Source organism: Dermacentor andersoni, chromosome 6 (assembly GCF_023375885.2).
Source record: "Dermacentor andersoni chromosome 6, qqDerAnde1_hic_scaffold, whole genome shotgun sequence".
Lineage (NCBI taxonomy): Eukaryota > Metazoa > Arthropoda > Arachnida > Ixodida > Ixodidae > Dermacentor > Dermacentor andersoni.
Genome location: NC_092819.1, coordinates 132,673,721 through 132,817,899, shown reverse-complemented (window position 1 = coordinate 132,817,899; position 144,179 = coordinate 132,673,721). Strand labels below are relative to the sequence as shown.

Below are 144,179 nucleotides of genomic sequence, written 5' to 3'. Positions count from 1 at the left end.
AAAGTGATTTTGGCTGCTTTGTGGTTTGGCAAGAAAAAGCCAGACATGGTGCTCTTTCAGGACGCATTTGTTGATTCTGTAAATGACCTTTCTGAGAAAGGATTCAATCTTGAGCACAATGGCAGTACAAAAAATTTCAAGGCCTTCTGCATTTGTTGCGCTGTACATTCAGTTGCCAGGGCACCAATGCAGGGTGTAATGCAGTTTAATGCATATTCCGGATGCAATTAATGCCTTCAAAAGGGCGAAAGAGTTGGACGTTCCACAAAGTTCCCAGTACAACAAACGGTACAGGAAAGAACAGAGCTGCAAATGATGCAGGATATGCGAGAAGCTGTTGCTGGAGGCAGGCCCGTAAATGGTGTCAGAACTGTGTCGCCACTGATCAGGTTGGAGCACTTTAATATAGTGCGGGGGTTCGTCCCTGACTATATGCATTGCATATTGCTTGGTGTTGCAAGGCAGTTCATAGAACTGTGGTTAGATGATACTAGTTGCAAGTTTTATATGGGAGCACAGCAAGGTGTCATTGACACAAGAATAATGGCAATCACTCCTCCTGAAAATGTGAAAAGAATGCCAAGGCCAACAAGAGAACGCAAATTCTGGAAAGCAAAGGAATGGGAGAATTGGCTCCTCTGTTATAGCTTGGCAGTTTTAGGGGCATAGCTGATCGCTTATGCATACAACATTGGGCCTGCCTGGTGGAAGCATTGCATATAATGCTGCAGAAAGAAATCGCATCGTCACAGCTTACTCTTTGCGAAGAACTCTTACTAGAGTTTAATGTTCGAGCGGAGCTGTTGTATGGTAAAAGTTACATGATCTTTAACATGCACTAACTAACTGATATTGGAAAGAGTGAGCACCAGTGGCGTCCTCTCTGGGCACACTCTGCATTTCCATTTGAAGCTGATAACGGTTGCCTAAAAAAGGCAGTGAAGTCACCAAATGGGATTCCACACCAAATCTGCCGTATGCTGCAAATGGAGGAAACAATTGAGGTTCTATTGGCCACAGCTGCTGAACCAAGAGTTCTTGCTTACTGCAGCTCGCTGGATGCCAAGGAAACCCAGAAAACTCTCAAAGTGATGGGAGATGTCCGTTTGTTTGCAAGGGGTGTTCCATTCTCTGTATGGCTAGTGACACTGTTGGCTAGTGAACTTGCCAACAGCGCGCAGTATCCCCGAATTCTTAAGAGAGGTGTTGTTTTCACTGGGAGAGAGTATTCTGCAAGAAAAAGAACTAATAGTTCTGTAGTACAACTTATTGATAATACCTATGCGATTATTGAGAACATAGTTTGCAAAAACCAATCAGAAGCTTTTGCTATTGCTAAGCCCTTGAAGTACAAGCCCTTGAAGTACAGTCTAGTGACAATGCAACGCATGTTAAATGCTGTAGAAGAACTATCAATGGAGATTATAATTCAAGCTACAAAGATCGCGATTGTTTGTGTGTTTTTTAAGACACAAGGAAATACCTACATCTCGCCAGTACCAAGCTCATTTACAATGTAGCCAATATGATAAAAAGTTGCAATTATGTGCCTCACTATGTCATTTATTAGCAATATTGGTTTTTAGTTTCAACTGCGGATTTTTTTTACTGTGCCCCAGGTAGCAGAAAAGTGCCTGTTACTGCAGAAAAGTTGGGCACATGCTGGACACCGTATTTAATGTCTTTGGATTAGTTCTGAATAAGCCTTTTTCCACCACTTTGGGCACTGCTTGTCAGTACTATAGACTTTTTCCTCAGCGTAATAATGCTCACTTTAATAAAACCAGTTGGCTAATTTTGCTGTGCAAAATGTAAAGATCTTATAGAAAGAATAAGTGGTTAAAAGATTATAATTTAAATGGATTGGATAACTGTTATGGTTATCTTGACATCATATTTTTATGATTTTAGTAACACTACAAACCATAAGAAATTTTTTTTGAATCTGAAAAAAACCTGTTTACAAAGCTGTATGAAACAATGCGCACCGAAGCACACTATTTTGAGCAATGTTTCCTGCAATTGCTATCTAATATGAAAAAAAAAGCTTGTGACGTGAGCATATGAAATTTTCCGGAACAAATAAGCCATTGCTAGCTACACTTTTAGTAAAACCTTAGTTCATTGTGCACTCAAACACACTCCCCTGAAGGGACACGAAATTATAGTATGAGGGTAATTTTGGCTTTTGGTTGTTGCACATTAGGGATGTGTGATGTGTTCATCAGCTTCATTTGAAAATACTTATATTTCCAGCTTTCTTGTATAGCCTTCATATTCTATTGTCTTCCTTTAGCATTATGTAAAGTAGTCTATATAGCCGATTGGGGCACAGATTTTGTGTGTAACACTCGTGAAATTGTTTGCTTTTAGGCATCAAGCTCATTTGTGAAATTAGTGTTCTTAGTAGACTTCGTGTTTCTGAATAAATCTGAGTTTCATTTCTTAAATTTACTTCATAAATTAGGAATAATGTATGCATGTTGACGAAACCCAAGTGCATGGTGCATGCATCGTGTCCCTCACAGCCCAATAAGTTATCTTTCACGACACACCCCACAAAGAAATATATATATATATATATATATATATATATATATATATATATATATATATATATATATATATATATATATATATATATATATATGACTTCAGCTATCGGAAACACGTTTGCTAGCCTTCGTACTCCATGCATTTATCTATATACCTCATTCCAGTTGCTTTGAATGGGTTAGTAAACTGGAAGTATGATTTCTCAGTTCGGTACGTTGTAGTTTATTCCTATTGGTAGTCAAGTTGCATTCAGTTGGAAATGTAAGGTGGGCATGCATAGCCGGTTCTAATTGGCAAAGCCAGTTGGACTGACTTGGTTGCATACCTGACTCAGTTGTAACCAATTGGAGCTAATGATTTCCCAATTGGGCCCAGTTGATACCAATTGGCAAGTCCATTTGGACTCAATTGGTTTCACTTTGACTCAGTCATAACCAGTTGGAACTAGGGATTTTCCAATTGGTTCCAATTGGGTCCAGTTCATTCCAATTGGCACCTCCAATTGGTTTCTCCTCTGACATAATCGTAACCAATTGGAAGTAGGCATTTTCCAATTCGTTCCAATTGGTGCCTATTGGTTCCAGTCGATGACTATTGGAAAAGCCAATTGGAGTCAATTGTATTTTTGACTGGGTTCTTATTATTCAGATAATAGGTACATGAATGAAATACGGGCCTTCTTCAAAAGCTCACGTGAACACATTCTTCATATTTCCCGCGTATTGCCCAAAGTTCCTATCCTATCTAAATCAGCCTGCAATTACGCTTTGTTACTCTCATTGAGCCTGATTCTATAAATAACGCAATCGTCCGCAAATACTTTAAAGAAAGGCGTGATATTGACTGCAATATCGCAACAAAAGGGAACCAAAAACTCATACTTGAGGTACATCTGAGGTTACTTACTAGCCCATATACAAAAGAAAAGAGGTTGAGCGCCCCTCACAGCTGTCTAGCGCGAAGATATTCCACAATCCAAGCGGCGACACTGGTATCCATTTTGTATACCCGAACTTTTGAGATTTGAAGATCCTGTTGTGCAACGTGATTCAAGGTTTTTTTTTAATGTAGAAATATGTATTCAATTAATTTGGTTCTGTCTCTTGCAGAGGCCAGATCATGAAAGAGTTCAACTAATTGCGTTGAACATAAAATCCATGTCGAAAGGCATGCTGACTACAGCTTTGAGAATTGTGTTAATAAAAATGTGGAATGATCAAACTAAAAATTACGTGTTCCATTACCCTGCATGCGATACTTGTCAAGGACACTGGTCTATAATTCTCAATCAAACTTCCTCATCCACTTTTGTGAATGGGTGCAACCCGTGCCATCTTCCGATCAAAAGGTGAATAAGCTATAGATCAACACTTTTGAAATAACCACGAAAAGTGAGAACTCAATATTCCACGATAGTTTTTAAGAATCACTGCCGAAATAACATCCAGGTCACATGCTATCGTTCGCTTCGTTATCTGTGCGAAATTACGCAAACCTTATACAGCAAATAAAACATCAGGCATTTGGTTAATGTCAGTGTTGTAGGCCACATTAATACTGCCAAAACGCTTTGGTCTTTACACTGACGTGAAAAAATTGCTCAAAATTCTCACTTTGTCTTTCTCAACATTAATTGTAGTTTAAGAGTTCATTGGGGTCGCATAGAATTCCTTTATTTAGCTTTACATGTAACAAACCTCCCGGACTCTTCAGAATATTTGACTAACTTTGCACCAAGATTTTCAAAATAAGTATGCTTAGCATTTTCCACTAGATCTTGAAAGCTACTTTCCAAACATTTAAGCTCTAACCAAGTATTCTGAGATTACCCTCTCTTAAACTTCAGATGAATTGTCCTGATTTTTTCGCAATAATGTGCAGAACCGATGATTAAGCCAAGGCTTATTCTTGACCTGTGTCGATGAGAAAAAGATTGACAATCACTCAAATATCTATACGTGATTAGAACGTGAAAACATTGTGACTTCTCCAAGTTTTCATCAAAAAAGACTTCTTAAGTACTACAACGTGTTTGCGTTCCGTACTCCCCTTTTCTTTCTAGGCGTGCTTAAATCGCCAGACACCAACCAATCAAAACTCTTCGCCAATTACGTAAAGTCCATATTGTGATTGCTTCATGATATGCTTCGTGACGTGACACATATTGCCTCGTCGTACATAAGCATATCGCAACTAATTTCACCTCCTGGTATCACGTGACGGCGATTCGTCGCCTCCATACATGGCCATGTAGCCACCTCGTTCTTATTTGTATCAACGTTAGCTCTTCTTGAGCAACATTATTCTAGTCTGACCCATTTTAACTCCCCTTCATTCACTTTACTTCCCCTTAATTCCCTTCACGTTCCAACTTATGTCACCTTACTATTGCGCCTTAGCCAGATGGCTGCGACGTTGTGTGCAATATCGCACACACTTGGCACACCTCTAGTCAACCAGAACCTGGGAGTTGCAATAGCATCGAAGAAGTGTGTTCGTGTCGCACCCCGGAGGCGTGGGCTCCATTTTCACCTAGGTTGAATTCCACTAAATTCGGTTTTCAAAGCGATTGATTTATTTTGTTTAGAGGAACCTCCATGACAAATTTGACGTCAATCCGAGTATTCTTGAAATGCTTTTACTCTTTTTACCGTCGATCAATTTAAATAAGCGAAAGCCTTATGTGTTCCATGAATCGGAAAATCCGGTGAGCGTGCGGCGTTAACATCCAATGGCACGAAAACCCTCGTGACTAAGTTATGACGTCACGTTCCCGGTGCTGGGCCTGCTGCTGATGGCACACAAAAATTGATTGTGCCGGATTTGAAAATTGAGTTGACTCGCTTTCATAAGCTATCTGGCCCACTCACAAAATGGACTCGACCCCTACCTAATCTTTGGGTGGCCCACACCTACAAACAATGACTTTGCCAAATTCGAAAATTGAGTGCCACTTGGCCCTCTCCAAAAATTCACTCCCCCCAAAACTGACTTTGTCCAATTTGAAAGTTTAGTGGACCCAGGTTTATAACCAACCTGGCCAGCTCCCAAGATTGACTTGTCTCGCCCCCAAGATTAAAGTGGCCCACCCGCAAAATTGACTTTGCCCAATTCGAGCAAATGACCAAGAAGAAAACATCGCGCGGAAGAGTCAGAATACTTTCATATTCATCATATGTAAGAAGGTTTAAGTGCCTCTGCAAGTTTTTAGTGCCATCGTTTGATATCTCCGGATTTTCTGCCTCATGGGACATATAATGCTTTTGCAATAATGACATGATTAAGAACAATAGTATCGGGCAACTGAACAAGCTAGGCTCCCATAAGCTTCCATAAACACTCAATGTTTATATCATCAACTAACGCATCAACGTTAGAAAAATAAGACTCACATGCCAAAATTTTTGCACTAAATTACGGTATATGTTTCGGTACATGTATACGCCACGCCTTTCTATAAGACATACGGTATACGTGGGTTATATTGCAATACCATTCTATCACTAATGTTGCTCATACCTATCTTACATTTTTGACAATGTTATCCTTCGGAATTTCGAAAGTAACAGCTCACAAATACTAGTCAGAAAAGAAAACACCGGCAGTGCATGCTTCTTATGCTAAATCTTCTCAAACCGAAATAATAAAGGCGCGAAAAAATAACAGAAACATGCAAATGATGTAACTTTTTGGCCTTTAGCGACATCGCCAAAATTGCGAGGAGTCGGTGAAGTTTTGCGCGCACGAGATGGAGAACGTGATTGAGGTGTGTGAATCTTCTTGCCGGATATTCATAGAAGTGTTGCCGCAGGTACGCCGTGCGCCTAATGGTGGGTAAGCAGTGTTAGGGGGAAATTTGTCATAAGGAGTTTCCCAACAGCGGTAAGCTCTGAAAACGTACCAAGCTTCTACGTAAATAAAGCACACTTGGCAGTGGCCAGCGGTGCACCACAATTCGGTTTTCCAAAGCTGGTAGCTCGAGCAAAATTTACAGTAAATCTAATAACGAGCTATCTTCTGTCGATGATACACTGTTCTCGGGGAAATCGTAGAGGTCAGCAGTTTCGGAATTGTCGATGGTAGCAGCAGGATTCAAGTGGTGGGTGGCGGACGATGAACACCATCCGCGCACGAATATGTCCGTGGCACGCACGTCAGTCAGGCGAAGAAGAGGCCTGTCCGACTTCTCCCCTAATGGCATCGGCGAAAGACGTCACCACAGACGCAATTGGAACAACTCCAAATCGCCGAAGCTCTTTGTTTATTTGTTTACAAATACTGTCGGTTCACGTCAGCAACAAGACATAAGTGGAAACAAAGATACAGTGACATACCGTAAACAGGGAACAGAACAGGTTAATGCAGCAATGCAACAATATATGGCCTACAATTGGAAATGCTCCGACAGAAGTGCGCAAAACTTCTGAGGTATTGTAACATTTACAATGTTTGCAGGAAGACGTTTCCACTTAAGCGCTGCCGATAGAAAAAAAATGAGTATTTGTAGCAATCTTTGTGGAAACGCTCTTCCTTAACGGGTTTGCCACGTTTATTTCGTAATATAAGGGTCTTTGACTCATATATACGCAGGGACCTATCAACAAGTAGTAGCTCATTAATGATCACGTAAAGAAGGCTAATTCATTTTTCTTTCCTCCTTACACTAAGTAGATGCAGATGTGCGTTCACATAGAGTCGAGTAGCGGCGCCTTTCAGTCAGTATCTGGTAAAAGGCATCTGCAAAATACCTTACCGGGTATCGTCATAGCGGATCCGCGAAAATTCTGGCGCTCCGTAAATCCCAAAGCACATAACATAGCAGACTTGTCGACAGCTCTGGTGGTGCAAGTTCTTCCATAAAGAAGTTCAACCGTGCTTAACATCATTTGTTCCCCCAGCTTCTCAGACGACCAAAATGTCTCACTGCCAGCATTTTCATACTTCGATTGCACCTACATATTTCTTATAATTATTCATTTCAGCAGTGTTGAAAAGGTAATTAACAAATTAAAAGGTTCCTGGTTCCCCGGCTGCGCTAAAATTAGCGCAATATTTCTCAAAACTACAATTGGGTATTCGTCAGTTATTTTAGCTACGATGTTTCAGCAAACATTTAACACGGTACCTCTCCCAGGTGAATGGAAGATCGGGAAGGTGTTTCCACTTTTCAAGTCAGGTAAACAATAATCACTATCAAATAACCGGCCCATTACCCTCACAATCATTCTTTGCAAAATATTTAAACATATTCTTGCTTCAAACCTTGCGAGCTTTATTGAATCAAATTCATATATTTCACCATCGCAACATGGTTCTCGTAGTTCGTATTCTTGTGAAACCCAACGAATATTTTTCACTCACAAATTTCATGGTATCCGTAATCGTTCTTCAATAATCAACCGCATGTTCTTAGACATTTCTGAAGCATTTGACAAGGTTTACCAAAAGCTGCTTCTCTAGAAACTACGCCAGATTAACGTAGACTCTAAAGTGCTCTATTGTCTGGAAAAATTGTTTACTCGCCGTTTCCACTTTGTGTCTGTGAATAACGAAAATTCAAAGCACATTGCTGTTCGATTCGTGGTCCCGCAAGGGATGGTATTAATCACTTTACACTTTTTTATTTGGAATAATGACTTATCTTTATGTGCTTCAAAGTACATTACCCTTTTGCCGATGATTGCGTTGCCTATTGAGAAAGAACCTTCGCTCATGATGCTAAAACCCTTCAGTCTGAGCTTGACATAATTAACCAAGGGTGCATGACATGGTTGACGGAGCTTAACGTGAGTGGGGCAGTCGCGCCCGAGTGGCCGTGCGTGACTGCCCCGGCCACTGTATGTTGAAACCTATCTGCGACGGGGACAAATTCTGCCGTGAACTCTGTTATCGCGGCTTAGTTCGCGTTGACGTGAGAGGCAGCACGAAAATCAATTCCCTTGCTGCTGCTGCCGCGATTCCTCCCTCTAGCGTTTTCATAGTAAGCTTCCGCGTTCATAGAGTAATACGTGTTCATGTTGACTTGTGCACGCACGACACCCTGCTTGTTAATTTAGATAGCATGTCTATGTTTACCAGTTTACACGGCCGATAGAACTACTGTACTTACTTCGTATAGCTGTTCACTAATTTTCGATGGCAATCGATGCTTCAGCTTCCTGGCGAAACTGCGACCTCTTCAGTACTTCTTACCGCGAACATCAGAAGAGTCGAATCGCTTTCCTCCGAATGTAACTCCCATCACAAATCACCTCCTGTTAAACATCACCTTATCTAACATTGTACAGTTAAAATTTTTCGTGTTTGCTCATTTTTTGTTATGAATATATTCTGTTTCACATGCAACCCAGTCTACCCTCTAATTCTGTTGGCACTGAAGGTACATATTTTAAGTAAATAATTAGGAATAAACCGTAATATTCGTCTTTGAACTTGCTCTAGATATGACACCAAGTCTTTTCAATACGCATCCCACACCGCTCATGCATAACCGAATATTGATCCCACAAGCATCGTATAAATAGCAAATATTGTGGAGGCGACGCAAGCCCCAGGCCACGTCGAATATCGCCTAATCTTTGGTAGGCTTTCCCTACTACTTTTTTGACGTGTGGCGCTCAACTAAGGTCACCCGATACTAAATTTCCAGGGTACTTGTACTTCGTTACCCGGTGTAGCGGTTCCCCTTCACGCAGAGACGTGTCGCAGCTCTTGGGTAGGTGGAATGGAAGCACTCATTGGCGAGTATCGATGCTGTCTTTTGGTGGATTCTGGAACTGTAGGTTGATTTTTCATTAGCCTGGCAAACAGTTGCGTCTTCGCTCGCCGCAAGAGATAGCCTAACTTTCTTTCTCTGACCATCTGAACGGTTTGAACGCTTTGCAGGGACGCTTGGTACCGCTTGCCCCTATGCCCCGTGTCCATGTACTTGCATTTTTTATCATGAAAGCAGTTGTATGGACGTTCCAGGCGCATTTATGCCGTGGCCGTTGCCATGAGGTTCCGTATGAGTAAAAGCGTGTGAGGGTGAGCCGGCGAATGCGGTTCAATCTCGCGTGCACGAGCGAGGAACGCGGCACATATGCCTGCCCTCTACCGTGGCGCGCGAGGCAGGAGGGTGAGTCGAGGGAGGAGGGACGTTCTCCTCCGGTGGCTGCTATGGTTCTTCGACCTCCTGCTGGCCCACCGCTCCATACAGAGTGCAGACAACCGCGGTGTCTTTTACGGCGTTGGCCTCGAGAATAGCGGACGTCATAACAGACGTTTTGGCGGACGCCATAGGGACGCGTTGCCGGCGCTCATGTGTCTTGAAAGCGATCTGCAGCGTGGCTAAAGCTCGCGCCTGCGCTGCCCTCGCCTTCAAAGCGATCTGCGATGCTTGCGGGTCCCTCCGACCACTGGTGTGGTGCGTCCCTCGATGAACTGCACGAACGGAGACGGCAGACGAGCTCTCCCAGACTCGTTTTCGTCGGATAGTTGACGGCATCGGAAGACGTGTCGTTAAGAGGTGCCCTCGTGCGCTGTCGCTCGACCTGCTCTCCGACAGCTGCTCGACTCTCGAACGTTGACGCCCGAACAAAGCCGACAGGTCTTCCTTGCTCCGCTTCTCAGCTCCGTCTGTTTTGCTGACGCGGACCCTTCTCCTTCTGTAGGCTGCTTCGGTGACGCGTTATTTATGGGTTCGCTTCCTACTCTTCTACGGAGTTTCTCGATTCGCTGATTTCTTCATGCTTTATCGTTTTCTATGCCACGAGCGCACGACCTGCTAGCTGTCGTCCTGTATTGAACCGCGCACGTACCCCAGTGCACGTGATTCCATATTTTTAGCTTGCTTCGTCATCGTTTTCGACGCGTTAGTGACACTTCACCACAATACCCCCTTTTTAAAGAAGTGTTTAGGGAGTGAAACGATTCCCGTGAAGGCTACACACGACGATCGCTTGTACGCACTCAAAACACTCGAAGAGTCTTTAATCTAAGTGTTTTTATATCACAACTCGAAAGAGACATCTATTTTCCGTTAAAGTTGCTTTAATTTGCGTTAAAGACATGAGCGGTGACGGCGAGTCCTTTTTCTGGTAAGCATTAATATATAACGGACCGCTTTTCGTTGCACCATCTCAATTTCCTAATATCTTTCTTGAGATATGGATCCCAAACAACACTAGCGTAATCTAATTTGGGTCTTATAAATTCATTATGGGCCAGTAGTTTTATTTCTAATGGAGCTGTGTTTAGTTTGTGCCTCAAGAAACCGAGCTTTTTGAAGTGGATGAGCATGTTTTAGTAATTTGACTTGACCATGTTAGCCGGTTTGTAATCGTAATATCTAAATATTTGTATTCATCAACCTACGTAATAGACAATGACTGACAGAGTATACGTGTATTTAGGAGGGAATTTTTTGAGTGTATCACTGTTTTGTTTCATAGACCAATCCTTACATCATTTGGAAGTGGCACAGAGGTTAGATTGTAGGCATTGTTGATCACTGTGAGCGATACGGTTTTAAAAAGCATGCGCTCATCTGCAAAGAGTTTTATACATATTTTGGGCATATCTATGGAGGTACCAATGTCATCTATGTACACTCAAAAATAACAGGTACCAAAACGCTACCTTGAGGGACTCCTAATGTTACACGCAGTACGCCCGACTCGCAGCCACTCACTTCTAAATATTGCTTGCAATCAGAAAGGTAGGAACGAATTCAAGTAACCACTTTAACAGGTAGGCCTATGCCTTGTAATTTCGAAATAAACTTGCTGTGCCTGACGAGGTCGAACGCCTTTCTAAAATAGAGGAATATGGCATCAATTTAATTCTCTTCTCAAGCGATGTGTGGAATTCATGAATGGTTGTGGCCAGTTGTGTTGTTGCTGACAATTGTTTCCTAAAGGCGTGCTGGAAAGGCGACAAATAGTTGTTTTCTTCAAAAAAGGAGGTTGTGTAATGTGTGACTATGTGTTCTAATAGCTTACACGTCGTGCAAGTTAAAGAAATAGGCCTCTAGTTTCCTACGTTCGGACGATCGCCTTTCTTAAACACTGGCACAACACATGCCGTGCGCCAATCATCGTGAATTAAGGAGCCTTCGAAGGAAAGATGGAAAACCTGTCAAAATATGTGCAACCGGTTCGGCATGCCTGCGCAAAAGTATCTTCCGAATATTATCCGGACCATCTGAGGGTTTTGTTTTCAGGTTTGTTAGCAAATACAGTCCACCCTCATATATTACAAAATTGGGAGACATTCATGGAAGAGAGTTATCATGCGTTGCCTCGTGCTCAGGAGTGGTCAATGCGAAACCGACGTAAAGCTTAAACTGCTCAGCAATTTCGAGGGCATCATTCGCGAGACAATCGTCAACGAATATTTCACGCGGTACAGAATTTGCCTTTTCTGAACGTCACCAAAATTTACCAGGGCTTTTTATCAAGAAGACAGACAATGATTTAGGGAAATATCTACCTTTGGCATCGGAAGTTTATTAACAGGCGGGTCTTTTAGGTCTGGAACTACGCTGCAGGCTTTCTTCTGTTGTTTAGCTCATTTTAGCCTATGGCGTAAATGGATAATTTATTTCGTCATCCACGGATTGGTTTTATTAGTACGAACGTATTTGTCAGGAATTAACTTGTCAATGCAATAAGGAACAGTCTCTTTTAGAGCATCCCAGAGTGTCGTCACGCGTTCCATCATGTTATCCCAAAAGTTCCACAAACAGACCGATATGGCGTGGTCGTCAGCTGTAGTAAAATCCTTCATAAGCTTTTTGTTTTGTTTTTTGTGTGAGTACGTAACTCCTAGCGGAAAGCAGAGTTATGATCGGAGACGCCGTCAACCACATCCGCAATGTACGTAGATATGTCGTGACAAATAAAAATTGAATTGTTGAACAGGTGCTACTTACTTCTCTGGCATACTGTGTAACAGTTTGTTTCAAGTCACACATGATTTCAACCACACATGATAATATCCACTAACGGGTTAGTGTCAACATTAAAAAATGAAGTGTGGTTACGCCAATCACTGCAAGGAATATTAAAATAACTAGCGAGTATAACCTTATTAATGAACAAAGCCATGTGATCGCATAGTTTGGACATGTCTTCAGGAGGAGCCAAAGCGGGTTTATACAAAGAACATACAATAAAATAATTGCCCCAGCGGTTTGCCCGTAGGAAAAACCTTCCGTGACCATCTATTTGGTTGATAGCAACACCAGAAAACGGGTTCTTTAAGGGGAGACGCGGGTCTTGAAATGTCAAAAAATCGCTAAAAAGTCGATTTTCGGAAAAGTGCGTTTTCGCTACGTTTATACATTCAAGAATCCCTCCGTGAAATCTAGAACCTAAATTTAATCGGAAAATAACAAAAAAAAAACACTTAAACGGGCCAGGGTGGCCGCGAAATTGGCAAAAAATTGCCAAAAATGTTCGAACTTAGCGCCGTCGTCATTTGCGAACGCGTTGGCCGGCGGGCGCCATTTTGAGCTTGTTTGGAAGCTGCTTTCTTTGTGCGTATTTTGCGCCGGTTCAAAATGGCGTAGGTGAGGAGGAACCGACGCTATCGCGTCATTTCTGAAGGATGCGCCCGTGCCGCTGATTGGCCAAAGCACGCACGCCGCCCGCGCGCCTCGCTCCTATTAATCTGGCGCCGTTTGAGTGCCGATTCCCGCGTTCCCGACTGGCTGGTCGCTCTCGTGCGCGCTGCGTGTTTTCGTGGTTTCATCGCGCCGCTGCCAACGTTCGGCCGCTCGCTTCTCGACAGCGTTCGATAAAGTGTCTTTTTCGCTGCCCGAATGGCTGGAGGAGATCGTCGTCTGAAGACTACTACGCGTCAAGCGTTCGGCAAGGCGCGAAGGCGGCCGTGGAATGCGCGATAGAAGACGGAGAAGCCTGTCGTGTACCCGGAGTTGCCGGCTGCTGGTCTGCCTGAAGATTCTGCAGGATCGAGTTCCGAGCTGCAACCCAGTACGTCTAGCATCAACACTTCGTCCACCCACGCCTCGCGTGTTGGCTCAGACCGTGTAGATACCGTTTTCTTCACGACCGAAGAAAGAAGCAAGCGCGCAGCGATCGCCGAGAAGGCGAAAACGCGCCTGGCGTCGCAGTCTGCAACGGAACGAAAGTTTGAGCTGCTGGCTGTTGACACGAAAGAGGACGTCAGCGACAGCGGAACGGAACTTGCTATCGTGGATTTATCCGTGGTGCAAGACTTTTTTGGACTTATGCCGTGTCCCGTGTGCGCCAAGAAAATGCTGATGCTTTCGAAGGACCCCGCCAAGGAGTACGGGCTCTGTGCCAAACTTGTGCTGGAGTGCTCCACGTGTGGCATGCGCGAAAGGATCGTCGAAGGCTTCACATGTCCAACAAGGATCACACAAACAGAAATGCTTTGATAAACAAGCTTGCAAAGAGGCACAGGCCACCGACAAGACTCTGCCTACAGTCCTGGGCGTTTATAGTGTGACCTTTTGCTGAATGCACAATTGTGAGAGTGTGCAAGAGATATATTTTTTTTTAATTTGAGTTCTGGGATTTTACATTCCAAAACCGTGATATGATTCTGGACCAATTTTGACCACTTGGGAAGCGCTACAACACAAGCACAGGAACTTTTTTGCATTTCAGCTCCATTGAAATATGGCGACCACCACTGGGATTTGATCCAAATTTTTTGTTGTAGCCATAAACTTTGTGGAAAGGACATATTTTGTTGTGGCAATGAACTCTGCGCAACTTTATTTGCATAGGGATGCCATTTGTGTGCCTTCTGTTCAACAAGGAACTAAAATAGGAATGTGAAGCTCGTGGTGCTAGCTTTTTGGCATTGCTTTCAATGACTATGCATGATTTTGCAACCAATATCTCAATGTTATTTTTGCAAAATGGCCATATATATGTCATGAACTTGTTGCTGAAAGACAGGGCTACATGGTGGTGCAATTTATATTGCCATATTGTTAGTCCATTAAAAGTTACAGTGAACTGAAAGTTCAAACTCGTTTTTCTCAGCTTCATTTTTTTGGACACCGCACACTGCCTTACGGGGGATCTTCATATGTTCTTTCTAAGTACCAGCAAAATGTTTGGTATCAATATATTTGTGTCGAATGGATCTAGCCGGTGATGCTATTTATTTATTTCTAAAGTTGCCGGCTAAATTTTAATTGCCACTAAATACAAATGGAAATTAGCAAGAATATTGAAATTATGTTTACATCTGGTATTTTTGCATTATAATTGCACTGAGAACAATAAAAATAGCATCACCGGCTAGAGCTACTCTCTGGCGTTCTGGCTGTATACTTCGTTTTTCCTTTTGACAAAGTTAAGTTTCTGAAAAGTCCCGTAAGAAATTGATTGAATTTCTGTATTAAAAACTTTGCATCATTTGTTCTAATGAATATATACAAAATCTAATTAGATATTTGCAATCAGCAGAAAAAGCTGAACAATACTGTTAAATATCATCCCGTTCACACTAAAATTAACAAAGTTGGTTTTGGGACCCACATCTCCCCTTAAGACTGTGGCTAAGCCACCACCCCTAGTTGGGTGATCTCGACGGAAAACAATACAGTTGGGAGGAGATAGAACCGAATCACTGCTGTTATCGTGTAACCAGGTTTCGGTAATTATCGTTATATGTGGGTCATCTTCAAGAAGCAACAGTTCGAGCTTCCCTGCTTTTTACATGGCTTTGAGCATTAAAACTTAGTATGGCGCATGGCGTCTGTTCTGCAAAGACGTCCCTGTTGTGCACATGGCGCAGTTACGCAGCGAAACGCAGCGCAGTTACGCAGCGAAACGTGGGGTCGAGTTCGAAAGTATGTATACAATGTACACACAACATTAGAACAAATAAATGACTCGCGTAGATCTGCGGAATATAAGTAAGGCTTACCCATTCCGCCACGATGCGATGTGCCATGTGAGACAATGATAATGCGCGACCCTCTCAGCGATTATGAATAATCATGCACAGCAATGAATCAAGCAAACACGCCTCCTTGTGTGTTCTGTGGACTACGCAGAGAAACAGCAGTGGTGCACGCAAGCTAATGCTTAACATCAGCTCACTACTCTCGTTTGCAACAAACGCTGCAGAAATTACACATTCCCCCCAACATCACCTCTAATTATTATCAATCTACGCAAACTGCATGCAAAGCTCCGCTTACGTCTACTCCTGCGGTGCGTCGTCCGGAGGTCTTCATTTTTATTTTTAGTTTGTCAAATTTCGCTCACAGCTCACTGTTTCTTTCGCTATCGTATAAAGCCGAAGCATAGGTGGGGCTGGCTCTTTTACATCTACTGCCTGAAGCTTCGTCGCGAGGCATGCTACCGACACTCAACACGCCCCTGTGTTTGCACCTTCACGGATGGCGTACATGTGCGCAACCACCCGCCCAACATGTTCGCCAAGCTGGGAGAATGCCAGCGCAGCTGCGTTCACACTCGAGTGCCCTCGGTCGCCTGCTTCGAGATGCCGCTGGTCTTCGCCTGCAGCAGATGGCCATTGGTACTACGATTTGATAATATAAGCTTCAAGAACACCAGCAGGACGGAGCCTGGGAACAGTGTATGTATCCATCGAGGGTTTTTACCTCTATTCAAGAGAGGCCAGCTTATTTAATCGCAAACCTAGTGCGCTCGAACAACGAGAAAACAGAAAATGGAGCGTAACGCAAACATTCAGCACCAGCGCTTGTTTTGTCTCACCTTTTTCGAGTCTCGTCTCCTGCGCAACTGTTTTGGCGAGAGCGCAATACCAACTATCGAAGATATCGACCCTGTAAGAAGCTTATTGTTGCGCTAAGACACCTCCTACCTTTGGAAACACTCAGATAATCAGAATGAGCTAATGGGATAAGGGTATTCGCTATGAGATTCTTAAAATGTTTTTGGGTAATCTATATCCAGTCATGGGTCGGTATAACGTAAAGCTATTCCGTTCTGTTTCTATTCCAAAATGGCCGACACCTGTCGCTCATTTGTCGAATTTTTTGAGGCCGCGCCCATTTTTCCTGCCTGTCAAGCGACGTCAGGAATGCTCAAAAACTGCCACGTCAAAGTGACGTTTACGCACTCATTATGCTAAATTATGCTGAACAAACCCGCCAAATTCGTGGAATAACCGGTGAGTGCCCCGTTCCGTTTGGAATAGAAAAAAATGGCGGCCTTCTTGATTGCGTTGGCGGCGGCGGCTCGTCAGCACGGGCGCGGGAGGAGGGAGCCCGAGGATGCGTTTGACATGCCAGACGATCAGTTTCGGCGGCACTTTCGCCTGAAGAAAGAAACTGTGCGGTGACTGTGCGACGCAGTGGCGGAGGAACTCGGAGGCGTGAGAAAAACGGCGCTGTCGGTGGCGCGACAAGTGTTGCGCGCGTTGCGATTCTTCGCAACCGGCAGTTTTCAAGCCTCGGTAGGGAGCGAGGAGACGATCGGCGTGACCCAGCCTGCGGTCAGCAAGTGTGTGCGACGCGTGGCGGAGGCAATCGTCCACGCCGGGGCCCGCAACAAGTGGGTCCGCTTCCCGAGGACGTCGGAGGAGAAGGCAGCCGTGAAGGAAGGGTTCCTTCGACGCGGCTCCATTCCCGGTGTCATCGAATGCGTGGACGGCAGCCTTATAGCCATCATCGCACCGAAGGGCGAGCAGAAGGCGGCATTCATGTGCCGCAAAGGCTACTACGCCCTCAACACAATGTTCGTAAGTATCCTAATTTTTGTCTAATTTGCTCGTCATAGCAACGCGTGGCTTATGCTGTGCGCGCTCTCGTCAGATCTGCGACGCACGCATGCGGATCCTCGCCGTCGACGCTCTGCGACCGGGGTCAGACCACGACGCCCACGTCTGGAGTACTACGTGGTTGCGTCGTCGGTTCCTGGAGGGGCGTATTGCCAAGGCCGGCGAACACCTCCTCAGTGAGCAGCAGGAAAATTTTGTACAGTTGCAATTCTGGCGGCATGCAGCAAAGCGTGCTCGTGCCGTAGGAGAATATTGAAGCCCGAACCCCTTATGTTATAGTCACGTTATTAACTATAGGCGAGATGTAGTAATGTTCCGATGGTATCTGCACGAAACAAAGTGACAACACACCTGCGCTGTACTTTAAACTAAATTTTAATGTGAGTGTACAGTGCACGCGTTGTCACAGTCTTTTTTACACTGATAATTTGCGAATTAAGACTGCACAAAGAGCTGCCTTACTGCAAATAGGGATGCTACTATGTCCCAGCTATTGTTATCTGTGATCACAGCTGTGTCAGGCGCTCAGCCTGTATACTCCTTTATTGCAGCCTTTCTGTAGTAGGTGCATTTTACATGACCCATGCTTCGCCTACTAAACTTTGTGCAGATCTCATACCATTTTTTATGATACTACAGGTGACAGCGGCTACCCCCTAGAACCATGGCTCCTGACCCCAGTCACAGGCCACCCTCCCATACACACTGCAGAAGGCAGGTACAACACTGCACGCGCTGCCATGCGGTCCGTAGTGGAGCGGTGCATTGGGCTTCTGAAGAACCGCTTCCGCTCCCAGCTATTGTTATCTGTGATCACAGCTGTGTCAGGTGCTCAGCCTGTATACTCCTTTATTGCAGCCTTTCTGTAGTAGGTGCATTTTACATGACCCATGCTTCACCTACTAAACTTTGTGCAGATCTCATACCATTTTTATGATACTACAGGTGACAGCGGCTACCCCCTGGAACCATGGCTCCTGACCCCAGTCACAGGCTACCCTCCCATACACACTGCAGAAGGCAGGTACAACACTGCACACGCTGCCATGCGGTCCGTAGTGGAGCGGTGCATTGGGCTTCTGAAGAGCCGCTTCCGCTGCCTTCAGCGGTACCGCGCCCTCCACTACGAACCAGACCGTGCTGCCAACATCGTTGCAGCATGTGCAGTGTTGCACAACTTGTGTCTTGACGAAGGTGGCGTGTCGGATGATGTTAGTGATGACTGCAGCAGCAGCAGCAGCAGCAGTGACGATGAAAGTGGCAACCCCTACCCACAGAGAGTTCCCCGTGTGAGGGCAGCACCCATAATGTACTTAAAAGGCTGTGCTGCCCGGGATAATGTTATTAGCTCCTTCGGCACGACACGGCAGCAGCACCAGCACTACCTGAAAAGGGTGCGAAGGCGGCTGCGTCGACAGCAGCAATAAACACGTGCCTGACACTGCAGCCAGATGTTTATTACTGCTGTCTACACACCTAATAGAGAGAAGGAACCAATGTGAAGAAATGTGTGCAATTAGTGGATACCGTGCTGTTTCTTCATCGAATCTGCTCAATCATAACACGCGTTTTCACGTGTCCTCTGCCAGTGAGCTCTCACTACCGGAGATGATTGCATCATTCCACTGTGACACTACATGAGAGCCTTTCATTTAGTACCTGTGGATAGAACACTTTGTGTTCATCAGCAGAATGTTGTAGCCGCTTCTCTGGGCCGCTGGGGTTTGCCAAATGATTTGCTGCTGCTGCTGTTGCTTCTGTCATCACCGGCACTGTCACCGCCATCTGCACTGCGCATGGGAGGATATTGGTCTTCGTCTCCTCGCTGCCTATTTGGGCTGCTGCCAAGCACAACACTTCTCGCTCCACCATGTGTACTGTTCTCACGCAACTTGTAGGCCCTGCGCTGTTTTGCCACACAGTCACCACACAGTTCCTTGACATAAGGCCAAGTTATGCCGAAAACGATCGCCTGGCATGTCAAGCGCGTTATTCTCCCTTGGGAGAGTGTACATATGTAAATAGTTCTGAAATTGAAGGAACACAAATTGTAAATATTCATTTCAAGTTCCACTTGCATTGTTTAGGATCGTTTATTTATATCTGCATTGTAAATAAAACCATGTGATCCATCTTCAATGCCATCTTTCATCAAAGCAAATGACAGACAAGTACACAGAGCATGACTTCATGGCGCCAAAATAGCCGTGTGATGTTCACTATATGGGGCCCAGTACACTACCAATGGGCCGTTGGCAGATGTTAAATTGCATAAATATGACACGAGCATAATGATGTTTTTTTGAACTCGAGCACAACCATTTACCTTCATCCAGCAACTTAACAGCAAGAAAGATGTCTTGTCTATTATGTAGTCAGCATGTTTGTAGCACGAAATAGTTTCTTTTCATTGACTAGTGCTGCAATAAGAACGCTATATAAAACAGCCATCACATGCTCTTAAGGCACGAAAAGTGAGAAAATGCTTGGCACTTCAACGGTATTTCATATAACGGCTGCAAGAGCAGCCTGGCAGCGAATGTCAAAATAGTGGCCACATCGATGGCTCCATTATGTATGTCGCAAACTGTGCTCAACTACAATGGGCACTAGATTGTACTGCTATCATAGGTAAGGACACCTGAAATATCACAATAACTATCACAAGTAACAGGCGCTTGGCGTTAAAAAAAATTCCGATCCGGCCACTTTGCATTGCGTAGGCACGAAAGGTTTGACATTGCAATCATGACATACATATGGCATGAAAATTCATTTCCAGTTATCATAGCATTGTAGTTAAGTGCACTTGTATGTGTGCGAGACAATGTTGAAGTTGCTGTAAAAGTGATTGCATAGTGTATATCTTCCTTGGAAAAAAGGTGCGCATTGAAACATATCAGTAACAGCAAAACAAAAGTGAACAACACCTAACGGAAATATGGCGAAAATTCTACATATAATTTGTAACGTCTCATTAGGGCAAACTTGCACTGCAAGTGAAAATACACATGAAGAGAAATTACCTTGAAAAAAAATATTATTTGGGACAGAAATGTAGGGAAAACAGTCATATCATCCTTTAGTGCTACATACAAAAAAAACATGCATTCGTGTTTCAAGTGACATCACAGCACTATCAGTTTTCGCTGCCATGGTCGCACATGACCTGCACATATTTCACAAGACTGGCTACAACTCGGCACAACAGCTTTCGAGGACGTATAGGCAACACTTGTGCCTACTAGTACTAAAGGAAGATATGGCGGGGGAGGAGGGGAGGGACTGTCCCTCATGGCTGAGGCTGCTCGTGGAGGCGAGCCAGGGCAGCCAGGAGCTGGCGCAGTGTTGTCGCGATGAGGCCAGTGGCCTCTCTCAAACCATGCCTCTCTGCTGCCAGCTGCTGCTGCACCACCCGGATCACCCTCAGCTCCTCCACCAGCTGCTGATGATGCTGCGAAACAAATTCACTTACTTCAGCTGCAGGTTAGGCAAAGTAAATGTTTGATTCGCACTGTTTGCAAGTGTTACAGGTTCAGCAAGGTTGCTCTTGAGGGCAGCGAGATCATTTACATATGACATGAGAAATGGCCGTGCAAGCGTATATGGTCTGTTATTCTTAAAAAATGTGAAACGTATCAAATCCTACCAAGCGGCCTCTGACTGTCAGAAGACAGTATTCGTGACTAGTTGAATTGTTAAACAAACGATGATCATGCTGTGGTGATACATGCAACCATGGAAATGTTTTGTAAGTTGCTATGCGTTAAAGAACACCTCAAAGGAGATGTATAAACGTGCATGAGCCAATGAGCCAAATGACTACAGATGCCTCTCATGTGTAATATGGTTGTGATGTACATTACCATGCGCACTAATCACCTCTTTAAAAAATCACCTGGCCAAGTTGTACGTACCTGTCGACTTTGCTGCAGCAGCAGCTGGTGGAAACTGGCGGCCTCCGCGTTCGCTGCCTCAGCCAGCTGCCCCTGCCCCTGACGCGCATACTCGGCGGCTGCCCTGCAGGCCGCATCCTCCAGCGGCTGTTGGCGGAGTATCTGTACCGCCCGCACGTGGGAATGTATCACTGCGCAGCAGTGTGTGGCAGAGAAAAAAAATGAGCCTCTGTTACAGACCACCTTCGATTTAAATCAGTGGACCTACATTCGGAGATAGTTGCGATCGTTTATAGAAAACGCTTACTTACCAGCTATCTGTTGAGATGCCTTCCAACGCTCATCAATTCTTCCGTATCCTATGCGAATAAAAGCAAAAGTAAACACCATGCGATCACCGCAGATGTTCAGATGCTACTGCTCAGTCATTAAGCACAAGAAATAATGATGTGTTTACTCACCGAGCACTACGCTTTCACAGTCTTCATGATGTTCACAGCTTCCAAAATTCTTCTGGGGCGAAAGTACATCTCGTACGCCGAGATTTCATTTAATCAGGCAGCGTTACGGGCAAAAATACACCAAGTGCGGCCCACAGTACCGATCAGCTGTTTTCACGCAGCCGCCATCTTACGTGTGCGTAGCGAAATGGATTAGATGCGGAATTTGCGCATGTGTGGCTATGACTCGAAGAATTAAAATATTTGTGTTTACTTTCAAGCGCGCTTCAACTTATCTTGCGTCAAAAGATTACAAAACAATTTTACTCTCAGCGACATACAGTTGTTCTTTTATTAGACGTTAATATCTGAATGTTAGTTGCTATACGGTCCCTTTGCAAGTAAAAAACACGCAACACATGCTTCCGGCAACGACGGAGGCTGCTGATTGGGCAGATTGAAAAACGTCGCAGGTTCCCGCCCCCGTACGCAGAAACAGTCGCGTCATTTTGACGTCCGGAGTTTGGAATAGAGTTACGTTATCGCGCCCATGGTCTCATCTCTTTATCTTAATAAGGTTTACAATATTTTCAGCATCATTCAGAAATGCATCATAATACGAAGCTGCTCTTGGGATTATATGCGGTGAAGAACGTGCGATCTGAGATGTCTACTTCGATCCAAATACTCATAACTCATTCAGAAAAACCTTGGAACTCAAGCAGTGACGTTTCAGAGGGTGCTGGGCATATCAAAACGGATGTATGTGCTCAAAGCTTGCTTGGTCTCAGACGCGACGCACGACGCAATGACGGTGCAGATTAAGGACATCGCAAGCATCAAGAAAATGCCTGCGGCTGAGGGAAGGAATGAGGAAGATGTACAACTAAGCAGTGCGGATCTTGAATGGTGACGAAATCTGAGGCGGTGATCTTGACGCCTGAGTTGTTTTTAAGCGAAGGTGATAATGGCTAGTTCTCCCAGAATTGTGTCCGTGTTTAGACACAAAATGCCGGAGATAGGATAATGCAATGCCAGGCCGACTCGCGCTGGAAGTGATGCAGGTGCTAACCACTCGCCATACGTGGGCTGATCCCGAAGGTATTGCAATGCCGGGCCGAGCCACGGCGGTGGTGGTGAAGCAGGCGTTAAGCACTCCTCATACGTGTTCCGATCTCGAACATAGTGCAATGCTGGGCCGACCCGCAGCGAAGGTGAAACAGGCGTTAGCAGACCCCGTACTGGGCTGACCCCGAAGGTATTCCAAGGGCGAGCCGACCTGCGGCGGAGGTGCAGTTCGCCAATAAGGGGCCCACATACACAGCTACTCTGTTCATCCTTCGTCCCGTATTGTAAGAACACTGCCTTTTTTTATTCGTAGATTTCCCTTTCATAAAGAGATAATACGTTAGGTGCAGTGCCATTCGTTGTGTCGTGCGTTTAAATATGAGTTTAAATAAACTGCAAATACACTTTGTCTCCCAGAGTAGGTGTAAGCGAGGAAATTCACACGTACGCAAACAGAAACTAGCACACACAATGAGCAACCAGATACGCACGCATTCATACACTCTAAACACAGTAACCTATAATGTAACTTTTGGGCGCGAGTAACTTATGACATAAAGGTTACAGGTGGTTCGATTTCTTGTTTTTTATATTTTTGTGCCTTCTAAAGTTTACAACATCCAACATGGAAGAAATCTATAGGTTACCATCAAAAATGACGCCGTGCAACCTTTGCTCCGTAACCTATGAGCAGCGCGGTAACTTATGGTTCGAGAATCAAGGAGCTGTATATATGTAGAGAGGACGTTTGTTGCTTGAAGTGCGCAAATATATTTATTTCTGAGGCAGCGCGGGTGTGGTTTTTGCCACAGGATAAATGTTATTATATTACAACCTCTTTGTGACACTCTGCCGCATGAGCTCAGTACTGTCGTTTTGGATGGCAGTTACAAGCAGGCTTAGGCGTGATTAAAAGTCTGACTTCTACGTCGAAAGAAGCTGTGACATGCAAAGCAGTGGTAGGATATTGCGGCTCAGTATGCTACAGCACAGCTTGATTATTCGATACGTAAGTGAGTTGCAAAAGGAGGTCCATGTGCTATTTATTCTAAGCCCGCTCGCACTGCGGGGCGAGACGATTTACCTCACAAATAAATCTCATTTTTGCAGGAAGAAAAACTAGCGCAGAGGGCAGAGACACAGTAGATACATAAGACGACGAGAAAAACAAACAGTCGCTCTGTGTTTTTGTATACTGTGTCTCCGTCCTCTGCGCTGGTTTATATTCCTACAAATATGCACAAACTCGTCCAGCTCTCCACTTTAATTGACGTAAGATCGCAATTCATTCAATTAGCACTTAATATCCTGGCATGATACAACGCAGCTTGCGTATTCTTCGCCATGCAAGCCGAAATGCGTTAAACCCCGTCGCAGTTAACGTTCTAATAGCACATACGGAGAAGGGCAGCACCTGAGGGGGCGGCGGAAGATGTAACCGGATGTGCGAGGCCGAATGCGCAGCTCTACGGGCTCTTTTGTTACATTCCGCCGTCCCTTGCAAGATTTCAGTCGACGTAGCGAGTCGGAATTGAAGCTAAAATGAGAACAGCAAGCACGCGAGAAACGGGTAACTGTAAGGAGAGGTGCACAAAATATCGCACGATGGTCGCTCCGATACGAGCTCGACGCGCATGCGCGAAGAAACCACGGAAGTCTAGACGGCGGGAAGGCGCCACGGCTCAGGCGCCGCCCGCGCTGCTTCGTACGCGTCGTTTCAACGGTGCAAACCGCTCGGCAGAGCCGCGCCGCTTTCTGGCGGCGTTTCTTCTCTGCTTTGTTCGCCATATTGAAGTCTTTTGGTTTGTGTGTGCGCGCGACAAAATCTGTAATGGCGCTAAGCAGCAGGGACTTGTGGGGTGTGCTGCGCGGCAGCTGCAGTGAACATTTTTGCGACTGTCGGCGGTACATCGTTTTCTATTCGTCGGACGACTCAGCAGAGAACGCAAGCCGTTGCGACTATTGCAACCACTGTCCAGGTGCCCATGGCAGAATTATGGACTTGGGTGAGTGCCCTTTCTTTCAGAGCTGCATTTAAGGCGTGCAAGGTCTTCATTGGCTTAATGCTTCTCAAATCGAGTGTATGCGTTGCTTTCCAAAGCGGGCTTGTTTTCAGAGCTTCTTGTGAGTGCATATTGAAGATAGATGAGGTCTACTCTGTTTATACGAGTGCATGACTGACCTAGCTCGCGACACATTGGGTCGATATGGCTGCTTATCTGTGCTATACTTCTTTTAGCCAAGTAGTCTCATGTGCCTAGTGCCGTCGCGTGCGTTCTCTGAACAATATGGTGGTAATCCAAAGTTATTTATACATTTCCTGTGTGTGCACGTGGTGGTGCTTTGCGAGATTTCGTGCAGTGTTAATGCGCACGCTTCCACCGCACGACTGCAGTACTAGTGTTTTAAACCGGATTTCTTGAACTCTGCGCGTAATTTCGCTGCTTCTGAATTGGTTTGTGCGCCGGGTACGATTGAAAATATGTGTAGCACTACAGAACCATCGTCCATGCTTTATGCAGCACGTAAGCAAACGTGCTCGACTGAGGCTTCCGTGTAACATAGATGGCGTGCGGCAAACATGGATAGCCTGACGGAATTTCTCGTTATGCTGTGAATAAATTCCATCGCGTGTTTTATTTTGTATTCTATCTAGGTGGTTTAGAACAAGAAAGTGGAGTTGCCGCAGTGCCGCATCAGAGTTCTCAGCTTGGCAGATCGAAAGATTAGTTGGTTCAGCGCACCTGATATTTTAAACTTCTGTGAAAAAAAAAAACAGAGCACCTTGTACTTTTGTGAAACCACTGCCCCTCCCCTGCCGGTATTAGCCTGATTGCATGCGTGTGGGCTGCTGGGGATGCGTATGCTTTTGTACGTTCACGAACGCGCACGTTTTCAGTGTACGGCTGCTGTATTGATATCATTCGACCTGTTTTATAGAACTCTGCACGTATGTTCGCGCCTTGTGTATTGATTTCTGTTCCGCAAGCTTTCAGCGCCACACTCCGCGCTAGTGTTCGTGTGACTTTGTACCGAACAGATGTAGGCACGGTCCATTCTTTAGGCAAAACAAAAACAAGACTGCTCGACTGAGGAGCCAATGTCGCATGAACGGTATGACCACGGTGGAAGACGGAAGTTATACAATGGCTGTGCAAGGTGCGGGCGGTTAGTGTGAATTAACGCGTTTACGTCATGGTGTACGCCACTCTTCCAGTTGACATCACCAGCGAGTCCGGGGTTGAATCAGAGCGGCTGGAAAAACTGCAATATCTCTCAGGAATAAGTGCGTATTTCGGCTTCAGACAAGCAAAAAAATCTATGAAAGGCTCAATATGAGATTTTGGTAATGACAAAAATATGTTATATTTTCCTCAGTGTCCCTTTAAGTGCCGCGCTCTCCCCACAGCCTGGCCCTGTCGTCGTAGCAGCTCACTTCCTTCCACCGCGGCAGCGACTCTGGATAACATGGCATAATATCGCGCTTTGTTCTGAAATTACCCCATTTTTTACACTGTATTCTCCCTTGGTCACACAGCAAAATACTGGAATGGCCGAAGTACCCCAGCAGAGCCCACAGCCTGGTTGCCCGAAAGGTTAGTGGTCTGAACACAAATGCAAATTTTTTAAGTTTTTTTTTTCTTAAAGCTCTGCGCCTTACTCTCCGATCACTTTGCATGTTTAGTGGTGCAGGTTTTTAGTGATTTCTGAACGTAAACGCACCATAGACACAGAATGTTTGTTTTTAGAGTTTTTCATTTGCTGTAACTATGTGTAGGACATTCGTACACATGTGTCACCAGGTGCTATTCAAGAATGCTCGGTGCGTAACAAGTGAATGTTTGCCTCAGTATTTTTAGTTGGAAAACATTGTGAGTGCATGTCTATGTCTCAGTGCTAGAAGAGCAGAGAAACACAGCCTTGTCTAATTCTCTACTGTAGGGAATGCAAGGTCACTGATATATAAAATTATCAACGGTGGAAAAAATACTTACCATAAGGTCAACTGTTAGTGAAGTGATTGAACTTAAAATTTCTATTGCTTTCAACCCTGATGGCACGAAGGGTATCAAAAGTTTGATTGTGCATTTAATGTTATTGACAACTTTCGCTTCATCATACCTCCTTTTTCCAGCTCTGCATCGAAGTCGAACTGCATCGAAGTTTAAATGCAAGATTGGTGACCTGAAGGAAAAACTAAAAGCAGTAGCAGAAGCGTTCTCATGCAAAGCGCTACGTGAGTGCACATTCATCGACATTGGCAAGCATCTAAGGCCATTTAAAGCGCGCAATCATTAACGAGGTTTGTGGGACAATTTTGCATGTATCTATCAGTTGCTGTGGCAACACCTGCTTTGTCACGATTTAAAATTAATTTTCAGTTAATATATGAATGTTCTGAAAGTCATGTGGCATTTTCTATGACTTTATTTCACACTGGAGAGCATTCTTGTCGTGGTTGTTTCATAGATGTTTGCTCATGCCTCTAATGTGACATTCTACAGACTGCTCTGCCTAGTGAGCTGCAAATCATGGCACTTCATGTGTATGTCGCCTTTGCACACACTTCTGTTTATGCTGGAAGTCCTGATGAAGTTATATGGATCACAAGTGGAAACGTATAGCGGGCCCTCATTTTTTTTTGCCTGCTTATCTACTACAAGAAAACCTTGCGTACCCGCCTGCATTCTCACCGATGCTTGTGCTGCTGCAAAAAATTGCCCTGCTGGACACAACAGTGCCTCGTGGACTGCTCAGAAACGGCCTGAAGAATCTTCTCATACTCTTGAAAAAGAAGAATTTGTGTTAAGTTCAAGAAACAAATGTGCTAAGACAGCGTATGCCCCAAGATGCTGAAGTATGTTCTCAACGGATGGCTTCAGTCTTTTTCTGAACTTTAGTGTATTTCTTTCATTTGTTGCATTCAATGTTCTCAAACTTGAAATACTATTTGAGTTACAAGTTGATCTCATCTTTGCTCGAAGTGATACGAGATGATAGATTTTACTATGGTATTTAAGGTGCAGGTAAATGTTGGTATACTCATGGCGATTCGTGCTGTATTTCCTAAACTGATGCTCTAAAAACTGAAGGCGCATGCGCCTGACATACATATAGGTAAGCATAGTTGTTTAAAATCGTGTCCCTCTTTCATTTATTTTGTATTTGGCTACAAGCTTTCATGGTCTTTGTGTTTTCTGTGCTTATAGTACCATTTTTGAGCTTTCAACATGTGGCTGCTTTAATGGCTCCTCAGAAATGTGATAAAGTCGATAGCCACAATATTACATTGCCTCTTTTTATACCAGTTGTATGTTTACTGCGGCTTTTATAAAGAAGTCAAGCTGAATTAATACCTTATTTTAAAGCATGGCTTTTTATTGTGTGCATATTTTGGCATCATGACAGCAGTGTCTACTTTTATTTATATTGTTAGGGGAGCAATCTGTTGTGGGCTTTTTTGGAAATTGTGATTTCATGTGAGAACTTTGCTTTATTGCAAGGCGCCTTCATCCTGGTTCTTCTTTGCGCATTACAAAGAGTGATATAATATGAGCTAAGACTTATAGTGCATCATATGCAGCCCTTATTGTGATAGATATTTGCTCTTATCTGTTCACTACATAGGAAAACTATTTTACAGATATAGTGCCTTGACCATATATGTATCACCTTATAACGTAGCTTTTTTTTTAATATAGCCTAGACTCAGGAAGTCAGGCTGCATTGTGTAATAGTAAGCGTCGTTGTGGGAGGTATGCGTTGGTATTGTGGTTAAGGTACATTGTGTATTTATGTCTGTCATCAGTGATAATAAAGGCGGTGAGCATTTTTGAATATCTTTGTCTTGTCTGTGGGGGAAGGGGGACACGCAGTGGAAAACGGCGGCGGCTATATGTTTCGGCTTGGGCCGCAGCACAACATCGAGAACAGCCGCCACCCAGCCAGCGCTCTGATTGCCGCCGCACAGGTATGGCATTGTAGGAGAAGCGAAGGCAGCAAGGCTCGCGCCGTGCGCGAGAGATGGCACCAGGAGCGCGCGCAGCCTTTAGTGCAGCCTTGGCAGCACGCTTTCTGCGGCTGCGGATCTGGTTACGGCGAGGCACAACGGCGACGTCAACGCGAAAAGCAGGAATGGGCGCCAAAGAGCTGCGCTCTAAAACGAACAAAACGTTCGCACACGTACACATTCACGGGTGCCTCAGTATGCAACGCAAGCGCACTCATATATGCGCCAACACGTGCTACACGCGCGCGCACACGGAAATGCACGCATGCACAGAGGCTTCGAATGCTCACTGATGCATACGCGCACTCGCGTTCATGCAATTGCTAATGCAGAGGCACGCGCGCACATGTACATACAAACATGGACACGCACGCTTAAGACGTGCACAAACATTATCACTCTCTCTCCGTCTTGCCTGCCTCTCAAAAACTTGCACGTGCAAAGAGACTGTATAACCGTTTCTCGACAATTACTGTTCCCACGCCAGCTGTAATGAATCGCTTTACTGTTTAAATTCGGCGCTTCTTCAAGTCAATCTGAGCCTTGCCGGGAGGGTGCAAAAACTATTTGCTAAACATGTGACTTCACCGCCAATATGTGACCGAAACGCTGCTTTAAAGCAGCACCAAAGTTCCCACTAAGTTTCATAAATGCATGTGTTATATGGGAATGCCCTCTCGTGGTTGTCCGTTAAATCCTTTTTGATCCTTGGCCAATATTTCAAAATATTTTTTGTCCAATTTTGCCTATTCAGCTACGCTTCTGCATTGTCGTGAAGTTCCGGTGACCACAAAACCTAGACGTGCCCTTCGCATTCCCGCCCGTCATTTCACTCCTCCCTGCTTTTTTTTCATCAATACTCAACCTCTATTGCTTATCTCTACTCCCCATAGGTTGACGCTTCCGCCCATCTTAAATCCAAGCGCTTCTGGCAGGTTTACGTTAACGAGCAATGAAGAGTGGCATGACCTGGTGGAGGATTTGGAAGGCTTCTGCAATGCCTGGTTGCGCACTAGGTAGGGGCGGCTAGGAAACGCAAGTATGGAAGACGCTGGTTGAAAATCGTGGCATCTTCTCGTGTTGAGCAAAAAAAAAAAAAGAACGCACACGCAAGGGGGGCGTTACGTTACCATAACGTTTGGAGGATTTTGCAATCCTGGAAGGCGTAACTTGGTGGCGCATGTTAAAAGCAAGCAGGAAAAGCCATGACCTCTGTGATTGCAAAATCAAAGCACGTGAAAGGGTGGCATCACTTAATTGGGAGGTTTCTGCACATCCTCATGGCGTTCGAAAATGAGCGCAGCCCGCTAATGCCCAATCTCCGGGGTCGTGGTTCCTTGGTAGGCGTCACGTGGCGACGGCCAGCGGAATCAACCACGAAGGTCGTTTGTTGTTCACGGTGTTGTCTTTCGCTTGTTGAGCAGAACCATGACTTCCTAAAAAATAAAAAAATACATTACCTCCGAGATCAAAGGCGACCTCGTGGGCATTTGAACGGTACTTTCTGCACGCCGCGGATTATTTGCTGACAATCCGTTACTTGAACAAAAATCCACAGCGCACTGGAACGTTCGCGTAAAGTTCCCGTGGAGCTTCAGCATCGCCTAGCTGGTGCTGGACGGAAAGCAGTTGTGTTGAAGGGATACCCGGACGTTTTGTTACCGATGTTTGGGTATTGTCATTTCGAAATGGCATTGATAGTCCTCTGAAAAAATAGGGTGGTTCAGTTTGCTCAGGAACTCGTCAATATTTTACGTAACCAGTACAGGACCTAACGAAACCTAAACGGGTAGCTGCTGAGCCGATGACATCAGATGCTATACTGCCGTATTCTAAACACGCAGAACTCGTGCTAAACACACCGTATGTGCGGTGCTAACGGAAAAAAAAGCGCATCTGATTATTTCTCTTGACGGCACGGGAAGCTATTCCGACTCTTTCGAACAAGACCGCGCCGATTTCAGCAACGATTTCCGAGACGATATTAGCACTTATCGATCCCTGTTTACTGTGGACCCGGCGCCGCCGCTCGAGGCAGCTGGCGTGCCCAAGAGCAACGCATTGTGCTGCTTCAAGACGAAGATAAGCCCCACTTCACGTCTACCAAAGCGATTTTTTTTTTTTTAATTCGAAAGCATGCCCTTAGGCATAATACAAAAGATGTTAGAAATACACGAACAGATTCGACTCGTGCAAGAAATCTAGGAGTGAACGATGATGGGGTCCATGAATCCAACGTTCAAGGTCGGGTGGGCGGCCAGGCCGAAGGCCTGTTGCCCGGAGATGGCGGAGATGGCTTAGATGAAGCCCTGGGCACGTCCATAATAGGTGTGTCACTGTCACATTTTGGATTCCTGTGTTGCAAAATGGGCACGATGAGCCATAAGGACCATGGTATTGTTGTGGCCAGAGAGCGGTCACAGACGGGGTGAGTGCGACCCCGACACGTAGCCTCCTTAACGTAACCTCCTCTCGGCGGGTTAACCCGCCAGGGAGGTCTGACCCACACGGAGGTATGAGAGCTCGTGTGGTACGTCGGAGGTTTTCCTTTTCCCGGATCAGTCGTCCACAGGCGTCTTCAGGAAAATGTGGAAGTGGGTATGTTGTAATCTGTGGGTGGGTTGCCATATCTGCTTCAAGGAGACCCGGCAGGGCTGCTCGAGGCACCCACTGGACGCGTATGAGGATATTCGCAGTGGCAGCAAGACGGTGAATGCTATCTGAGAATAGAGTGGACCGAGACACCCTACGTATGTCGTGGATGGCTTGAGTCGAGTCTGTGCGAATGATGAGTTGAGAGTAGCGAGCATCTTGAACAGTAGGTAGCAACGCGGCCAAGCCGTCTCGTATGGCAGCAAGCTCGGCAAGGTAGGCCGGTGGTGCAGGATCGGCAACATACGAGCACGTTTGGCCTGCCTCTGGTATCAATGGACACACGAGAGCTGTGTGAATCATGGTGCCATTAACACTGGCATCAGTGTATGCTACAAGAGTCGCATCGTCTTGATTGTCATCGGCACGATGAAGGCGAGAAACATGGGCATTCGCCTGACGAGGAACCGGGCTATACAGACGACCAAGAGGCTTATTGTCACTTAATTGTACCCTTTTCCACGGGGCTACATCGGGTCTCGTAGATGCTGGATTGTCTATTTCGTGTCCCATGTACCAGGCCAGTGAAGCAGCCGAGCTGAAATATGATGGCTTTAGGGCGCGCGTGCATCGACGTTGGTGTACGAGTTCGTCAATAGTGTTGAGTGGGGCTCAGCCTGTAGGGTTGGCAACGGAGTGAGACGTGGCAGTCCCGTTATGGCCCGCATAGCTTCATTATTAATGGCCTCAAGGCGAGCCCATTGTGCCTTCGTGAGATGATGAAACTGGGCTCTGTAGACGAGTCGTGGTTGCAATACAGAACGGACCAGAAGGCGAGCCATGTTGGTGCTCGCTCCGCCAGATTTCTTCGCAATCCGACGTGTCAACTGTATCGTTTCTGCGGCCTGTTGCTTTGCATTCTTGACCCATGGTCCCGCAGATCCGGAGGAATCCATTTCAAGGCCGAGTACACGGACAGTTGAAGCCTCATGTAGTGGTTGCTGATCCAGAGTTAACTGAAGAGGCCGGAGTGCCAGTAGACGGCGCCCATACTTGTTCGCTACTGACATGTACGTCGTCTTGTCCTTGGAAATATCAAGGCCTATCTGAGCACACCAGTTGTGCGTCATGTTTAGGGCCTCTTGGAGCGCTTGTTCTTGGTGGCAGATTTCAGGATGAACTGACCAGACAGTGATGTCGTCTGCGTACATTATGTACTGTGCGTTATGTATTGTGGCTAGCTTCCAGGCTAGTGGAAGGAGAGCAATATTGAAAAGGACTGGTGCGAGCACAGATCCTTGTGGGACACCCCGATGTGCGACGAACTGACCTACTGCTTGGCCAGCCAGGCGAATGGAGAAGGTGCGAGCGCACAGGAAGGCTTCGACGAATGTGCAGACACGGCTAGGGAATTGAAGCCAATGGAGAATTCCGACAATTGCTTCGTGACTCACATGGTCGTATGCTTTACGAATATCCATTGCCAGAATCGTGCGAATTCTTCGGGAGTGGCCTCCGATGAGAACCATAGAAGATAGGTACGCAAGGCCATCCTCTGCGCCTAGATGAGCACGGAACCCGATTTGGCCAGGATGATACCATGAGTACCGCTCGAGCCACCATGTAATACGTGTCGCGAGCATACGCTCCATCAGCTTGCCTAACGTTGAGGTTAGTGCTATTGGGCGCATATGAGCGATATTATCTTGGGGTTTTCCGGGTTTGGGAATAGGGACCATTTCTGCATGCCGCCAAGAATCGGGAATGACTCCTGTAGCCCAAGCTTCGTTTATGGCCCCCAACAGCACTTCGAGAACCTTGCCTTCCGTGTTTTTATAAAGTTCATACGGTATGCCATCCGGTCCTGGTGCCTTGCATGGCTTCGACAGGTCGATTGCCGCTAAAAATTCCGCCATAGTGAAGGCAGCTTGTATACCCTCGATGTCAGAGAGCGTAGGCGGCGTGCCTGCGTCCGCGGGAAGGCAGTTTTGAACAACGAAGGGAGGCGGTGCTGTGTCCAAAGCCGGAAAAAAGGTGTGGGCGACAGTTTCTGCGAATACTGCTGGTGTCTGGCCCGATGCTAACAGGGCGCAGGCTGCGGGCTCTGGAGGGCGCCGACCACGTTCCATTACTCGGAAGGTGCGCCAAATGGAGGCATTGGACGACGAAGGTCCGAGAGAAGAGCACCAGTCCATCCAGCGGCCACGTTCTAAGCGGTGTTCATGGCGCCGAGCTACTGCAGTAAGGCGTTGGGCCTCTAAGCGGAGGGTATTTGATGCAGGGTCACGTTCTGATGCAAGTTCTGCTTGGCGGCGAGACGCCCAGAGACTCAGAAGTTGCAAATCAGGAGCGGTTCGCGATTCATCAACCCACGACGTACGTGTCGCCTCAACTAATGCCGCCTTAAGACAATGGGACGGGTCCACCATGAAGTTGGATACATTGCTTTCTGATACCGCCCTGTATCGATCCCAGTCCACCACTCGACATAGTCGGCGGAGGCGGCCTGTTCCGCCCGAAGATAAGCCAAGGTGAATCGGATGATGGTCGCTACCCCAGCAGTCGGGTTCACATGACCACGAGACGGTCGTCCTTCCTAGCCACCAAGATAAGTCCGGTGAGTGTGGCGGCGCGCAAGGGTGGTCTCGCCGACGAGTAGGCACTGACACATTATTAAGCGGAGTGAATTGGGCGTCCATAAATGTGTCCAGCACACATGTACCACGCGCACTGGAAATAGCGTATCCCCATGTGGTGTGGGGCGCGTTAAAATCTCCTGCGACCATAATGGGGCAACCAGGATGTTTCTGTCGTAGGTGCGCCAGCCAGCCGAGACACAACCGAGCCGCACGACCGCTGTAAGGGCGGGCATAGTATGAAACGATGATAACGTCCGTGCGTTGGAGACGAACCAATACGGCCACGACTTCTTGCCATAGAGTACACCACCGTGAAAGATCAACACGAGTCTGATGAAGAGTGCATCTTACATACGCTGCAACCTTTCCTGGAGGGACATCGGGCGTAGCACTCCTACGATCCAACATTGAAGGCGATGAGTATGCCACAAATCCTGGAATGGGTGGCAGGCCGTTGGATTCTTGAAGCAGTAGAGCCCAAGCATGCAGCTTCCCATATCTGAGACGCTGACGCAGCTCTCCGACCTTCCCCGCGATGCCGCGACAGTTCCACTGTAAGATGCCTTCTGGCACACTTGAAGACGTAGCAGCCATCATAGATTAAGATTGGCCAGTAGAACCGAGGTGAGATGCTGGAGCTGTTGCGCAACGAAGCGCAGGAGTTCTTGGGGTGAAAGAGGCTTCGACACAGATGCCGGGTTAGCCATATGAGCAGGACTAGACGACGACGGTGAATGCGACGGCCGCGCTCCGTCATGACGACGCCGGAGCACTGTACGGCGTTCCTTGAGACGTTGGATCTCCCTTTCAAGGTTGGCGAGGCGAGCGTCGATCTCGAACTCTTCGTCTACCAAAGGAAGCGGCGTGTCTTCTATCGATTGTGATGCCCGTTGCGGTCGTGAAGTGGACGACCTAACAGCCGCGCTATAGGTACGAGTGGCAGCATCACTTGTCTCTGTACTTGCTTTTGTCACCTGGCTAGCGTCCTCTTCCAGCGAGGCCAGTACGGCGTAGCGGTTGTACACAGGGACTTGTTTCATTGATGAATCTCGAGGGGTCCGTGCTGGCTGTCGATAATGGCGTTGTCGAACCTTCTTAGTGGCCTTCAACTTCGTAGGACAGGTCGTGGAAGTGATGTCATGATCGTTTGTTTGGCATAGGCCGCATCTAAACGGTGCTGACGGTTCAGGCTCCATGGTGTCGTCTTTAGGTGGGTAGGGGCAGGATGATTTCATGTGTCCCTGTCTAAAGCAAGAGTAGCAGTACACAACGGAAGGCTTGAACGGACGCGGGCGCAGTACGCAGCCGTAATACAGGATACGTTCAGGTGGGGAATTAGGACCTTGAAGCGTGATTAGGCACGTACGACCGCTGCCTAGGTAGCGAGCAGCCACGACCTTGTGTGTGGGACACGATAGTTCCTGCAGGAGCCTCTCGGGTTCTTCGTCAAGGTCAACGCCATTAACCACGTAGCGTCTTAAATCTGTACCACTGGCAAGGTATGCCTGGACTGGAAGGACACACTCTTCCGAGACTTGTATTTGTTGCAGTTCTTCGAGTTTATAAACTAGTGCCATAGCAGACACCCATACTGAGACCGTATTAGTTGGTTTGTGTAGAGCAAAACCTTGAAATCGGGAAGTCTCGAGGCAGGCATCCAGGGCCGCTTGAATGATACGGTTGTGCAGAGTGGACATGTCATATCTAGCACGAGGCTTGATAACCACTTTGTACCACGATGTCGTTGGCGACTCCGGAGACGTGCGTGTCGGTCGTGCAGGTAGGCCTTGTGATGAGCGAGGTCTTTTCGGGGCTGCTGGAGCTACATTTTCATCCGATGGAAGGCCAGTAGCTTCCTTCGTCCTCTTGGCTGAGGTGTGCGCCACGACAGCAGGGCTGTTCTGGTCCATGTTGGTGGTATCCATGCTCAGGGTACCGCCTCCACCCGTTGCACTTGTCCCCACGGAGGAGACGTTCCTGGCTTGGATGGCAGTTGCATCGGTAATGTTCCGCTCCCTCGACGCAGCGGACAGCAGCTTGGATGCTCCGCGCCGGCGCGGCGAGTGCCGCGGGGGCACTCGCACTCGCGAAGCCGCACAAGAACTCGAGCTCGACGGCGCAGCAGGAGGGTGTAGATGACGACGTACCTTGTAGATAGGCGCCAGTAGTAATTACGAACCGCCAAAGCGGTCCATAAACAACAGAGTCCCAGTAGCGGGGAAAAGAAACCAGCAAACGGGGCGAAAATCCGGAGCTACGGAAAAACACGTCCGAGCGGAACGAGCCGGCTACACTTAACACCTACCAAAGCGATTATTGGAGGACCTTTGCCTACTAAAAAAAAGAAGCCAGCTTTTTCATTACCCGGCGAAGTGGCGATGTATACTCTCTGATATACAGACACCAGGTGGCAAGTAAGATGTCGTACAGTGGTGGGCATGACTCGGGAACACGCAGCCTATTCTGATGTACTCTAAGATTAAAACGATTCTCGGTGGATCGAGTCCCAGTCGAGAGCCATTTCCCAGCACATTGAGCATTTCTCTTGGTTGTAGAAACAGAAGGACAAACTAATGTCCTCACAGGGACCAAGAATATGGACGGCATAGCCATATCTGGGCGTGTCCCTACAGTTATATGGAAAACGCGTGCATTCTTAAAGATTCCAAAAAAGGTACTCAATGAGGAGCTGCTCACCTACGTGCGCCCTCACGAAGTATTAAATGCAAGGAGAATCGTTCGTAAGATCATAATGTCATCTGAATGGAAGGCAAGGCACTGACTCTGTGGGTCTCACATTCTCTCTAAATTATGAACGCCTCAAGAAGATAAACCGCGGTTTTACCAGCCATGGGCTCGTCGGCTACGGCGAGCCACCACCACACTGTTTTAAGTGCCAGCCCTTCGTACATGTAGCTGAGCACTGTTGTGGAGAACACAGGTGTAAGCGCTGTGGGGGGCCTCATGTCTTTAAAACTTGTGCATGTAAAGAGAATTTTGCTTATGCAAACTACGCTGGCGACCATCCAGATAGCTACTGCCGATGTTCTGCGTGCACCACTGCTAAGAGAAGGAAGAAGAAGAAGAAGAAACTTTAGCAAAGAATAGTCCGGCAGTTCTTGATGTGGTGGCCTCAGGTGACGGCTCGAAGTTCTTGGACTCGAGCGGCATCTTCGGCTTGCCGGACGGCCCAGAGCTGGTCTGCCAGCTCTGAACTTCTGATAGCCGCCTCCCAGCGGCGGCGACGCCTACGGAGAAGGTCCCCGGCGGCTCCCGCATCCGGGGCGGCGATGGGAAGAACGGAGCTCGAGCCTTGTCCTACTCTGGCAACAGCCGCGATTATGGACGCGTCGCTAACGGAGCTGCTTTGATTACCGTTGTTGCCGGCACACTCCCAGAGCATGTGTCGCAGCGTTGCTCTGTGTCCGCATGTTTTACACGCGTCTGTTGGATACAAACGCGGATAGCAGTGGTGTAAGATAGCGGGGCTAGGGTAGGTGTGTGTCTGGAGCAAGCGTAAAGTTACGGCCTCGTTTCTGTTCAATTTATCGTGCGGTGGCGGGAATGTGCGTCTTTCGAGTCTGTAGTGTTGGGTGAGGTCTCTGAACGTGGTTAGGCGATCGCCCCACGCCCAGTGTGTTTCTTGTTGCTGTGTTTCTGTTGTAGTGTCCCGATCCGGCAGATCCGATGCCCCGCTCTCGGGGGCGGAGGCGGCCACATAATCAGCGGCGGCTCGGCGTGTGAGACCTCGAGCTGTGGCGTGGGCCGCCTCGTTTCCCGCGAGCGGAACATCGGTGTGTGCCGGGGTCCAGAGGAGGAAGACCGTAGAATTTTGGCGTTGCGAGGGCGATGACGAGTCGCCGTCGTCAGAAATTTGGAGTATGCGGGCCGCTTCCCGCGAGACACGACCGCGCGCGATGCCGCGGATTGCCGCCTGCGAGTCGCTGATCACGATCGCAGCGTTCGGCACCGCGACGAGTGCTAGGGCTATCGCGGCTTCTTCGGCCGCCTCCGTGTGTCCCGTGGTCACCGTGGCGCTCGCGAGGCACCTACCCGAAGAGAAGGAATAAGATGTTTTTTCGGAGCCCAAAGGATGCAAGTGCACCATCGAATGCTAAGACGTCCAGCACGCCACAATTAAGTTGTTTAGAATCAGTACGCCTCTTATTTCCCGCGTCTTACAGCGACAAAAGAAGTTATTGAACCAACGCGAATGGTCAACGCCGCTGACGAACCTGTTCCAAAACAGTCTGAAAGGAGGCACCTATGCAGCCACAGTGAATCGACCTCAAGTACCACTTCGAAACAGTCGACGGGAAAACTGCCAGCATGTGATACGCACTTTGTTCTTGGCGCTGCGCTCACACGTCACGAAGATGACTGCGAATTCAACGAAGAATATGCTGGATGCAGTGCAGGCGCCTGAATCAGTAATACTCGGCTGTACTTCCATATAGGCCTAGTAGCATAATGGCAATTTCTCGCCCACCTGGTTCTATCCGCCGTTCAAAAGTCCCCTTAATGTTGCAATGGAACTGCGCCGTTATTCTACAGCATCTGTGCGAACTTAGCTTTCCCATCGAGACATTCCTATACTATTGCTAGCCCTCTCAGAGGGCGGTCTCGGAAATGGAAAGACAATAACAGGGTACATCAGGCATGGCAATGCGAGTACACGGTCATTTGCAAATAGAAGTGCAATGATACATACCAGGAAAAAAATATGTCACCTAACCAGTGCAAGGCCTTTGTTCTACCGCCTTGGACTACAAAGTGAAAAAACAATCTTAAGTTAGATCACACAAGCTAATCCAAATACACCATCATTTGCAAATGGAAGTGCAATGATATGCATCAGGTGAGAAATATCTCATTTCGCTTTACCAGCGCAACACCTTCATTCTACCTCTTTGGAAGTCACCGCTGGGCAATTGTGACTAACAAAGCGAAAACGCACTTTGGTGGTGGCGCATATAATTCCACGAAAGAGAGCTTCCATGGAGGCATTTGCAAAGGAACTTTGCATTCACTGCCCCTCAGAATGCTCTGTGGCGATATTAACACACAACATTTGCTTTGACCAGATAAGATTGTCGATTTCTGAGGGAAACAACTTGTTGCAGCCACGGATGCTGCTGACTCATGCCTGGCGAACGATAGCAAACACACTTTCTTCACACCACCAGATTCATGTGAGTGCCATACACCTCGTCTTCCACTCTACAGACCTTTTGGTATCATCGACGACTCCAGACAGGATGGGCAGCAAGCATTTCCCGATCATTACCAACATCACCGGATTTCATACTGCCGGCTGAATATCCTGTACTATGAAACGCTGGGACACATACGGACAGGTGTGTGAATCCTCTGGTGAACTCTTCGCACACATGCAATGGAGCAAGAGAGTAGCTGCTTCGGTGTTGAGGCTCCGAGGTCATTTTAGCAGGGTTAGTCTCCCGAGCCCCGCCACCCCTGAACTCCATGAAGGACTCAATAAAGTTATACATCTCTCTCCCAGATCATTTTTCTACTCCTGACTTGAAACTAAACATCCTATAATTAAAAAAAGAGGAAATCTCTCCGCGAAAACTGAATATAACCCCATAAGATCTGTCATGCTTCGTCGCACAACATGTTAAGACGACTTCAGTGGGTTGCTTTCTGTGACAGCTTATTGGTGTTTACTGCCTTGACAAGGGTAGGGGAGTAATCAATAGCCTATTGGGAACGATTCGGAAACTCTCTATCACCTCAATCACTCTATTCGATGGATACGCCAGTCACCTCTCGTGCGTTAGATTTGGCACTTAGTAAATTAAGAAGACGCTGTGCTGTGTGACCCGATTTCATCAGCAAGTAACTGTTTTGTATGTATTTTATGACGACTGTAAAAACTGCATTAACTTCTGTATTACCTTAACATTTCCTTTACTTAGTGTATGCCCTGTAGTACTACGCTGTCCGTTAAGTTTCAATTTTTTATTTATTTTACGGTAGTGCTGTTACCGCTCCGAAATTTTTCTATGGGGCTGTGGCCTAGTCAAGCTGCTCTGAAAAACAGCTTTTTGTCACAGTCCTTCTTTCTGTATCATTGACAGAATAAAATAAAGATTGATTGATTGATTGATTGATTGATTGATTGATTGATTGATTGATTGATTGATTGATTGATTGATTGATTGATTGATTGATTGATTGATTGATTGAATAAGATGCTTACAAATCTGCTATACTAGCGAAGACGAGCCCTCGTAGACCTAGTCACGTAATGGAGCACAGGAGAGATCCCAGAAGCGTGAAAGGTAGCATGGGTGGGGCCCGCACACAAGTGCCATAAGGGTCCTCCGTGCCTTGCCTCATACTGGCCAGTCTCGCTAAGTGCGTGTGTGTCACAGTCGACGCAAAGGCTAATATGACCGAAGTTAACTTGTTATATTGACCAAAGAAATACTCACATTGTGTATGATGGGATTTCATCCATGGTTTAGAGCCCAGGACAGTGTCTTGCACTTACTAAGCCACATCGAGCACCATCGTGTCGACGACCTTTCGACATTCGCTATCTTTATAGATGTAGCCAAAGCAGACGACTATGCACTTCATGCAAGCATCTACAATGGGCTCCAAGCCGTGTGCGTCTCGGGAAATGCTCTTCGATTCGTCCGGGAATTTCTTAGAGATTGAAGTGTCAAGGTGAAGCTCGAAAATATATAGAGCGAAAAGCGACGTATTTCCCTTGGCGTCCAACAAGGAAGTATACTATCTTCCTTGTTTCTTTAGCGTTGCGATGGCCAGCATTCCACACGCACTGAAAATAGGTTGGACAACCGTTAAAGTGTCCATCTACGCAAGAGACATTTGCATTTGGATATCGGGGTACGAACACAAAAGCTTGGCCGGGATATCCCAGGGCACTATTTCCACCATGAAACGCCACTTAACGCCGCTTGGTTTATCTTTATGCGTCGAAAAATCGGCCTTCATGCTTTTCCAGGGAATGAAGTGAAGTTAACAAGGCTGACGCTGAATATTAGTGCCATACAATTTGTCGTGCAACTAGTGTTCGAATCCTAGGAATCACCAACGACAGTATGCTACTACGGCGATGCGTGTACGCCTCGTCGCACAGGTGTGTTGTGCCTGCATCAGTGCAAAGAGTCAACGCACTTCATCGATTGGTAAGTGCACGTTGTGGAAGTAATCCATTGTCCATGCTTAAACAGAACGCTACACTGATAACAAGCTGCGGTCTCTTTCAGCTGCTGTTGAAATCACCCTCACCGGCTTAATTCAAATTCTTGAAGGAAGTACATAGAAAGGGATTTCGCCTGGTGATTGGAGTTCTTGAGGCAGATTCAAGAAAGGTTGGTAATCACGTGCAGTTTTGCACTCTGCCTTTGGAATGTCAAGCCTCGCCTACACAGCCATTAAGACTGGACAAGTCCCCAGCAGGCACGGCGCTTCTCCGGCTGCTAAGAACAAGAACTCGCTCCCATTTTCATGCGCCATTGAAGACCATCACATCTTTAAAATTGGAATAGCCTAAACGAAGTCGCGTCGACCCGCCAGGGTTTTTATTTTCGGACATTATCAGCACCCTAAATTTACCCCACCAACTGGCGAGACGCACAGTGTCAAGTGCCGCAGCCAAGTGTTTTTTTTTTTTTGTGCTGGACAGCTTGAGCACCCCGTTTCACAGCCTCGTAGAAGTGTAACAGACTAGTCGCTTTGTGCACAAGCAGCTGCGCAGCGGCATTCTTCATAGCCTCCCTTAATATGTCATGTTCTGGCCGCCTGGATCGCGTAGTTTCGTCTACAACAGTAGAAGGCGCTGCAATTGCTGCGGATCTGCGAAGACTATTCGCCTTTTAGGCACAAGACTTGGTGGTGCTCACGGAGTCAAAGTCAGCGTTACAGCCAGTACAGCGTAGCCTACCTCGAGCGAAGTTTTCTAGGAAATTTTCGGCACTGACGAAAGATCAAATCAGCAAAAGACTTAACGTAAAATTACCGCGAATTCCATCACACGCATGAACTGAAGGAAATGCGAAAGCTTGCGCTCTTGCATGCCTACCGCTGACATGTGTGCCCAAAGCGAAAATGCGAAACATCTATCACAACTCCAGGGATGCTTCCGCAATCACTTTGGGGCGACCTGTAAGGCTCCACACCAAACCTATATGGCCCAGTGAGTTACTTGATGTACAGCATCAGCGCCCAATCCGCCTACACCATGGCTTGTTCAATACGAAACAATGCGCTTCACCGCTCTCTGCACTTTGTGGTGATATCGGTGACATCGAAGATTTCAGTTGGCTATGCCCGCAGTTTCACACAGAAGAAAAAGAGATGGTCAACAGCTTGCAAAAGAATGGTGTTTCGCACCGGACATTTGCAGACGTCGTTTTCCCCGGAGGGGCCGCGGCAACCAGGAAGAGAGGGCAACGACTGCTGATTGCCTTCAGGCGAGACACGGGGCTCTCCGACACATGGTGACACACCCCTGATCTCAACTCACAGGACATTCAGGCAGAACGATTGCCAGCTATGTATGGATGGCTAACCCCGTCTGCTGCAACACTACCGCAACTAATCTTTGAAATTCATTATCAGAATAACTCAATGGCTTTTGGTGAAATTGTTTCGCACAATCAAAGTGCACAAGAAAACGCGTATCCAGTATTTCATGAAGGCCCGTCGATATTAAAAAGCCCTCGGAGTTGTCATTTCAGGAGCATGAAGAGGGAAATTGAAATGATCATGTTAAACCGAGCTCCTTTGTTCTGTTCGAACGTTAGGTAATTTGGTTGGCGACGCCCCGGTATTGTATTTCTGCAAAGTCCGCCGTCGTATCTGAGGACTGCTCTGAGCCGCGTTGGTCAACGAAATACGCTCCGCATCTTGAATCGTGATGCGCCGACTTGTCTCACCGTACCGTTTATGCTTCCCTTGCACCATTTCCCATAGAACGTGTCATCTGTTTCACGTAGTAGAGGTTGAAGAACTCAAGCTTTGAAAACGGTTAACTGGGTGGTGGTCACAATAATTAGTCAGATATAAACAGAATTACAACCTTTGATTTTACATATTTACCACTCTATATAGCAACATATTTAAAAAGAAAAAGTTCTGGAAAATATTTGTGGCTTGAACACCACTGGATCCGGAAACGCCACTGGTTTGCTGCCTATTACTACGTCATTGTGATACGCCGTCAAAAGGCATCTTCTTTGTTGCACTGCAGCTGTTGCCTCTTTCGATATTTCCTCAAGCTAGGACTTTAAGTATCGGCATACTTTTGCGATTATGCCGATCAGTGTATATCATAGGGACCACAAAGCCATTGTGCCCAATATTACCAAGTGACTATGAGTAATGCGATAAAGTTTTCACAACAAGATTTCTCATCCCGATGTTTACAGCTCCGCCGCCCATCGACATTTGCGAGGTGCATTGGCCTTGAATGATTGACTTATACTTCTAATTAAGTAGGCACGCGTACAAGAAATGATGTTTCGTAGATTTGTTCATGATACTCATGTCAGGCACTGTTTGGGATATCATTGTCCTTAGTGTGTATAGGAGAACAGGTGAGGCTTATACAGTGCTGACTAACAGCCACGTCCTCTGCTATAGAGGTGTCCCAAGTAAGAAGTAACACGGGTAGATTCCTAATCATAAACACATAGGAGGCAACACCGACGAATTCTACAGCATAATTGAGAGGGTAGCAGCAGTCGCAGTAATGCTTAATAGGAGGTATAAAATAAAGGTAGTACAAGCCTACGCTCCAACATCCAGCCACGATGATGGTCAAATAAAAGTTTTCCGAAGATGTTGAATTAGAGATGCGAAAAGTACAAACTCAGTATACTATAGTCATGCTTGACTTCAATGCAAAAGTGGTGAAAAAGCAGGCGGGTGAACAAGCAATTTGCAACTACGGCATCGATTCTACGAACGCTAGAGGAGAGATGCTGTTGAAATCGTAGAAAGGAATGAGCTGCGAATAATGAGCACCTTCTTCAGGAACCGTGGTGACAGAAAAGGGACATGGAAAAGCACTAATCGTGAAGCAAGAAACAAAATAGATTTCATACTTTCGCCAATCCCAGCATAGTGCAGGATGTAGAACTCTTCATCATCATCAGCCTGGTTATGCCCACTGCAGGGCAAAGGCCTCTCCCATACTTCAACTACCCCGGTAATGTACTAATTGTGGCCATGTCGTCCCTGCAAACTTCTTAATCTCATCCGCCCACCTAACTTTCTGCCGCCCTCTGCTACGCTTTCCATCCCTTGGAATCCATTCCGTAACTCTTAATGACCATCGGTTATCGTCCCTCCTCATTACGTGTCCTGCCCATGCCCATTTCTTTTTCTTGATTTCAACTAAGATATCATTAACTCGCGTTTGATCCCTCACCCAATCTGCTCTTTTCTTATCCCTTGACGTTACACCTATGATTCTTCTTTCCATAGCTCGTTGCGTCGTCCTGAATTTAAGTAGAACCCTTTTCGTAAGCCTCCAGGTTTCTGCCCCGTACGTGAGTACTGGTAAGACACAGCTGTTATAAACTTTTCTCTTGAGGGATAATGGCAACCTGCTGTTCATGATCTGAGAATGCCTGCCAAAAGCACTCCAGCCCATTCTTATTCTCCTGATTATTTCAGTCTCATGATCCGGATCCGCGGTCACTACCTGTCCTAAGCAGATGTAGTCCCTTACCACTTCCAGTGCCTCACTACCTATTGTAAACTGCTGTTCCCTTCCGAGACTGTTAAACATTACTTTAGTTTTCTGCAGATTAATTTTTAGACCCACCCTTCGGCTTTGCCTCTCCAGGTCAGTGAGCATGCATTGCAGTTGGTCCCCTGAGTTACTAAGCAAGGCAATATCATCAGCGAATCGCAAGTTACTAAGGCATTCTCCATTAACTCTTATCCCCAATCCTTCCCAATCCAGGTCTCTGAACACCTCCTGTAAACACGCTGTGAATAGCATCGGAGAGATCGTATCTCCCTTCCTGACGACTTTCTTTATTGGGATTTTGTTGCTTTCTTTATGGAGGACAACGGTGGCTGTGGAGCCGCTATAGATATCTTTCAGTATTTTTACATACGGCTCATCAACACCCTGATTCCGCAATGCCTCCATGACTGCTGAGGTTTCGACTGAATCAAACGCTTTCTCGTAATCAATGAAAGCTATATATAAAGGTTGGTTATATTCCGAACATTTTTCTATCACCTGATTGATAGTGTGAATATGGTCTATTGTTGAGTAGTCTTTGTAGCCTTTGACTCTTATGTAGGGTAAATTGCAGGGTTCATAATAGAGTGAGGGCTAGGATTCACCTCAATATGAACAAAAGAAGAGCAATATTGGTCAAGAAAAAAAAGGCCACCCTAGACTCAGTAGGGGTAAAAGGAGACCAATTCACGCTGGTACTTGCCAAAAAATAAGCAGCCTTAGAACAGAGACATGGGGATGACATACAGGTAATGAATGAAACCGTAACCAGGCTGGCTTCAGAAGCAGCAGTTGAAGTCGGCGGTAATGTACCAAAGATACCGGAAGGTATGCTCTGCCAAGTAACGAAGGACCTAATAAACGACAAAGCATGAAAGTGTCCAACTAAAGAGATCAGATGGAATTTGCAATACTGCCAAACTGATCAACAAGAAGAAAGTAAGGGTAAGTTATAGCATAAGAAAGACCGAGGAAACAGTAAAAAATGGACGCAGCATGAAATCAGTGAGATGAAAACTTAGCATAAAACAAGCGAAGACGTATGCACACAAAGCAGGGTAATATCATCCGCAATTTCGAAGTTATAGTAAAAGCAGCGGAGGAATTCTATACTGACCTGTACAGTACCAAAAGCAGCCACGATACCTAGGTCCATTCGAAGCAACAATGAAAAGATACAGAGACTCCTGCTATAACTAGCGATGAAGTTAAAGCCTTGCAAGACACGAAACGAGGAAGAGCGGCTGGAGAACATGGAATAACAATCGATTTAATCAAATATGGAGGAGAACTAATTCTTGGAAAACTGGCGACTCTTTATACGAAGGGTCTATCGACTGGAAGGGCCCCAGAAAACTGGAAGAATGCAAACATTAAACTAATCCACAAACAGAGAGACGTTAAAGAATTGAAAAATTATAGGCCCATTAGCTTACTCCCAGTGCTATATAAAATATTTACGAAAATGATCTCCAACAGAATGAGGGCAACGCTGGACTTTAGTCAACCAAGGCAACAGGCTGACTTCAGGAAGGGATACTCTACAATGGGTCGCATCCGTGTCATTAATCAGGTTATCGAGACATCCGCTGAGTATAATCAACCTCTTTCTATGGTTTTCAAAGATTACGAAAAGGCGTTTGATTCAATAGAGATACCAGTAGTCATCGCAGGAGCAGGCCTTCGTCCTGCAGTTCACATAAAATAGGCTCATCATGAACATGATAAATTCTAGGCCCTTCAAACTTATCGCCTGACGATATTAAGCAGTTACGACCCTAAGTGTACACGGAACTTTTTAATAATTGAAAACCCACTTGATATACTTACAAATATTTTTCGCCAGCCTTTATGCAGTATGAGTGTCGTCTTGTATTATGGTGTAATCTTATGCTAAAAAGGTACCCGAATGATAACTATTAGTTGTATGAAATGGAATGTTCTTTATATAAGAGTTTTAGATGTAGATATAGTTCTTCTGTATTGGCATATTGCTTGTGTTGCGCTGCTTACCTTATCATTCTTGGTTTTTCATGTTATATGTGCTGTTATTTTGTATCTGAGTTCTTCTTATACTCGTTGTATAACAAAAAATACTGTTATATCTGTAGCTCTAAGCGTTTAAGGTTAGAAATTGCTTGCCTGGTCAGTGTACTGCTTGCACCGTTTGCATGATATTGGTATTGTACCCATTTCTGCTCAAAGTTCACTGCGAAAGTTGAAACAGTATTCCTTGTGAGATATATTATTATTCCCTAATTACCGGTATGCCTTCTCATTCTGCAGCCTTCATTGCATTATTCCCATTTTCTTACTGTGTACGTTGGAGCCTGATACAACATAACAGCCTTCTAGAGTTTATAGGTCTATTGAAGCTTTCCGTTCAGCTTTTAGCCTACATTGCTTTCCACGATGTTTCCTGGAACAATTAGCACGCATTCGTTTAGTGCTATGGTCAGCCGAAATTTCGCATTGCGGACTAAACAGTGCGTTCAAAATACCTAAATAACGTTTATTATGCGACTAAAGTCAAAACACGGTGCTGTATGAGCACTGCAGTTGTGGTGAAACAGATTGCATGTCAAAAACTCTACACATTCACGGCGTTGGCGCGGTCATGTGCCACAGACAGAAAGTGTATGGTGCGCACCCCCGTGCGGACCCTGTCCTCTCTGCAACGTGACTATCCACCAGTGCAATCTTCGCAGCCGTATCCCCTGCAGAAACAGCGAAATAGTATTAACCTTCTTGAAGTTCATCTAGCAGTTTCTGTAAAACAATTCCAATGAAACCTATTAGCACTGCTGTCTTACTTTATTTGATGGAACATGTGAGTTTAAGTAGGCATGCTTATATAAAATTATGGGTAAATGTATACACGCACTAAACTAAACTTAAGTCAAACTTGGGATAACATGGAACAAGCTATAACTAATAGCATACAGTGGTCAGCAAATGAAACGCAATAGTCCGGGCACGTGGCCGCCTGCGCTTGTTGCGCCACCGCTGAGCACTCTTCAAAGTGCGCTGGTGCATTCTGATATACGCTAGAGGGCGAGACGGTTGGTGGCACATGGAGGCTGCATCCAGCCCACAGGCGTTCGGGCTCTGTATCGCGGCGGCGCCGCCGCAGAGCTTCGACCCGTGGTTTCTGCCATAGACTTTCATACAATAATTACTTCAGTAATAAATTTTCCGGCGCTGCGGTTATTCAGCCACCATGGGAATGATGGGAAGCAACTGGATTTGTCTGTTCTTCGTGCTTGTTGATTCCGATGCTCCTGTAGTTTTGTTTATTATACGCCTTATCTGCCTTCATCTTAATAAAATTCAGAGCAGTGTATACTTTTCCACCCTTTAACCATCGTTAACCTCCTCCTTGGACCAGCAATCCTGGCCTGCAGTATATTGAATTAAAAAAACAAATGAATAAAACATGCTGACACCAGGCACTGCGTCAACTGATGATGCAAGCGAATGCCAAGTGAGCACATAGAAAAAACAAGAACTTATTTGTTCAATTCATCGGAGAAGTATGATAAATACAAATATACAAATACTAAGGGGAGGACATGCAAAACCACATTGCTATGATGCGCGGCTTATAGTCAAGATCGTTCCCATTAGCGCGGTGACACAACTGTGGATGCAATAGAATATACTCAAAACATAGTGATGATGGCGGAATTCCGGCTAATGCAATCGCTTCAGGAGCTTGCAGCGCACAAAAGCATGGCCGCCGAAGTTCACTTTCATTACTCCGACGTTGCCGCCGCTAAGCGCGCAATTTCTACACCACTTGTTGGAACTACTTAGGCGGAAAAATATTCTTCGAGAATGTGCTTACGGAAGGCAGCATTTCATTGTAAAAGATTTCATTCATCAAAAGACCGTTTAAAAACTAATTTTTAAGAAGAACGGGTTTACATCGGCTCTTCTGAAAGTGTTTTCGGAGTCTACCGTAATAAAACTAAAATTTTGCAAGGATACCTTATGTGAATACAGCTCATCCGGATCGCGGCTTACGGTTTCCCTTGATCCTAAAGCTGAAGCGAATCGAATTGCCTAATAAGAAAATTAGAGCAGTGACTTTTTAGTAAAGTCCTACATTCAGTTGTACTGGGTGATGCAAGAACCAACAACAGAATTTTCCACGGCGCTTCCTACATTTTGAGCAAAAATTCTGAAATTCTGAAGCCTAATCACTGGGTATGAGACAGGCATACAGGCAGTTGTGTATTTACTGGGGAAAGCCATTTGAAACTTTCGTTAGTCCATTTCTCAGGTAAGAGAGAACAGGATTTTAGAAGCTTTCCCTTTACTTGCGGCCACTACAGTGCCAAAATAATGACTGTGCAGCCAAAAAAAATTGTTTTAAGAACGTTTGTTGTATTTCAGCGACGAGATTGTGTTAGGAAATAATAATAGTCCATTAAAACTGCATTTACAAGTAATAAGACCTGAAGATGCCATTTCAAGGGCATAGACAAAGTCGCTTATGCCAAGCAGCACATATATCCTGTGATAAAAGGCATATCCCTTTATATTCAAATATTAACTTTTTGGTCTTGCTTGGCGGCAAATCCTAAATAACTTTAACCCGATCAGGATCCTAACAACGCATTGTTCAAGGTATTATCAAAGCATGGGAAAATGGTCTATGTCTAAGATGAGCCGTCAGAGAGTAAATCCTAAAATCTAGAAAACCACATCGGTATTGCAGCAGAAGTAGATAAGCATGGCAATGTATAGCAATGCTATGAGATTGACGAGCTTATTAAGGTAGTCCATTCCTCAAAATCTCACGCTTGTGGCCCCGTTGCAAAGTAAGTAAAATACTACGTTAGTGCGCAAATATGAACTGAAGCAAGGTGCGTGATTCAGCAAGGTCCTCACCGAAACATTCCCGGATCGCAGACTCTCCGGCGCTTCGAGGCCCAACTGGGAAGCAAATGTGTTCAGCATTATGACGGGCTTGTGAGGCCTACCATTGGAGCACGTTGCAATGATAAGATAAGAAAAGCAATTCACACCTTTTCTGCTGAAAGCTGTCACAACAATTTTATCCACGGTAAGCGGGGAGTGAGCTGCACATATTGGCGTTGCACTATTGGTGTTATCTGGTAAGCATTGAAGCTCATGTGTGACAGGTATTTTGCTATGTAGCACAAAACATAGCGATTCTTGCATTCCTAGTAAATGAGAGGTAGCTGCCAAAAATTATTTCACTGTCACTTTTGGTGCTTTTGAATCCATGCCAGAGAACGTGCCAACCCTGGAAAAATATTTCTTTATTTATCAATACCAATTATTGAATTGCTGACGTACTTTACCTACAGATTGATACCTTTAGTATTTGCAAGAATTTTGGAATATCGCCTGCTCCAGCTGCCATAAATTTACTCGTTGGGCTGGATTATTGAGAGAGGCGTACATTTCTTCAACAAGAAATACTAACATATATTCAACTTATTAGCAATAATGTACTTATTTGTCTTGAAATAATTACTTCATGGCACGTATTGCCATGACGTAATTAGTTACTTTGATATAATGTGCTAATTTCTTTTGAAATAATTACTTCATGGCACATATTGCATTATGGAATGTATTTCCAGAATGACGCCAGGTTGGAGATATGCGCCATCAAACTTGCCATAAAAATTCACTGTTGTTCCAGTTACCTTTTTAACAACACACTTGTTATACTTTGAAGCCCAAAAGTAACTGGAACGCCCATGTATTTCACTCTACACTTCGGGAAATGTGTCGAAATAGGCATCATCCTGCAAATTATTTTAAGTTGATACGTCCTGCAAATATACCGTCTACGCTTGTAAAATTGCAATATGTGCCGTAAATAATTAACTAAGAAATTAGTTAGTTGATTTTCTTAAATAGCTTACATAACTTTCGATTTCTCTTGCTAATAATGTTGGCCTGTTCAAATAATCCAGCTCAAGAACAACAATTAAACTATCAACCACAGGCTACCATGAAAAAATCTGTAAATCCTAAAAATTATCACCCTGTGGAATAAATTTGTATAAACCAGTAAAAGATTACTAACAAAATACAGCATTTTTTAGTTTAGTTTCACTGTTTGGCAGCCGCCAACTTAATTTTTTTTAATTTCTGACAGGTTGTAATTTCACAACGGAACTAGTTAATGCAAATGGAAGATCGTAGCATCGCCATTTCATCTCATTTACTTAAGTGTTTTGCTTGCAAACTGGTACCTGTCCCTGGAGCAGCCAACTTTGTTGAAATTTCCCTTCATGTATTTTTTTTTGCTTTATTTCCCATGTCTATTTGGAGGGTTCTTGAAGCACCTTAGTAGTTATTATCTTAACAAAACAATTTGTAAAACGAATTGCAATGTTAAGCAACATTACTGCTAGACACGAATATAAAAAACATTTGATTCGTGTTTATCCCCGAACACAACTTAATATACGCGACGCTATTTTGAAAAGCGGCTACAGGAAGCTAGCGGCGTGAAGAAACACCATACAGTGTATGCGTTTTCTTTTATATGAAATACTTTTACAGCGTACAAAGCTTACTAGCAATACGACATCACCGATTAATAATCTACCGGTGCGGATACATTCCCAAAATAACAAAAAAAGATATTCCATTCCCTAATCCACCTAGATACATAAATACCTTCTTAGTTACAAGATTTAGGGCACATATTAAAATAGAAAACTCTGGGGAATTGTCATGAAAATCTGGTTCTCTGTTCCCACCACCACCTACTGGAAGTCAAGACCTGCACATATATATGTCGAGCTTCTATTGTAGCTGTTGTGCCTACTATCATTGAACCGTTGGCCGTTGGTTTCTCTTTCACGACTGGTTCGTTTGCTACTTGATGGTTGACCAGGGCGGCGTTGCAATTAGAACGGCGGCTCTTGTGCTGTAACGAACTGCTTGCATAGTTCGTTACAACACAATACAGTGACAGTGATGTCACAAGGCTTTGATCAGTCACTTTGCTCCAAATGTTGGCGGCCCAACATGCAAAATGCCGGTGCGTGCTGCTCGTTGCTATCTGAAGTAGCATTAAATTGCCGCTCACATTGCCTTCTTCGCGCAGGAATAAACATTACAAATTTTTGCACATTAAGTCACATCGTTTATAGTGTAGTTCGTGAACTTCACAGCAATTTCATTGTTTACATTGTAAAATTCGCTTCTGCGCATTTTGGAAACTGGAAACCACTGTAACTTTCGATGACAGAACGATTACCACTTATCTTAACTCTTGTGTGTCAAAAACCGGATCAACACATATTCACTGCGTGCGTATCTTTCGCTGCGGTATTACCACGCAAAAAAGCTAGCTTTGCAGTTTCGAAAGAGATCAGTGACAGAAGGACTGCCGTGCAGCACGTGTTAAAGGACTGGGGTCGCTTCTGCAAGCTTTCAGCCCACCAAGAACTCAAACAATACTTACAAAAAAAGTATGTTCACCTGTCCTTGAAACAGACTTGATCAATTTCTTGCACCCATTGGGCGCAGGAATGACTTGTGAAAGCTTTTACCAGATCCTTTGCCTTTCATTAAGGCACACAGCAGTAAATCCTAATGTCATCTTTGACCGTAGGCTATGTCTGCAATAAACTCAAAAAATCTAGTTTATCTATGGATCCTTTATATCACTTCTCGTAGGAGGCTACGAAAGGGAAACTTATACCGTGTAGCATGGCAGCGGCCATCAGTGTTTGTTGTTTACCTTTCTCACACATATCCTCCTCCTCTTATACAAATATGCAAAATCCAAATTCTCACAAATGTTGTGTTTTTATTTGTGAATTTTTTCTTTCACAACCAATTTACACGCATTATGCTTGTAGAAATGACAGCATGGGCGTTGTAACACATCGCGGAAGCAGACGACAGCGAACAGGTTATAACTAGCGCCTCTCTGCTAACACGTTCTGTCCCTAGCGACAACACGGTTTATCTAGACCAGGCATGCCTGGCAAGGGACATCTGTGCAGGTCTGGAGTTCAGTAAGTCGTGGTTCTAATACGCAGGCCGAAAAAGGTCGTGTAGACCAATATAACTCGCGTCAACCTATTCCCTCAGTTTCCCTGATTGCATACGCGGCCCAGCGAAGCACCGTCCTCCGCCCAGTTCCGCCATAACGTAAATTTTTGGCCTAATGTAATGCTGCAATCGCACTTCCGTCTTCCTAGAAGTTGATTACGATTGGTGGTTTGCGCAATTCGTGATTAGACGCATAGTCACTTTTGAAGCAGGGTCAACATAGGCTGCTTTAACAGAATGGTACGGTGAAGTTTATTTTGCGTCACTTCACTATATCGCCAAAGGGCTGCACCCCGATCCATGCTTCACGGGGCCGTGCGCGTAGGCAAATATATTGAACCATTATTTTCACGCCAGCTCTTTCGGTCTACATGGCCACTATAAAAACTAGAAAACACGGATTTAGACTAATACGACAATTCGCTACAGCTTTTCATCGTAAGCATGGGCAGTATACTTTGCAACTGAGAAATAAATAAGGCACTTCGTCTACTAAGGAATGGATCGCATTGTTCTTTTGTCGCAACTCATGTCCGCCTGGACAAATAGCTCATCGGCATGGACGTGATTCAAGTAAATCTTGCAGCAATTTTTAATGCTCGAAGTAAAAAAAAAATCGCCGATCATTGCGGTACTACCTAATGCCAAGTTTGAGCGCAGCTCTATGCCTGTTTTCATATCGCGTGGGAATGTTGTCACGGCGCAACCAAGAGTGGTGCCAGTCAGAAGAAGACAATTTTAGGTGCGGAGGTGAAATCGATATTGACAGTACGGCACTATGGCTCGAAGAATATTCATTTTTTTATACATGTTAGGCCGCTTGCACAAGGGCGCTGACTATCCCGTCATCCTGTTCATCGAGCTGAATACATTTATGATATGCATGACACCTACGCTTCCGTCCAGGCTATTTCTGACCGGCATGGCATTCGCATTGAATAACGGCATGATGACAGCTTACGTGTTCGCATAGATGGTCTCAATTCTGGATATTCGGAGGCCACGATTGGCATGTTCCTGCTGGGCGACAACGTTCTTTACCGTCGCAGCTTACGTCCGGAAGCATCGAAATTTTTACTCGTTGTACCACGCGATCTCCAGACATCAGTTCGCGAGCAGTTGCATGACGCCCCTACTGCAGGCCACCTCGGCGTTTCGCGTACTTGCGACCGCATGCAGCTTGACTTCTACTGGCCCGGCTTGTACCGCTCTGTGCACCGCTACGTTGCAGCCTGTGCGCTCTGTCAGTGGCGGAAGAAACCTGCTGTGCCGCCCGCTGGACGCCTTCACCCCATCAACGTTCCCTGATAACCATTCTTTCGCGCCGGTCTCGATCTTCTCGGCAGCAAATTGGGTGGTTGTCGCGACTGATCACGCGAGCTTTGCGCAAAGCTGTGCAGCTGAGGCGGCAGATTTACTTGTACGTTACGTCATCCTCCATGATGGCGCACCCCGGTGGCCTCTCACTGATTGCGGCCGCACCTTCTTGCCCCTAGTAGTTGAAGACCTACTTCACTCCTGTTCTGCCGAGCACAAGCTTTTCACCACCTACCACCTTCAGACAAACAGACGGACGGAAGGGCTCAATCGCACATTGTCTGTAATGTTGTCTGTGCAGGTACCTGCCCACCACAGTGATTGGGGCAGTGCATTACCTTTCATGACCTTCAGCTGTAATTTGTCCCGTCACGACATCCCTGGCTTTTCACCCTTTTACCTTCTGTTTTGCCGCCCCCCTTCTTTGCCCTTTGACATACTGCTGCCTTCCTCGACGAAAACCTCCACTGAATGTGCTTAAGACGCCTTCGCTCGGGATCGCACGGCACGCCTGATTGCCTGCACCCAGCTCACTGAGTCTCAGGCTGCGCAGAGGATCATGTACGACAGCGGACATCGGGGCGTTCAATTTCTCCTGGCTCCGTTGTCCTCCTATGGACACCGTGTCGCCCCGCAGGCTTGCCTGAAAATCTGCTGCCGCGCTACACAGACCCCTACATGATATTGCTTCAGCTTGGCGGCGTGAGCTACCAGATCGCTCCACTGAACTCGCGTGTCCCCATGGACGTTGCGCATTAGTTCCGGCATAAGCCTAACTATGCTGCGAGTTCGCCCCCCCCCCCCCCCCCTTATACTTGTGCCGAGACGGCGCTTTAAGGCAGGGATTGTGTTTCGGCGCCACCAAAGTGCCGCCAGTCAGAAGATTTGATGTGTAGAGGTTCAATCGGTCTCGACAGCCATCTTGTTTGTGCATCGTTTTCTCTCTTGCAAATATTGTAATTACATCTGTATACGTGACTTCTGCAACGTAATAATATTTCGTATTATGACTATATAAGTACATGGTTTTTTATTAGACAGAGAACGCTGTCAGTAGCGTAGCCGGCGCGGAAAATATCTCGAGAAGCACATTACTGTCGGAGGGAAGTGCGGCGTTACTGCCTCGGTAATCGAGAGATCGCGAGAGGTAGCGCGTGGGTGACACGTGGGCGTGATACACAGCAGCCGCCTCAGACAAATCTCCCCTCATGCAGCACTTTGTTTCCTTACAGACGAGGCGTGTTACTCTGGCGCCACATCGTAGGCATCATCGCCGCACAGCCCATCTTGCGCGGCTCTATACATTTCTTCGCGCACTTCCGTTCCACCAACGACGCGAGCGGCACTTTGTTGCGGAGAAATCGCACCACCAATGTCAGCGGCGCTGCCTTCACTTTCATATTTCATTGTGCTCGTTCGCGCGGTTACGAAGTACGACAAAGCCGAGGCACGCCGACGCTCAACGTAGGGACGGGCGCCTAAGTACTGCACTTAAAAGAACAATGAGTATGATAACAAGAAGACTCACTCATGTCAGCCGTACCGTGCGAATCATAAACGACCGTCCACATGCCGTATGAGAAGTCAGGGGCCAGCAGTTTCTTCACTACCGCAGCATATCTGTTGTAAAATTTTAGTTAGGCAACTATAAACATAACCTTCCGCTCTGAATAACAAAATTAACGGAGCTCTAGAAAGATGAGGTGATACCACTTTCTTTCCGAACACCGCTAAACATCTTATTAAAGTGTCGATAGAGTATTTAGACACCACAAAAATATTGTTCCAGCATCCGGAGCAGAACTACAAAGGCAAGCATTTCTCAAGCGGCGTCTTGAGTTGTGATGAGCGTTCCAGCCGCGTCGCAATTAGGCATGCGTAAAATTTTTGCCCAACTAAAAAGTGTGCAGATCCGACGGCGCAGTGCGAACAATGTTCAGCGAATGTTTTTATGCGTTTTGTTAAGAATACCATTTCTAATTAGGGATAATTGCAAGTACATCTCCCACACCCCAGTTGGACCCGTTATCACTGGGAACTGCCTTTCTTAGCATAAACTGCATTAAGAATATCTTGTTGAGGGCTCGTTGGTTCGTGTCTAGAACTGATATTGAACAGCGCAAATAAGACAAAGACACGAGGAAAGAAATACCACAGACAAGCGCTTGGAGAATTTCAAATAAACTTCGAGTTGGCAGTCAGCTTTTGTCTGTCGTATTTGATTGCTCTTGTCCTTGTCTTATTCGCACTGTTCAACCTCATTTCTAGGCTAATCTGGTTGCACTTAATCATGCCAATGCCAGGCATGTCGCCAGTGAAATTACCGCGTTAGCATGAAGATTAATGTATGACGATGACACACAAAAAATGGGCTTGTGATGGCATAAAGACATGGGCATGACGACTCTGTAACCACTATGGCAGAATGAAGATTGAATTTAAGGATGGGCAGCGGCATCAAGACGACCGAATAATGATGACGGTGATGTAACGACTGTGTTATGACGATCTTAGAATGACGAAGCTGGAGTGACGACGACGGTGTGACAACTACGTTGTAAAGTAAACGTGATGCGGTTGCAAGAATAGTTAGTATTGGCATGACGACGACAACACCAGGACAGAGTGAAGAAAGGTATTACGGAGGTTGAAAGATGCATTTCGCATGACGTCAACATGATGATTAAACTAAAATATTTACAACAGTACGGCGATAATGTCATGACAAAATGCTGTAATTGTGTTCAAATGACGACAACGCCATCATCACGATGGGAATCGCAAGGATAAATTGACAATAAAACGATAACGAAGGCATGACGACGACCGCATTGCTACAATGCAATCATAACAATGATATCACGATTAATTGAAGTCGACGACAACAACGGCATGAAGACGATGACGATGCTGCAGTGTCAACGAAGATATGACGATGACAGCCAGTACTAAAAGTGATACTTATAATGAAATAATGTCAATTTAGGACGACGCTAGAATAACGACTGTGTGGTGAACGGAATGAAGGAGTTCAAATGAGGATGATGAAATGACGACAGTAGATTGCGATGTTAAAATGATTACATTGGCATGACGATGCTGAAATGACGACGGCTTTGTGACAACGACGGCATGAGGATAACGGGATGACGGACGTTTGTAACAACCACAACGCAATGACGGTGACGAAATAACGAGGACGCTGGGACGACAAAGACATGAGGACAATGACATGACATCATTGGAATCACTATGTCAGAATGACGATGTCGTAGTGACCACAATGGCATTACGACAATTGAATGACTACGTCGGACTGATGACGATAGAATTACGACGTCTTAATGGCGATGACGGCATGGCAACGACGACATGCGGATGTTCAATCTCGCATTCCTGATTACATACATCGCCTGGCGCCGTGTACCTCCTTGAAACGCACTATGTCCTGTGTTTCTCTTATACCGGACTGTTGTCGACGACGACGATGGCGTGATGACAACAATGAACGACGTGATGACTAACGTGAACACTGTCTGGAAAAGCAGCTTGCTTTCTACACAGGTTAGATGCCTTCAACACAGGTTGCCTTCAGTGCAAACATCTTTTTCTTAATTCGTAAATTTCTTCTTTCCTTGAAGCTTTGACCGATGCTGCAGGGGTTAGGATCAGTTAAAGAGGAGAAACTCCCAGCTATGTATGCCATAGTATTGTGTTTGCAAGTGACGTTACCTCTTGATCTACGCCCGCTCCCTCAAGGTCACTTAAAACTCCAAGCGCACATATGCAAATGTTTCCGCAAAGCAATGTCCTCATTATCGTTGCAAAATGACGTAGAAACAGCTGAGCACAATAGCAAATATTCTACAAGTTTAAAACATGGGGCATTTGAAATTCCTAAAACTTGTCAAGGTACCGAAATTTAACAATTTCTTCGGGGTTAGGTTTATTACATCCGCCTTTATTTAAACTAGTTGGAGGTGATATCTAAAGGAAGAAAAACTAAAATTCCACTATTCAACTTTTCTGAACAAAAAGCGTCTTGTGATTGGTCCTAATTGCGATAACTGCCTCAAAATCTTGAATTAGGGTCAATCGTGTAACTCTTTTTCGTAGTGTAGATTTTCCTTGTCTGGGGGGGGGGGGGGGGGGGGTTAATTAGCATAACTACATCTGAGTTATTGCCATCTGCCTCACTTTCAGACAATAATGATAAACTGCCAAAAACAAATATGCGCTAATATGGTGCCACTTCATTTTATGACCCTAAATCGAAAGAAGGCCTTATTCAACTCTTTCACACCACCGTTATTCCAAATATAAGGACGCCCGCGACTTCTAAGGCGAGTTGCTGACTGCCTGTTGGCACATCCTCAAAAATACGTTCGTGCACTGGGTAATCTACGAAAAAGGATAACTACAAGAAAGGCATTTACCGTTGAATCTGGCGTATTTATTAGATGGTTTGTGTTCTAAATCTGCACTTCTATATATGACTTGCTTGCAAACAAATAGCTTGTGCAGATGTTCCAAAGTACTTTGTTTATGCATAGCACCATTGTTCTTCGCACATAGGAATACGATTAAAATAATTTCTTTATTTTTACCTGGCACGGTCCTCCAGTCTCACGGCTGTAAATCCAGATCTGTCCCAAACAATGTCCACAGCTTCAATACAGTCCCTGCAAAAAAGGTAAATGCAAAAGACTGAACGACAAACAAACGTATTACATCCTGCTTCTTTCGAAGAATGGTCATGACAGTCTCACCGTTTGCTCGATTTGTTGAATTTGCGTAGCCACTATTTATCTGCCGTTTCAATCATTATTTAATTGCACAAGTGACTGCCCAACCAGAACTATTAACTCTGGAGCACTTTCTTTTATTTTTCTTGATGTTTCCGAATCCTACACAGGGTGATAAAGATACATTTTTGTGTCTGTATATGGGACATGCCGATTTTCAGGTTGAGTCCTGTCTTCTTTCCTTACTCGGCGGCGTAAGCAAGGTGACCTTTAGTACATTTCGCAATGATTTTCAACGATCTTGTTAAATATGTTGATCAGTCCTTCACCAGAGTATTTTGTACAATATAGAGGGTGTTTACCTATTTAGCTTAGCAAAGGACTGATCAAATTGCTCTGGAAGTGCTTTCACTTATGATTGCCTTTCTGTAACCTGTAAGAAATTTAGGATATCTGTGTCAGAAAACCCGTCGAGGGGACTATCAAAGGCAAGGTTTTTTTCCCAATATTTCTACGTTGAGAATATATATCTTCGCCGGCAGGGCCTGAATAAAGTTGATTTCCTTCCTTCCTTCTTCGGCAGAAATTCGCTTGAGTTGTCGGAGTAGTCCGAGAAATTTTCTACATCCATCATAAATAAACCAAACATTTCTCTTCCGTAAAGTCATTCTTTTTACTTTCACGGCGTAGTGCAAGTTCTCCACGGCAGGACCATAATGTAAGTAGCGGAGTAGTTTTTTAGAAACCTCCGGCAGCTAACTTAAGAATGATGTAATCCGTTGTCGTCCAATTCAAAGGCACTGCTCTTCTAAGTTAAATAAAGTGAAAATGAAGTATTCTGTAGAGGGATCGACATGTGGGCGAGTTTGTACTGGTTGAACCTCTTTAAGGGGCGGCGCAAGATGACGATGTTCCTGCCTTCTGTCTTCGTCGTCTTGCGCCGCCCCTTCAAGACGAAAATAAAATACTAACAAAGGGGATTCAGCTTTTAGGGTAAATGAATCGAAATAACCTCATAAAGATTTTCCACAGCATCGTGGACGTATCTTGCTCCGACCAGACTTTCCAGAACGCCTTACGCCGATAATTAGAACGTGAAAGGCAAAACGTCACACGGGAAAATTTTGGGTAAGCTGCCATCGAGGTACCCACAGGCAAACATCAGTGACACGTATTTGTGCCACCTAAAAGATATGTGTACATGTCAATGATACTAAAAGCACGGACCTACGTAAGCAACGGGAAAGAAATTGCGAAAAGACTTTCCCCATGTCAAAAAATTAAATACGTTATCTATTACACTGTTACATCAAGGAGTGCCTAAGCACGCAAAGTTCCTTCTTCCTCTGCCCTGTTTACATTCATTTAGTGAAGCGGCTACGCTTGTGTTAGGCGGTTAAGTAAGAAATTTCAGCAGTCAGCAGAAAAGAACCATACTTCTGTCACTGAAATTAGTGTTTCTAAATAAATATACCCTATTTTGCACAAATTAATGAAATTAGACGTAAGTTATGAACAAGCGCTAGCACGCTTTCGCTAAACAGTTTCTGAGCTCCCATTGTGAGCTGGCTCTGCTGCAGCATTATGATTCTCGAGCTTAATATTTTATTCGTTTTCTTCGGGCAAAGTGTAAAGACGCGAAGTTTACTTCTATATTTGCTGTACCGTTTGTTTATATGTCAGTTGTACATATGGCCTAAATAAATCGGACGCTCTGGGCATCGATAGTAGTGTTCACTCCTTGTTGCAGTTATTATAGCTGCATTGTAAATATGAGTATACGATTTCCTTTTTGACGCACGTTTTTAATCACAATTTTGTTATTACAGGTTTATCAGGCCTTTCTACACCTAAATGCTTGACTTTGCACAAGAAACTCAAATTCGTCACCAATGTTCATAATGACCTAGTTGGAGAATCAAAGTCATTATTATGAAGTGCCCATAAAGCTATCGACCTTTGTGGGCTCTTAGACTTACTGGATGCGGTGTTCTAAGAAAATCATCCTCACAGTTCACAGTTCGTCAAATGCCGCGCCATTCCTTTGGTAACTCGAGATCACGAGTACCAAGAGAACGCTTAATCATTGTGTTTTGTTTTTGTGCGTGCAACGACCGTAACAAGGTCCTGTGTCACTACAGATATCTTTTTTCATTTACTGTAGCATTATTCTAAGAGCGCCAGCTAATGGGTAAAATATTATATCGCACTATTTCTCTTGAAATCATTTGTCAAAAGCTATTACATATTTTTAAGACTTCCAATACAAATTCGTACGTTCAACGCCAACAATCGCGGAAAATGTCCTGCCACACCGGCCGACACATTAAAAATTATTTGCCATGTTATCTAATGTACACAGCTAACAAAGCCACTAAGATTCGGTGAAATCAATGCCACTGATATTATTGCACGTATCCTTTGATTGTTATTGTGAGGAAAAAGGAAATAGGCATCAACAGTGCTTTGGTTTTCTAGAAGAGGACCCTCGAATGTAGTCGCACAGTGGTTTATCTCCAAGAGTGTGTCTTTACGCACAGAAAAAAAAGGAAACCACGCCAGCAATTGACTACCGGGCATAGAACAATGTCTAATAAAAATATATACTTCTTCTTTACTTTCCTTGAAAAGATCAGTTATCCATAATATTACATCCTAAATTTCTACATAAATATTATTATTATTATTATTATTATTATTTCCAATACTGTTAGCCCTTGCGGGCTGTTACAGGGGTGGGGGAAAAGAATTTTCTACAAGCACGTAACACCAGTTCCGCAATAAACAAACAATGCGTTCAGCAAACACATGACAGTTTACGCTCAAATGATTCAGTTGTGTGCGTTTCAATAAATACATCCGCGTCAAGTTTGTTCCAATCGACTATAGTTTTCACAAGAAAGGAAAATTTGAAGGCATCAACGCGCGGCACATATGGCATTACAGCATGAGCGTGACCAGTACGTGGGGACACTCGTCCACACAATAACTGTTTCGCCTTCAGGCAAACTACATAAATATAGTTTACTGTGTTTGAACTAGTGTTCAAATAGCAGTAAAATTCAGAGTATAGCCGAACCTTTGCTTGTAGGGCAAATACTCAAAAGCAATTTCTTTATTTTTTTAGTGAAACAGCGATGGGATTTTTATAGTAACCACGAGAGGACCAACATGGTAAGAACAATATATTTTTGCATTTCTTTAGAAACATATCACCAACGCTCCCAGTACATTAAAGAAGAACAGCGATTATCGACAAATTCCCTGCGTAATTTACCTTTTAAAGTCAAAAATGTCGCAGATAAACACTTGCAGCCGATGATCTGCGGTCTACACAAAAAAGAAGAAAAAGAAAACGTGTAAGGTTGTGTCATCCTGCATGGTACTCTTTCTCTGGCCATTCGAATTACGTTGATCAACTCAGTGACACGCAAGCACATCAATACCACTAATATTTTCCACAAAAGCACTACCTTTCACAACAGGTCACGTGTATTTTGGATGCATTGCCAAAACAAGTTCGCACTTTTTTTTTTCTTCAATGGGAAACGTTGTGGATTCTGTAGTATGATAATCATATGCGACTTCAGTACTGAAGTGTCATTACTGGAAGGACACGTTCATGCAAAAGCTCGTAGAAGACCGCACTTGAACCTTACTTGACAATAAAGGTCTTATTTAGTGCTTAGGCGCTGCTTCACGTTAGGGCGCGAATTTTCGCGTCAGCCATTTTTTCTGCCATATTTAGTAACTGTACCATGGATCATTCATAAAATGCTGACTCCCTTAGTGTGCCGAAGAGGTTTTGCGTTGACAATAGTTATGCTACCAGGTTATTGAATCTTACGTACGTTGTAAATATGCATAATTGTTTGTCATTTTCTTGTGGGTTACTCTTCCCTATCCTTCCACAAGCATCAGTTGGGCAAACTTTAACAACCAAGTAAACCTGCAGGCAAAGTGATGGTCTCCTCTCAGACAATGCTTCTGGTGAAGTACGATTGCAGTTATTTTTGTTTTTGACTGTTTAATTTTGCAGCCGCGACAATATTGTGATTTAATTTTCTGTGATTTACGCAATATTTTAAGCTTTACAATATGTTTGTCATGCGAGTCAGAGACAGACAAAGAGGAGAGGAAGAGAGTTTAACAAGTTTCCGATATGCTCCCCTGTACGTGTTTTTCCAAAAATAGGGGTAGAAATATGCAAGAGGAGAGACATAGAAATTAACAGCCGCACTAAACGTTCACTTAGTCAATTGGAGTGCAAAAACACAATAACCCTTTCGCCTTCATGTGGTGCGAAATTAAGTCATGCCTATGTTTGATGATTACCTCCGCCGGCAGTAGTGCGTCGCCGAACTCATGAAGCACAGTATAGTAGGACTGCTCGAGACATGTCTATGTAATGTGTGCAAAAACTTTCGTGAAACCATTTTATGCGAATTTTCCGACATAACTAATCAAGTAACATGATCTGCCTTATTTCTTGGGCAACATATTTACCGTGATCGGAACGGGCCAGAGACGTGACAACAAATGCGCTAACTGCAACAATCCATTCCTAGAGGAAAAAAAAGCTGTTATACACCATACATGGTAGGGCCAAACCTGATCATTAGGTCACAATGAGCTTTCTAAAGAGCCCGTTCCTTTATTTTACAGGTCGATAGAAGGGGTGCTTACGCAGCTTTGACCACACTGATTGATAGCCTGTTGGTTAATTTGATCTTTCGGCCTGAACAGAACCACGCAATCATCAAAGAAGCGCTGCCGCATTCATGGTAGTGAAAACCGAGGTGATCGCCAGGTTACATTGTCACACTCATATTACACTTTGTTAAAGTTTTATGACACCGTCCTGTCTTTCCTATGTACAGGGGTGAGCAGCCTTGCCTAGAGGGCACCACCGGGGCCCTGCAGAGTAAGGCAGCGCCGTCTAACGTTTGCTGCTGAGTTCGAGTTAGGTGTCCACTGCGCTCGCGCGACAAAAAGAAGCGGGTCCCTGCTCATCGCTTCCTTGTCGAGTTCCCGACTTGTGCATTCACTTCCTGCCGAAAGAAGCAAGTGTCATTGTGTCACTTCATGCCTAAGTGATACAGTTAATAAGAAAGGTGTAAGTAGAGCTCCTCCACCACGCATTCAGCATGTGGCAAGAAACGTATGAACTTATTGACTCTCGTCTCCGCCAATTCCACATGGTTCAGTTATGACACGTTTTACTAATTGACATCCATTATTAATTCCAGTAAGTGATGGTAGTTGACAATGTAGCAAGGAAAAGGCTGCACCGTTGGCTTTTAGACACAGAGGCTCAACCCAAGCTCAAGAAGGAAATTAGTGACTCCCGTTAATATCACTTGCAATAACTGGTGAACAGCTTCGTTCGTAGACGTCAATTTACAAATGTATGTATTGTCCATGTGGAATATCAAACCCTCGAAATCTGGTGGCAAATGTTGTGGCAACAACGCATTAGTGCTTTAAAGTATGTAAACCGGATTATACTTGCTTGCTGTACTCCCTATGATAGCGTTTCTTCAGACGTTCCCCCTATCATTTCTTTTCTCAAACGCCTTTCTCTGAGCAAAAATATATAAGAAGCGTAATGTTCTCCCGCAAATAATTAAAGTTCATACGAACAGAGAGCCTCAATATGACTAGTCCATGTCCACTTTTTGTATTTCGAAAAGAAAAAGCTACTCTATCTTTACCGTTGGCATTTTGCTTATCAAATATGTAACTAGACTCATGGTGCACTCCATTGTAAGCTGGCTCATGTGGAATGAATTCTGAGGCAACAAAGTGTGTGCTTCAGTTCACCACTCAATACGTCAACTGATCATGTTTCTCGCAATTTCGTAAATGCTGTATGTGAAGCTTATTCGTTGAAAAAAATTGCCTACCCTGAATATTTTGCAGTTAATAATGGGACAAGTTGTCTCTTCCAATTCCAGCCCATTCTCGGGGAAAAAGCTGCGCACGCACTCTTCCACAAATTCCACACCAATGACGGTGTGCCCCAGGTCATAAAACCTGTAACGGAATCAAGATAAAATGACAAACAAGACAAACAATACTAGGCTAAATGATATAGATGATGCCACAAGAATGACCGCTTGAGTTTAGACCAAGCCCGGCATTTTTTGCTGTTCAGGAGTTTGTCGATTTCTTAGCTTCAAAGCTTTATTTATAGCCATATATGATTGCTTTCCGAGAAAGATTGTGTCGAATTTTTTACTATAGGTAACGTGTACTACGTGGAAGCAAATAGAGCCACAGCCTTCATTTGCAAAATTTACCACTTATTATATTTCTGCTTTTAGCAGTTACTAAGCTTTCTCTCATTGAAAATTTCAAGATGGGCGCATGAATCGATTTATCATTGTCGTTGCAAAGAAAAATTTCCATGAAAAAATCCCGCACCCTTTTCAAACAAACAAAAATGATGAAAATGCTAAGCAAGAGCGAGCCAAACAAATAAATATTTGTTCCTGACAGCCAAATACATTTTGACACGCCAGATAGTATATCTCCAAGACATCGTCCAATTACATGCCAACATACTCAAAGGTTTCTTCAGGAGGCCACCTTTTCTACACAGCAGGTGAGAATTAGCTGAGAATCAAGTTACCCAAGAGGCTTACTCACCACTTCAGTTCTGGTGCTTTTCCGCAGAGGGGTATGAACACACGAGCACGCGATTTTCCCGCGATAATAACTTCTTTGTTGTCACTCAAAAGTCTGAAATCAACAAACCTATTATGTTTCAGACGATCACGAAAATTCTCAAGGAACATTTACTTACACGTCTGGCTACTGCGAAATATATTACTCTCAAATATCAGAGAGCACCGTGCGCAGGTGAAGAGATTGTCAAACGTATAAAAAATAAATTCTGTCATACCGCAACGGCGACACTCCAAAGGAGAACGTTGAGATTTTAACAATTAGGTCATGCTCAGCAGTAACTTAGCAAAATTTGCAGATATTAAGGGCTCAAATTAAGTGAATATATATAGAGAAATTTCACTTATAAGATTGAAAATTTCTTGTTGCTGCCGAAGCTAAAAGTTCTTTTAGCAACCAAAAATAGATGGCAAAAGCAGTGACCCCCTGTCATAAGGTAAGCTGGCAACGAAATCTAGTGTGAGGCTCTTGTTTTTATTAGAGAATAACTCAAACTCCAATACAGCAATTGATGAAATACAGTTTGCCCCCACGTGACAGACACGTGACATGTACATTCCTAAGTTTCCTCTATGATGGTGTGCTTATCCATGCATGAGTTCCTCGAATATTGGCACACCGCAGTAATCCTTTCCTTCAGCTACGTACAGACGGCGTGTCTAACCATGTGCTCTATCGAGCAATTTCCCTTGAGAGGGGGCCGTGCTCATTCCTCGCTTTGTAATAAGCGATGAAATCATCTTTTGGCGCAGGGAACGTCTGAATACGGAAACGTATTGAAGCGTCGGCTCAATAAATTGAACATACAATGTAAATTCAAAGTATAGATGTAGCTTTTGCATATTTCTCATTTACAATTCATTGAGGCGACACTGTCGATGACTTTTCCCCTTGACTTGGATTTCGTCGTTTTCTCGCTAGTTATAGTTGTGGTTGCGTACAATAGATAACTTCAGCCCCTATGTAGGTAATGAGTGTTGTCTTGTCGAGTAGACAACTTGGGTCTCAGGGAACGTGCGACGACGGATGTGCCATTAGGTATCTCCTCAGTCTCGGCCACTCACCCAGAATAATTGTTCCAATCTAAGGCAATGAGTATGACGCCTGAAATGTATGAAGTTAGAAACTCAAGAACTGAAACGGGAAGAAAGTTCGTTAAATGTACTCCTGTTCTTTTATGTTTGGTCTTATCCCTCGCCAAGAAGGTCGCGTCATTACTGAGAAGAACTGCGTAAATGCGTGCCTTGCGAGAGAGCATTAAATAGCGTGCGTGCCAATGGAGGTAAGCTTATTCCAACGGTCGATAAAGCGGTGGCCAAGAAGACTCGTCTCGCTGAAGCGGCGCGCATACATTATGCCGCTAAACACAAACACAGACTAAACAGAAGTGCAAAGAAGACAGCGAGCAAGCTTAGCTATACCATGATGGCCACGTAGAGATTCGCGTGTTCTCCTTTCAGCACCAAGATGCGAAGGAATCATCTACATAAAGACTTTAGAATGAGAAACAAATTAATTCGTCGGACAGTTCAGGCCCTCTTTTCCGAAGCAATGCGCGTCAACAACGAAATCACGAACATTGATAAACCCAATCACAAAAATTTAAAAAAAAAACTTCGCCACACTTGCATTTTAACGTATTCGTTTGATCTCCGTAATGTTTCACTTTGGACGTGAGACGCATTTTTCAGGGGACCGAATTTTTAGTAAGTATGCATGTCTTTATTTGGGGCTGCCGTTTTATGTGCAAAGTAATTAAGGACCCGATGTGGCAGAATGTTTTCCTTATTAACCAGGTCATACGATTCTAGCTTATGCGTATCCGCAGACGTGAACCTTCTGGGTCACCCGAGCCACTTTTAAAAGGAGTGATGCCTCTCCTGTAATGCCAGAGGTTAATTTCTGTGAGATTATCAACGCGCATTTCGGATAATGACATCAATACTTTATTGAAGAAACGGAACGCATTCCAGTAAGCGCGAATGGTTTATTTTTTCCAATATTCATGAAGAAAATCTGACCATTAAAAATGTTCATGGGACGGATGTGATTTCGTTCAGCATCGGAAAAATAGTAGCCTACGTTTTGGACGTTGAAGAGCTGCACAAAACCAATGGCACATGCCTATAGGGACCCAAGTTGACATCATATAAGGTCATTTAAGACAGCCTCATGCCCACTGACCATGTTGGGGTCGAAAACGTTTCAAGTACGGCGCACACCATGCGACACATCCCAAGTTGAACAACCATGTGTCCCAAGTTAGTGTGAAAGAGGTTCATTGAAGAGTCAATTCCATTCAATTCACTTTATTTAAACACTACAATGTTGAGGACCGCGAACAAAGATCCTTTTTATGGCTTGACAAGGTCAGCAGCCCTTTTTTAACGAGATTGGCTCCTACTCAGGGTCACACACTCAGCGACGAAAATTAGTCACATGGTGGGCCTCGAAAACGGTTTCCTCGACATAGTAGCCTGATTCTATACCCACAGGCCACGGACGGCCCATTGACCCTGTTACGTTTGCCTACGACGCGTGGTATAGCCGGCGCGGATGCAACGGACGCCGGGGCTTCGTTCAAAGCGGCGGACATTTTGGCCCGTTCAGCGCCGCCGATACGCCTCCCCGCCAAGCGCGTCCAGGCATGTTTCAATGCCACGTGTCTTCAAGTGTGCGTGTGTGTGTGTGTGCATGTTGGTGCCCACGCTTGTCAAAGCGCGGCAGCCGGGGAGAGGAGCTCCCCAAGTGTGAAGCGAGGAGGTCGGACCGGCGCTGGCCCGGCGGATGTGTCACTACACTTGTCTCAACGTGTCTCTCAGCCTGTCCGTGCCCCGCATCACGTGCGCGTCTGACGAGGCGTTCCTTCTTCCCCTCGACTCCGAGACTATAAAAGCAGCTCCCCCCCGGACGCCGAGAGAGGCTCCGAATTCTTCCGTCGAGAAGCGTGCTCTCCCGTCTCTCCACTTCGGTCGACCTGACCGCCCGCTCTTTTGCGATGCTAGAATAAACAAGTTGTTCTGTTAGCAGTCGACTCATGCTTTGCCAGGACCTTCGGATGCTTCCAGTTGTGCCCCAAGCCGCCAGGCCAACGCTACCCTTGGGGCTTGCGACCCAGTTGCAACAACTCGTGCCAGCGGTCCGATTGCAACAACGGGCGTCAGCGCTGAGATTCCAACAACTGTCTGCCAGCGGTGAGATCGCGACAACGAAGCCAGCAGCGAAGATATGCGGTTGACTGTATGCTGAGCAGCACAACGAACATCCGGGAGCAGTGCAACGAGCCCTCTGTGATGACTGGTTGCCTGCAGCGGAACGACTGCGTTGAATTCTTGGCTGCGAGGTTTGGTGAGTGCGGGACTTTCTTCTTCTGAGTTTTGCCAGGCTTTTGTTAGTGTCAGAAACAGAGCTGGTAATTGTGGTTGTCGTTGCTGCCGGGTTAGTTTGCGGCAAGACAATAGTAGGCAGTAGAGAAAGCAGCATTCAGGGCAGCCATGGATTTGAAGTCGTTGCGCAAACCGAAATTGCTGGAGCTCACAAGAGAGTTGGGTCTGGATGTCTCAGACAAACTCAGAAAACCAGAACTGCTAAGGGCTATTCTTGAGTTAGAAGCTGAGGATGACGAGCTGTCGGAATGCCTTGAGACCATTGAGGAGAGGGAGACGGCAAAAAGACAGGAGCGCGAACGAAAAGAGCAAAAAGAGAAACAGGAGCGCGAACTTAAAGAACAGAAAGACAAAGATGAGCGCGAACGTAAAGAACAGAAAGAAAAAGATGAGCGCGAACGTAAAGAACAGAAAGAGCGAGAGCAACAAGAGAAAGAAAAAGAGCGCGACCGTCAACACGCTTTGGAAATGAAGCGTCTCGAGATAGAGATGGAACGCGCTCCTAATGGAAGTCAGGCACACGGTGCAGGAGAACGAGTATTGTTCAAAATGACTGACCTGATGCGGCCGTTTAAGCTTGGAGAGGACATTGGTTTGTTCCTGGTTAACTTTGAGCGAACGTGCGAGAAGGAGGGGTTCTCTCGGGAAACGTGGCCACAGCGCTTGCTCAATTTGTTACCCGGCGAGGCGGCCGACGTAGTCGCTCGCTTGAAGAGAGAGGAGGCAGAGGATTTCGACAAAGTGAAATCGAGTCTGCTAAAAAAGTACAGGCTGTCAGCGGAGGCGTTCCGTCGGAAGTTTCGGGAAAACGAGAAAGCCAGAAGTGAGTCATATACAGAGTTTGCCTACAGGCTAATGTCAAACATGCAGGAGTGGCTCAAAGAAGAGAAAGCGTTTGGTGACCACGAGAAAGTTCTGCAGTGTTTCGGGCTGGAACAGTTCTATAGTCGGTTACCTGAGAACGTGCGGTACTGGGTCTTGGATAGGCCAGATGTTAGTACGGTGGCTAAAGCAGCCGAGCTAGCCGAGGAGTTTGTGACGCGTCGGGCTCGCGGAGCTAAGGACGGTCAAAAGGGTGAATTTGGCTCCAAGTTTGAGAGGCCGAAGTTCACGCCCATGAGAGCAAAGGGGGACACACGTAGTGCGGATGCGAGTGAAAGCAGTCCGACCGAACCTAAGGAGACGGCGGCAGCCGAAGCCGAACGCAGAAAGCGGTTCGAGACGAGGCAAGCGCGCGTGTGTTATACGTGCCAGAAGCCGGGTCACTTTTTGGCGCAGTGTCCAGAAACAAAAACAAAAGTCGTGTTTTTGTCATTATGCAGCACTGACGAGAACATGAAGCTTCTCGAGCCTTACATGCGAGACCTCCTCGTGAACGGGAAAGAGTGCCGAGTGCTTCGCGATTCCGCAGCTACAAGGGATGTATTTCACCCCTCTTACGTAGAACCCGATATGTTCACGGGCGAGTGCGCATGGATCAAGCAAGCCGTAGAAGCTCATAGCGTGTGTCTGCCCGTAGCAAAAGTGCTGATTGAAGGACCTTTCGGTGCGCTTGAGACGGAGGCCGCAGTGTCATCTATGCTGCTCCCCCCAGTACCCGTACCTATTTTCGAACAGGTCCGATCACCTCCTGCGCGAGAAGGGGCTTTTGTTTGGTGAGGCTAGCGTTCAGGCCTTAACCAGATCGAAGGTTCGGGAGCTCGCTGCAAAGATGGTAGTCGCAGGGCCGACGTTGTCGAACAATGAGAAAGGGTCAGAGGCGCAGCAAGCTGATAATCAGAGCACGTCCGAACTGAATAAAATTGAGCCTGTAGCGTTGAAGGCACCAGATACCGGAGAGCAAATGCCCGATAAGGGAAAGTTAGAAGAGCTATCTGCAGATTTGCTCATCGCGCCTACGTCAGACGGACTTAATAGGTTGCTAAAAGTCAGCCGGTCGGCTTTGACAGCCGAGCAAAAAAAGGATGGCAGCCTACAAAACATACGCTGCAATGTCAAGGAAGGTATCGCCAAGAAAAATGCTCGTTTTGTGGAAAGAGGTGGGGTCCTGTACCGGAAGTATCTAGACCGCAGGGGAGTGGAGTTCGATCAGCTGATCGTGCCTCAGTGCTACCGTCAGGATCTGTTGCGCTTGTCGCATGGGGGTTCGTGGTCCGGACACCTAGGAGTTAAGAAAACTAAGGACCGTCTCTTGCAAGAGTACTATTGGCCAGGGTGTTTTCGGGACGCAGACCACTTTGTGAGGACATGTGACACCTGTCAGCGGGTGGGCAAACCAGGGGACAAATCGAGGGCGCCGTTGAAGTTGGTACCTATCATTACGGAGCCTTTTAGACGGCTCGTTATTGATACAGTGGGACCTCTGCCGGTAACAGCCACGGGGTACAGACACATTTTGACTGTGATCTGCCCAGCGACAAAGTTCCCTGAAGCAGTGCCGCTTAAAGAACTCAGCTCAGTTGAGATAGTCAATGCACTACTGTCCATATTTGCGCGAGTTGGTTTTCCTGCGGAAATCCAGTCAGATCAGGGCACGGTGATTGCGAGCGCTTTGACGACAGCCTTTCTCGAAAGGTGCGGGGTAAAGCTGTTACACAACTCAGTGTACCACCCACAGTCGAATTCCGTTGAGAAGCTCCACTCCGTCATGAAGCGAGTGTTGAGAGCATTGTGTTTTGAACAACAAACTGACTGGGAGCTGTGTCTGCCTGGGGTGATGTTTGCGTTAAGGACCGCGCCGCATGCGGCTACGGGGTTTTCGCCAGCTGAGCTGGTGTACGGTCGCTCGCTGCGTTCTCCGCTTCGCATGCTTCGAGAATCGTGGGAAGGCAGGGGCGACGACCCAGTCGTGATGGAGTACGTGCTTAGGCTCCTCGAACGCTTAAGAAGGGCACAGGAGTTGTCAGGTGAAGCAATGACAAAGGCACAGCAGAGGGCCAAGGTTTATTATGATCGGACAGCCAGGGCCCGTCGTTTTGAGGTGGGCGATGAGGTCATGATATTGCGCACGTCGCTAAAGAACAAACTCGACGTGCAGTGGGAGGGCCCAGCAGGGATTGTTCAAAAACTGTCGGACGTTAACTACGTGGTGAGTCTGCCAGGAAAGCGGAAAGCACAGCAAGTTTACCACTGTAATCTGCTCAAACCCTATAAACAACGGGAAGCAGTGGTGTGCATGGTGGTAAACGTTCCCGAAGAGCTTCCGGTCGAGCTTCCGGGACTAGGCTCAGTGACAAACAGGAAAGACACCGATCAAGTCATTAGTGACTTAATCAGTAAAGCATCGCTGTCGCCTGAGCAGAAAACCGAACTACACCAGCTCTTGCAAGAGTTTCAAGGTCTGTTCTCTGAGAGGCCTGGTAGGACTTCTGTCCTTACTCATGACATAGAACTTACCTCCCCAGAGCCAGTACGATCCAAGGCGTACCGGGTGTCACCCCGCCAGAGCGATATTATGGAGGCTGAGGTAAAGAAAATGCTACAGCTCGGTGTTATTGAGGCGGGTGAGAGTGATTATACCTCCTCTTTGATTTTAGTTGAGGTACCGGGCAAGGAACCTCGTCCTTGCGTCGACTACCGCAGGCTTAATTCTATCACTAAGGATCAAATTTATCCGATCCCTAACATCGAGGAGCGCATTGAGAAAGTTAGTAGCGCTCAGTTTATTTCCACCCTAGATCTTGTCAGGGGTTATTGGCAGGTTCCACTTACAGAAGAGGCTAGTGGGTATGCGGCGTTCATTTCACCAATGGGAACGTTCCGTCCTAAAGTTTTGACTTTTGGTTTGAAGAACGCGCCATACTTGTTTTCAAGCCTCATGGATAAAGTGTTGCGGGGACAGCAAGAATTCGCTTTACCGTATCTAGACGACATAGCGATATTCTCCGCATCCTGGCCTGAGCATATGGCCCACTTGCGGGCAGTGCTAACCCGCCTGCGCGATGCGGGCTTGGCAGTCAAGGCTCCCAAGTGCCAGTTAGCACAGGCCGAGGTTGTCTACCTCGGTCACGTGATTGGACGGGGTCGTCGCCACCCCTCTGAAATAAAGGTGGCCGCTGTGCGAGACTTCCCGCAACCGCGCACGAAGACCGATATTCGGTCGTTCTTAGGTGTCGCCGGCTACTATCAGAGGTACATCCCCAGGTACTCTGATATCGCGGCTCCCCTGACGGATGCTCTAAGAAAAACAGAGCCCCAAACAGTCATCTGGGACGAGACAAAGGAAACAGCTTTTAGCGCTCTAAAGAGCGCCCTAACAAGCCAGCCTGTGCTACGATCGCCAGACTACACAAAAGGGTTCGTTGTTCAGTGCGATGCTAGTGAGCGAGGCATGGGCGTTGTACTGTGCCAACGGGAAAATGGAGAAGTGGAACACCCCGTCCTGTATGCTAGTCGTAAGCTGACCAGTCGTGAGCAGGCGTACAGCGCCACCGAGAAAGAGTGTGCGTGTATTGTGTGGGCCGTTCAGAAATTGTCATGCTACCTAGCCGGCTCGAGGTTTATCATTGAGACGGATCACTGCCCTCTCCAATGGCTGCAGACCATCTCTCCCAAAAATGGCCGCCTCCTGCGCTGGAGCCTCGCTTTGCAACAATATTCCTTTGAGGTGCGTTACAAAAAGGGGAGTCTCAACGGTAACGCCGATGGCTTAAGTCGAAGCCCCTAACGTAGGAATCAGCCTCAAAATTGTTTGTTACTGATGTTTTTCTTCCTGAGGCAGGATTTTTAACATATTGCTTTTGTTTAGTGTTTCAAAGTGATGACGTGCTTTCTAGTGCAATTTTCCAATTTGTGGACGCGTTCTGAGTGCTGCTAGACTACTGTAAGGAACTAGGCAGTGGTATAAAAGGGGAAAGAGCCTGGCAGTACTTGGTGAGGGTTGTTTCGTGCTTGCTGACTGAGCGGTTGAGTTTCGGCGTAGTTCTAACGCTTGCCGGGAACGAGAACAAAAATGTCAACTCTCCCGAAGTCACTTTGCAGTGTCCTGTGTGAACCTGAACGAGAGAACGAGGCCTTCTCTGTGCGCTGCGCTCAAGAAACGCCGAAGGACGCCCGACTTCGGTTATGAGCATCATCGAGCGACATCCCTCCGGACAGCGGATGCAGTCCCCTGCCCATCGGGATCTCCTTCCCCCGGCGGGGCGGTCTGTTACGTTTCGCCTACGACGCGCGGTATAGCCGGCGCGGATGCAACGGACGCCGGGGCTTCGTTCAAAGCGGCGGACATTTTGGCCCGTTCAGCGCCGCCGATACGCCTCCCCGCCAAGCGCGTCCAGGCATGTTTCAATGCCACGTGTCTTCAAGTGTGCGTGTGTGTGTGTGTGCATGTTGGTGCCCACGCTTGTCAAAGCGCGGCAGCCGGGGAGAGGAGCTCCCCAAGTGTGAAGCGAGGAGGTCGGACCGGCGCCGGCCCGGCGGATGCGTCACTACACTCGTCTCAACGTGTCTCTCAGCCTGTCCGTGCCCCGCATCACGTGCGCCTCTGACGAGGCGTTCCTTCTTCCCCTCGACTCCGAGACTATAAAAGCAGCTCCCCCCCGGACGCCGAGAGAGGCTCCGAATTCTTTCGTCGAGAAGCGTGCTCTCCCGTCTCTCCACTTCGGTCGACCTGACCGCCCGCTCTTTTGCGATGCTAGAATAAACAAGTTGTTCTGTTAGCAGGCGACTCATGCTTTGCCAGGACCTTCGGATGCTTCCAGTTGTGCCCCAGGCCGCCAGGCCAACGCTACCCTTGGGGCTTGCGACCCAGTTGCAACAACTCGTGCCAGCGGTCCGATTGCAACAACGGGCGTCAGCGCTGAGATTACAACAACCCACGTTCGCGGGGAAGCGGTTGGCGACATAGAAACATAGAAATAGAGCGTATAAAACTTCTCTTAATTAAAGTGCCTGAAGTGCTCTAAAAATGTTTATCGCACGAAAAACGTACAAAACCACGATGATTGCGTATACATGCGAAAGCTAGAGTTGCAAACTACATGTCAAGTTAGTGAAAATTCGGAGTGTTTTCGCAAATTCGGCACATTATAAACTTTCTTTGTCCGTATCGGCCATAAACTAGCACTTAGACCTTTTTCGAAGCTGTGCGTTATAGAGTAAATTTGCTTGACAAGGCGTGTTAGTTGGCTCCTACTATCAAATGGGGTGGTCAGTCTCGTTATTTTCTTTTTATCTTTGCCGATATTATAGCTTTAAATTAAATTTTCATTGACCAAGCACAAGTAATCAGCTGCAGCGGAGGACCTGAACAACACACACGTCATGCTGAAACCTAAAACTTCCTGTATCACATCATTGAACTAGTCTAAATGCCCTGCAATGCATTTAGCATAAGGGAGTGGCGCGCGAACCGAAAAAGCTCACCGCGTATTCTGAGTAATTCTGTCAAGTGTTTTCTTTTTTCTCTAGGCGACCATGGATCTCGATGCTATTTTTTCGGATTGGCGCGTATTGAGCCAGATGGCCAAACGTAACCTCATAACCAACGCACGCACGGTAACATACTTGGGGAAGCAAAGGGAAACATTTTAGGCATTAAATTTAACGCAATTGCTTAACACGCATAATAAAGCTTTCCCACTTGCAGCGATTTTCTTATGTATTAGATATGTTTGCAACACACTCATTCACGTGCAGCTTCCTAACTTTCGATACCAACCTTATTATTGGGTTTAGCATATTTAGGGTAGTTCAGCCACTTTTCGGGGTTTGTCTGAGGATATATCTCTCTCGTTCCCTAGCCGTTTTACCGCAAACTCGGTCGCTGGATAGGTGGCACTGGGTATGTGGCACTGTTGAAAGACGTTTATGATCCCAACTAAGTTACGTGGGTATGTTCCACTTGGTCGCTGGCATTCGTCTGTGAGCCAGACGGAAACGTCAACCACAAGGTATGTTTCGCAAGGTATCCGCCTTTTTTCAATGAGTATCTTCGAGGGGAACTTGAGTAAATGAGCCTGTTACACTCCGTATGTGGCGCACTTCAATGACATGAGGTAACCCGCTTCACGTCAAAATGCGGTTTTTGGTTTGTGTCAATGCTTATGTGCCGCATTTCATTGAGCCACTCTCACTCCAACTTCAGTCACTGAGTATTTAAAATTTCGTACGTGTCCCGTTTCAATGAAGTTATTCAATGTTTAATTTGGGTCGTTGGCTATGTGCAACTTAATTCGAGTCACTGCTCAATTAACCTATTTCCAACAACTTGATTTACAGGGTTTCCACCACTGGTATGTGCCGGAAGGTATGTTCCTTTTTTTTAAAGAACGTCTTTTATGCCTACTTTGGTCTCTAACTATTTGCAACCGCATATCTGTTGCTATTCAACGAACATCTTTGACGCAAGTTTGGCCATCAGAGCATGCGTCACTGGGTATGTGCCGTTCTCCATTGACAACACAACAAAAATTTAAATTTATCCGAAGCTGAGCCGAGTCGAATCTGCGTCACACATATTAAGACTGTCTTGTTTGCATATATATTCATACCAACTCCGGGCGGAGACATCGCTTCGGTGGTGCCGGTTGGCTCAGCGCATACGGTAGTGAGCGCGAGAGATGAGCCGGCTGTGCACACGCCTCAAAGATGAGGCATTTCGTTGGTTGCAATATGGTGTATTCAATGCTTGATTGATTCAATGCTAACCGCACTTATGTCGGCCTTCGTTGTTAGATGGGCTCTGCCGGAATGTTTTCTTTTTCTCTTGGGAACGGTCCGAAAGATCCGACAATTGTAAATGGCTAGTAGACACGCCACTGTTTGTAACTACGCGCACACAATAATGTTATTCCATTATTGAGGTATCCGCGTTCCCACTTCAAGGCAAAGCACGGTATGTAGTACGTTGGTGAGACTGCTATTAAGACAACTGAGCTTATTTTCTCTCTCTCAACAATAAAAATGGGTTGGTTTTAATAAAGCTCCTGTACAATAGCAGCATTACTTAGGCATTCTATTTTGTATGGCACATCAATGCTACCTGAATCAAACACTGGTTCAATAGAACACATTACTAGGCCGCCTGGCGCATGATTAGTTCTCAGGATCGTGCCGCAGCCAAAGACCATGAACGACGGAGTCAACATAGAGTGCGCTTGTGTATGTTGATTGAGCCGTGCCGCGTATTTCGTTGCGCCACAATTCCAGCAACCAAAGATGGGTCACAAAGCGAGCAATTTGCTTCCGTATTTCTCACCATCAGCGCTTTGCTGGTGGCTTTCAAGAGCCGCCGTGGTTGCTTAATGGTTATGGTGTTGGGCTGCTAAGCACGGGGTTGCAGATTCGAATCCTGGCCACGGCGACCACATTACCATTTGGGCAGAAATTCGAAAACACCCTATTTAGGTGCAGGGTAAAGAGCCCTAGGTAGTCCGAACTTTCGGAGTCTCCCACTGCGGCATTCCTCATAATCAAAAAGTGTTTTTGGCATGTAAAACTCCTGAATTCACGTTTCCTTCTTTTTTTTTTTTTTGCTATCTCTCAAATTACAACAAAGTAAGGCATGATGATATTTGCATGCAATTCCGTGTTGTGCGCTGTGTGCATTTTCGACAATAAATTTCTATTACTCTATTGCACGTGAAAAGGGTCCGTCTTACTCGCATACACTATTTACGAATGCTTATAAGGCTACGGTAACCCACCTAAGTAGTAGCTTAATTAAACTTCAATAACTGTGCTGCAAAAATTTTATTGGCAAGGACAATGAGCACGCAGATGTACCTGCGCAGGACCACTTCCTTAATTTTAGGTCCCAAGTCGTTGAAGTCTACGTTAGAAAAGTAAGCAGTGACAAAAAGCTTGTATACATGTACACACAAAAACGTTTTCTCCTGTTCTCGCTGAGGGTTCTCACACCCGAGTTTGAAAGTAAACGAAGAAAATGTATTGTGAAGCAGAAGAAATAGAACTTGAATTATCACATTCTTACTCTTGTCTCCTTAGGCAACAAGAAGAATGAACAGACTTTGGGCTAGACACTGCTGAGACTAATATCCTGGTTCAATGTATACAACGCTTCAAAGTACGTGTCGCTGCTTTATGCTCTCAACTTGGCAGCTTAACGAGTTTGACATATTCACTCACTTGGTCACGCCTTCCTTCTGCCACATCGACTGTCCTTCCTTCCACATATAGTTCCAATATTCTAGGGTGTCTCGTGGTGGTGTGCAATCCATGGTGCTTGTTGAACGACTTCCCTAAAAGCTGGAGCAGCAGGCACCTTTATACTACGCAGCAGTGGCCTCAATAGAAGTCGATAGCCCTGCCGCGCGCTGGCGCCAGAAGCTGCACAGGAAGAGAAAGCATGAGTTAACAAACAAAAACATGATAAGAGCGTTCGCACCTGTGCTCCCGCACTTTGTAAACCTTCATAAATGTAGTAAAACAGACCGCAAAAGGTAGCAATTGCTTCGGCTCCGAACTCATTTGCTTATATTATATCTTATATTTGCCTGCTTGGCCGATCCTCAAATAAGTGTGCTTACAAACTGCCGATGGCTGGGCAACAAGCCAGCGGTTATTGGGTGGCTTGTTGGGGCAGGGTTGAGGTCTCATAAACTGTTTTATTTGAAAATGGAATTTTAAAGAAGTTTATGATATATTTATAAATAAATATAAATTTTTCATTCTGTCATAGGAGAAAAAAAGTGCACATTTATTAACGAAGCTGAGACCCTACGATGTACGCAAATTCTTTTCTTCAAAGCATAGTTAATTCACGTTACCAAGGTAAAAAAGTGCACATAGCCAGATAGAGTTTGACTGTCAGATATCCGACGTCTAAGTAGGCTGCATTCATTCAAATGATACCTATAAGTCTAGGGAACATTTGTATTTAGCTATTCTGCCAATGACTTTTGCAATTTCTTTCTCGGGTACTATATATGAGTGGTTTTAATGTATTGGGTTAAAAAAATCATGTATCATGGTTATTTATGCTTCTTTTCTGTATTATGGCGACATCCCACTGGGGGGAGTGCAACAACTTTCGAGTATTTATGAAGTGGCACAGCTATATACCTGTCTCTATAATGCAGAATGCCACTGACAAGCATCTAACTCTACGACACGTGGACAACCTGAATTTGGGATTACATTTAAATATGATATTTTGTAATACCCCTTCCTAACTTCCGCGTTTGTGAAAATAAAGGTTTATGTGGTGAGTTAGGATGTTCCTATGTTATGGGCTTCATAGCTTTCAGACTTCAAGAGTCGTCTTGAAGGTCCCACCGGCAGATTAATAAACTCTGAGGCGAAAACTTCTACTACAACTGACGTCTCAATCTAAGTGACGCCATGGGAAGATTTGAACAAGTTTTTATGTGGTTACCATTCTTGGACATCTTCACGCAACTTTTCTCTCCCACCATCAGGGTATCTAACCGTTTTACCCTTGGATCAAAAAAAAGGAAGCTACTCGGCGGTATGGTCCCGACGACACACGTGTTCCTCACTTTAGTGAGCTGCGCCACAAATACGCTGCATATGTGCCGCCCTTCAAACCCCGTTTTTCAATGACTTGGGTCACCGGCTTTGTTCCACTTAGTAGGCGGCTGGCGAGCACGCCAGCCTGTGCGCCATGCATCTCAAGGGTCACGTACGGAGTTCTGGGCAGCGACCGCTGTAGATGGCACAGCTTGTGCAGATGGATGGGCGAGAAAGGGCCTGGCTACGCATTTACATTCTAACACCTGTCCAGCCGGTCGACCGCAGCGCACCCACGCGACACCAACGGGAACTGCTCGCATAGATACTTTCCGCCTTATTGGTGCTTGGGTTCGCGAGACCTAGCTCCGTTGAGCCTCCTAGTCCCCATCCCCAGCGAAGGAGGAGGAGGAAAAACATCAATTTAAAAAAACGGGAAGAAGGTGTCGTTCAGCTTGTGTGGGGAGGCGCCTTCAGTCTAGGGATCCTGCGGCTTTTGCTGTCTTCCGGGATCGCCGCACCAGTTGCTGCTGGTCACGAGGGTCCGAGCTAGTCAGCACTAGTGTTCCCGTATATGCTCCCGTAGGAAGCAGAGTTGCGCATAACTTTTCCAGCGCCGCTCGCACCACTATTAGCGGAGCGCTATCAGGCGGTGCAAAATGACGTCAAATGTTCAACTGCAACGCAGGGACGCCAATTTTACGAGCGCGACGCCGACTCGTTTCTGTCGGTGCCATCGAAATTGCATTCAGTGGACCGTCGAGCGTGCGTTGGCTCCGGACTGTAGGTAGGGTATTTCGCGATATGAAATTAATGACTTTGGTGAAGTGGTACAAAAGACATCATTTCGACACGTATTCCAGTATGACGGGGTGCAGCGCACCAAAGTGGAAAGACCGCACGGAAGGTTGCAAGGCTTTTTACGGGGTGCCGTGCGGACGGACGAGACCGGTCGGCTCCGAAAGAAACCAGGATGTGCGAGGAGCGCTCGGCTTGTTTACAAAGATGAGTTCGGTTTGTTTCCACTAAAGCAGCATTTATCTCGATTAGCATTCCTGTACACGCTGAAATGCATACGGCTGGCATGAGAGGTATTTCACTTGTGGAATTTTTTGTGTATATGTGCAGCGCAACACAGACGCGGGGCAAAGAATGCATGACACGTCTGTGTCGCGCTGCGCAGACACGCCAAGAACGTTAACTTGACAACTCGCCCAGTTAGCTGTCTTGCTTCTACGATTGTTCTTACTATGCGGCTCTAGAACAGTGTGTTCAAAACAGAGTAAATACCAGCATATACAATTGCCCACGGCACCCTGATATTTCTCTACTCTGTTTCTTTTTAATTTTTGTCGGCGTTCTGATTTTTCGTGTGAGGTCAATTGATGTACTGGTGTTCAATTGTTTGTAGTAAGCGATAACACCATGCGCTTCGGCTGATGAGACAGCTGTAATAGCTTCAGCATTTACGGCCCGATATATGTTGCTTGTTCGATCAGCCTTTGTCGACGTGAGGAATGTAAAATTATTTCTGTACGTTTAATAAGCGTTGTGCTATAGTAAATTAACCTGAGTAGTATGAAGAGGTAAAAAAATGTGTTGTCATATTACAGCCTGCAATGTGTGAACAATTAGTTTGCAGGTTTGCCATCTTATGTGATTAGTGCAATAAAAAATACCCTGTTACTCTTAATAACTTCTGGCCTTTCCAGTGGCTTTGAATTCTGCCCCCCAAGGCTCCAAGAACAAGCACTCATGCCCTGCTTCCACCAGCAGTTGCTCATCCATTCCCTTGTACCACATAAATTTAATCTAGAAGCTCGTGCATATTGAATCTTTTTCCACTTGCAGATTTGCTGCTACGAAGCAGCTGTTAAGTTTGCGGTATATATCGTAAGAATCATCTTCGCATAAAATGTACGCATGTGAACATTTCAAATGCGTTTAAATCTACGTGTCTGTACCGCATATATCGAACATGTGCAGCTGCCGTGAACGACAGTTAGCGATGAATGACTGTCACGGTTAACGTGATATGCTCATAATTGCTCATATAATTGCTCACATAAAATATGCTAATATAATTGTCCACCACACGTGTGTGAAGTATTCTTTAAACAGCCTTTAAAACAAACCTTGCCTTCCGGCCTCAGCGAGCAAACTTCATATGCATGCTGAAAAACATTGCAGCGCTTTTTGTTGCAAGGTAGCGCGCGTTTGTAAGCGAACTTTTGAGCTGTTCGAGCCACGGGCGCAGTCAGGATTTTATTTAGAAGAATCTAGGGGGGTCCTACGCCTTATTTATACGTTCGTACGTGTGTTTGTATATTATTTGTACGTGTGTTTGTATATAGGATCAATAAATGGAGCAAACGTTCGATCCCATGCGGGGGGGGGGGGGGGGGGGGGAGGCAGGCGCAGAGACAGGGAGAGCAATGGTGTCAACTTGAAGAGGAGTCATCAGGCAAATCGTACACAGAGCTCATGTCGAACTCATCAGCAAAACCGAGGCACTCGCCATGATGTAAGCTTGATGGACACGAAAACGCATTAGAAACGTAAAGTGCGCTGGAGCCCTGGCGAAAGGGAAGGAGGGCAAAAGGAAGCAAGAAGGGATGACGGCGTGCAGCAAGTTGAGATGGCGTGAAAAGAACTGCGAAATCGTAGATAGCAGCACATGAAATGGGTACCAGGGCGGAAGAGAAAGGAGGGATATCAGTGTCGGTGGCGACGAACACCTGAGCAGAAGGTGGAGGCAAATATTCAGAAAGACTGCCGCAAAATGTAGTCAGCGCAAGTTCTGCACGGGCACAATCAATAACAGGGTGATGAGATGAGAGGAAGCCCCATCCTAGAATGATGGCAAGGGAGCAGCAGGGAAGAACAACAAACTCAACGTGGTGTAAACTGTCTTGTATGGCGACACGGACGGTACATGTACCTAAGGGCTCAATTGGCTCTGCGCTTTCTGTGCGTAGCGAAATGACCGAGAACGGCGTCGCGACTTTTCAGAGCGTACGGCGAAGCTGGTCGGCAATCACGGACGCTGCGGCACCCGTGTTGTCATGCGCGTGAACGGCGAAACCTTAGGCAAAAACTTCAATTACGTTCGTAGGGAATAAACGAGGGCTTGAGCAGTTCGAAGAGATCGCAGTTCTTGCTTCCGGAACTGCGCCTTTTAGTTTTCCTCCACAGCTGGAGGGCGGCGGACGATGGGGGAGAGGGAACGTCGACGGAGAGATGGAGGCCGACGAGTGTTGAAGCTTCGGGGAACAGGAGATGAAGGAGCGAATTGCGGAACTGGTGGCGAATAGCGGGACTGGGAGTCAGAATTCCCTTGAAATCTCGCAGTATCGGGAGGATACCAACCCCGCCGGCGGCAGAACCGTGCCACGTGGCCAGCAAAGCCACACACGACGCAGATCGGCCGGTTGTCTTGGGTACGCCACGGATTATCAACAGGGGGCCTAGGTAGCGGTGCACAGTTCTTAGCTGGGCGTAGGGGCTGTGGAGGCGCGCAGAAGCTGCTTCTAGGCAAGTAGTTCGCAGCACGACAAGGCGAGGCGTAGAAGCCGCTTATGGGGGTGTAGTGCGCAACTTCAGGCGCTGGTCTTGGCCTGGCGACGACAGCAGCGTACGTGAGCAGAACCGGCTCTCGACAAGTATTGCGAGAAGTAGAAGTATTGCGTGGCTGACTTGTTTATGTATGAAACGTCGGGGTTCCGGGGACAAAGAGGACTCAGACGACTGGGTGGCAGGTAGTAGTGACAGTTGGCGCGCAACTTCTTCGCGAACGAATTTCTTGATTTGGTCGAGGAGCGATGAGTGGGCGGGATCAACACTGGAACTGTTGGTTAAAGCCGAAATCGTGTCGCCAGGCGCGGCAGCTCAGCGACACGATTTTGCGTTGTTTGCGGAGCTCATCGTAGCTCTGGCACAGTGTAGTGACCCCGTCAACTGTTTGAAGGGACACTAAAGGGAAATATTAGGTTGAGCTAGAGTGAAAGATTAGGCTTTTGTAATGACAAGTTCACCATTCTTAGCGAGAACAGATTATTTATAAGCGAGAAAACGAAGAAATTTAGAAATTGGAGGGACGCCACCTGTCGTGCGTTGTGGTACCTCTCATAAAGTGACGTCAGAGCCTCTATTTTAATTATTGAACTACTGCTACATGTTACACTTGAAAAGTAAATTAGATAAATTTTGGCAACAAATGAAACATGCGATAGGCCATAGTTATTTTATTGCTGCATATTACGGCCGTCGCGCTCACTCCACAGTAGTGCCGACAAGATCTGGTTTCGCTCGGCCGCGCTGACCGCGCTCGCACTTTCGCTTGGTGAATGGCAAAGTTTCCATTTCGCGGCGTGCTGTGCTGTCCATGCTGTGTCACGAAAGTTCTTGACAGCTGTAGTTCCCAGTTCCCAGCAGCGAAATGCCGGGTCGATGTGATGTCGCGGGGTGCCCAAACGGTCCGCGTCGTCTGAACAAGGATACCGAAAGCTCCGACACCAACGTGCACTACCATGCGATCCCGCGGGGCGCACCTCTACGTTCTCGCTGGCTCAGTGCATTTCCCATGCTACAGCGGGTAGGAAAGGTGCCGATCAGACTGCATGTGTGTTCGATGCATTTCCGCCCTGAGGATTACGAACACAATTCACTTTTGAGGCTGTCAATGGACGTGCCTTTTCAGATGCGACTTCGTCGCAACGCTGTTCCGTCGATATTGCCTTCATCCCATGAAGAACAAATACCGTTGCTGAAGGACGAAAATTTCATGGTAAGTAGAGCCTCTTTTTGACGCGCATATTATTTTCCTTTCATTACTAAAACTGAGCAAGTGTGCGCAGCCCTTTACGGTACTGATAGCCAGCTGCCTTTATTGACAGGCTAACGTTGATGTCTTGATCACGGAAAATGACGCCACTGGAACCTCCATTGAAAGCAACGCGGATTGCGAGCACAATTCTCTACCAAGACAGTCAATCGAAGTGCCTTTCCAAGCGCGACTGGGTTGCAACGTTGTTCCGTCGATATCGCCTTTCCCCCTTGAAGAGCAAGCACCGTTGCTGCAGGACGTAAGTTTTGTGAGTCGTGCCTTTTCTTGACGCTGCATACTATTTAACTTTAATTACTAAAAATCAGCAAGTGTGCGCCGCCCTTCACGTTACTCATAGCCAGCTGCTTTTATTTACAGGCTAACGTCGCCGACCCGATGAATGAAAATAACACTGCTGGCACTTTCACCGAAAGTAACGCGGAGGTAAGTGTGCGGGGTTTGTCACGGTGGTTGCAGTTGTACGCAGATGAAACGCAACACGCAGCTTAGTACACTTTCGGCACATTTCAGACGCTTCCCTCTGGTGCGAAAGACGCGCAGACGCAGACAGATGTTATGCAGATCCCCGCGAAAACAAGCAGTTTCCGCAGCGTCGGGAATGCAAAAGGAGTGCAGGCTAAACCACTGGGCACGAGCGTTGGTGAGTACACCCGAGCTGTTACCTAGCTTTTAAAGAAAACTGCTAAATTTATATGTGATGGAGTCTGGGAGAACAAGTAGCAAATTTTCTCTTTTGTTTGGTAGCACCACCAAAGATATTGGACAGGCTAGTAGAGCCTTGTCTACTTCAGCATGTTTGCTGGTGCTTTGTGATATGCAAATTTAGTCAGAATTGCTGTCATTTTCCCAACTTTTCAGGAACTACGCAACACAGTGTCATTTTCTCTAAAGCTGTTGTCCTGGTTCTCTTTTATTCAGACCTTCGCATGGCGTTTCTTTGCTCTCCAGCTGTTCAGGTGAATACAACTGTGAAGGAAATGAAATGCAAGGCACTTCAGGTGAATGTTCAGAACATACCTACACCAAAGACATCAACTCCAATCAAGAGACGACGTACCACTTGTGTCAGGAAACCAGTCAAACACCGGAGACGTACACCAGCAAAGGACATCAGCTACATTCCCTCGCCTGACGTGTCCCCAGTACTGCAATACCCTGACATGCATGACACAACGTACGAGCCGGAAGAATTGACTTGCACCCCAGAGGTGACATTTGATGAGTAAGTAAACATTGCATACTACTGTGCATGTTGGTGTATAAATGTTCAGATACAAAGGTGCAGTATGTATTAGTGCACTTTATGTGTTTATAGTAAAGTGATGTTTACTTGTTTATTGAAAAACAGTGTGATAGGTTATAAATGATCCAAGTATGCATGTGATGGGTGGTAACAAAAGCAAGACCTACAGATGTCTATGTCATTCCCTGGCCTGCAGTAACTAATTGCAGTGACAGATGTGAAAAAAGCTTCCGTGATTTGAGTCAAACAGTCACAAAGTCACAATTACAAAGAAGGTGTAGCAGATTGGGGTACTAGCTGTCTTCCATTTGTGCACACAGATTGCAGATAATTTCAATCTTGTGTTTACGATTATTTGATGCACAGGCGCAGCATTTAATTCACTTCAAATGAAGGCAATAAAGGGTAATTATTGCTGCTAAAAGAGAAAAGTGCTAACTTTCAGCGCAAACTTTTGACTGAGTAAGGGAGTGAATTTGTACGAGAGTGCCGGTATAAAAGCTGAGTAAGGGGCATATTTTCTTTTTCAGGTGCGATATGGACGAAGGGTGTACGCAACACAAGGACTACTTTCTTGTCTCTCGTGACAACCTGCTGACACTCCTGAACACGTGCCGCACTTGCTTGTCTACGTCCTGCACAGTGAGCCTCTCCTGTTCTCGGACACGCATCACTGCTAAGACTGAATGCCCAAGGGGACATGAGCACATGTGGGCGAGCCAGCCACTAGTAGGAATGAAGCCCAAAGGCAATGTCGACTTGTCGGCTGCAATATTCTTCTCCGGTTCAAGTGTTGCTGGAACACTCAGAATGATGAGGTTGATGGGTGTTCAAGTCATCAGTGATTAAACATTCTTCAGTTACCAGAAGGCATATCTTTTTCCAGCTGTCACTGCAGTAAGCATTTTGTTTCAACTTTCCTGAATATGTTGCTAGCCACATATTGAACAACGGCCCAATATCTCGGGAGCAGCTAGAAGTACTGTCATATTGGCCCTTTGTTTAACCATTCACTCCAATGGCAGAATGTTGGGCTGCAAAATATTTGTAAGCTGTTATGGCTCGTGATTAGCATATAAAACTGCTAACCTGCTTTCTTTTCGTGCAACAAATCTATATGCCAACATAATTTTCAAAATTTGGTGTAGCTAATTTGAGGCAGGCATGCTCAGTGCACAAGCAATCGCATAAGACTAGCATTCCGAGAGTAGTTTCTAAAGCTTTATCATTACTAAAACCAAATAACAGAATGAAGCAAGCATTTCAAATTTTTCAGGCATTTTTATTGTGCATAAGAAAGCAAACAAAGGACATAAATACAGAAAATATGCCTGGCATGAGAAGGAAATGGTTCCAAGAACAGACACTGGCATTATTCTAAACAGCCTGTAAGTTCATCTTGCATCTTCACTAGCACACAATTCATGCAGCTGCAGAAATTGTAGCATCTAATTTCAGGAAACCCATAATGGAACTATAAGGAAAGGTGCTGCATTGTGCTGTATTTGTAGATGGCATTTTTGTAAAATTCTTGGCTTATGCATTGAAGAAAAAAGTTGCTTAGAAGTAGAGAAAGTGGAAGGTGAATTTCTGAATTTTGTGGCTCATATGCAGTACCGAAGATTCCGTAGCGATTATGATAATTTCAATGTAGTTTCATTTACTTGCATTCATTTTAATGCTGCTAATGTCTGCAAAGCTTTGCTACACTAACTCAACATTTTTTAACATAATCTGTTCCTTTTGCATCCACCGACAAGAAGTTTAGGGCTGAATGTCTTCAAAATCCGTCGCGTTATGTGGGAATCGGAATGATGTTGCAACCTGTTCCTCATTTTTGCATATCATCCTGAATAAAATACAAAACACAAATACAATTCTCAAAAGTTACTTTCAGTTTTTAGCCAAGGTCTTGTGTTAGCATGTTCTGTACGTCAGTGTTTATGTTGCTCTGTGTGTCTAGGCAGAGCTTACATGTGGGTGGTGCACAATATTTTGTAATTGCAACAATCTTTTTCATTCTGATTGTTATCAGACATAAACCGTGTGCACATAACTGTACACGTAGCACCTGGAGTAGATCAAAACTCAGGACAGAGTCCAAATTTCTCGTAGGTCTGGGATGAGCACCAGAAAGGACTTCTGGCAGCAGCTGGTGACAGCAGCTTGGAGCTCTGCGGGGACGGGCGCTGTGACTCACCAGGCCACAGTGCCAAGTTCTTGACATACTCGTTCTTGTGTCCTGGCACGGGAAAGATAATACACACTGAGCAAATTCAAGTCAAAGAAGTAAGTAGAAAAAAAAAACTACCGAGCATCATTCGACATATTTGATTTTTGCTATTTTTCAAGCATCGTGCAATGATTGTTGCATGTTTATCAAGCGAATAAAGGGAAAATCAGACATCCACCCGTTCGTAGCAATTGCTACAAAGGAAACCCATACGGCTTTCTCGAAAGAAAAGCCTCATAGTTTAAAAAAAAAAAGGAACGGGTGGATGTCTGATTTTCCCTTTATTCATTACTTCTCTCCACCTTTCGGGTTTCCGCAGAACTACTACGTCAAAATGTTTATCAAGCATTCCAGGAAGCACGAGTCAATCGCATACATGCCTCAGTATTCTGTTTTAGCTTATCAATGCACAGGCGAGCGTGTACACGCTGTATTTAGAAGGCCCATCCTTCCCTGTAACGAAACCTTTCATAATTCCCACACCCTTAACGATTTACTCACATACTCCTGAATTCATCTAGACACAATGGGCCTTCTGTGCTAGAAGATAGTGCCACAGCGATTTGACTGTGTGATATTCTTGTGCTAGTGCGATGGTTCCAACTTACGGTAGTCGAGGTGGGCTGTGGGATTGAGGAGCGTTTTAAGAATATGGGGCAAGATGCTTTATTTGCACAGCTTCACTAGATGCAATTATGTATCCTGTACACACACAATTTTTTTGTCTTCCAGAGTGCCCGAATTCAGGCGAGCTCACAAATGGAGAAAGAGGGCCTCATCAGAGGTCTTCATTTTCTCTGTGACCAGGGCATCTCCATAAGGTCCCTGACAACAGACCGCCATACAGCAATAAAGAAATACATGAGGCTGCATTGCCCGGCCACCAAACACCAATTTGACGTCTGGCACGTTGCAAAAGGTAGTTATGAAGGGAACTAACGTATTAACTACTGCTAGTAAAATACCTAATGTTGGTTAATAGCCGCAAAGCAACTCCTGACTAGCACTTAGCATTTATTAAAGAAGAATGCATCTTACGTCATCATACTTCAAGCATTTGCATTGAAGGGACTGTTTACCACAGGATCAGGTCTTTGGATTGTAGCGGGAATGATAATATTGTCTGTCACATTGATGGAAACAGCAAACTTGTATCCTATAAGCTAGGAATTCTATTTCTTATCTGGCTGCGAGAGTGGTGCAAAAATTAAGTGTTTCTCGACGGTGAAACAGTGCAACCAATGTGAGCACCATTATGTCACCAAAAAGCTGTGCAGAGAGAGTTATTTTGCTTGGATACATTATTTTATTGTCTAAAATTGTATTTTAAGTGCCTCTGCTAACTTTTCTTTGCATGAGAGATTGATTTCTTGTTTTCAAAGTAGTGCGTGTTGAAAGTGGCACTACTATCGTGCAGACAAGAATGGTGCACCAATGGGTCTTCAACTATGCCCCCATGACATTGTGACATGCAGCAGTGCTAGTAGCATTGTGCGAGTGATGCAAGGGTCACCGTCTTTTTCAGGTTGTTGAAAATTACAGGCACTCAGACTGTGCCTATAGAAAACATGCGATTATAGGTGGGCCAAAGAACTTGCCACTTATGTGCTGAGGACAACTATTAGAGTCATTTTAGTGCTTTACACAAAGTAATACCGCAGAAACACTATGTGCTTCCGGTTTCTCACTTTTACCACCATTGCATCCACTAGCCCATTTTTCGGGCATCTATAGAGTTTTAAGAGACTATGCAAATCGAAATACATTGTTTTAAAATTCCTACTCACTTGCCAGCGAAACCATTGCACGTTTACACTTTAAATGATAAGCTTTCTATTGCATTACAAAATAGGAGGTCCTTGAAAAATGGTTGACAGTCCCTTTAGCTATGAAGGAACTAGTACCTTGATATGAAAAAGCTACACACTTATTTGAGGCTACACTACCAGAAATAGTGCGCAGAAAGATCTTTCAGTGCACTGTATTCCAATTCCATTCTGTACTAATGCTTCGAGCTAGTCTTCTTCATCTACCTACAGTTGAAGTTTACACGAGATGGACTAACAAATTATGGCGCAAATTTTTTCCAGGCATCAGAAGAAAATTGACAGCTGCTTCACGGAAGGCCAGATGCAGGGAGCTGTTGAGCTGGATACAACCCATTGTGAACCATCTGTACTGGTGCGCATGTGCTTGCGGAGGAAATGGAGATTTACAAGTGGCGACATGGACAAGCCTCCTAAACCACATAGCTGACATTCATGATGGTCACGGCAACCTCTATCCCCGCTGCCTCCATGGACCATCCAGCAGAGTGTCATGGCTCAAAATTGGTAAATACAAGTAATCTGCCAGTTTAAGTGGCACTGCATTTTGTGCAGTGTAATTACATCGTCGATCAGTTGAGATTGAGAACCTTTTGCACAATTAATCAAATTTAGCACAATGCGCATTGTTCGTCTATACTTGTGATGAAGGGAACAATACATATATGTCCTATCTTTTCCCACATTAGACTCTCCAGCGCACAAACAAGTCAGAGCCATTGTCATGGCCCCAGTGCTTCTCAAAGACATCCGACAGCTCTCGCCAGACACGCAGACATACAGCCTGGAATCTTTCCATAGTGTCCTGAACGGCTATGCTCCTAAGTCTACCGCATACACATATGAGGGAATGAAAGCTCGGTAAGCATGCATGCGTTATTAATTTTTCAGGCAGACAAGTACTTCCTAAAAAATTTTGCGAAGTACTGCTGAGAATTAAACCTTGTGGGAAAACTTGCATTTCCAGAACACTGATTGCTGCCCTCCATTTCAATGAAAATGCCAACAAAGAGCAAGCAACAACAAAGGATGGAACACAGCAATGGCACAGCAAGACATCCAAGGCCAGACATAGCATGATGACTGTGTGTCCACTCAAGATGGCTGCTACATTTGGCAAGTTTAACTGTGTCACGTCCGTAGCAGTTCTGCTCTACAAGTGCTCAGCAAAACTACACCTCACGTTGCATTTACAAGCTATTCACAAGCTAGTGTTGTAAGGAGCAGAGCACTGCAGATTGTGGCAGAACAATCTTTTTTTCTCGCAGGGTGGTTATAGAGTCAGGATAGCGGCATGTACTGCATTCGTTGCATATTCAAGCATCGTGCAACACTTTTTGAAGTAACTGCGATCGGGATGCACAGACAGCTTTTTCTCCCAATAATACATTTTACCACAAGTGGACATTATCTTTACAGCTAGGCTCAATGCAGAAAAGCCAAAGTTCTTGCTACTTTGACACATGACTGGCAAACCACACTCTCAGCGACAGACAAGGAGCAAAACTTCACATGATGCATTAATTATAGAATGTTGCTTTTACTTATCTGTTCCCAGATCAGGTGACCTCTCCAGATATTTGCTATAGCATTAAAATAAAATGCAGCACTGATGTTACCTGGTTTGTTCTACTTTCAGATTATGTGCAAGATCTACAAAACAAGGTGACCGAGCTTTGCATCGAGCACCCGTCATTTCCAGAAGCACTAGCCCAGGCACCAGAAAAATTTGCACCAGCATTTGTGCCACAGAACGAACCTAGGCCCTCCAAAACTGAGCTCATAGCGGCACACAAGGCACGGTTTTTGAAGTTTTGATGCATGTAGAGCAGACAAGCAACTGGTGGAGTTATCAAAAACCAATTGTTCGAAGTCTACACCAGTAAATTGGAAAAGCAAAGACATAAACTTCATGCTCGAAAGGGTTTGTGCTGTACTGAAGCGTGGGAAAGAACAAACCAAGTCGCATAGATTGTCTCTGCAACTGATGCTGCATGCGTGCAAGGACACCATAAGGTTTCTACCGACTGGCACGGCTGATGACAAGCTCAAGAACATCATAAGTCAAGCAGAAGACACTTGTTGACATGCACATCATGCTGGGAAAGCTTTGTGCTACACTAAAGTGTAGGAGTGAGGGAGCCAAGTGGCATAGGTTGTCACTACAACTGATGCGGCATGGCCACAAAAGTACCATAAGGCTGTTCCTGGGTTTAACAGATAATGACTAGTTTGACATCATCTTAAATCATGGACAAGACACTTGGTGACATGTGCATCATGTGGGAGGTGTAACAGGCTGACGAATAAATGCAATACTGACCCTTGTAGGTACGCATTCAACTGGAAACAGTGTTTCACGTTCAGCGTGCCAACATTCAAAAGAAAAAACTAAAGTGCATTGCAAGTGGCTCTCTTGCTGCTGCTTGCAATTGTATGGCTGACTGTGATCATCAAATTTTATTCACACAAGCTTTGGGAAGAACCTCAGAGAAAAAGCTACAGTCAGTAGCTTGACTAGGTCTGGGGTCCCTGGTGATGACATGGGAGGCAGGAAATAAAACATGAGCAAAATGGAATGGACACACAAGTGGAACATCGCATTACGTAGTGTTTCCATGCACATACGCACTAAAGAAACTATGAACAGAACTGTACATCAGGAACCATATCATAAAGACCAATTACAGATGGTTGTTAAATATTTGACGTGGCAGGTAAACATATTCAAAAAGCAGAGAACATGTCCTGGCCCAGCTAAAAAATTAATCGCTCAATATGACAGCAGTTTCACTGTCCCATTATATGATAGGAATATATTTGGCAAAGGATGCAAATGAACTCGGCATACCTCTAAAGCTTTCTGTGTGGGTAGCAGAAAAGGGCCCATCTCGCTGCACACAGGCACTCAAGCTCGCTTAAGTTGGGAAGCACTTGACAGCGTCCGCAGTCGCACCCGGAAAGCAGAAACACATGGTGAATTAGGCAGCAGTGTTGAGTTGTAACCTTGCAGCCAAGTAGCCTTAGAAGCTACTCGACGCGCTAACGCGATGTAACCTAAATGCTTCCGCAACGTCCACAATGCTTGCTTTAGCAGTACTCGCAGATGCACTCTGAGAAAGTCAACGTGCACTATGTTTTACTTGTAGCTAAAGCGGTAAATGGTCTCTCGCGCACTTTAGAAAAGCTAACAAATACTACGCCCGCCAGAGGAATAAAAATGTTTTATCAGCGCGCGAGGTACGGAGCTTAGTCGAACAGGAGTTGACAGTTCACACGGGCGTTTCGGTCGCAATCGAGCCCGATTAGAAAAGAATTCTTACAGCGTGATTGAGAGTGATCGCTGCCATACGGTCCAACGATTCGGGCTGAGTTGGCTGAGCTCACAGAAAGTAAGAGCACGGACCTAGTCCAACCATTCGATCGCAATGGAAGAGTAGCGATTGAGGGGATCCGGATCAAGCACCATCGCGATCGAATGTCCGTGTGCGCGTATCTGATACTTTTGTAATTTATGAGACAAGCATTTAGGAAGAGTCGTACGTACCACTTGGTGCTTGGCAGATGCGGCTGAAGGCGTGCGCCACTTTCAGCTTCCTTGCCTGACGAAGAACTTGAGGCGGTGTCGTCGTGCGGCGATCTTGACCCTCTCTGTCTTTAAAGCTCTCCTACACTCGTTTCCGCCGACCAGGTTAAAAACGCAGCGATGGCGCGTGTATGGAGGGCCTTTACCTGTCCTGATAATCCTGCGGAGCTCCATCGTGTGCTGCAGCGCTCGAAGCGCGAGCCCGCAAGAGCACTTGGCATTTTTCTTCGCTTTAGTCGCTGAAGTGTGACACGACGTACTCAGCTAGAATTCCATTACGCGCACTACATCTAAACACGTTCTAGAATAACGCCGTTCGGAGGAATATGTAACACAGGCTTACATGCTATCGTAGGCTCCACGCACACAGGAACGCCATTTCAGCTGTTGCGCGGTTACGGCCTGACTTGACTCGCCAGCGGTGAAATCCGCAAAACGAGCCGGTGAAATCCGCAAACTGCAGCGCTCCCTCTCGGACGCCCGCTGATTCACAGAAAGCGGAAGCAGAGACGGTGACGTCAGGTCCTCGATTTTAGCGCGGGTGATTCAAATTGAGCAGCGGCACCAGGGACTTTCGGTGGAAGTTTTAGTTCCAACAAATTCGTTTATTGGCGCGCAGAAAGTGGCGGTAGACTCCTACACAGATAATATATCAATATAACCAAACTTAATATTTTCCTTTAGTGTCCCTTTGAAGATTTTTCGCCAAGAGCATTTGGAAGGCGTCATCCTCTATGCCCTTCATAACATTCTTGATCTTTTCAGAGTCGGGCAACTGCGTCCTCAATGTAGCTGGTGAAGTTTTCACCCTTTTGCTGAGCGCGACCACGCAAGTGTTGTTCTCCGCGAAGCTTGCGCACAGTAGGGCGACTGAAGGCTTCTTCCAGGCTTTCGACCGAAGGCCTGGAAGGCGACTATATATTCTAACGCGATAGGCCGCCGATCCACACTGCTCGTGTTGTGCAAGAACTGCTGGAAGAGCGCGCCGTCACTCTCTTGGAGTGTCCGCCTCAATCCCCAGGCGCCAACATCCTTTAATGTCTGGGGCTCGTTGGAAGTATCGCTGGCGCACCATCCCCTCTATCAGTCGCCCGAGGATAGGCTTCAATCCACCATCGTCAGCGACTGAGACGTGCTGCGAATGGACACATCCCTGATCAAGTCACTCTACACTTCACTGCCTTCCAGGATGAGCGCTGTCATCGCTGCCGCTGGGGACATGACGAGATACTAACTGAAGTTCGGAGCGTGACGTGTCCGATTCCCCGCCGGCGGGCAGGGTCTGTCTGGTGTAGTGAATGATTGTCGAGAAAAATCACTTCCAGCTCATTGTCTTAAGCTAAAACATTCTTTTCATCGTATCCGTTTGTTTCATCGTGTTCGACCCCCATAGTCATCATTGTTGAGTGCGTTGTTTTCCTTTCGAGTCAAATAAAGACAGAACGTTGCGCGCACATCTTGGTGCGTCTTGTCGCTGCTTATTACGGTAGCACACACAGTAAAGAAATATATGTGCACGCGCACAGTACCTCGGCCTTTCGAAAGAACAAACGAAGCATGCTGTCAAAAGAAGTTTGTGGAACTCCATTATCGCCAATGAAGGCTCAGAGTTTGGCGTCGCACAACGTTTAGTAAAGAATATCAGCTCAGTTCCCGCAGTACCGATGAAATCGGTGCACTGCCCCTGACAGTAGCACGCTAATGCGGCCAGCGCGCGCCGCCGTAGCAGACGACGCAGATCACGACTCCGCCCCTCGAGCGTCTGCTCCTGCTCGAGCTGCTGCCGCCGCACGACTCCATTGCTTGCCGCATCGCGATGCAATACTTTCCGAGTTTTCCCCAAGTGTGAAACAGACTGTACGCGCTTCTATTTGCCTGTAAGCAGATCGGTACGCTTGACGATTATTTTCATGGCTGCAATGCAGTGAAAGCGCAGCGTCTGCTTAGCCATGTAAGTGACGCTGAGCAGGTAATTGGAAACGACATCGTATGTGCCGCCGGAAAAAGCTTCGGCAAATACGATGCGGCACATACATACGGCACATACGAGCTAAAGTCATTTTTGCAGTTTCTCACAAAATGTGTGCTACACATCTGTGTTGTCTCTGATGGCGACAACGGACTTCCGTCGACAATGTGCGGAAATAAACAGAATATATCGCTGCATAGCACAAGCACGACATGCGTACACAACTTTAACTAGCTCGTCCCCTACAATATAGAATAGCGGTAGCAATGTAAATAGCTTGGCCATTTTTTTAACTGTGCTCAAGAGACGGAAGCTGAAAGTATTTGTAATCATTTCTGCTTCAGCAATGCCGGCGCGACCAAGACGTGGGCGTGTATCTTCCGGTAACTCGATCGATCGGTGCAGTGGTGATGCAGGAATGAACTCCGGTCATCTTCAATGCATCATGCACATATTCAATTTCTCGGCACGCGTGAACTTCGGCCACTGCTAGCGCATACAAGAGAAGTGGTTTCAATTCTTGGGCAGCGCAAACACAAACGAAACACGAGAAAGAAGACAGGACAAGCGCTGGTCGAACAACCGAAAATTTTCATATGAATAAAATGATTATATACCGAGTAAATATTAAATTCATGTAGGTTACATATAAAAACTGTCATACACTCAGGAGTGATCAATGAACGAGCTCGCTTCGTTTGCCAGTTGTTTACTTCGTTCGGCGCACCGCAGTATGTAATCCATGTCTGTCGTCTGCTTTTTTCGTACCATTTTCTTGTGAATCGGCAGAATTTCACTGGTGGCATCAACCCTTTCGTGTTTACATTGCTGACGTGACAGTTACAACACAATAATAATTTCCCGTTATCCGAAGAAGCGCCGTTGCGAACAAGAAACGTTTCGCGCGCAGTGCGACCTGAACGCGGGCGCGACCGTGAAGGGAAGCGGCGGCGGAAACCTACACCCGTTGGAGATTAAATCGTTCCGCCAGGGGAGAAACGAGCGCTGGCGTCTAGGATGAAACTTGGCGTGCGGACGTCCATCGGCCAATAGCAGCCGCGCCACCGATGATGATGTAGTGCGTCCAGAAGAGAGTGAAGACTGCTGAGACTGCTTCTGCTGAAATGAGAGCGTTTGAGAGAAAGGTGATTTCGCGATCCGCTTGCGAGCTTCGCTGAAATGTTCACAGCAGCGTATGCTACGCGCGGACTATGTTATTTCACCAAGCCGTAGGGGTGCTTCAGGGTGCCTTTAAATGAACACTTGAAATAACCGAGAAATGTGAAAGCACGATATTTCAGGATAGTTTTTAAGAATCGCTGCCGGAATATCGTCCAGGACACAAGCTCTCGTCAGTTTAATTTTCTGTGCGAAATTACGCAAACCATCCACACCAAATATAACCTCATGCATTTGATTATAGTCAATTTAGGAGGCCACATTGGCAGTGCGAAAACGCTTTGGTCGAAACACTGACGAGAAAGAATTACTAAAATGTCTCACTTTGTCTTTAGCAGCATCAGTGATGCTTTCAGAGTTCTTCAAGGTAGAATTGTTTTCTTTACCGTTATACCTAACAAACCTCCAGGTCTCTTAAGAATCTTTGACTAAATTTACAGCATGGCTTTTAAAATACCCTATGCTTACTATTTTTCACTCGACCTTGAAAGCTACATTACAAACGTTTAAGCTCTAACCAAGTCTCCTGAGATTTCCGTCTCTTATACTTCAAATAAACTGTCCTGATTTTTCGTAGTAATGTGGGCAACCGGGGATGAAACCAAGGCTTACTCTTGGACTGTTTAGACAAAAAAAGATTGAGTCACTTAAGTATCCTTACGTGATTTGAATGTGAAAGCATGGTGACTTCCCTAAGTTATCATTATTAAAGATTTCTTAAATACTACAAGGTGTTTGCGTTCCGTTGTTCGCTTTCCTTCCTACACTCTAAAAACTAGAGAAGGTACCGCAGGAGTGAAGCGGTCGATTCACTCTTCAAAGCGTTGTTTTACTCTCTCAAAATGTCAAGTGGAGTGAAATGCATTGTTCACTCCGTCACCAAGGAGAGAGGGAAATGTACTTTTCACTCTCCCCTTCAGAGAGAGAGTAGAATGCCTGTTCTACTCTTGCAGCAATAAAGAACAAAACTTAGCGTAATCTTCTGCTTCAACTGTAGGAGGCTGGCCCCGAACATGGCGATCTATCAGTCACGCGCGCTGAGCAAAGAACACACCGTTTTGCTTCTAAGAGAACAGGCAGCCACAGTAAAAAGGAAAGCGTAGCTAACGCTCTACTTTTTCACTCGCAGTTGCTGCACTGCGCGCGCGCTCAACGTCGCGGAAAAACACAGCCCCGGAGAAAGGTGATCCGTCCAGCGAGCAGCAACGAAGGCCATCCAAGGGAGATCGTGTGTCAGCCATCTGACGTCGCCGCGAAAACACGACAGTCGTTTGTCATTCGTTGGATATAACAGAAAATCCTCCACGGTAAGTGAATTCTAACTTAGGTGCACATTCTGCGTATATGACATGCTATCGCAAGGAAGTCGTCGCGGCGCGTAGCCGACGCGATTGACAATGGACTAGGCATCGCGCGCTGTGTCTCGATGTCAATCGAAAAAGCCAGTCGTCGCGATAACTGCATGTGATTTTATCACTTGCCGCTATCCGTAAGAGCTTTGAAAATCGTAAACGCTGCCAGAACCATGGTATGTTAAATAAGACGCGAGGCTAGAGGACGCTTAAAATGGTTTGTTCACCAGCCCATGATTCCGAACTTATGCGGAGCGTGCGTAGCATGCGTTTTGTGTGTTCGAATTTATTCAGTTTGGCAGTCTACTGTGTACGGAACGCTGTTGAAATAAGGAGTCACGTAACAGAAGGCGTCATTTTGCTGGCGGCATGCTTTGGTTATAAATAAACCGCGCGCTTCACGGTGTCTCGCCCATCGGTAATCTGCGACCACTGAAGTTACGTTCAGCACCAGTGCTAGGTAGAAACTTTGCCGCAGGCATTCAGCTGCATGCTGCAAGAAGTCAGTTGGGCGCGTTATCTTGAACCTACTGAAAACACGTGAGGAATCCGTGCTGAATAAAGCATAAACCCCATATAAGCGATCTTGCACGCGACTACAAGCGATGCGATGGAGATGGCTGTCGCGTTAGCTCGTCGCCTGCAAGTCGTACTCCGTCCGAGCGACGATATTGAGCGACGCCTTCCCGGTGTTGCCGGTGTGAGGGCTGCAAACACGCGTCGAAACTAGCGTGTCGCGTGCTTTAGTAATTTAAGTTTATGTATTTTACTGTAAAAAGTAGCATAAAATATTTCCGAAGGTCTTGCAGTTGGTTCTTATCCTTGCACGTGTAAAAATTCAATCGTTTCCTAGTTTCGCGCGACAATCGGTAGTATTTGAGCGTTGTACATCCAGTTCCGGCTTCGCGCTATTGGCTTGTCGCTCATAGCACTTCCGGGGAGACGAGCAACGATTTCTAGATTTCCAAAACTGAGCCATCTGTTCAAGCGACGGCCCGTTTTGTCGCTCGAAGCCGTCGCTCGTCGCCGTCGCGCACTAAATCGCTCTCATGGTGTTTAGCCCTAAGACTGAACTGTCTTTGCTCATGTATTGAAATGGTGGGATTATATGTCTGATTTTATGTCTCCTGATGCGGTTTTCGAGCACGGTGGAAATCTGAAAGGGTGCTTATGTCTACGAACTAGGTGAATTTTCAAGCAGCGAGTTATGCATCGGCATCGAATATAACGGCTGTTGTGTGTAATTACAATTGCAGGGGCGCTTTGCATAGGCCTATTGTTTTAGACATGCTTGTACATTTGCTAATATGAGTTGGCATTTCAGAGTTCTCTTATATGAACAGCTAAATCACCCGCTGGGGATTACAGGCGCAATGTGTGCATCTTGATACTGCATGGCAGATCAAAATGTGTTTATCGCTTTAATATTTTTAGTAGAGAAATAAAGTATCAAAATAAAACGTTGCTTTAATTCTGTGTTACCAGTCGTCTGGTGTACACAAAAAAAAAGAGTTGGTCTAATAAACTAATAACTGCGGTATATAACGGCAACTTTGACAGGCCTTCAAGAATGTAAAATGCTAGATTTCGAACTGCGGCAGTAGTCGAGTCTGTCAAAATGAACTCCATTGCACACCTCATAAATGAAAATAAGTTCGTGCCCTTTAGTAAGCTAGATGCAGGCCGCAGTGAACTTTCTTGTTATTATTGAAATGTGGGTAAGCTTGCCATAACAAGCCTTGTTGCCCTTTACTATAGGCACGTCCAGTCATATCCATTGAACTGGAGGACCGTATTTTCATCCCTACTGAGCATCATGTTTGCAGATATGATCCTGAACTTATGGCTTGAGCAGTGACACAGCCAGAGATGTTGCGGGGGCACACTGGGCACGTGCTTAGGATGTGTCACAAGTGGTGTTTGCAACACAGACTAATGACAGACCTATGACACCTGACAATGACCAATATTCTATTGTTTGGCAGGAGTATTTTAACATTGGGGCCGAATGAGGATGAACTGTCCGTTATTTCCTTTTTTGTTTAAATCTAAAAATTGAAGTTAGTTTAGCAGTTGACTGTTGCAGTCATTTACATGTTTCGCATGTATTTCAGTAGGAGGACTAAAAGCTAAGACTATCTTTTAGTGCCATGACCTTGACTGTCTTGATGTTGTTTACTCCATGTGCTCGTGTTGACTTTTGCACACAATATTTTTCAGGAACCCCCTTTGTATAACACAAGAAGGCAGCTGCAAGGACACAAGGATGTCAAACAGCCAGCCCAGCGCGGCTTCACGAAGTGCAGAGAAGCGCACGCCAAAGAATCAAAATACATTACCATGCAATTTGGACAAGAAAACTAGAATGTGGTGTTACGTTTCGCCTACGACGCGCGGTATAGCCGGCGCGGATGCAACGGACGGCGGGGCTTCGTTCAAAGCGGTGGACATTTTGGTCCGTTCAGCGCCGCCGTTACGCCTCCCTGCCAAGCGCGTCCAGGCATGTTTCAATGCCACGTGTCTTCAAGTGTGCGTGTGTGTGTGTGTGCATGTTGGTGCCCACGCTTGTCAAAGCGTGGCAGCGGGGGAGAGGAGCTCCCCAAGTGTGAAGCGAGGAGGTCTGACCGGCGCCGGCCCGGCGGATGCGTCACTACACTCGTCCCAACGTGTCTCTCAGCCTGTCCGTGCCCAGTCACGTGCGCCTCTATCGAGGCGTTCCCTCTTGCCCTCAACTCCGAGAGTATAAGAGCAGCTGCTCCCGGACGCCGAGAGAGGCTCCGATTTCTTCCGTTGAGTTACGTGCTCTCCCGTCTCTCCACTTCGGTCGACCCGACCGCCCGCTCTTTTGCGATGCTAGAATAAACAAGTTGTTCTGTTACCAGTCGACTCATGCTTTGCCGGGACCTTCGGATGCTTCCAGTTGTGCCCCAGGCCGCCAGGCCAACGCTACCCTTGGGGCTTGCGACCCATTTGCAACAACGGGTGTCAGCGCTGAGATTCCAACAGTGGGTATATTGGTTGTACCATTTGACTAAATGTCAACAAAATCAATATACAGTATGTTACACCAAGATGAAAATTCTCACGTGCTCTAGGCAGTCATCTTAACATGGTATACTTATGTAATGTCTCCGATGGGAAAGTCAAAATCAAGTATGCTCTCTGGAGACAAACACATAGTAGTAAGTGCCATTGGAAAGTTGGAAACGTGTTTAAAAAGCTGATTAGTTGTGAGAAGTGACTGCCTTTTGTCTTGCCTCTCAACAGATATATCCACGTGATAACAAATAGTGGTACAATGAAATTGCATATTTGCTTAGTCACATGATACATACTTGCAATGAGCACGGTACCTGTATTCACTGTAAAAAGCAACGGCTCATGCTTCGTTAGGTGCTTAGATATATTTAACATCTTTAATAGCTTGCATTTAACAGCATGTGAATGCAAACGTGCAAATAGAAACCACTGTGATTCTGTATTGTAAATGCTGACATGAAGCAGGCAGATTTTTATGTCTTCCTTTCTATCTATTTTTTTACTTAATTTTAGAATTAGGGCTTTTAGGTTCCAGAAAAGGTAAGAATTGGGAAAAGAGAATCCAGTGTTTAAGAAGTCGTTATCGTTTATGTGCATGCTCATGAAACCAGCTCATTAGAACTGCTTGTGCCTCCCAAATCGAAAGCAAGGTGCAGTTAAGGCGTTTAACTGTGTACACTGTGGTGCACACCTTACGTCTTAGAAGCCCGAGAGTCACGTGGAATTGAAAATTGTTTTAAAAGTGTAAAATAGTGGTTTCTTCAATCTACTTGCCAACGAAGTGTGCTAGTGGAGGTAGGCATGCGTTCAATGTAAGGAACTGAGAGCATCTGAGTAGAACATTTGCTCATCAATTGGCGGATGTGAACATATAGGGTTAAGCGAAAGCTCCTAAGTTTCATGCCTTCTGTAGACAATTCTTCTGGACTTAAATTAGAGTGCACAGTGAGGTGATGTATTACTCTTCCTAGACACATATGTACTTGTTTTGAGACGAAGATTCTGTAAGTGCAATAATTTTTCTTTAGCGCATCTTAACCACTTCAGTAGAAAAAAAGATTTGGTTTCAGGTAGTTGGTTCATTGTGCATATGTATAGTCGCATGCAAAATATACGTGCATGGAAGGGATATATGAAACAGGATGGTGCCATTCTCAGTCTGTTTTGCTTCTTTGTTCGTCTTTTTTGTGCACTTCCCTGCCTGACTTATGCTTGTCACCTTTCAAGCATCATATTAAGCCCATCTGGTTTTTGGTTCACATCTGAAGCCATGCTATACTTTAGTTGGATTGCATATTCAATGAGTCACAATAATTGATCATGTAATTATGAAAGCTGCTCCTCAGAAGTATACCATTCTTACCGTAATGGGAATGAAAAGCTACCATATATAGCAAGAAAGTTGATGCACCAGATTTTAATGTCAATGCTTCTTGCAGTTTTATACTCATTTGCTACACACTAGATAGTATTGTAAATTTAATTTTAAATACTTGTGAGAAAGTGTAACAGATTAATTCCAACAGCACCAGGAAACTTTCGTGAGGCGGCCAACCGAATAGGTAATATAATATGCATCTGTACCGGTTTGAGACCGGGCAGGATATTGCTGCAGAACCACGACAAGACACACTTAAAAACGATGGGGTGCAGCCCATAGATGAATAACTTTATGTAAAATATAAGCAAAGCGAGCTAGACCTGCTGCCTTACATGAGAATATACGACACATTTCTAAATGCACTGTACTTTCAGTCAGGAACATCCATATGCTGTACAGGATGTTATCAAAGGAGCTGCGGTCTTAGAATATGGCACACAAAAAAGTTTCTTGCACAATTTATCTACATTACCAGCCCCATGCATAGCAGCTCATCTGGTAACCTCTGCCATGTAAGTGCACGCGTTTTGTGCCAGAAATGCGTTTGCTGGCCAGTAAAAAATGCGTTTGCTGGTCCCCAGATGCTCATGTATTACATCACGCCATGTACCACGTCACGAAGCACATAATAAAGCAATCACAATATGAACTAGTACCTATGCACAGCTCCCCGAAGGCCGGGGCTCGATTCCTACCCAGGGCTAAATCTACCAAATCTTGTTTTCAAATCAATTAATTTACTCTCTTTGCAGTAACATCATTGAGAAATTTGACTTCAATCGTATAATTTTAGGTGTTTTTTACTCTTTTCAGGTGTTTTTACTGTTCTTCAGGGGACCTTTTATGCCCCATGAAGCGTGAAATCCGGCGAGCGTCCGGCGTTAAGATACAATAGCAAGAAAACCCTCGTGACCAAGTTATGACGTCGCGTTGCTCCCGGCGCTGGACCTGCGGCAGCCCGGACCCAAAAAGTAGACTTTGCCCAATTCGAAAAGTGAGTTTACCCACGTTCATAATTGACCTGGCCCACCCCAAAAATTGACTTGACGCCATTCGAAAATGGAGTGGGCCCACGTTTACAAGCGACCTGGCTAGCTCCCACGATTGACTTGTCTCACCCGCAATATTTGAGTGGTCTGCCCTCAAAATTGACTTTGCCCAATTTCAGCACATCACCTAGAGAAAACCATCGCGTGGAAGAGTCAGAATGCTTTCGCATTCAATGCAAGTAAGGAGACTTAAGTGCCTCTGTAGTTTCTGGTACCATCGTTTCATACAGCCGGATTTTCTGCCTCATGGGACAGGTAATGCTTTTGCAATAATAACATTAGTTGGAACAATAGTATCGCGTAACTGAATAAGCTAACCTCCCATAGTCTTCCATAACCATTCAATGCTTAACTAGTCAACTAACGCATCAACGGTACGAAAATAGGACTCACATGCCAAAATTATTACACCTGATTCATCCCTTTTTTACAGGTAGATTTTTCTGGATTCCTTTTTCGGCAGTAACGTGTTTAACAGCGAAGCTGTCTATGGCTGCAATCCCGGGATTTCCTCGTGGCGTAGCGTCGACAGAAAACTATCACTGTCAGTGGCTCATATCCTCAAGTACAATGGCTCATAACCCGTAAGGCAGAGACCAAAAGCACTCATCAAAGTGAAGCGAACGAGGCGTATAAGGATGGATTTGGAATCACGCATAAACATACATAACAGCATACGTTTCAATAAAGAGGAAGCCAAAAGCAAGCATCTGAACCACATAATTGATAAGGCGATCATACATCTACATGCAATGCGAAGCACCTAGCGCTCCCCGCATCCGCTTTCCGCTAAAGAAAACTGTTGCGCAAGCTGCAGAGTCGACGACAGTTTTTCTGTTTTATACGAAGCAGGGAGTGGCGTAACTACCCCTTCGTACGTAAAAGAAGAACCCGACTTGGCCATGATTCCTGTTGCGACAGTGCTATGGGAAGAACACGTATAGTGGGGACTCCTGAATAGCATCTTGCCTGCGAGGCGCGGCGAATTTATCTGCTTTCTGGTCCACTCTTTCTATGTGCACGAAGTAACGGTGCAAGGCAAGTCGCAGGCTGTCGAAACGTCTTAGTGTAATAATTAGGTAAAGGACATGGGAATGACGCCACAAGAATGACTTCAACCTACGTCGCAGTGGGTGATCGTTGTAGTTGTTATTTGCAGCCTCGTTGTCCAACCACCTTCACAGCGTAGATTGGAGACCATTATAACGCGATTGCGTTACTGTCGGCATCGGCTTTCAGCGCTAGCGTCTCCGTGAGCGAAAATTACGCTATATATTCAATTACATCTATACGCCACGCCTTGCTATAACACATGCAGTATATGCGGGTTATATTGCTACACCACTCTAACTAAAGTTGCTCATACCCATCTTACATTCTTGACAAAGTTATTCACCTGAAGTCTGAGAATGACAGCCCACAAATAAACGCCATGAAACTAAACACCGACAGCGCATGCCTTCTATGTTAAATCTTTTCAGACTTAAATATTAAAAGCGAGAAACAATAACGGAAACCTTCAAATGATATATTTATATATTTTTTTGCCTTTAGCGACGTCAGCAAAACTGCGGCGGGGCGGTGAAGTTTTGCGCGCACACGATTGATAAGGTGATCGAGGCATCATGAATCTTCTGACCGGATATTCATAGATGTGTCGCCTCAGGTACGTCGTGCGCCGAATGGCGGGTAAGCAGTGTTAGGGGGATTTTTGTCAGAGGGAGTTGCCCAACAGCGGCAAGCTCGGAAAATGTACCGAGCTTCGCCGTAAATAAAGCACACTTGGCGTGCGCGAGAACTCAGGCGTCGCGACGGTCTGGAGGCTCCGGAGGGGCAGGTATGGACTCAGCAGAATGATCCACTCCTTACAATTAATGAATTTACTAAACATTACCAACTTGGTCGGACAGTTTATCCTCTGCCTCACCCGAAGCTCAGTATAGGTCAGTCAGCTACTCTTAGAATGTTGCCGATGGGATCTTTCCCGTCTCGGGGATTTCTCAGTAGGATGTACTTGGATGTGGACCCTAGTTGTCCCGACTGCAGTGAAACATTTTGCTCTATGGCTCACATGCTCTGGCGATGTCTCGCGTTACCTAACGACTTCCTCTCCAGCGAAGCCGAATGGGAGGAGGCCCTCAAAGGCACGGTACTCCGAAAGCAAGCCCTGGCTATCCAGAGGGCCCAGGAAAGGCCGGAGCGTCACTGCGTTCTGTCCTCTACGTGGGCGCGGCCAGCGGCTACAAAGGCCTCTCGGTAGGAGGTCCTGACAGTAGCTCCTCAGGATTGAATAAAGTTTGTTGTCTGTCTGTCTGTCTGTCTGTCTGTCTGTCTGTCTGTCTGTCTGTCTGTCTGTGTCTGTCTGTCTGTCTGTCTGTCTGTCTGTCTGTCTGTCTGTCTGTCTGTCTGTCTGTCTGTCTGTCTGTCTGTCTGTCTGTCTGTCTGTCTGTCTGGAGGTGGCCAGCGGTGCACCACGAGTTGGTTTTCAAGAGATCGTAGCTCGGGTAAAACTATCCGTATTGACCTCGAGCTCCACCATTGGAAAAGCTGGCGCCACCGTCGGCGTGACGTGGCCTTAGGGATCAGGTGGACACAGCGGTCGCGTCGGCTGCTTCGGAAGCGCCGAAACGAGCTGAAAACGAAAGTTTAAAGTCGCACCTGAGCCGCGCTTCTCATTAAGTGGTGCGGCTTTACCGCCTTCGATGTCTGCTTGACAACATCTGAAACTACTATAATCGGTAGCGGCTGCCTTTGGAGGCGTGCAGCGTGGCGCCGCAGTGCCGCTTGGTGCAGCAGAGCCGGACGTACGCAACAGAGCCCGGTGTCAGCCTTATTCACACGTATCCGCAGGGCAAGGTGCTGCGTGAAGCTTGGCTGGCGATATTTAGAACCATCAGACAGCCATCGGCTACAGCTCGCGTATGCAGCAAGCACACACGCGAGGAAGATTTCTGCTACGGCGCCGGGACTGCGCGATGTTCGGTGAGTAGCAGAAGTCGCTCACTGAGGCGCTCGCCCACGCCCGCTGCCCGACTAATGCAAGGACGCTTTGGTCTATGAACTTGTTGATGCTAGATACTGGCAAGTTCTCTGGAACGGAAAGGGAGCGGTAAGACGCATATTAAAGAAAGGCATGGCATATGGTCATGTTTGTGTTATGAATTCATGCACTGGATTACAAAAAGAAAGCAGAGGGAAATCGCACGCTGAGAAGACCGATAAACATACAGTGCGACGCAACTTGAGAAATAATATTGAAATGTCCAAGAATTTAGAAGACAAAAAAAAGATTTTGTAGTCGCGACAGCACATCACAGTCGCCGTGCGTCGAATTCTCTATAACAAAATTATTTTTGAACATTTCTGATAGCGTCCACGTAACAGTGGTTGCTAGTGTACTGTCAAATGCTCGTATGCTGTGGCCTAAAGCTCCTGGCACGTTGCGAAAACGCGCTCACAGCGAAAGAAAAACATTGTGCGCGGGCATGCATGCAGACGCGCAGTCTGTCGCTGCGAACCCGTGCGATCGCTGCATTGAGGCTTCATTCTGTTATGATACAATTGGTTATACTGACAGCCCACTATGAAAACATATTTCACATAGTTTACTCTCAGAGTTTGCCTACCTATCACGCAAGAAGCCGGTTCGGGAGACTCGATAAAAAGATGGCGTCTGTAAACGATTCTGTGCTTTCAGTTTGCCCAAGATTATTATATCGACAGTCAAAAACTTCCCTCGTTTTGAGAGTACTTAAATAAATGTCCCGAAGGGCTGCGGCGTGGTGTTTTCATGGAGCGCCGTAAGCGAAACCTACGGGGAGCGCGGCGCGTGATCCCTCATACTACGCAATGCAGGCGCTTCCGACAGAGGGCGACTCCGTAACTCCTCGCCGCCAATACTTAATAACCAGCAATCTTCTGTCGACGATACCGTGTTCTCGATGAAGTCAGAGAGATCCGCGGCGTTGGAGTTGTCGATGGTCACAGCGGCATCGAAGCGGTGGGAGTTGTACGATAAACAGCATCCGCGTGCGTATATGGCCGTGGCACGGCGCGCCAGTCGGACGAAGGAACCTGCTGTCGACCTTCTCGCCGAATGACATCAGCGAAAGACGTCACCGCCGATGCAATGGGAGCAACTCCGTATTACCGAAGCTCTTATTTTATTTATTTACAAATGCTGTCGCCCCACATCAGGAACAAGACAGGAGTGGAAACAAAGACACAATAACATAGAGTAAACATTGAACAGTAGAGATTATTACAGCAATGCACAGATATATGCTCTATAATTAGAAATGCTTGGACCGAATTGCGCAAATCTTCTCACGTGTTGTTACATTTACAATGTTTGCAGGAAGACGATTCCACTCAAGCGCTGTCGAAAGAAATAACGAGTATTTGTAGCAATCTTTGTGAAAATGCTCTTCCTTAACGGATTTGCTACATTTATTTAGTGAAATCCGAATCTATGACTCATTTGTACGCAGGGACCTATCAACAAATCAACAGCTTTAAATGCCTAGGCCCCAGCAATGCTAACTCCAAGAAGAATTGTTTTTCGTTTGTTTTTACTAACATTAGAAGCATTTTACCGAAGCTTGACGCTCTCAGTAATCTTGCCGACACAACAGAGTCTGACCTAATTGTTATTGCTGAAACTTGGCTTAGTCCTACAATACAAGACTCTGAAATCTTGCCATATTTCCCTAATTTCAATATCTTCAGGCATGATCGAACTACCAAACGTGGTGGCGGCGTATTCATTGGCGCTCATAAGGACCTTCAATGTACTGTAATTAAGACATCGTCCTCCCTAGAAATTCTGTTCGTCCTGTGTAATGCCTCTTACCCACCCACAATAATCGCAGTCTGCTATCGCCCCCCTGGTAATGATCCTAACATTGTTGCAGAATTCCACGAAACACTGCGTTCGGTAACTGAATTGCATCACCACTCTCCGATGTTACTGTTCGGTGATTTTAACTTCCCCGCCATAAACTGGGCTAACCTAACATCATCAACTTCACAACACAGTACCGAAAGCGATTTTGTTAACTCGTGCCTAACCTTTGGATTACCGCAACTTGTCACTGAACCTACACGTCAAAGTTGTAATTCTTCTAACATACTCGATCTCATTTTTGCTTCTGATCCTGACAAAGCTTATGCAATGACGCATTTGCCTGGTCTTAGCGATCATTCTATAATCCATGCATCGTACTCCTGTCAGCTTACACAACCTACAAAGATAACCAAAGGGATCAAACTGTATGACAAAAGGAATTACTCGGCGATTAACTCGGAACTCGCACATTTTGCTGCTTCATTCCACACCAGTTTTTCTATGCGTTCTGTCGAAACTAACTGGCTGCTTCTTAAAAACAAAATGCTCGATGTGTTCGCGAGATACGTACCCGTTATCACCCTAACCGAAAAACAGTCAGCCCCATGGTTTAATATCACACTAAAGCGTCTTAACAATAAAAAGAAAAGGCTTTTTCGCTCGGCTAAACGATTTAACAACGCAGGCGCATGGAATAAGTATTACCTTGCAGAAAGAGAATTCGAAGCTCTAGCAAATAAACAAAAACGCACTTTCTTTTCTCAAACGCTGCCGTCTATGTTAAGAAATAACCCACAAAAATTCTGGAAGGTTATTAACCCTAACAACTCCCAGCCATTAGCTCTGTTTGATGATCAAAACCATCGTATTCCCGATTGCGAAATTGCTGAACAACTTAACCGTACTTTTTCTTCCGTCTTCACAACTGAACCTGTTAACATATTACCTCGCTACCCTCTTTCGGATCATGCAGTCATGCCTGATATTACCTTTTGTCCTTACGGCATTGAGAAACTAATTGATTCAATAAGACTTACATCATGGTCTGGCGTCGATGAAATAAATGTTAAAATGCTGAAAAACACCAAAACAAATGTGAGCGCGATGTTATGTGCTATTTTTCAGCAATCATTGTCATCAGGAGTGGTGCCGGAAGACTGGAGTGTAGGCAAGGTTGTTCCAGTCCCCAAAAAAAGGTCCTCCATCGTTGTGCTCTAGTTATCGTCCCATTTCACTCACCAGTGTTTGTTGCAAACTAATGGAGCATGTTATTTACTCTCAGATCGTAAACTTTTTAGTACCCAATAACCTCTTCCACCCAGCTCAACATGGCTTCCGTAAAGGTATTTCATGTGATACCCAACTAGCTTTATTTTTTCATGATCTAAGCTCTAACCTCGACTTGAACGTACCGGTAGATGCTATTTTCTTAGACTTTGAAAAGGCATTTGACAAAGTTCCACACCAACGGCTACTCCTAAAACTTTCCCGTCTCAAGATTAATCCATTTGTACTAGACTGGATACGTAGCTTCCTCACTAACCGACAACAGTTTGTATTTGCTAACACACAGTCATCTAAAAGATCTTCTGTCCTTTCGGGCGTACCAGAAGGCACAGTTCTCGGACCACTACTCTTCCTAATTTACATTAATGATCTTCCTACTGAGATCTCTTCTAACATTCGATTGTTCGCAGACGATTGTGTAATTTATCGGCGCATAACTAACACTTCAGATATGCATTTGCTTCAAGATGACCTAAAACGCATTGAATTATGGTGTAACAAATAGTTGATGTCTTTAAATACTAAAAAAACCTCGCTAGTTTCATTCCATCGCAGACAGCATCACCAATCGGGGAAATACACCATATACGGCGCCGAAATCTGATCCGTAGACTCATATAAATACCTCGGCATAACCTTTTCAACTACCCTAAATTGGTCACATCATGTCATTAACTTAGCCGATGCCGCGAATCGAACCCTCGGTTTTCTCCGCCGGAATCTAAGACTTGCTCCCCCATCAGTTAAATTGTTAGCTTATGTTACATATGTCCGCCCTAAGTTAGATTATGCATGCTCTGTCTGGGATCCTCATCCACATAACCTATCTAATACACTGGAATCAATTCAAAACCGTGCAGCCCGGTTTATCTACTCTGAATATTCTTATCATGCAAGCGTGTCTGAACTAAAATCCCGTGCCGGTCTTACTAATCTAGAATCGCGACGTCTTATTTCTAGACTGTGTCTTTTTCACAAATTCTATCATTCACCACTCCACATTTCAGCTATATTACCAGCTCATCGTCAGGCCAGCCGCATTAACCACAGCAAAGCCGTGTATCCTCCCCCGGCGCAGACTACCTCTCATCTACGATCATCTTTTGTGAAAACCGCCAGGGACTGGAACGGTCTGTCTGCCGACAGCACGCACCACTTCGACACTCATCACTTCAAGGCTGCTCTCGAATCACTGTTTTGTTAAAGCCCATCCCTCATGTAATACCCCATCTCTGGGGCCTTTGAGGTATAATAAATCAATAAATAAATAAATAAACAAGTAGTAGCTCATTATTCATCAAGTAGAAAATGGTAAGCCGTGTTTCTTTCCTCCTTACACTAAGTAGAGGCAGATGTGCGTTCACGTAGAGTCGAGTAGCGGCTCGCTGCCGCCAGTATCAGGTAAAATTTACTTGCAAGATACCTTACCAAGTATGGTCGCAGCCATTCCGCGAAAATACTGGCGCTCTACAAATTATAAGGCTCATAAGAAAGCAACCCTTGTCAACAGCTCTGGTGATGCAAGTTCTCCCGTAAAAAAGTGCAACCGTGCTCCACATCAGTTTTTCGCACAAATTTTCATATGACCAAGATGGCTCACTGCCAGAATTTTCTTACTCCGACTGTACCTTTACGTTCAATATAATTAATAATTCCTGCGGTAATGAACATGCAGTTAATAAAGTAAGACATTCCGCATCCCCCGGCTGCGCTGAAATTAACATAGAGATTTTGAAAGCCACAATTGTGTATTCATCAGTCATTTGAACTATGGTGTTTCAGCAGTCATTGAACACAGTACCTCTCCCAGCTCAATGGAAGATCGAGAAGATGATTCCACTTTTCAAGTCAGGTAACCAACAATCGCAACTAAATTACGAGCCCATTTCCCTCATTAACATTGCTTGCGAAATATTTAAGCATATTCTGTTTTATTTCAAAATATCTCCACGCGTTTCATTCTTTATAACTACAGTACAACAGCAAGCTTAGCTTCCATGAAATCAAGTCTTCACTCTATACCACCCCTTGCATCCCGTCGTAAGTTTTTCGTGTTAGTCCTTTTCGTGACATATTTGATTATCCACCGCTGCGCGATGAGTTTATGTCACCTCCTTAGCATGTATCATCTCACTTAGATCACGCAGGAAAACTTCGAATTCCTTACTGCAGCACTTAAGGTGTTTCTTTAGGATAACAATTATGTGGACACTCCAGATGCATTTCTGCCGTTGCCAACGCCGTGAGGTTCCATATAAGCTCCAAGGACGATAAAATTGCCGCAGCTACCCGCATGCCGTATGTGCGAGTGAAAGCGAGAGAAGACTAGCAGGCGATCGCGGTTCAGTCTCGCCCAGGCACGGGACGAAAGCGGGAAAGAAGTGCACTGTTTTCCGTCGCGCCAAGCTTCCTCGGGAAGGGAGGGAGAGAGGGAGGGAGGGCGCATTCGGCTCCAGGTCACCCCCGGCGGCCGCGCGCTACTGCCTGGGCCGCTTTATATTGAAAGCCATCTGCGACGGGGACAAAGTCCGCCGTGCGTTCTATTTTCTCGGCTTATTTCACATTGACGCGAGAGGCAGAACAAAGGTCCATTCGCTCGCTGCTGCTACGGCAATTCCTCACTGGAGGTGAGCTGCTAGAGGCACATTGGGTCAGCCATCGCCAGCGCCTCCTACTCACTCCTACTGGCCTCCATCCTCTCACACGGCTAGGATACTCTGTCCCTCCCCTTGAGTCTAAAACCCGTCCAACGATCTTGGAACTATCTAATCCATATTAGTAATGATATTGCCGGCTTTTTCTCTTAAGCTCACATCTCATTCTTGCCTATTCCTAGTTTCTTCTTCACTGCTTTTAGGCTTCATCCGTTCCTTAGAGCATGTCCAATTCAATCCTTATGTCGGCTGTCTTACGCTTGTTTATTAACTAAGAAAGTTCTGCCAGTTCTATTCTAGCTCTAGGGTTAGATGCTTTCATACATTTGATTATCTGACCGATGACATCCATGTCATCAATCAGATAACCAAGAAATCTACAGAATACAAAGAACCTCTTTCTATGGCTATCAAGAATTACGAAAAGGCGTTTGATTCAGTAGAGATACCAGCAGTCATCACAGGAACAGGCCGTCGTACTGCAGTTCACATAAAATAGGCTGAGGATGAAAAAGATAAATTCCAGGCCCTTCAACCTCATTGCCTGGCCATGTTAAGCAGTTACGACCCTAAGTGTTCACGCATTTTCCAGGAATTGAAAACCCATTTGATATATTTACAATTATTTCTCGGTAGCCTTTATGCAGTATGAGTGTCGTTTGGTATTATGGTGTAATCTTATGCTAAAAAAGGTACCCGAATGATCGCTATTATTTATACAAGATGGAATATTCTTCATTATACAAGAGTTTTAAATGTTGATATAGTTTGCCGGATTGGCATATTGCTTGTATTGTGTTGTTTACCTTATTATTTTTCGATTTTGTGTTTCATTTGCTGTTATTCTCTACCTGAGTTCTTGTTTCACTCGTTGTATAAAAATAAATACTATTATTTATATAGCTCTAAGCGTTTCAGGTTGGAAATTACTTGCCTAATCAGTGTATCGCTTGACCGTTTGCATGATATTGCTATTGTTTCCATTTCTGCTCAAACTTCGCTGGGAAGGTTAAAAAAATATTCCTTGTGAGATATGATTATTCCCTAATTAGCGCTATAACTTCAAATTATACAGCCTTCATTGCATTTGTACCCTTACCTTACTGTGTACGTTGGTGTCTGATACAAGATAAGAGCATTCTAGAGTCTACAGGCCTATTCAGGCTTTCCATTCAGTTTTTAGCCTACACTGCTTTCCACGATGTTTTCTGGAACAATTAGCATGCATTCATGTACTGCTATGGTCAGCCGAAATGTCGCATTGCGGACAAAACAGCGTGTTCAAAACACCGAAATAACGTTTATTTTACGACAAAATTTTGCATCGCTGACTGTGCACAGAATGCGGACAATATTTATCAAAACACCGTAATGTATGAGCACTGCAATTGTGGTGAAGCAGACTGTATGTCAAAAACTCTACGCTTTCATGGCGTTTGCGGGGCCATGTGCCACAGACAGAAAGTGTATGGTGCGCACCCCCGTGCGAACCGTACCCTCTCTGCAACGTGGCTATCCACCAGTGCAATCTTCGCCGCCGTGTCCCCTGCAGAAACAGTGAAACAGCATTAGTCTTCTTGAAAAATCATCTAACAGTTTCTGTAAATCCATTCTAATGAAGCCTATTAGCACTACTGCCTTATTTTATTCGATGCAACATGCGAGTTTACTTAGGCATGTTTATATAAAATTATGGGTATAGGAATACACACAGAAAACTAAAGTTAAACTTGGGAGAACTTGGAAAAAGCTCTAACTAAAGGTACACATTTGTCAGCAAATGAAACGCGATAGTCAGAGCGCGTGGCCGCCGGCGCTTGTTGCGCCACCGGTGAGCACTCTTCAAAGTGCGCTGGTGCATTGTGGTATACGCTAGAGGGCGAGACGGTTGGTCACACTTGGAGGCTGCATCCGGGCCACAGGCGTTCGGGCTCTCTATCGCGGTGGCGCCGCCGCAGCGCTACCAGCCGTGGTTTTTACCATGGAGCTTCATGGTAGATAAGTATTCCGGTGATGCGGTTGTTCAGCCACCATGGGAATAATGGGAAGTAAATGGATTTGTGTGTTCTTGGTGCTTGTTGATTCAGACGCTCGGGTGGCTTTGTTTATTGCACGCTTTATCTGCCTTCATTTTAAGAAGATTCAGAGCAGTGTATACTTTTCTAAGTGCGGAATACTCAGTGAACACACGCAATTGCTACTAATTGCAGTGATTCTACCTGTCGACTTGTCCACATTAAAACACTCCAACCATCTCAACGCAATTACTTGCCCGCGAGTAACTGATAAGGGCATTCTCCTTGTATGCCGCTTGTTGATACAAGCGGCCATGGCCTAATCGTTTCAATGTCGGGCTTCCGTACTCCAGGCCATGTGATGTAGTCCTGCAGTAAGAAAATTTCATTAAGGTTGATTTTGTTTATAATGACGAGCTTACATAGTCACGAATCTACTTCAAGCGAGAAGGACGAAGTTCAGGCACTTGCATCTACTTTCCATAAGTCCCACGCTGGCTGCACTGCCCGATATCGGCTCCCGCAGACTATAGCGCCAGAGTTCCCGCTAGCATTTATTTTACGACACTGTATGGTTTCTGCATAGTGCTAATGTGGTGGCAGGAGGTGACAGCGTGCGTTTTGCAACACTTGAATGAGTATTCTTTCGCGATGTGCTAGTATGGATCATGGTTGCGGAGCAGGGACAAGGTGCTTGCGGCCTACTGTGCGCTCGCTAAAAAGTCCACATTTTCGCCCGAAAGGCGAAGCAGCACCGATTGTGAAAGCAGATTAGTGGATATCTGTACGAAGTAAGGATAGTAGTTTAGCGACCGTATCAACTTCTAAACGTTCGCTTATTAACTCAATTAACGATGATACAATATGAAAGAGTGACTGAATGAGGACGTGGAGGGGGATGGGGAAATAAAGAGAGAAGGCAGGGATGTTAACCAGAAGTGAGCGAGGGCGTAGAAAGAAGGATACACACAGAGGAAGCGCTGTCTTTTTCTTTGTGCTTCCTTCTGCTTCCTTGTTCAGTCGCGCTAACACATTCGATGATGGATACAAATCAACCAGCCGCCAACGTGCTTTAAATAAATTAACAAGCATGGTGTCGCGCGTGGACAGGTAAACATGAAAACATCTTGCTCGATGTGGGCGGAAACTCGCTGTCAAAATTCTTGAGTGATGAATGGCGAGAGCAGCACCTGAATCGACCTTCGTGCATTTGTCGCTCCAGCGCGAACAAAATGTCGAAAGCACAGCGCATACGAAGCTACCGGCACCAAGTGCTCTCTGGAAACACTACATATCGCTTTGAAGATGAGGCACGCGCGGGCGCGTACTTTTCCCATGTCGCTAATCGCTTTCAAGACAGACAAGCGCCTGCAACGCGCCCCAACGGCGTCTACTAAAGGCGTCTACTACGGCGTCCGCTATTCGCGAAGCAAACGCCCTAGTAGGCGTCGCGGTTGTCTCCAGTCTGTAGGGAGCTGCGGGCGAGGAGGACATCGAGGCACCCTAGCAGCTGCCGGAGAAGAGCACCCCTCCTCCCTGGCCTGACCCCACTGCCTCGCGCGCGGCAGGAGAAGGCACGCTCCTTGCCCGGGTTCCTCGGTCGCGCAAGCGAGATTAAACCGCATTGGCCGGCTCACCCTCACAAGCTTTCCTTCGCGCATACAGCATACGGCGCGCGGCGACGGTTTTATCGCCCTCCGACTTTATACGGAACCTCACGGCGACGCCGACGGGAGAAGTGCTCCTTGAGTGTCCATATAATTGCTATCGCAATAAAACGCGCAGAAGAATGATCGCACAAGGAATAAATATTCACTGTTATTCTTAACATCTCAGAATTTCAGCTCAGCTGTGCACGTGGATTACTTTCGTAATATTTATGGATGGCTCGCACAATCTGTCTTGTGCGGCACGTTCCAAACGGAGCGAAGTATAGCGCGCTTTCCTCGCTAATCGACATACCGCGAAGGGCAGCGCGTTGGTCACGCGTGGCTACGAGTCACAGCAGCCGCTGCAAACATACCTCGACTCAAGCAGTGAGTGCTTTGTTTCCATTGAGACGATGCGTGCTACTCTGGAGCCATATCATGTCCCCTCGTCGCCGCACAGCCCGTCTTACGTGCTACTAAGCTTTTCTGAGGCTTTAGGTCCACCAACGACGTGAGCGACCCTTCATGGCGGTGATGTCTTGCCGCCAATGTCAGCGGCGACAACAGCCATAGGGGCGTCACATCCGGCCTTACACGTGGCCCCTCGCCATCTATCTTTGCAGGAGCACTGATCCCCGTCACTCAGCTGGTAACGTATACTGCTCTCAGCAGCTGGCGCCGCGAATAAACGTAGCCCTCCCCACCTCACGGCACCCTGCCCCCGCGCTCGAAAGCGAAGATGAAATCGCCCACGTGGCTGCGGATGCCCAGGCGGCTGGCAACTCTGTGCGAGCGCAGGCCGTCTCCCTAGCACACTCTAGCAACAACACCTAGTTTTCTTTTTATTCTAGTCTCCCCTCTGCTCCTCCTCCGCTGTCCTCCTCATGGTTTCCCTGAACACACCTCCTGCGCTATCGCCTTTTCTCCCGCTGCGCTCAGCGTTCGCTTTCGTTCTTTGCGACGCTCTTTCGCTCGGTTACGCCGACGCCGTCGGATGGTGCCAACGCTCCGAGCAGGAAGGTGCGCCTAAGAGCTGCACTCCAAAGGTAGCCCGGAAAAAAAAAAGCTTCCCTCACTCATGGCTTCATGCACGCAAGATCGGCCCACTTGGCTTTGGCCTTGTATTATACTAGTGCTTCGTATTGTCGCCTCGAGCAGCAACGACGGCCACCATCTGGCGTGCAGGCTGTTGAATTGGCGGATGCTGAGATCGATATGCTCCAGACAATTGCACTTGTCCTCCACGACCGTGCACAGTTCATTTACCGAGGCTCTGTTAAGTGGTCGACGAGTAATGGGTCGCTTTGGGACACACCAGACATTTTCATTATATTTCTGTCGGCACCTTGCGCTGGCGTCTCTAGCACCGCGATGCCTCATAGCTCCAGAAACAAGTAACCAATATTGTTATATGGACAGGGATGCTGTCCTGCTGGTAGCAGAAGAAGAAGCCCTAAAACGTCCCTTCAAGGACCCGGGGGAGCGGACTGCTGTCTAGGGGATATCTCTATGAGGAAGAATTGACGCGACCTTCCAGACGCAGCAAGCGTCCCAATCCGTTCTTTTGGGTGGGTCGCCAGACGCTAACGGAGCAGCGTCTGCTGCTGGGCACTCGATGAACATTTTCTTCTTCAGATCTGTGAAAACGAAGAAGTGTTTGCCAATGATACGTTCTTATAATGGCGTGATATGCAAACAATAATTCTGAATGCAGTGGCGCACAATGGAAGCATTGGCTGCGTATGACTGTACATTCGAGTTACGGAGTACGCAAATGAGTATCAGTGTGTTCGGCGGTCGATAGTACTGCATCAATAAGATGCTCGAGCAGCCGCTAAGAGAAGCCCCGCCGAATGATGCGTTTTACGACGCAGAAGGCGACATGCTAAGCAATACGCAGTTTAGTGCGTCTGCTCAAATCCGTCCTTCTGTAAAAGAGGCAAGGTAAATACTCCAAGGAAAGCAATGAACAAACCCGGATGGTTACTATACCCAGCAATACATAGGTAGGGCCTATGTCGTACCTTACAGATAGCCGACTACTTCGGTGTTTCATTCTCAAAGTTACGAGCTAGAAAAATGTGCGGCAAGGGATCATACCTTGTGTTATTAGTCCTCCAGATACGCTAGTGCTGGGCCCATCAAGTCAGGAATGCGCAGTCGTCCGATAACACGACATTACTCCAGTCCTGTGCAGTACATCTCTGGTGCTACTTGGGAACATCCATGGCAATACACCTTAACACTCCTACCAATTTAGGAATACACGCGCTCCGTAACTGTCGCAACTTGTGACTCCGACATGCCTTAGTCATACATCGTAATAATTCAAATACGCTCTGCTAAAGGTATGCCTGCTATGGCTGATCCAATATGAAATTCTACAAGAAAACTTCTGTCCGCTTAGACCAATTTACGCAGTCGCGCGATTGATAACGGTGGGCATCTTTCGTGTCGAAAATATTAGTAAGCCTGGCAAGCGTCGGTCGTTGTCAGAATTTTTCGCTGCTCAAGCTCGAAGCATACTATCATCTTATGTCAGAAGCAACGCGTCATGCGCCGTGAGAACATGGGGGGGGCGGGGGGGGGGGGGTATTAAAGAACGTCCTGTGCTGCTTGCTACACCTCTAGGCCGATCTAACGCCGCCGAAAACGGCGGTCTCGTGAACAACTCATTTCTTCCCTTTATTCTTCACTGGCATTTTGTTGACAACTTATTCATCATAACGTATACCGAGGCCACTTCATATGACCGCGTCAATTTGCCGGCATCAGTTCTGCGATGTCGTTTGCTGAGTGGATGAATGTATCGCGCAGTTTTTAAGTGAAACAGAAGGATCAACCTATGAGGCTGTATGGCGTGTCGTTACGTCCACAAAGACATGAACGACAGTACAATAAACTGATAGAAATCTTGCCCACCGAGCCCTGTTTATTGAATCGCTCACAATTATCAAGTGTATTTCACATTTTGCAGAGAGTAAAAGATTGCTTAGATACAATTCAAAATCTCATGGAACAGTAAGGCCATAAAACTACATCAAAGCACTTGCCTCGAAAACGTTTTGCAAATTAATACACTGTGCAAGAGTTCCCGTTCAATAATATTGCAACGTCCACAATGAAGTATACACAATGGAAGCTGAAATACCGTGGGCATCTAAAACGCTCAGACATGAGAAAGGTACAATTACTCGCTCTATATTTCCCATAAACATACGAGGCACAGCGTCATTTGGGGAAGGGGGCAGGCAATCCTCGAGCTCAGCAGCGCAATCCTATAGCCACTGACTTGAGCAGCCTACCTGTTCAAAGGCCGGCCTGTATACGGATGTTGGCCGCCGTTGCCAACGAGTCGGTATATTGAAGTATACAGCTACCTATATAGTCCCAAGCTAGTAAACTGCGTGCAAAATACTGAACGCTCAAAGGGCTCGCAGTTGCTTGTTCATTTTTTTTTCATTTTTTTTTGTTTGCGTTTCTCCTGCGTTTTGTTTCCCTCATCTTGTAGTAAGTCTCTTAGGTGGCTCTCAGCGCCAATTCTTCTCGTTTTCCTGAGCAAGCAATGTGCTGCCAGCACATTCACTCTGCTTCGAAACATTACGCCGCACTAGTAGGTCGACAAAACGCCAACTAAAATCCTTTGTCGCACTCGCACAACAAACCCCCCGCAGATGCGTGACCGCGACGCGTTTTGAGCGGCGTGGAAGGCGAGCGCAGTGTAGAAACCACGTCTCGCAGCGCGACGGCGACGTGACCGCGAAACGCGCACCGACCGAGTGTCGGCCGGAGGTAGCTTTGATGCGTCACCAACCATCTCGCACACAGCGTGTACCACAATGCGCCAGATCGCCTTCGCCAACGCCCACCGGTGACGAAACAAGCGCCGGTGGCCACGCCCTCCAAATATCGCGTATTATTACCTAAGCACTGTACATAGCACGACCCTTCAACCTCCGTTGACCTCCTACTTGGGCCACCGATACTGGCCTGCGGTATGTTCAAATAAAATAATAAATAAATAAGATATGTTCCCACCAGACACTGCGTTAACTGATGTTGCAAGCGAATGCCAAGAGCGCGCATTGAAAAAACTAGAACGTATTTGTTCAATTCATCGGAGAAGTACGACAAATACAAAAATACCAATACTAAGGGGTGGCGATGCAAAAGCCCAATTTGATTATGCGCGGCTCTCAGCCAACATTGTTCCCATCGGCGCAGTGACACAATTTTGGATGAAACAGAAGACATCCAAAACATAGTGACGATGACGTATTTCCGGCTATGCAACCGCTTCAGGAGGTTGCAGCGCACAAAAGCATGGCCGCCAAAGTTCACTTTAGTTGCTGTGGCGTTGCCGACGCTAAGGCGATATTTTTACACTACTTGCTGGAACTACTTAGGAGGAAAAAAATAGTTAGGAGAAAAAAAAAAGAACGTGTTTACCGGTAGAAGTTCATTGTAAAAAATTTTGTTCGTCGAAGGAGCATTTAAAACTAATATTTAAGAAGAACGGGTTTACATCGGCTCTTCTGAGAATGTTTTCGGAGTCTACCGTAATAAAACTAACATTTTGCAACGATACATCATGAGTATACAGCTCATCTTAATGACCTAAAGCTGAAGCGACTCGAATTGCATAATAAGAAAACTGGAGGCATTAGTTATTAGTAAAGTTCTACAAGCAGTTGTACTGGGTGATACAAGAACCAACAACGGAATTCTACCACTGCGTTTTTCGCCGCCATCGAAATGCGGCCGCCGTGGCCGGGTTTTAATCCCGCGTGCCTCGTTCTCAGCAGCCCAATAGCATAGCCAAGTAAATTGTATTTACTGGGGGAAAGCCATTTGACAGTTTCGTTTCTCCATTTCTCAGATGACAGACAACAAGATTTTAGAACCTTTTCCTTTACTTGCGGCCCCTGCAGTGCCAAAATATTGACCACCCAGCCAAAAAATTTTTGTTTTGTTTGTTTGTTGTATTTCAGCGATGGGCTTTCGTTAGAGAAAAATAACAGTCAATATAAACTGCATTTACACGTATAACAATAATAAGACCTTAAGGTGCGATTTCAAGGTCATCGACAAAGTCGCTTATGTCCAGCAGCACATCAATCCTGTGATAAAACGCATATCCCTTCATATTCACACGCTTACTTTTCGATCTTGCTCGGCGGCAAATCCTAAATATCTTTAACCCCATCAGCATCCTAACAATGCATTATTCAAGGTATTATCAAACAATGGCAAAATGGTCTATGTTTCAGATGAGCCGTCGGAGAGTAAATCCTAAAATTTAGAAAACCACATCGCTATTGCAACGCAAGTACATAAGCATGGCAATTTATAGCAATGCTATGTGATTGACGAGCTTATTAAGGTTGTCCATTCCTCAAGATGTCAGGCTTGCGGCCCCAATGCAAAGTGATTAAAACACAAGGTTAGTGCGCAAATATGAACTGAAGCAAGGTGCGTAATTAAATAAGGTCCTTACCGAAACATTCCCGGAGGGCAGACTCTCCAGCGCTTCGAGGCGCAACTGGGAAGCAAATGTGTTCGGCATTATGACGGGCTTGTGAGGCCTACCATTAGGTCACGTTAGAATTATGAGGTAAGAAAAGCAATTCACACCATTTCTGCTGAGACGTGTAACAACAATTTTATCAACGACAAGCGGTGAGTGAGCTGCACATATTGGCATTGCGCTATTGGTGTTATCCGGTAAACATTGAAGCTCATGTGTGACACGTATTTTGCTATGTAGCACAATACATAGTGATTCTTGGCTTCCTGGTAAATGGCAGGTGGCTGCCAAAAATGAATTCACTCTCAATCTTGGCTCTTTTAAATCCATGCCAAAGAACGTGCCCACCCGGCAAAAATATTTCATTGCTTATCAATAAAAAACCAATGAATTGCTGACGTGCTTTATCTACATATTGATAACTTTAACACTTGCTGGAATTTTCAAATTCTCCTGCTGCAGCTGCAATATTTTACTCGTTGGGCTGGATTATTCACAGAGGCGGACATTTCTTAAACGAGAAATATAAGCATATATTGCACTAATTCACAACAATGTGCTAATTACTTTTTGAATTAGTTACTTCATGGCAAATATTGCTTTCTGGAATGAATTTACAGAATGTCGCCAGTTTGGAGCTATGTGCCATCAAACTTACCATAAAAATTCACTCTTTTTCCACTTTTTGAACAACATACTCTCTCATTCACTGAAGCACAAAAGTAACTGCAACGCCCAGGTATTTCGTTTCACACTTTGGGAAATATTATGTCGAAATAGGTGCCCTCCTGGAAATAATTTCAAGTGGATACATCCAGCAAACCCATCGTCTACAATTGTAAAATTGCAATATGTGCCGTAAAGTAACTATTTAGAATTTAATTAGAAAATTTTCCTTAATTAGCTTACGTAAGTTTCGACTTGTCGTGCTAAAAATGTCCGCCTGTTCGAATAATCCAGCTGAGGGACAAAAATTCAACTATCAACAACAGGCTACCAAAAAAAACTATAAATCTTAAATATTATCACCCTGTAGAATAAACTTATATACACCAGTAAAAAATTACTAAGTACTACATTTTTTAGTTTAGTTTCACAGTTTGGCAGCCGCCATCTCAACTTTTTAAATTGCTGCCAGATTATAATTTGACAACGGAAGTAGTTGATCTAAATAGAAGATCGTAGCATCGCCAGTTCCTCGCATTTACTCATTGCTTCGTTTACAAACTGCTACCTCTACCAGCAGCAGCCAACTTTTGTGCAATTTCCCTTCGTATATTTTCTTGGTTGTTGCTTTATTTCCCATGTCTATTTGGAGGGATTTTGGAGCATCTTACTATTTAATATCTTTAGGAATGCTTTGGAATACGAATCGCAATATTAAGCAACATTACTGCTATACACGACTATTAAAGGCATTCGATTCGTGTTTATCTCCGAACACAACTTAAAGTATGAGGCGCAATTTTGAAAAGCTGCAAGAGCAAGCTAGCGGCGTGATCAAACACCATACAGTGTGTGCGTTTTCTTTTCTACGAAATATTTTTAAAGCGTACGAAGTTCACTAGCATTACGACATCTCCGTAATAATCTACCGGCGCGGATACCTTCGCAAAATAACAAAAGGTATTCCATTACATATTCAACCTATTTACATAAATAACTTCTTACTTACAAGCTTATCGGCACATGTTCAAATAGTAAATTCTGGCTGATTGTCATGAAAATCTTGTTCTGTGTTCCCACCACGACCTACTGGAAGTCAGCACCTGCAAATATCTACAGCTTCTACTGCAGCTGTTGCGATCACTCTCGTACAAACGTTGGGCGTTGGTTTCGCTTTCACGACCGGTTCGTTTGCTACTTGATGGTTGACTATGGCGGTGTTGCAATTAGAACGGCGGCAGTTGTGTTGTAACGAACTGATTGCTCAGTCGTTGATTTTTACCAACAGAGGAGACAGTGATGTCACAAGGCATTGATCAGTCACTTTGCTCCAAATGTTGACAGCCCAGCATGAGAAATGTCGGTCCGTGTAGAACACTGCTACCTAACATAGCATTAAATTGTCGCTCATATTGCCTTTTTCAAGCAGTAACAAGCATTACAAATTTTGCACATTAAGTCACATCGTTTATAGGTTAGTTCGTGAAGTTCACAGCAATTTCATTGTTTTCATTGTAAAGTTTGCTTCTGCGCGTTTTGGAAACTGGAAAGCACTGTAACGTTCGACGACAGAACGATTACCACTTATTTTAGTTCTTAGAAGCTGCTCGTGAATGTGTCGTGAGTTCAAAAACAGAATTACAGATATTCACTGCATGTGTGTCTTTCGCATCACCATTAGGCTGCCGCATTGCCACGCAGAAAAGTTAGCTTTGCAGTTTGGAAAGAGATCCGTGACACAAGGCCTACCCTGCAGCACATTTTAAAGGACTCAGATCGTTTTTACAGGCTTTCAGCCCACCTAGAATTCAAATATACTTTAAGAAGTGTATGTTCACCTTTCCTTGAAATAGACTTGACCAATTTCTTCCACACATCGGGCGCACGAATGACTTGGCAACGCTTTTGCCAGATCTTTGGCTTTCATTAAGGTACACAATAGTAAATCCTTATGTCATATTAGACCGTAGGCTATCTGCAATAATCTCAGTAAAACTAGTTTATCTATGCATTATTTATATCACTTCTTGTCGGAGGCTACAAAAGCGACATTTATGCCGTCTAGCATGGCAGCTGCCATCTGTTCTCGTTGATTACCTTTCTCGCACCTATCCTCCTCCTCTTATCCCACTATGTAAAGTCGACATATTTGCAAATGTATTGTTTTTATTTGCGAAATTATACTTTCACTACGAATTTAAACGCATTGTGCTTGTAGAAATGGCAGCACGAGCGTTGTAACAGATCGCGTAAGCAGACGACAGCGAACAGGTTATCACTGGCGCCTCTCTTCCCGTACGCTCAGCCCCTAGCGACAAAACAGTTTACCTAGATCAGGCGTGCTGGGGAAGGGACAACTCCGCAGGTCTGGAGTTAGTAAGTTGTGGCTCCTACATGCAGGCCGAAAAGGGTCGTGTAGACCAAAATAACTGGCATCAAACTATTCGCTCAGTTTACCTGATTACATATGCGGCTTCGCGAAGCACCGTTCTCCACCCGCTTCCGCCACGACGTAAATGTTCAGCCTAATTTAAAGTTGCCATCGCACTTCCGTCTTCCCAGAAGTTGATTACAATTGGCGGTTTGCGCAACTCGTGATTAGACGCATAGTCACTTTTGAAGCTGGGGCGAGAAAGGGTTCCTTTAACAGACGGCATGGTGCAGTTTATATTACTTCACTTCACTATGTCGCAAAAGGGTTGCGTCGCGATCCATGCTTCACGGCGCCGTGCGCGTAGGCAGATATATTGAACCATTAATTTGACGCCACCTGTTTCGGTCTACATGGCCACTATGAAATGTAGAACCACGGAATTACACTAATATGACAACTCACTTCAGCTTTTCATCATAAGCATGTGCAGTATACTTTGCAACGGAGAAGTAAATAAGGCACTTTGTCTATTATTGAATGGATTGCATTGTTCTTTTGTCGCAAATCATGTCCGCCTGGACAAATAGCTCACCAGCATGGACGTGATTCAAGTAAATCTCGTAGCGGTTTTTAATACTCGAAGTAAAAAAAATGGCTGGCGATTGGGGTACTACCTAATGCCCACTTTGAGCGCAGCTCTATACCTGTTTTCATTTCGCGTCAGCATATTGTCATGGCCCAACGAAAAGTGGTGCCAGTTTATTTTACGTGCGGAGATGGAATCGGTATTGACACTACGGCACTATGGCTCGAAGAATATTCATTTTTTATACATGTTAGGCCGCTTGCACAAGGGCGCTGGCTATCACGTTATCCTGTTGATCGTGCTGAATACATTTGTGATATGCATGACACCTACGCTTGCGACCAGGCCATTTCTGACGGGCGTGACATCCGCATTGAACAACGGCGTGATGACAGCTTACGTGTTCCCATAGATGGTCTCAATTCTCGATATTCGGAGGCCACGCTTGGCATGTTCGTGCTGGGCGACAACGTTCTCTACCATCAGCTTACGCCCTGAAGCACCAAAATTTTTACTCCTTGCACCACGCCATCTCCAAACATCAGTTCTTGAGCAGTTGCATGAAGCCCCTACTGCAGGCCTCCTCAGCGTTTCGCGTACTTGCGACCACACGCGGCTTGACTTCTACTGGCCCGGCCTGTAGCACTCTGTGCACCGCTACGTTGCAGCCTGTGCGCTTTGTCAGTGCCTCAAGAAACCTGCTGTGCTGCCCGCTGGACGCTTTCACCCCACCAACGTACCCTGAGAACCATTCTTTCACGCCGGTCTCGATCTTCTCGGCAGTAAAGTGGGTTGTTGTCGCGACTGATCACGCGAGCTTTGCGCCCAAACTGCGAGCTGAGGTGGCAGATTTCCTACTATAAGACGTCAACCTCCATCATGGCGCACCCAGGCAGGCCCTCACTGATTGCGGCCGCACCTTCTTGCCCCGAGTAGTTGAAGACCTACTTCACTCCTGTTCTGCCGAACACAACTTTTCACCGCCTACCGCCCTCAGACAGACTGATGGAAAGGCTCAATCGCACATTGACTGTAATGTGGTCTATGCAAGTTTCTGTCCACCACACTGATTGGAACAGCGCATTACCGTTCGTGACCTTCTCCTGTAATTTGTTCCATCACGACGTCCCTGGCTTTTCACCCTTTTACCTTCTGTTTTGCCGCCAGCCTTTGACATACTGCTTCCTTCCTCGACGAAAACTTCCACTGAATATGCTCAAGACGTCTTCACTCGGGCTGGCACGGCACGCCTGATTGGCTGTTCCCAGCTCACTGAATCTCAGGCTGCGCAGATGATCAGCTACGACAGCGGACATCGGGGCGTTCAATTTCTCCTGGCTACGTTGTCCTCTTATGGACGCCATGTCGCCGCGTCGCCTTGCCTGATAATCTGGTGCCCCGCTACACAGAGACCTACATTGCTTCAGCTCGGCGGCGTGAGCTACCAGATCGCTCCACTGAACTCGCGTGTCCCCACGGACGTTGCGCAGGTGTTCCGGCATAAGCCTAACTATGCTGCGAGTTTCCCCCCCCACCCCCTTATACTTAGTGCCGAGATGGGGCTTTAAAGGCAGGGATTGTGTTGCGGCGCCACCAAAGTGCCGCCAGTCAGAAGATTTGATGCGTAGCGGTTCAATCGGTCTCGACAGCCATCTTGTTTATACATCGTTTTCTCTCTTGTAAATGTTGTAATTACATCTGTATACGTGACTTCTGCGACGTAATAATATTTTGTATTATGACTATATAAGTACACGGTTTATATTAGAAAGAGAACGCTGTCAGTAGCGCAGCCGGCGCGGAAAATATCTCGGGAAGCACATTACTATCGGAGGGAAGTGTGGCGTTACTGCCTCGGTAATCAGGAGATCGCGAGAGGTAGCGCATGGGTGACACGTGGGCGTGATAAACAGCAATCGCCGCAGACAAATCTCCGCTCATGCAGCACTTTGTTTCCTTACAGACGGCATGTGTTACTCTGGCGCCACATCGTAGGCATCATCACCGCACAGCCCGTCTTGTGCGGCACTATACATTTGTTCGTGCGCTTTCGTTCCACCAACGACGCGAGCGGCACTTTGTTGCGGAGCAATCGTACCACCAATGTCAGCGGCGACAACACCCATGGGACTTTCACATCGAATCTTATTGTTTGGCGGTTGCTTTTGCCCCTTCCAGGATCAGTGATCGCCGTGACACACGCTGTTACCGTGAACTGACTCCAGTAGCTGTCGCCGCGCACGAGGATATTCCTCGCCAACTGGTGCCAGCCTGCCCCCTAACCCTCAAAAGCGCAAATCAGATCACCGACGCGGCTGCCGCTTCCGTCGCCACCGGCAACACAGTGCATGCCCAGGCCAACCACCCCTCGCGCCTCTTGCGCTTTTGTGCCTCACTCTTTCACTGTAGCTTCCTCCTCTAGTTTCCTCATCGCACTCTCTTCCTCCATATCTCGCTGCGCTCTGCTTTCACTTTCATATTTCGCTGTGCTCGTTCGCTCGGTTATGAAGTACGACAAAGCTGAGGCATGCCGACGCCCAACGCAGGGATGGGTGCCTAAGAATTGCACTTAAAAGAGCAATGAATATCATAACAAGAAGACTCACTGATGTCAGAAGCACCGTGCGAATCATAAACGGCCGTCCACATGCCGTATGAGAAGTCTGGGGCCAGCAGTTTCTTCACTACCGCAGCATATCTGTTGTGAAACAAATGTTGTGCAACGATAAACTTGACTATAAACATAGCCTTCCGCTTTGAATAACATAACGAAGCTATAGAAAGATGTGGTGATACCATTTTCTTAGCGAACACCACTAATCGTGTCAGTAAAGTCTTCATAGAATATTTAGACACCACAAAAATATTGTTCCAGCATCCACAGCAGAACTTCCAAGCATTTCTTCAACTTCAAAGCTTCTAAGCATTCTAGAGCATGTAAAGCAACTTCGAAGCATTCCTAAAGCGGCGTCATGAGTTATGACGAGTGCTCCAGCCGGCTCGCAATTAGGCTAGCGTAAAATTTTTGGCCGACTCAAAAGTCTGCAGATCCGATGGCGCAGTGCCAACAGTGTTAAGCGAATCTTTTTTCATGCGTTTTTAAAGAATACTAATTAGGGACCATTGGCAAGTACATACCCCACAGCCCACTTGGGAAAGTTATCACTGGGAACTGCCTTGCTTCCACCGCGGCTCTCAAGCAGATCACATTGGAACTTCTACATTGTTCATACGCTAACCGAATTCATGTTTACACGGATGGTTCCGTTTCGGAAAATTCTACGGGCGCCGTTGTTCTACCATCTCAATCGGTCGTCATCAAGTTTAAGACATCACACGTAACGACATATATAGGCTCTGAACTGGCCGCTCTTCGCGCTGCTGTCGAATACATTGAAAAAGAACCGCCCAACAAATGGGCAATATTTTGTGACTCGAAAGCAGCCCTCCAGAGCTTGAGAAGTTTACGACGTGGCAATTATGAACAGCTGGTGTCACAAATCAACGCAACCTGCCATTGCGCTTCTGAAAGAGGACATGATATCATATTTTAGTGGCTGCCGGGACATTGTGGCATCGTTGGTAATCACCTCGCCGATGACGCTGCCCGACGTGCCCAGGCTGACTCACCGACACTCCTTATACCTTTATCCAGAGTCGACGCTGCAAGAGAGCTTCGCAGTCTCGCTCGTACAATCACGTTAGGTTGCTGGCATACACCTCAGAACTCTAAGTGTCGTTTACACAGCCTCGACCCATCACTGAAACTTACATTACCAACGAACCTTCCACGACGTGACGCAACACTGCTGTGTCGGCTGTGGGTAGGAGTAGCATTCACCAACTCCTACAGCTATCTTATTCGAATGGCGGATTCACCAATGTGCGCTAAGTGCAAGTGTGAAGAGACCATCAGTCACCTTCTGTGCCACTGTTCTCGCTTCGATAATCAACGCGAGACTCTCCAGTGTGCCTTAAATAGACTGGATGACAGGCCATTTACGGAAGCGAAGATCTTGGGAGCCTGGCCTCACAGGTCATTGGCCCAGAAAGCAGTTCGAGCGCTTTTTCGCTACCTGAGGGCAACAGACTTGAGTGCCCGACTATAGACATCCTACACCTAAGTTCTCTCTCTCCTTCTTTCACTTCCCATTCCCCTCCCCACGTGTAGGGTAGCAAACTGGACTCAGTCTGGTTAACCTCCCTGCCTTTCCGTCTTCCCTTCTCTCTCTCTCTCTCTCTTGCTTAGCATAGACTGCATTAATAATGTCTCGTTGAGGGCTCGTTGGTTCATCGTTAGCACTGAGATTGAACAACACGAATAAGACAAGACACGAGGAAACAAATACGACAGACAAGCGCTTGGAGAATTTCTAATAAACTTCTAGTTGGCAGTCAGTGTTGTCTGTGGTACTTGTTTCCTCGCGTCCTTGTCTTATTGGCACTGTTCAACCTCAGTTCTTGGCTAAACTGGTTGCGCTTAATCATGCAAATGCCAGGAATGTTGCCGAAGGAATTGCCGCGATAGCAGGAAGATGAATGTATGACGACGACACGACAAAAAAAAATGGGCTTGGGGCAGAAAAGACATGGTCATGACGCCTCTGTAACCACTAAGGCAGAATGAAGATGATGGAACGACCCCCACGGCACGACATTTGAAGGATGGGAGCAGCATCAAGACGACAGAATAATGATGACGATGATGTAACGGCTGGGTTATGACGATCTTACAATGACGACGCTGGAGTGACGACGACGGTATGACGACTAGGTTGTGAAGTTAACGTGATGCGGCGGCAAGAATAAGACTAATGGCATGGCGACGAAATGACCAGGAAGGAGCGACGAAGGGTATTACGGAGGTTGACACATGCCTTTCGCAGGACGTCAATATGATGATGAAACTAAGATATTTACAACAGTGCGACGATAATGCCATGATAAACATGCTGTGGTGGTGTTCAAATGACGACGACGCCATGACGACGATGGGAATCGTTACGATAAATTCACAATGAAACGATAACGAAGCCATGACGACGACCGCATGACTACACTGCAGCCATAACAATGCCATTACGATAAAATGAAGACGACGCAACAACGGCATGAACACGTTGACGATGCTGCAGCGTCAACGAAAATATGCCGATGACAGCGAGGCCTAAAAGTGATGCTTATACTTAAATAATGTCGATTTATGACGACGCTAGAATAACGGCGACTCTGCGGTGAACGGAATGAAGGAGTTCAAATGAAGAGGACGAAATGGCGACAGTAATATTGCGACATTAAAATGATTACATTGGTATGACGATGTTGAAATGATGACGGCTTTGTGAAAACGACGGCATGACGATAACAGGATGAGGAAAGCTTGAAACGACCCCAACGTAATGACGGTGACGAAATAACGAGGACGGGGGGATGACAAAGACATTAGGACAATGAGTTGACAACAATGGAATCACTATGCCAGAATGACGTTGTCGTAGTGACCACAATGGCATTACGACAATAGAATGACCATGTCGGACTGATGACGATGGAAATAAGATGACTTAATGGTAATGACGGCATGGCAACGACGACATGTGGGTGTTTGATCTCGCATTCGCGATTACATGCATCGCCCGGCGCCGCGTACCTCCTTGATCCATGATTTTGGCTTCTAGCGCGAAGTGAAACACGGACACAGTAAGAAGCAGACAGGACGAGCGCTAACTCTCAACTAAATTTTTATTAAAACGAAGAACATATATATATAGGTGATTGCAAAAACCGTAGCAAAAGAACATGAGAAGGTAAAAAGCATCAGCTTAACATATCAGGGGGTATCGAAGTCAAAGAGCAAAAATTACTTCAGATTAGTACACGTATTGCGAAGGTACTGAAATTCGCAATCTAACAGAGACAACGAAGCATGACTGACGCAAGTGTCTCCTAATCTTTTTATGTGGAATGCCTCGATAATTTCCCGCGTGGTTTGGCATGTGTCTAGAAAGAATTTTCGTGTCTTCAAAGAAAGGTTTAGACTAAAAGAACACAAACATTCACTAAACAACCCCAATGCATCACATTTAGCGGCACATTGTTTCGATTGTGGTTGCAAACCTTTCTTTGAAGACACGAAAATTCTTTCTAGACACAGATGCCAAACCACGCGGGAAATTATCGAGGCATTCCACATAAAAAGATTAGGAGACACTTGCGTCAGTCATGCTTCGTTGTCTCTGTTAGATTGCGAATTTCAGTACCTTCGCAATACGTGTACTAATCTGAAGTAATTTTTGTTCTTTGACTTCGATACCCCCTGATATGTTAAGCTGATGCTTTTTACCTTGTCATGTTCTGTTGCTACGGTTTTTGCAATCGCCTATATATATGTTCTTCGTTTTAATAAAAATTTAGTTGAGAGTTAGCGCTCGTCCTGTCTGCTCCTTTCTGTGTCCGTGTTTCACTTCGCGCTAGAAGCCAAAATCATGTTACCGTACCAACTCGCCCAACTGTCTATCCTTTTGCATTACATTCCTTGATCCACACTGTGTCCTTTGTTTCTCTTATACCGGGCTGTTGTCGACGACGGCGACGGCGTGATGACTAACGTGAACATTGTCTGGAGGAGCAGCTTGCCTACTACACAGGTTGCCTTCAGTGCGAACATTTTTATTTAATTCGGAAATTTTTTCTTTCCTTGACGCTTTGAGCGATGCTGCAGGGGTTAGGATCAGTTAAAGAGGAGAAACTTCCAGCTAAGAATGGCATTGTATTGTGTTTGCAAGTGACATTACCTCTCGATCTACGCCCGCTCCCTCCAGCTCACTTATAACTCCAAGGGCGCATATGCAAACGTTTCGGCAAAGCAATGTCCCCAATAGCATAGGAAAATGATGAAGAAACATCCTGAGCACAATAGAGAATATTCTACAAGGAGTTTTAAAATGCGGCATCTGAAAATCCTAAAACTTGTCAAGGCACCGAAAATCAACAATTTCTTTGGGGGTAGGTTTATCACAGCCACAAATAATTTAAACTAGTTGGAGGCAATATCTGGTGGAAGAAAAATTTAAATTCCACTATTTAATTTTTTTTTAACAAAAAGCGTCTGGAGATTGATCCTTATTGGGATAATTGCCTCGAAATCTTGAATTAGGGTCAATGACGTAAGTTTTATCGTAGTGTAGCGTTTTTCCTGATCTAAGTTAATTAGCATAATTACGTCTGCGTTATTGCCCTCTGCCTCTCTTTCAGGCAATAATGATAACCTGGCAAACATAAATATGTGCTAATACTGTGCCACTTTATTTTATGATCCTTAATCGAAAGAAGGTCTTATTCAACTGTTTCACACCACCGCTATTACAAGCATAAGGACGTCTGCGACTTCCAAGGCGTGTTGCTGACTGCCTGTTGACGCCTCCTTAAAAATACGTTCGTGCGCTGGCTAATCCACGAAATATGACAACTACTAAAAAATGATTTACCGTTGAATCTCGTGTATTTATAGGTGGGTTGTGTTCTTAATCTGCATTTCTATATATGAACTGCTCGCAAACAAATAGCTTGTGCAGATGTTCCAAAGTACTTTGTTTCTGCATAACGCCATCGTTCTTCGCACATAGGAATACGATTAAAATTATTTCTTTTTTTTTTACCTGGCACGGTCTTCGAGTCTCACGGCTGTAAATCCAGATCTGTCCCAAACAATGTCCACAGTTCCAATACAGTCCCTGCGAAAAAGGTAAATGCAAAAGACCGAACGAAAGACAAATGTTTTACATCCTGCTTCTCTAGAACAATGTTCATGACAGTTTCACCACTTGCTCAATTTATTTAATTTACGTAGTCACTATTTACCTTGCCGTTTAATACATTATTTAATTGCACAAGTGACTGCCCAACGAGAACTGTTAACTCTAGAACGCTTTGTTTTATTTTTCTTGATGTTTCCGAATCCTGCACAGGGTGATAAAGATACATTTCTGTGTCTCTATATGGGAAATGCCGAGTATGAAGTAGAGTTGTGTCTTTTGTCCTTACTCGGCGGCGTAAGCAAGCTGACCTTCAGTACGTTTCACAATGATATTCAATGATCTTACTTGTCTAATATGTTGATGAGTCCTTCAGCAGAGTATTTTGTGAAATAGAGAGGGTGCTTATATATTTAGCTTAGCAAACAACTGATCGAATTGCTCTGAAAGTGATTTTAGTAATGATTGCCTTTCTGTAACCTGGAACGAATTTCGCATATTTGTATCAGACAGCCCGTTGAGAGAACCACCAAAGGCAAGGCTTTTCCCAACTTTTCTACGCAGAGCAGATATACCTTTCTTCGGCTGAAATTCGCTTTAGTTGTCGGGGTAGTCCGAGAAATTTGCTACATCAATAACAAACCAAACATTTCTCTTCTGTAAAGTCATTCTTTTTGTTTTCCCGGCGTAGTGCGAGCTGTCCGCGGCAGGAGCCTAACTTAAGTAGCGGAGTACTTTCTCAGGGATCTCCGGGAGCTAAATTAAAATGATGCGAACCGTTGTCGTCTATCCCGAAGGCACTGTTCGTCTAACTTAGGTGAAAGTGAAAATTAATTCGTAACAAAGGGAATTCAGCTTTCAAGGGCAATGAATTGAAATGATCTCGTAAAGATTTTCTACTGCATCGTGGACGTATCTTTCTACGACTAGACTTTGCAGAGTGCCTGACGCCGATAATTTGAACGTGAAACGCAAGACGAGACGCGGGAAAGTCCTGGGTAAGGTGCCATCCAGGTACCCAAAGGCAAACATCAGTGACACGTATTTGTGCCACTTAAAAGATAAGTGTACCTGCCAATGATGTACAAAGCACGGACCGACGTAAGCAACTTGAAAAAAATTTATAAGAGCCTCCCCATGTCAAACAATGAAATGTTTTATTTATTATACTGTTACAGTGAGGAGTGCCTAAGTACGCAACCTTCCTTCTATCCCTCCCCGTTTGCGTTCCTTCAGTGAAGCGGCTACGCTTGTGTTGGGCGGGTAAGTAAAAAAATTCATCAGTCAGCAGAAAAGCACCAGTGTTCTGCCACTGGAATTAGTGTTTCAAAAACACATACGCTATTTCTCACAATTTAATAAAACTAGACATAAATAATGAACAAGTGCTAAAACGCGTTTTTTAAGCAATTTCTGAGCTCCGTTGTGGGCTGGCTCAGCTCCAGCGTTATGATTCTCGAGCTTAATATTTTCATTTTCTTCGGGGGAAGTGGAAAGACGTGAAGGTTGCTTGTTTATTCTCTGTAACGTTTGTTTTATATGCCTGTTTTACATATGAAAAAGCGTGCGTGAGTGATCTGCACGACCCAAATAAATCGGACGCTCTGGGTATCGACAGTATTCTCTCGTTGTTGCTGTTACTCTCGGTGTATTGCAAATATTAGTATACGAATTGTATTTTTACGCACGTTTTTAGCCACAATTCTATTATTACAGGCCTATCTGCACTTATATGCTTGACTTTGCACAAGAAACTCAAATTTGTCGCCAATGTTCATAGTGAGCTAGTTGGAGAGTCGCAATCATTAGGATGAAGTGCCCATTAAACTACTGACTTTTGTGGTCTCTTACAGTAACTTGATGCAGTGTTCTAACAAAACTCATCCACCCATACGCACTTTGTCAAATGCCGCGCAATTGCTTTAGTAGCTCAGGAACACGAGTACCAAGAGAACGCTTAAACAAGGTACTTTGTTTTGTGCGTGCAACGAGGGTAAGAAGGTCCTGTGTCAATACAGATATTTTTTTTTCATTCACTGTAGCAATACTCTAAGAGCGTAAGCCAATGGGTAAATTACTATATAGCAGCATTTCGCCCGATATCATTTGCAAAAAGCTGTTACATATCCCATATAAATTCGTACGTTCAAAGACAACAGTCGCAGAATACGTCCCGCCACAGCAGCCGCCACGTTAAAAATTATTTTCTACGCTTTGTAAACAAGAAGGCTCACGAACCCTAATACCGCTAATATTCGGTTAAATCAATGCCAATGATATTATGCCACGTTTCCTTTCATTACTATTGTGCGGAAAAAGGAAATCGGCTTCAATAGTGCTTTGATTTTCGACAAGAGGACTATCGAATATAGTCGCGCAGTCGTTTATCTCCAAGAGTGTGTCTTATTCACAGAAAAAGAAACAGAAAACAAAGCCAGCGATTGACTATTGGGCATGGATCAATGTGTTATAGAAAGTATACTTGTTCTTTATATTCCTTGACAAGATGAGTTATCCAAAGCGCTCCATCGCGATTTTCTACATAAAGGAAATTTTCTGTGTTTGAACTATCGTTCAAATAGCAGTAATAATTAAAGCATAGCCGTACTTCTGCTGGTAGGGTAAATACTCAAAAGCAATTTGTTTATTTTCTCTGTAAAACGGTGACGGTATCTTTATCGTAACGACGAGAGCACCCACGTGGTAAAGATAATATCTTTTTGCAATTCATTTCAAACATATCACCAACGCTGTCAGCACATTAAAAAAAACTGTGATTATTGGCAAATTCAAGTGGTAAGTTACCTATTAAAGTCGAAAATGTCGCAGATGAACACTTGCAGCCGATGATCTACGGTCTACGCAAAAAAGAACGAAAAAATAAACGTGTAAGGTTGTGTCATCGTACATGATGCTTTTGCGCTGGCCATTCGAATCACGCGGATCAACTCGGTGACACACAAGCACATCAATACCGCTAATATTTTCCACAAAAGCACTACCTTTCACAACAGGTCACGTGTATTTTGGATCTATTGCCAAAACAGCTTCGCACTTTTTTTTTCCTTAGTGGGAAACGTTGTGGACTCTGTAGTACGACAATCATATACGACTTCACTACTAAAGTGTCCTTCCTGCAACGACACGTTCATGCAAAAGCTCGTAGCAGACCACACTTGAAGTTTATTTCACAATTAAGGTCTTATTTCTTTGCTTAGGCACTGCTTCACGTTAACGCGCACATTTCCTTTTCAACCATTTTCTCTGGCATAGATAGTAACTGTAGAATAGATCATTCATAAAATGCCAACTCCATCTGTGTGCCGAAGAGAATATGCATTGGCTGTAGTTATAGTGCCATATTATTAAATGGTTACCTACGTTGTAAATTTGCATCATTATTTGTCATTTTCTTCTGCGTTACTCTTCCCTTCCCTTCCACAAACCTCGGTTAGGCAAACTTTAACAACCAAGTAAGCCTGCAGGCAAAGTGATGATCTCTCACACAATGCTTCTGGCGAAGTACGATTGCAGTTTTCTTTTTCTTTTTGACTGTTTAAATTTGAAGCGGCGACAATATTGTTATTTATTTCCTGTGACTTACTCAATATCTTAATCTTCACAATACGTTCGTCATTAGAGTCAGAGAGAGAGAGGAGAGCCAGAGAGTTAACCAGACACAAGTTTCCGATTTCTTCCTCTGTATGCGTTTTTCAAAAAAATAATCGTAGAAATGTGCAAGAGGAGATAGAAAGAAATTAACAGCCCCACTAGATGTTCATTCAGTCAATTGTAGCGCAAAAACACAATAACCTTTTCGCCTTCATGTGGTGCGAAATTAAGTCATGTCTATGTTTGTTGATTACCTCTGCCGACAGTTATGCGTCGTCGAACTCATGAAGCACAGCACAGTAGTACTACTGGAGACATTTCTGTGTAATTTGTGCAAAAACATTTGTGAAACAATTTGGTGCACACTTTCCGACATAACTAATCCAGTAACATGATTTGCCTTATTTCTCGAATAACGTATTTAGCGTCATTGGAAGGGTCCTGCGACGTTGAAATCATATGAGCTAACTGCAACAATCCATTCATAGAGAAAGCAAAAATTTTTATGTGCCATACATGGTAGTGTCACACCTGATGAATACGTCGAAGCGAGCTTTCCAAAAAGCCAGTTTTTTACCTTACAGGTTTTTATCTCGCGCTGCAAAAAGAGGCGAGTGCCTGCTCATCGCTTCCTTGACGAGTTCCCGATTTGTGCGTTCACTTCCTGCCGAAGGAAGGAAGTGTCAATGTGTCACTTCATACCGAAGTGACACAGTGAAGGAGAAAGGTGTCTGTAGAGCTCCTCCACCACGCATTCAGCATGTGGCAAGAAACATGTATGAAATTCTTCACGTTTGTCTCCGCCAATACCACACGGTTTATTTATGACACGCTTTACTAATTGACGTTCATTATTAATTCCAGTAAGCGATGGTTGATGACAATGTAGCAAGGAAAAGGCCGCAGCCTTGACTTTTAGTCATAGAGGCTCAACCCAAGCTCAAGAAGGAAATTATTGACTTCTCTTAATATCACTTGTAATAATTGTTGAACACCTTCGATCGTAGATGCCGATTTACAAATGTATATATTGTCCGTGTGAAATATCAATCACTCGATATCTGGTGGAAAATGTGGTGGCAACAACGCCATCAGAGCTTTAAAATATATAATGCGAAGTATGCTTGCCTGCTGTACTCCCTATGATAGCGTAAGTACAGACGTTCACCCTATCATTTTCTTACTCAAACGCCTTTCTCTGAGCAAAAACGTATAAGAAGCGTAATGTTCTCCCTCAAATAATAAGAGGCAATACTAACTGAGAGCCTCAATTTGACTGGTGCATGTGCACTTTTTGTATTTCGAAAAAAAGCTCCTGTGTCTTTACCATTGGCATTTTGCTTATCAAAAATGTAACTAGATTCATGATGCTCTCTATTGGGAACTGGCTTCTGTGGAATGCAGATGAATTCTCAGGCAACAAAGTGTTTGCTTCCCTTCACCACTCAATAAGACATCTGATCATTTTTCCCGCAATTTCGCAAATGCTGTATGTGAAGCGTATTTGTATAAAAAATTTCCCAACCCTGAGTATTTTGCAGTTTATAATGGGACAAGTGGCCTCTTCCAATTGCAGACCATTCTCGAGGAAAAAGCTGCGCACGCACTCTTCCACGAATTCCACACCGATGACGGTGTGCGCAAGGTCATAAAACCTGTAAGGGAAACAAGATATAATCACAAACAAGACAAACAATGTTAAACTACAATATGACTACTTGATTTTAGATCAACCACTGCATTTTTTGCTGTTGAGGCGTTTGTCAATTTCTTACCATCAAAGCTTTATTTATAGCTATATGTGGTTGTTTTCCGAGAAATAACATCTCGAATAATTTTACTTTCGGTAATATGGACTACGTAGAACCAAAGTGAGCAAAAGCCTTTATTTGCTAAATGTAGGACATGACATATTTATGCTTTTGGCAGTTACTAAACTCTCTCATGGAAAGTTTTAAGCTGAAATCATGACTCGATTCATCATTGCCGTTGGAAATGATGATCAATGAAAAAATCCCGCACACTTTTTAAACAAACAAAAATAAAGGAAATACTAAGAAAAAGCGACTTAAACTAATAAATATCTGTTCCTGGTATTCCTCTACGACATTGTCCAATTACGTGCCAAAATACTCAAAACTCTCTTCAGGAGAACACCTTCTCTGTACAGCAGGTGAGGATTTGTTAAGACTCAACCTGGCCAAGAGGCTTACTCACCACTTCAGTTCTCGTGCTTTTCCACAGAGCGGTATGAACACACGAGCACGTGATTTTCCCGCAATAATAACTTCTTTGTTGTCATTCAAAAGCCTGAAATTAAGGAACGTATTAAGTTTCAGATGATCAAGAAAATTCTCAAGGAACATACGCTTACGCGTCTGAGCTGCTACGCAATATATTACTCTCAAAAATCAAAGTGCACCATGTGCAGGTGAAGAGAATGTCAAATGTATTAAAAATTAAATATCTGTCAGACCATATGGCGACACCCCCACGGAGCATATTGAGAAATTGAACAATTAGGTCATGCTCAGCAGCAACTTAGCAAATAATAAGGGCTCAAGTTACGTGAATCTACGTTGAGATATTTTACTTATAAGATGGAAAATTTCTTTTTGCTGCCGAAGCTAAAGGTTCTTTTAGCAACCAAAATAGATAACAGAACCAGTGACCTCCTGTCGTAAGGTATGCTGGCAATGAAATTTAGTGTGTGGTTCTTGCTTTTATTAGCGAACTACTCAAACCGCAATAAAACAATAGAGAAAATACAGTTTGCCCCATGTGACAGGCACGTGACATGTACCTTCCTAAATTTCACCAATGATGGTGTGCCTGTCCATGCATGAGTTCCTAGAATACTGGAACACCGCCGCCATCCTTTCCTTCAGGGGCGTACAGAAGACCTGTCTAACTTCATGTGCTCTATCGAGCAATTCCCCTTCAGACTAGGCTGTGGTCACTCCCCGCTTTGTCATAAGCGATTAAACCATCTTTTAGCGCAGAGAACGTCTGAATACAGAAACGTATTGAAGCGTCGCCTCAACAAATTGAACGTACGAAGTCTATTCAAAGCATAGATGTAGTTTTTGAATATTTCTCATGTCCCATTTATTGAGGCGACGCTTGCGATGGCTCTACCCCTTGATTCGGATTTTGTCGTTTCCTCGCCAGTGATATTTGTGATTGCGTATAATAGACAACTTCGGCCCCTCGGTAGGTAATGAGAGAACAATACGACGATGACCACGTACAGATTCACGTATTCTCCTTTCAGCACCAAGATGTGAAGTAATCCTCTACACAAAGACTTTAGAACGAGAAACGAACTAATCGCTCGGGCATTTCAGGCCCTCTTTTCCGAAGCAATGTGCGTCGACAACGGAATCACCAACGTTGATATACCCAACGCCAAACTATGTAAAAAAAACTTCGCCCCACGGGCACTTTGATATGTTCGTTTGATCTCCATACTTTTTTCCTTTGTGCGTGAGACACATTTTTCACGGAACTGAATTTTTAGTAAGAACGAGTGTCTTCTTATGGGGCTTCCATTTTACGTGCAAAATATTTGAGGACCCGATGTGGCAGAATGTGTTCCTTATTAACGAGAAGATCGTAAAATTATAGCATATGCGCATGCACAGGCATGCACCTTCTGGGTCACCCTAACCACTTCTTCAAAAAGTGATGCTGCTCCTGTAATGCCAGAAGTTAATTTCAGTGAGATTATCAACGCGTATTTGGCATATGGACATAAGTACATTATTGAACAATCGCAATGCATTCCAGTAGGCGCAAATGTTCTTTTTTTTTAATATTAATGCAGTATATTTGACCACTGAAAACGTTCATGGGACGGGTGCAATTACGTCCAGCATCCGAAAAATAGTAGCCTATCTTTCGAACGTTTAGGAGCTGCACATAACCAGTGTGTCATGCATATAGGGGCACAAGCTGATAGCAAATAAGGTCACTCAAGACCGCCACATGGCCATTGACCATGTTGGTGCTCAAAAGGTTCCAAGTACGGCGCACACCATGCGACACATCCCAAGTTGCACAACCATGTGTCCTAACTTAGTGTGAAAGAGATTCATTGAAGATTGCCTCATACACAGGATCACATGCAAAAAACGTACAACGCCACGACGATTGCGTGAACATGCGCAAGCTAGAGTTGCAGACTGTCTGCCAAGTTAGTGGAAATTTAGTTTTTTTTTTCACAAATTCTGCACATTATAAACTTTCTGTGTCCGCATAGCCCATAAACTAGCACTTAGACTTTTTCCTAAACTCTGCGTTATAGAGTAAATTTGCTTGACAAGGCTAGTTGTTGAGCTAGTTGGCTCTTAATATCAAGTGTGGTGGTCATTCTTGTTATTTTCTTTCTATCTTTGCCGATGTTATAGCTTTATATTAAATTTTTATTCACCAAGCAAGCAATCAGTTATAGCACATTACCTGAACAACACATTGGCCATGCTAAAACCTAAAACTGCCTGTATCACATTATTGAAGTAGATTAAAAGCCCTGAAATGCATTTTGCATAAGGAAGTGGCGCGCGAGCTGAAAATGCTCACCGCGTATTCTGAGTAATCCTCTCGACTATTTCTTTTCCTCTCGGCGCTGTTTTCTCGGATTGGTGCGTATCGAGCGAGATAGGCAAATGTAACCTCATAAGCACCGCACGCACGGTAACATAGTAGCCGTGGACGGCAACGTAACGTTGCGCTCATCCGCATCGTTTAAAACAACCACCAGCGCTAAAGCAGAACAGATAGTCGCACCCATCACCATGGCAGATCCTACATTTACCCATGTGCTTACGGACTCGCGTGCCGCAATTCGGGCCTACGAATGCGGCAACGTATCTAAAGGAGTAGCGAGTATACTACTAGCGACCTCAAAAGAGAGCAAACGATGCCTCTCCTGGTTTCCCACTCACATGGGGAAAGCCATTCACCTGCAAAAACCAATCCTCAATGAAACGGTCCATGACCGTGCGCTAGAACTTGCCCACCACGACGGTCCCATGGCCTCCGAGGGGCTGGACATTCAGTTTAATGAACCGCTACTCACTTACCAATATATCACCTCACGCTATCGAAAAGGCAGAATCAAATACCCGCTCCCGCACGCCAAACTCGAATGCGTGCAGGCGCCCGCGTTTAGAATGCTACGACCGGACTCGTATCCGTCACGAGGCCTATTAAGCCACTGCAACTCAGACATCCCGGCAAATTGCCCAGACTGCACAGAACTTTATTGCTCCCTCTCGCACATGCCATGGCAATGCACCGCGTTACCAAAGGGCCCTCTCTCCAGTGAGCCCGAATGCGAAGAAGCCCTCAAAAGCCCGGACCTCAAACTCCAACTCAAGGCCGTCCAGAAAGCCCAAGATCTGGCGGAGCGTCACCACGTTCCCGTTCCGACTTGGATGTTGCCTACGGTTTCAGCCCGAGGAGCTCCCCGCGTGGTATCTCCAACGGCTTAAAACTCCTCAGGACCTCAATAAGGTTCTTGACTGACTCACATTAAATTTATTGCAATTGCTGAACACCCATAATAAAGCTTTCCCACTTGCAGTGATTTTCGTATTTACAAGATATATTTGTAACACACTCATTCACATGCAGCTTCCTAGCGTTCGATACCAACATTGTTTATTGCGATTAGCATATTTAGGGCAGTTAAACCACTTTACGGGGTTCGTCTGAGGATTTATCTCTCTCTCGTTCCCTAGCCGTTTTGCGGCAGACTTGGTCGCTGGATAGGTGGCACTGCGTATGTAACCCTGTTGAAAGACGTTCTTTGATCCCATCTAAGTGACATAAGTATGTTCCACTTGGTCGGTGCCACTCGTCAATGAGACAGACGGAAACTTCGACCACAGGGTATGTTTCGCAAGGTATGTGCCTTTCTTCAATGAATATCTTTGAGGGGAACTTGCGTAAATCAGCATCTTACACTCCGTATGTGGCACCCTTCAATGGCATCAGGTAACCCGCTTCACGTCAAATTGCGGTATTTTGTTTGTGTCAACGTTTATGTGCCGCATTTCATTGAGCCACTTTCACTCCAACGTGATTCACTGAGTAAATGAAACTTTGTATGTGTCCAGCTTCAATGAACCTATTCGATGTCGATTTGGGCCATTGGCTATGTGGCACTGAATTCGAGTCACTGCTCAATTAACCTATTTCCAGCAACTTGATTTACAGGGTTTCCACCTCGGAGGAAGCGGATGCACGTCACGTTGGCCCCGCCTTTCGTAAAAGATTTCGCAGTGTTCTTGCAAAATATCTCTGTAGTTTGAGAGGCGCAATTATGAGGCGCAATTATGGCTGCGCGTTGACTTTCTTCAAGCCGTCATGGAAGTACAAGTTCAAGGAACTGATATCTCACCCACCGAGATTTCCGAAGAAGCAGGATGGTGCACCATTGGCCAGCACGAAGTACTTTCTCATGGGGGCAAGCGCGCTAACCCTAACATTGCATCAGCCTCCCAAGCCGGCGTTGGAGGCACAAACAATGCGCAACGAGGCCCATCGCTCACAAGCAGCAACTTTTGAAGGCAGGGAAAACGCATTTCCCTGACAGCCACGAGCCGGTACATCCTGCAGTAACTCGGCTTCAATTACCACGTCCAACACGGTCAGAAACAGGTAATTCCACCCGACCTCAGCGACACGCTGATTGGCGCCCCTATTCCTCGAAACATACACCCCGAATATAATCGGGGCCGACGCCAGGCACTGCTCCGCCAAGACACTGCTGCGCTCTTTGGGTGGTAAGAGGACTGCGCGCTTCGTAGACGCGGCAGAATACACACGAGAACACCGATTCCCGGCGGTAGTCGTAGATGTTAACCCCGGCTTACGCACGCATGTAGTGTCGCAACGGAATACTCCAAAACAGCGGAAGAAGTAGTGTTTGCGCTTGCGCTTACCGACCCCCTCTTCGAGGTAGTTCTTAGCGACTCACAATCCGCAGTTCGAAACTACGCGCAGGGGCGCATTTCCTCCGAAGCTCTCCATATCCTAAGGAAAGCTGGTCGACAGCAATTCGATAGCACAGCGATCATGTGATTTCCAGCGCACGTCGCCACACCCGCCAATGAGGGTTCCCCAAACTTGAATGAAGTAACACACCGCCCTGCGCGAGAACTCACCCGCCGCGCAGAATCGGAGACCGCCTCTTCGAGTTCGGAAGCCCTGGTTCAAAACACGTGAGGACGCTTGGTCAGGTACAATGACATCGCCAAGCACTACCAGTTAGGCAGGCGGTTACTGGCCCCACCTCACCGCAAGTTGAAACGTCGCCAGGCAGTCGTCTGGCGACAACTGCCTACACAAACCTTCCCTAGTTTGGTGTGATTTGCAAATTATGCAAAGAGCACCCGAGTGATCTTTGCAAACTATGTCAGGAAACTAAAGCGGACGCTCTCACACATGTTGTGGGAGGGTCGTGGTATACGAATTACAATGGCAGTAGCTCCGGAGGCTCTTGCGTCAAAGTAGGCCGCCACTCTGTGAATCTCCAACCTCAAGACGCAAGAGTGGGCTGTCCAGCAGGCCCGAGAGGCGTCGACGAGGCAAGGCCTCGAAATCCCCTCATGGGAGACCTGAGCCCATGTCGTCAAACATTGCCGCATTTAAAATAAAGTTGTTTCCATCCATTCATCCACCTCTGGTATGTGCCCGAAGGTATGCTCCTCTTTTTAAAGGACGTCTTTTATGCCTACTTCTGTCTCTATTTGCAACTGCATATCTGTTGCTCTTGAACGAACAACTTTGACGCAAGTTTGGCCATCTGGGCATGAGCCACTGGGTATGTGCTGTTCTCCATTGATAACGCCACAAAAATTTAAATTAATCCGAAGCTGAGCCCAGTCGAATCTGTGTCACACGTGTTAAGACTGTCATGTTTGCACATATATTCATACAAACTCCGTGCGGAGACATCGCTTCGGCGGTGCCGGTTGGCTCAGCGCATACGGTAGTGAACGCGAGAGATGAGCCTGTTGTGCACACGCCTCAACGATGACGCGTTTCGTTGGTTGCATTATGGTGCATCGATACATTGATTCAACGCTAACCGCACTTATGTCGGCCTTTGTTGTGAGATGAGCTCTGCCGGAACGTTCTTTTTTCTCCCTTGGGAA

The 144,179-nt window shown here is 45.5% G+C and overlaps 2 protein-coding genes and 2 long non-coding RNA genes across 4 annotated transcripts; 2 read left to right on the top strand and 2 right to left on the bottom strand.

The window, feature by feature from the left end:
- The first annotated feature begins 26,114 nt into the window (after positions 1–26,114).
- Positions 26,115–28,555, top strand: LOC129382632 (uncharacterized). Its single transcript, XR_011894995.1, has 2 exons — positions 26,115–26,313; positions 26,853–28,555. It is a non-coding gene; the product is annotated as an uncharacterized lncRNA (long non-coding RNA).
- Positions 28,556–47,249: 18,694 nt separating this feature from the next.
- On the bottom strand, positions 47,250–78,180 carry LOC126523550 (thiopurine S-methyltransferase-like). The gene is made up of 8 exons (XM_050172146.3): positions 77,998–78,180; positions 65,486–65,578; positions 64,741–64,870; positions 62,112–62,164; positions 58,697–58,771; positions 55,618–55,709; positions 49,611–49,655; positions 47,250–47,431 (listed from the first exon to the last, which is right to left on the bottom strand). Exons 1-8 carry the CDS (start codon positions 78,087–78,089, stop codon positions 47,313–47,315), a joined length of 699 nt encoding a protein of 232 aa, XP_050028103.2. The 5' UTR covers positions 78,090–78,180; the 3' UTR covers positions 47,250–47,312.
- A 10,233-nt stretch (positions 78,181–88,413) lies between these two features.
- On the top strand, positions 88,414–91,839 carry LOC140218804 (uncharacterized). Its single transcript, XM_072288549.1, has 5 exons — positions 88,414–88,582; positions 89,754–89,996; positions 90,179–90,350; positions 90,457–90,605; positions 91,129–91,839. The coding sequence occupies exons 1-5, from the start codon at positions 88,423–88,425 to the stop codon at positions 91,305–91,307; spliced, it is 903 nt and encodes a 300-aa protein (XP_072144650.1). The 5' UTR covers positions 88,414–88,422; the 3' UTR covers positions 91,308–91,839.
- Positions 91,840–113,111: 21,272 nt separating this feature from the next.
- On the bottom strand, positions 113,112–132,709 carry LOC129382631 (uncharacterized). The gene is made up of 4 exons (XR_011894994.1): positions 132,307–132,709; positions 127,255–127,346; positions 120,993–121,037; positions 113,112–113,377 (listed from the first exon to the last, which is right to left on the bottom strand). It is a non-coding gene; the product is annotated as an uncharacterized lncRNA (long non-coding RNA).
- Positions 132,710–144,179: the final 11,470 nt, after the last annotated feature.

What these genes read in the sequence shown, in the direction of transcription:
- LOC126523550 (XM_050172146.3), bottom strand. Translation starts at nt 78,089, where the DNA reads ATGGATTGCACACCACCACGAGACACCCTAGAATATTGGAACTATATG. An exon ending in CAGAAGGAAGGCGTGACCAA is followed by an intron (nt 65,579 to 77,997) that starts GTGAGTGAATAT and finishes TGTTGATTTCAG; the next exon opens with ACTTTTGAGTGACAACAAAG. An exon ending in TTAACTGCAAAATATTCAGG is followed by an intron (nt 62,165 to 64,740) that starts GTAGGCAATTTT and finishes TTTTTTGTGTAG; the next exon opens with ACCGCAGATCATCGGCTGCA.
- LOC140218804 (XM_072288549.1), top strand. Translation starts at nt 88,423, where the DNA reads ATGGAGAAAGAGGGCCTCATCAGAGGTCTTCATTTTCTCTGTGACCAG. An exon ending in TATGAGGGAATGAAAGCTCG is followed by an intron (nt 90,351 to 90,456) that starts GTAAGCATGCAT and finishes TTGCATTTCCAG; the next exon opens with AACACTGATTGCTGCCCTCC. An exon ending in CAAGATGGCTGCTACATTTG is followed by an intron (nt 90,606 to 91,128) that starts GCAAGTTTAACT and finishes TTCTACTTTCAG; the next exon opens with ATTATGTGCAAGATCTACAA.